Source organism: Rhipicephalus sanguineus, chromosome 7, assembly GCF_013339695.2.
Source record: "Rhipicephalus sanguineus isolate Rsan-2018 chromosome 7, BIME_Rsan_1.4, whole genome shotgun sequence".
Taxonomy (NCBI): Eukaryota; Metazoa; Arthropoda; class Arachnida; order Ixodida; family Ixodidae; genus Rhipicephalus; species Rhipicephalus sanguineus.
The window spans coordinates 139,779,068-139,923,246 of record NC_051182.1 but is presented as its reverse complement, the minus strand read 5'-3'; the positions used below and the strand labels follow the sequence as shown (position 1 = coordinate 139,923,246).

Here is a 144,179-nt window from a genome sequence, read left to right as displayed (position 1 = left end):
GGACATCGTAATAGGTCATAGGTGGTCCGATCCCAAAGGCAGTGCAAAACCAGCTGAGGGACCACCGATCCTGGAGGCAGTGCAAAACCACTTTAGATGCGGAACGCTTTCGAATTGGGTGGCGGGGCGGGATCAATACATCGAATCAGAAGAAAAAGAAGAAGGCTTTCGCCTTCGAGTCGTCTCAGGTGAATGCATAAGGGACACTGTGACTATTTGTTTCTTGGCTGTCACTGGGGGCAGTAGTGGCTGGGAGGCTAGCATGGAGGCAGTAAGCACTCACAAGTCGTGAATGATAACAGCGTCTGTGAAGCCGGCAACCATAGTTCTCGACTGGAAACAAGAACTGAAGTGCAGTTCATGCTAATGGTCTCGGCTACAAGAAGCAAGCGCATAGATTGGGTGTTCAGGAGACCCACGAGCATCGTGCATATATTAGCCTACATATCTCATTCCAGAACAAGAATAGCCCTGGAGCGCAGTGAAAAAGACTGGAACCCCTTTACAACCAGGAGAGATAAAGCGAAATGCCGCTTCAAGAAATAAGGCCGGTCGAGAAGCTGTGAACTTTCAACCATCAACTTTCTCAGCTTAAGTGGATGCTTGGGAATTAAGGTTAGTAAGACATGTTTGAAATAAAAACAGCGCAAAAGACACAGGACTAGGAAACGAAGGACATAGACGACAGCGCTGTTGTCTGCGTCTTTATTTTACTGGGCTTCTCTCTATTTCGCTCTTTTTCTTTCGAACTTTCTAATCGGCTCGACTTTCTCGTTACACGACACAATGAGCAAAACGACGAACATTCGAGTTCCTCTGAACTTGGTGATTGCGTGAGCTGCGAATTTCGATACATTCCGAGCGAAGAAAAGAAATATTATATCTTCATATACAACAACTTCAATGCCCGCATCGTACTGGTCGCTTCTAAGCGGCGACAAGCGATGTACGAGAATTTACGGTGGCTAAAAATGCAAATTAGGAGGCTTACCTCCGAGCCATCCGCAGCTAATAGCCTGCTGAAGTAGTCTCTCGTGCAAATAGGGGATCCCGTACAAGGCCTTAGTGTGCGCACTCGCAGTGCAGATTTGACACGAAAGACGTCTTTCATAAAGAATGTCATCAACACTCTCCATCCGCACAACTAGTAGACAACTTGTCGTAATAGGCTTGCCGTACCAACTAAAATATTATACTACAGTCATGTCGTAACGGGACAAGGCCTAAAAAGAATGCTAACTCTGCCAATTTACAAGGAAAATCGAGGCAGTTGCCTTTCCAGACTCTATATATCTAGGCTGAGTATTCTAAACAGAGATCTTGTATTGATTTTTGGTTACAGCTTTAGAATTTAGTTTTTATATTTCGAAAAAGGAATGTTCAGAGATTCTTTTTGCTACTTAACTGTACCTCGTAGTGCATGTATTCACTAAAAGTATCTCTCCTTTTGACGTAGTTCACAACGACACTTGTTGATTAGTTCGTTAAGCTCACTAACGCTCACGACAGGAGCTATAATTCGTGTTAAAAGCTTCAAGACATGCTGCGTCACCGCGAACATCGGTCAATGTACCATGACACTCCAAGCGTTTAGCATATTGTATAAAAATGTGGCAATTGATTCTTGTCCGTTTGCTCGTTTGCTGACCCCCCCCCCCCCCTCGAAAAAATAAATTCGTCTTCATTGCTTTTATTTAGAAGTCCGGACGCCCAGACAGGCGTTTACTTCTGTCCGGCGAGTCCGTGTGAAAGCAGTTCTGGTAACGAGGCCTCCTCCCTTGATTGATGAGGGCACGCTCAGCCCGCACTCTCACTTCCTGTTCCTGAACACTGATTAAACGTATATATATATATATATATATATATATATATATATATATATATATATATATATATATATATATATATATATATATATATATATATATATATCATATTATTCAGGGGAAATGTTGACTCAGAATTTCAAAAGAATGTTCGTTTTGAATTTGAAAGGCCAGACTCACGAGATGTTTTTTTTTTTTTATGAAGCACTCCAGTGCAAGATACTCATCACTTATAATACGGCCAAGTCGGCGTTATACTATCGGGACTTCTTTTAGTAATTTCCACGAATTCAGTTCCCTTGTAAAGGTAGTTCATAAGTGGTACGAGAGCGCAACGGATTTGGCAATGCGCCAGAGCGACCTTGTTGCTGGAAATCGGAGATGTAAAGTTTAAATTTTAGGCGGGCGAATCAGATTCTGGACAACTCATCAAAGTTCTTCCTCGAGGCATTGAAAGAAACTTTTCTTTGACCCAAAGAAAGTTATATCTTTCGCTTATATTTTATTTTGTGTGGATGCCCACGGATGCGATAGGAACTTTGCTCTCCCCGCTGAAATAATGACAGCGAAGAAATGCGATAACAGTCTGTTATGTTTCAGCAAGTCGACTTCAGAGAATGAGAGAGTTATCAACTCATGTTTTCTGTAGACTGCCTAAAGATATTGTAGATATTTTTGGTAGACCACATGACAGACCATATAACGATGACCAGCACTCTAACAACTAAACGATAATGCATATGGGAAACTGATGTGCAAAATACAGGTCATACAAAAGAATCGATTGTATAGTATAGGCTTCTTGTTCGAACGAAAGTCTATCTAAGTTATTTAAAAAAAAAAACACTAAGTAAAGGTAGAGGAATGTCTTAGGTAGAGGAAATACATTATTTTGTGCGTGTAAGGCACAAAATATAGTATGCGCGTGGGAACATGAAAAAAAAAGTCCGTCTACAGAACGCTTAGACGCACTATATATAATGGTTTTTCTTGGCTTAAAGACGGTAGTTTGAGGGGCACATATAGTACGATGCTTCCAGGACGTACACGTTCGATGCATGAGTTGGACATGCCTCGCCGGTAAGGCGAAAAAGCTCGAACTTTCGCCGGCGTTCGCTGTTGCGGCCGCCGCCGTGCACTCTTTTCCTTCGTTTCTGTTTGCTGTTTTCGTGGTTTGCCAACAGCTGCGATGACGCTATAACAGAATCGAGTGTGTGTAAGTGATTGTTGCAGCTATTTGCGCTAATTCTAGCGTATGACATGTCTGATCTCGATATAGACGGCGTGCGCGCGCGCTGGGTGTCGTTTGGGCGCTTGTACTCGAATGTGTTTGCTGAGTATTTAAGGATGGGTTACGTTTGTAAAACATGCGGTCGGTAACCGCTCACGGCGTGCCCCTGAATGCCGGAGGATGCGCTAGGGTGTCGAAATATGCTGGCGCTAAGCCTTGCTCATTCTGAAACCAAATTTTGAAGCGATTTCTTAGAAAAGAAGTGCTTTCATTCGTGCATAGCCAGTGCCTATTGCGAAACGATGTTCCCGCTGCCTTTTACGCGAAAATTTGTTTTCGTTGGGAAATTATTTCTAACGAAACACTCGTGTCAGATGTGTGTACAGTAACGGTGTGTTGAACAAAGAGTTGTCTGAAATACAAATACGCAGTGTGTATGTTTCGGCTATTCCCAGAATCCAGGATCACTTCTCCCGCCTCTTCACTTCAGTTGACAGCCACACCCGAGGAAACGAAGGTGCCGCTTGATCGCTTGAGTACGTCATGCGGATTCCCATGCAGCCAGAGAACTTGCAGCGCTTTTCCACATCAGGCTGAACATTTGAAGTAAAGAGATCGTAACAATGCAAAAAAGAATCACAGGGCCCCCTACGCATTCACGTAAGACTGCTCGAAGGCGAAAGCCATCTTGTTTTTCTTCTCAGTCCATGCATTGATCCCTGCCCCGTTACCCACCGAAAGCTTTTCCGCAGCTAACATGGTTTTCAACTGCCTCCAGGATCGGAGGCACTTATAACCTGGTTCAGTACTGCCTGCGTGATCAGCCTACCTTTGACCAAGCGACGATGTGATGTCATGACGTCATCATGTGACGTCATATCACGTGACGCCGCGGGACGCAGCCGACGCAGGACGCCAGGTCAGTTTTCGCGTTTGATGATGCATATAAGGTTTTCGCCTTAATATAGGACTAAGCAGGACGCCAGCCTAATGTGAAAGCAGTCATAACGACCCTTATAGACGAGTTGCAAGAAAGAATCCGTTGTAGCGCCATCTGTGCGCATGTACAGGAAGCAGCCAACGGCCGCCATTGTGCATGAGCAGTCCCGTACGTCTTGAAGGACATGCATACCACCTGCATCACATAAAATGTTCATATCGAAATGAAACGTCTATCTCACGTCCATACTTATTTTCACTGGCAGCGAGCGCCGGTCTAGCGTGTTCTTTTTTATTTGTTTTCCATGCACAATGGCGGCTCAGTCCAGTGTTGCTTTAAATTTTCGGACTTTTTACAGTGTTGCTGGCATTTAGGCAACTCGTCTTTTACACCTTCTGGGCTCGATCAAGCAACGAAGAGGAAGAGAAGCGTGAAGGCACGAGAGGCGGGAACGCTCGAAACTAAGGGCACGGTAGAACGTGTAATAGAACAACAACACCGCGCTCAGTGTTTTAGCGGCATGCCCAAAATTTAGAAATGTAGAAGCAGAACCCTAAGGGTGCACCTGTGACGAAGCGACACATTAGCGCGCGAATATGGAGAGCTCCAATAAGAAAATTTGGGCATACAACCTGAAAACACGCTGCAAATATGTCGAATTCAAATGGACTTACTCTCGCGTTCGTCGCCACTACCAGAAAGGTAGCAGTCTTCACTATGAGAAGGAATAAGTCGGCTATAGCAGCGTGCATGGCCCATTTCCATTTCTGAGAACAAACCCCGTGTACACGTTGTTGCATTTGCGGAAGATAGCAACGATCCGTCGCCCGGGACAAACTATTTCCAGATAACAATGTCTGTTTTGAAATCTACGCAATTGGGAGGATGCGTAGCAGAGTGTAGGAAACTTCCCCGCGCTCTACCAGGTTGAGAAATGTGTTTATACCGTCAGAATTTACCGGTATCACAACACGCACATGTTTTGGGTATACTTGAACGTAATGAGCACAGATGGTCGCATACTGTGGCGCGTTTTTCGAAGCAATGCTGCGGAAATGAACCAACATGTACAGGCAGCCCCAGACGGATTTTCCTTTTGATCGCCATTTATTAGAGTGTTGCGCAAGGGCATCAAGGTGTTGTAAAGTGTTAAATTTGGCAAACAGAACGAGGAAGTTGTTTTGTCATTGCATTAGAAGCCAATTACGTCTGCCCAAGTGGGCACCTATCTAGCGCGCGAAAGCATCCTATGTTTCTCTGGTCACGCGCTGTGATGTTACCTTTCTGTTTGTGGAAGTATTAAAACAAAAGCAAACTGCTAATGGGCTGAGAATACACCTGGCTTCACAGTTAGATCTTTTAATCTTGTGTATTAATATTTTTATAAAAAAAAGAGCGAAGAAGACTGGTAACCAGATTTCAAGATTGTGCACAACAGTGCAAGTGCAGGATACTTAAAGGGGCCATGACACCCAGTTTTCCATCATAATCTGTGATATGTGGATTAATCCTTGTGCATTCACAAATAGGCTGGCAAAATTTTAGCGCATTTGGTCGAGCGCTTAACTTATAATTGAATATTTTGATAGAAACGCGAGCGGCCCGAGAGTCAGGCAACACTGGTGCACTCGTGAGCCGTGACGTAACAAGCAGCTAGGCTGTGCAAGAATCTGCATTGCGGCGAACGATATTGTTCCGTGGTCAGCTGCACGTGATATCGAGATATTTTAGCTTTCATCAGCTTGGCACTGAAATTGAACGATTTGGAGCGGCTGAAACTTTGGTAGAACACGACGGCTCCGTTCCGTGCAGCACGTGACGTCACACGCGCCATAGCAAAATGGCGGTCGCCGGCGGTGGGCGGGATTTACAGCGGGCGACTTCTAGGTTTTGTTCTGCACTGAAATAGTCTTCTACGGCCCACTTTTGAAATCCGTATAGGCATAATAGACCCTCTACTTCTAGTTTTCGCTGAAAACCACAAATCTTTGGGCGACTGCGTCATGGCCCCTTTAATTCTTCAATCTGGCTGAGCGTTTAAGAACGCGCGAAATTTCACTGTCTACTCAAACTGAGGACCCCTTCGACTGTCACGTAAGACGAATCGCTAAAAAATTTGATATATAAACCCAAATAAATATCCAAGCGAAGTTTACACTGCCTCGCAAGTATCGATGGCTTTGTAGGTGTGATCGCAGAAAAAGAAAAAAGCGCACGACTGCACCAGAAGTGTGTGAGATATATATATATATTATATATAAGAAAATGAGAGAAAGGCAGGGATGTCAACCTGAATTCTAGCATCCGGTTTGCTACCCTGCACTAAGGGAAGGGAGAAAGGGAAAGAAAGATGGAAAGGAAAGCGGGAAGAAAAGCGGTCGAGCGATAAAAAAACACAAATAAATAAAAGGAAGGAGTATAGCGGAAGTACTGTCGTCTATTCAATAGGCCACTGACGCGCGAAAAGTTCAGTAAGGCCCTAATTGAGTTTCGGTGTGAAGACAGTTCGGGTCGGCATTGTAGCACTGACTATTCCGACAGGGATCTGTCGTCAAAGCGGTCCAGCACAGCAGCTAGCGGCGGTCTGTGCGAGCTGTAGCGAGGACACAGACAAAGAACGTGGTCTATCGTTTCATCGCTGCCGCAGTGGCTGCAAGCAGCCACTGCGCTAACCCAATAGAATAATCACTATACACCAAAGTCCTGCACGAAAGGCTTCCTCGGGAAATCAACGAAGATAGACCCTTTCTCTGTCTCTACTGAAGACAGTGGTTGCGATGACATCCCATCTAACCAGGATGCCATGGGAACGTCCGCAATATTCCATGAGAGTATACAGCAATATCGACGTCGTATTGCTTCGTCAACACTGCTGACCCCAGCGCGTTCAGAGACTAACTAGATTTCCTTGCCGCTCGATAGTGATGGTTAGGGCGTCGTCCGAGGATCGCGGCACTGCAGTAATCAATAAACCACGAGACATCCATCCGGGTTCACTTCACGGCCGTCCTCGTTATTTGTCATGTACCTGGAGGTAGCAGACGTCTTCATGTAATCATTTCCAGTTCGAATACGTATTTTTGATTGTCTTCTCTTTCTCCTCGGAGAAGCAAAAGTGCACTTTTCAGCGATATGATGACTCACCACTCAGACTGCCCTTTTTTGTGCCGATGTTTTTTTTTTTTTATGGTACGAGCAACGAGTGACACTCTTGTTTATATTTCAAGTACTTCCGTTCGAGAACTTCTTGTTTTCCAAATATTTGGAAGAAAGTCACATGAAAAATAATACTGGTGCGAAATCGATGGCTCTGGTTGAAGTAAACAGTTATGTTGGATTAATATGACATCTGAGCGTATGTTTACTTGAGCTAAGAGCCAAGTAAGTGTAAAGATAGAAAGTGAAAGGTAATTGAATGATTCGGTTGAAATTGAGGACGGTGTTCTTTTTGTCAGCTGCGATCTTTGCAGCACATGGCGGAGCAGATGTAAACCACGCGCGTCTTTCTATGCGGAGTTTGAGATCCGCTTGGGAAACGTGACGAATAGTTAGCCCATCTGGGAACGCGAAAGTCGACGTGCGAGGTACGCAACGGGACATCAAGGACACCTGCAATAATTTTTGTTTGGGAAAACTCGGGTTAATCGGCTTTCTACTTGAACTACGACTATACTCAAAAGATAGTTGTCGGGGCAGCCGTATTTCATTTGATGCTTTGAAAGCTAAATATGAAAGAGAAAAAGAAATAATGAAGCACTACAGTTAGCATTATCTGTGGCCAAGTTGGTCTGCATAAAGAGGCCTTAAGCATGGCGCTGCACGAAAGAGAAGACGCAAGAGGAAACGAAGAATGGACGCAAACGCAAGCTTTCAACAATGGAACTTTTCTTTTAAATTTTTGAGATAGGTTACAGTTTTACAGTTTTACGCACACAGAACCCCACGCACAACGATATCACAGCTTTTTTGCCAAAAGACATTGTTAAAGACGCTAAGACAACTTGGCGGTTATGCTTCGTTTATTTCTCCACATACTAGCTTGTAGGTTACCCTTACTTAACATTCCTTCGCTAACCCTCATTAATGTTGTCGTCACTCACAATTTCCTTTGCATGTACATTCATGTTTTTCAACGTCCTTAGAGTTACTAATTCAAATGCGTCATTTATAATCATCTTTCGTATATGCGACACAAACGAAGAAATAAACTGACCGTCCCTTTGGTTCACACTAAGGATAGCTCAGTCGAAAGCCTAAGCTCTCGCGCTTCGTTAATTGGTATATCACACTTTATTCAACTTAAATTCAGTTTCAATTGCAATACATTCACTAAATTTAGTTTAATGTACGTTGACCCACTCTTAATGCACTTTAACGTACACTGATTTCTTTATGTTAACTTCAAGTTTTAATTTTTTCTTCTAATCCTACGGTGTCATTTCGTGTACATAAGGCGTTACGTGGAGCTTGGTAACATTTGTGGTTCCTAAACCACCCAGAGGTCGAAATTAAGTTGTGGTGTTGCATCTGTGCACGAGTCTTCAACAAACATATAGCCGCGAGAATTTTTCAAAAAAAAACATGGCTGATCCCTCCGTCATAGGAATCGGTATAACACGAAAGTGAAACGTGTCTTCACAGAAGTAGTGCTTATTGTGTAGTGATATATGATAGCTTGTACAATGTCTATTCGTGTTTGGCAGCTATAGCACCGTTTGACGTGGATGCACCCATGTTGACAGCATGTCTCTATCGCGACGACTAACGCCCATGATCATGATTAAACCGTTGTGGTAGCTGACGGTGTGAACATATATTTGGACACAGCGAATCGTGAATCCCCCCTAAGGATGATATCAACAGGCTCATAATCAACACTGGTACCCGGTATGCACTTCTTCAAAGCGTCGTCAATTAAGGAGAGAAACGGCACGGTGTGCGCTTTCTAGTAATGGGTAGCCGACGCCTGTGCTCATGCATACACTAAACACACTGCGCTTCAGCAACACGGGAGGTAGAGGTTCGTAGCCTGAGCCGCAAACGCGTGTGTCCCGCTGGCCTCTGTCTCACAGGCGCTGCTCTCGCTCCACCAAGGCACGACATTCGCCCGTCGAAATCGCGTCCTTTCTGCAACGCATATTGCAGCAGTTTTGTTAGTCGGTGCTCTCGCATTTGAAGCAGTCGGCGGCGGAGAAATCCCGTTGGTGCACGTGGAAGCTGCACTACTCCGATGAGCCGACGCACCCTAACACGAAGCCAAAGGCAAAGAACGTAACTGCGTCAAGGGTGCCTCGGTGACGCCAGCGCGGCCAGTCTACCTCTCTGGTATCGACGGTATCGAGACGCTTTAACCATGACCTCCGATATCGCGTGCAATCTCGGAGTAAGCGCTAGTAAGTGTCGATCGTGAGCACTACTTCTTTTCACATCTCACAGACGGCGGCACCGCCCCGCTCCGCCCGCCGCGAAAGAGAATGTGTGAAAGATATAAGGCGCGTTCGCGCCGTGTCTAGCATCTCACGAGTTAGCTTAGTCAGTAGGGCGACGGGCGCTTGCCGTCGCGGCCGCAACGTCGTGGGTTCGATTCCCAGCGGGGTATCTTTTTCTTGTTTTTTTTTCTTTCTCACCCGTTGGCGTCCATTTTATTAACGTCATATCCGTGACGGATGTAGTTGGTGGACCCCGGCATAAAACACTTTCGTGTTAAAATGGGGCCGTAACAGCGGAGTTACACGCGCTCGATGACCCAAAAGAAGCCCTCGCTCGTTTTGCTCTTTCCTTTGCTATGCTCAGTTCATCGGCTCGTCTCTCCTCCTGGCCATGTTTTCCTCCTCACCGTTTGAGGAGGAAGCGCAGCGAGCGTGCGTACCTGCGAGCAGACAAAGAGGTTCTTTTTGCGGATGACACGACCAGACGCGAATGTTGACGTAATGGCCAACGCTGGGGACCACCGAAAGGCTCGGAGAATAGAAGGAATTGTTTCTTGGAATTTGTGGCACGCCAGCGGCTGGTAGCGCTGTCGCGTTTGGCATTTTTGATCTTGACGGCATTCTGAACTCAATGCTCGCGTTTATTTGAAGTGTAAAAAATTATCGGACGTGGCTTAGGAGCCCTTAACAACATTCGCTCATAAAGACGGCTTCAATGTTTACAAATACATACCCTAGACGGCTTCTGGTTTTGTCCACCGACGTAGAACACTAGCATTAACGGGGAAGAAAAGCTGTGGCGAATTTCAACACTCTTCCTCCTGTGTTTCGCCAAATATTTCGAATAAGTATTCTTCTATGCTCTACACAACAGTATAAGAAGTACTCTTGAATTTGAATTTTAAGCGCCTTCCTTTTATCTGAAAGCATAAAAAGAGGCTTTCCTTACTCTTACACAACATAAACACACGCTTTCCACTTCGATGTTAGAGACTGATGGATGAAGTGACTGGAAGTTTCTTGGCTACAACGCTTGAAGCTATTCTCACATTATTGAAACCGTCTATAGCTAGCGGTCTTCTTAATAGGCGCGTTTACAAAAACTTACACCATCTCGCGCTAAAGGGGACCATGAGGCAATGCGAAGCCGGAGCACTTGCACGGTCGCGTTCCGTTGGCGTTCGTTGCGCATGCTACCGACCTCGGTCAGATTGTTATTGAACCAAAGTCGGTCGCACACGTTGCAGCTGTGCCCGAAGCTTCGGTCTAGGAATTCGCGCTGGAACCGGGCGTCGGCACCGTCGAAGCCCGGGCGTTGAAGTTGTCTAGCGGGGCGTACTCGACGCTGACGCTTGGCTTCGAAGTCGGCGTTGCGTACAGCGACGTTTTCTTGCCGACGCTGACGCTTGGCTTCGACATCTGCGTTGCGTACGGCGGGGTTTGCCTGCCGACGCTGCCGTTGCGTCTCGGCATGTCGAGCCCGCGTTTCATCCGTAGCAGTTTCCCGCGGACGTTGCCGTTTGCGCTGGGCTTCCCTAGCCCGGAGCTCGGGGTCCGCTTGCCGACGCTTACGTTGCGCTTCGGCGCGTCGAGCCTGCCCCTGCTCCGCGATCTCGGCAGGCGTTAAGTGGAGAGGGTTTGCGCATGCGCAGTAAGGGTAGTCACGCCGCACACCACCACCGGATTGAACCGCCATAAGCTACCTCGCATCTAAAATGTTTGCAGATCTGAAGTACTGTGCACTCTACTATGGGAGAGCTCTAAGCCGTCACCACGCATTTTACAGAACTGATCATCATACGCTGTGCCCCGGGCCCTGCACCGTTCATATGGAGCCAAAGCCCACACGCAGTGGCTCCGACTTCCAGTTCACCAGAGCCACCCTTGCGGCTACATCAATTCTGTGCCTGCTTTCGAGGTATACAATGTAGCAACGCTCCAAAGAATTAACTGCAATGAACGCTCACTAAAATTTCAGTCGTGACGCATGCCTTTTATATAAAAAAACTAAATGAAAAACTAGGGTAAAATTCCCGTTTGAAATTTATCGCCCGATGCACCGGGGCAGTGTTGAATGCTGGAGGGGGTAGGGGGTTAGGAGTTTGAACGAAATTGACATTTGAATCAGAATCAAAATCAGGAACAATTTTATTGTAATTAGTACAAATATTAGACAGTGATAACATAAAGAAGGAGGTCTGGAATTCAGACACCAAATGAACCTCCTTTTCAAAATAAATAGGATTTTTGAAATAATAAACAAATACGTCAGAATTAAGGCCTTTCCCATATCTCATACATGGATCATATCTGAAGGGAATTTCACGTTAGGCTTCGAGACACATACCGTATTTACTCGAATCTAGGCCGGCCCTGATTTTAAGCTGACCCCCGAAATTCGCAAGGCCAGAAAAGAAAACAAAAACCAATTTATTGTACTGGAATCTAAGCCGACCCCCCCCCCCCTCCACTGTCGCATATCGTTTTTTCGAAAACAACATCGGCTTAGATTCGAGTAAATACGGTATTGACACTGATCTCTAGAATGACTGAAATCTGGACGGAGATTCTGAAATATGCCGTCTTTGTTCCAAGGACATGCTTTAACACAAGGTCACCACATGGGATGGGTCACAAAAAAAATGCTATAATCCTGTCGCGTCGGTGTAGCTCATGATTATACTTAAAAAATGGGATGAAGAAAATCATGTGCGGGTCGGGTCGCTAGCGAAAGGTCCGCGGGCCGCGTGTTTGAGACCCTTCGTGTAAGACGACAGGAAGGCGAAATGCATCTTCGATTCTTTTTCTTCTCGGGGGATGTAGTGCACACCTCCTCTCCCCCTCGCCTCGGAAAGCTTTCTGATCATTACGCGGTTTTTCACTGCCTCCGTTATCGGCCCACCTTTGACCAAGCGACTATGTCCTGAAATGACGTCATGTTGTGACGTCCCTTATGGCGTCATGTTACATTATGCAAAACTCGTCGCTACCGCGAAGATCCTTTGATTCGTGAGCAACTCCTAAAACACTGCAACGTAACGAGAAATGGGAGAAACGGTAATCATCGTCACTTCTTGAGAAACTGGGTTGAAGTTAGAGTCACATGCAGCTTTGTGACACGAGAAAAGTTGTAATACAGAAGAACCTGGAGATCTCTTAATTGCTAGAAGAAAAAGAAGCACGCTCTGGAATGTTTCGCTCTCGAAAACTGCAGAAACACTAAAAAAATTGGCCGCGTATCTGCGTGCTCCGCTGCAAATACCATATAAAGACGATAGAGGACGCGCTGCGTGAGATATGGACTCCATCTGGCAATACGTCGGGAAACACGAGCTTGTGTATAGGGTTTCCTTCCTCCGTGGGCGTTCGTCGGCGCGCATCGCATGGCATTTTCAGCGCAGCTTAAGAAACTAGGGTCTTTATAATTACGTATCTATGCATTTTCTATTAAACGAACACACCACCTAATAATTACCTAGTGATGTTGCGTCTCAGAGATGCGTAATATTTACCTTTTCATCGACAACGTTGCCATGTAAGAACAGCCGTACCAGTTCAAGATGGTTGGGCGGCAAGCAAGTGGTTCAACTTTGGCCGGGTCGCTGGATCGGGTGGCAGACAGACAAACAGAAAGACAGACAGACCAAACTTTCTGCGTTTAAGTTCCCCAAGAAAGACTATCGTCTTTAAAAAAAGTCAACATGTGAAGGTAAAGGCAACGCATCGAAGCATTTTGCTAGCAGACGGTCCGTATAAAGATATATGAATATATGAATATATGTGTCCTCCTCTGGGAAAGCGAAACAATGTTTAACAAAGTGCGGTCTACACTTCGATCATGGGACGACTGCTGACTATGGTGGCTTGAAAGGAACGTTACGGTTGAAGTTGAGGAACACCAGTTCGAGATGAGGGAAACCAGTTCAAAGCCATAACTTGTCTTCGACAACTCGTGCTAAAGAGGTAGTGACATGGAAACATTTGCCTGCCGTCTCTTTGCTGCATAATGTTGCTGGGACCGATTAATCATAACATGGCACATCGCCTGCTGCAGCGGGCGATAGATAATTATTTGCAGTCTATTCATTATCGGCCAGTCTCCGTTTTGGTTTTGAGAGCTCCGAGAACGACAAGCCGCCGGGTGCAACTAAACCCTTACTTAGCGCATTAAACGGTTCACGGAACTGTGACGCACTTCCGCTCTGCCTGAATCGTCTGGTCGCATTCTTTCGTTGCCGTCATTGTCGTCGTCGTCTTTATTATCGTCGTATGGTGGCAAGCACTTTTTTGAGGCTTCCATGCGTTGGCCGCGGGCACGGACTCGCGAACAGCCGCCGAATGGTAGTATGCTGCAACAACCACGGCCAAAGGGCAATGGTGACTATGACGTCATCATTCTAGGTGCACCATCTCGTGGGTTCAGCCGCCGTGGTGACGTCTGAGAAGTAGGGGGTCATCTTCAACTCACCTTAGATAATGTCAATGTCGCGAGGTGCGACGTGTAGCGGTGGATCGCCCACGCGAACTTCGAAATTCCGGTTTCAGAAGTGACTGCCCGAGCCACTTGTCGGGCAAGCGTCGCTGTTCTGTAAGCGGCCTAATGATGGTTCGCTCAGCCAGACATCGCGCAAAGTGTGAAGTTTATTGCGTTCGTGTATGCTTGCAACTGTCCGTGTATGCTCTGTTTCTTAGTTTTTTCGTCTTGGGAACTTATTGATCAAGATGAGTTTGCGAATTGCTTCATCCATAACAAAAAAAGAACATTTCTTTTAGCAATGGAGGGAGACAGGAACGGTGGAAGGCGGGGAGGTTGAACATAGAGAAGAACCACCGCCACGGTGGTCTAGTGGTTAAGGTGCTCGACTGCTGAGCCGCTGGTGACGGGATCGAATCCCGGCCACGGCTGCCGCATTTTCAATGGACGCGATAATGCTAGAGGCCCGTGTACTTAGATTTAGGTGCACGTTAAAGAACCCCAGATGGTCAAACTTTACGGAGTCCTCCACTACGGCGTCTCTCATCATAACATCGTGGTTTAGCGACGGTAAACGCAACAATTATTGTTTTTAGAGAAGAATCCCATATGCTAGCCTACAACCGTGTAAAGGGTGGGCCGGTTAGATAGATAGATAGATAGATAGATAGATAGATAGATAGATAGATAGATAGATAGATAGATAGATAGATAGATAGATAGATAGATAGATAGATAGATAGATAGATAGATAGATAGATAGATAGATAGATAGATAGATAGATAGATAGATAGATAGATAGATAGATAGATAGATAGATAATGCGTAGCACTACGGTCGGCCATAGAGAGAGTGAGAGAGAGATCGAGAATAGTGGAGTGGTGAACTTCAGTACTGAGGACGTGGACATTTACTTCACCGATTCTGTCTGTACCCGCTGGATACATGAGTGTTTATACCTACGCAATTTCGGCCTACGTGTGGCCTACGCAATTTTTTGTGTTAACACTGAATCTAATAAGAGGGAAAAAAGCTGTGTTCGAAATAAAAGCCCTTGCAGATTTCTAAACTGGAAGAGTCCCCGATATTTGACCAAGTTTCGCACTAGCCTTGCTGCCTCACTTTGTGTCGACGATGCAGTTTTTCAAAAGCTTTGTTCCAATGACACGCGTAGCATAACTGAATTAAGAACAGATAAAGGCCACCCGACAAACTTCGAAGGAGATTCATGCGACGTATGATAGAAGAATATAAGGAGTGCAAACACGGACCCCGCATAGAATGGTAAGGCCCCGAAAACGCAGATTAAACTAGAAGATCGCAGAAGGACGTGTTGCTGGGCATGTTTGGGTTTGATAAGTGATATGTCGTAGCGCTGAAGCACATTCACAGAAGAAGAAACGCAAGAAATGCCTGCCTTGTCTTCTTGTGTTCTTTTTTGTGTGCATTTGCTTCAGCTCTACACTATCCGCCTCGTGCGCTGCTGCTTTCAGTGGTACTGGTGGCGCCACCAACGGCGGACGGTGGTGATAGGTGGATATGCGCGGCTCATAGAAGCCGTGGGCAAAGCGCATGTTACTCTCCGTTTTTCTATTCATGTTTCATTCTGGTTTGATATTTGTACTGCCGACGCTGCTCCACTAGACAACCATGCCGTCTGTTACATCCATTGTTCTATATTATTTGTTTTAAAATGACAGGCCCGTTTTTTATGCGTGCGCGCGATGCACTGCGTACGTTTCTTACGTGCATGTGTCCAAGTTGTTTGCGTGATCTGTTAACACAGATGAAATAAAAATTGTTGCAGTACAAAACAGCATTCTTGTTTTATTGAACACCCCAAACACTCCAACAACAATGACTATTACGGCTGTATGCCTGCTTAAGAAACGCACAAAAGACACGCGATTTTATCTTCGCCCAACACTCGTAGCACTCAACTAGGCCAAGAAAACCAAAATCTAACTTGCTCAACGTTTTAACAGCCGTCACACAGCTGCATATAAATGCGTGAAAGTACTGTAGCAAATGAGCAACAAACATTCACACAGAGTTTTTTTTTTTTTTTTGTTCACAGACCGTATTAACATATGAGAAAGTTCTAACTGCATTGCAATCACATATTTCGGAATATCTAATCACTTTCACCATTGAAGCCACAATCCTCCAACACATGCGCTTTAAATTGAGCATGACATTACTCAGACTTATATAGGAAATGCGCACGCGTGGCATTACTCAGATTTATATAGGAAATGCGCACGCGTGCAATGTATCTCGTATGCTAGATTCTCCTTTGGTACGTGCAGCTCAAAATAAAATGCGATTCTAGAAGTAATGTTCGTGGAGTAGCCAGCATATAGCAGGACAACTACTTACAGCTTCACTTACCTTTGCAAAAATGGTATTCCAATCGCAATTCAATATTAACCGACGCAACAACGATAACAAGACGCTTGTTGCACACAGGCGTACCAGGTTGACGCTCGAGGCCAAGCGCGGTATTTTAAGTGTAGCACAATCGTGCAGTACGCTAGAATATTCTGGCACAATGTCGTCAAGCTTGCAGTCACTTCAGCGGTTCCCACGACGTAGCACCAGTTGACGTCCTCGCGTCATCAAACTGCTACGACGCCGAGAACTACGCACACAGCTGGCTTGGAAAAACGCGGTCTTGCAGGAGGCCATCTTGTCCCGCAACCAACGGAAAAAAGTACACAACTGAGGCTTCTGAAACATTGCCGTTGATGAGATGGCAGCTGAACGAAATCAGGGCTCATCGTCCGACGTGTGGCCACCGCCTTAAAGGAGTGGTGACAGAAAATTTGTGAACCTCTGTTTTTTGCTCTTAATCAATGGCTACTGACTCGATAATAGCGGCAACGAAACTCATTTGCCCCAGCGCGAGACGAATGTTTAATTATATGCTCGTATGTTACGACCGGAGGCAGTTTCGATTTCGAAGAGCACTCGGTAGCCCCGTGACGTAGATGGTCTACTTGGTAAACAAGACCACAAGAACCAGTGACGTCACTGGCCAGCTTCTGCTATGTTGTCCGTACTGCTGTTTCGTTTGCTGTGTTGAGCGTTGCGAGTGCTTGTTTCCTCGATTGTCAAACTACGTTGCTTATCTAGTGCGGCGATGGACGAAAGAGCTGGCAGGAGTGTAAAAATCAGTAAGAAAAGCTCGATTCACTTTGCGAATCTCGCCGGTAGCTGCGATTTTGTTCTTGTAGTCGTTGTCCAACTGAGGCGACGTTTTCCGCCAGGCTTGGAGTAGCCGCAGCATTAGACGTGCTGAAACATTTTCGCTCAGATCATTCGTAAAGTAGCAGGATGAGAAGTGACGAAGGAAGCATTGAAATCACAACATTGGCACTCTGTAACGGTGTTTATGCGTAACAGGCAAATGACGTGATGTACGCTTTACTGACTCGTATTTATATCGGGCAACGCCGCGTTCTCAAGGCATACGAATCCCACGTACGCACGTTGGAGGGTCGAAGCAGTTATCTGTCCACTACGCAATATGATCCCGGCAGCAGAGAGCTTTAGTTCGTCTGTAGACTTCCTATCGTTTGCGGGTACCTGGTTACCGGAGGTGTTGACGGCTGCAGCAGGGGTGCTATCGCGGAACGATTCTATTTTTTATTCCAATGCTTTTCGTGCTTTTCGCGCTTGGCCATTGGTCAGAACGACGGTCCGTCCGCGTTATCAACGCGATCAGCCAGCCGCGAGTGGTGGATGATAAGAATAGCATAGAATATGGCATTGGAATCGGGAATAGCATCGTTCCGCAATTGCACCCCAGCATCAGCAACTGCGTACAACTACGGAGCCCGTAGCGACATCTTGTGGCGTTTTGTCCAACTACAATAATCTTTTTTTTTTCGATTTTTTCCGTCGCGTTGTAGTTCTTGTCGGGAAAAAAAGCAATGAGAATTCTGTGAGTTGCTAATTATCTCACTGCAAATGCTTTACATAGATTCAGTAAGCGGGTAAGTCGCTGCGATGTTATATTGTAGGTCTCTGGTTAGGCTACGCATCATCAGGTGTCGCTACCAGCTTTGTCGGTCTCGTACACGCCTCCGGTAACCCGGCCAGAACTCGTGACGCACGTGGTATCCACTCGGTGACCTCATCGTCTTTTGCTTCTATTTCCGATCCGGCACTTTCACGAACTTCAAAACTAAATTAAAATACCTTTTAGGCTGTATTTGTGGCTGATATTGCACAGATGGCATCTATATGCACCCATTAGTGTGATTCAACAGTCAAATTGTGTCCGAATTTTTGTGTCACCACTCCTTTAACACAATATTAACGTTGCAACGTTCAAGGAAGACGCGACGAAAGCGACGAGCCCAGCCGGTCTTGTCGGGTGCGCTACAGCACAGTGCACAGCGCGCGCTCTCAGGGCCACCGAAAGAAATAAAAGAAAGTGGAGAGAGGGGCACCTAGGAGCATCGCGTATCGGTGGAAGCAAGAGGAAGTGTTGCGTCGTCGGTGTGGCGTATTGTCGAGAGATGGCGCTAGTTTGTTTTTGCGCAACGAAATCGCGAACTTCATTCAAAATGCATGGGATCCTATGGGGGGTTGGGAGAGGGTACAACCGCCTTAGCCGAGCGGTGGCGCCACCATACCGATGCACGAGGCGGATATCATTTTCCAAAATAGTGTTTTGACGCTAAAGGCAGTAACTACTTAAAAAAAGATGGTCTGTTTTTTGCTCTCTTTTGTCTCTCGTCGCGCCCCATACTTGCTTTTGCGACAAGTCCCTACCTACTTACTGTCTCAACTTTTGTCAGCTTAGGGGATTTTAAGCATTTGACGTAAGTTAATCAAGCGCGAATCATTGTACAATAAAGCGACTTAAGTGACGCAAGCGTGAATCAAGTACGAATCAAGTGACTTAGGTGTGAATCAAGAGGGAATCAAGGAACTTAAGTGTAAATCAAATATAACCAAGTGACGTAAGTGTGAATCAAGTATAATCAAGTCTGAATCAACGTTCATTAAAATGTTTCAAGACAACTAAGAGTGGCTCTACATAAAGTTAATTCCTTCTCTCTCTCGCTCTCCGTTTCTCCGTAGTTGTCCGCCGCCGCCGCCGGTGTCCGTAACCACTATCGCACGAAATAAAAAAAAGGAAATAAGAAAAAAATTCCAGTATGGAACGAGGTTCGAACCTGGCCCCTCTGCGTGGGAGTCCAGTGTTCTACCTCAGGGCCATGCCAGTGCTTGAAATTGAGTTGCAAAAAGACCCTATACAGGCTTCATCTCGGGAAGGAACCACATTAACATATGTAATGTACTGTGGTAGAAGAGTAAAATAACAACCAGGCGTCACACAAACGCGAATTCTGTAAGCGGGCGTAACACAATGCAAATTGCGCAACGAGTGGTTGTTGAGTGCTTCCAACCCATTACAAAGGCCTATACGATAATTCTTCATCGTCATCAGCCACAGCATCAACAAAGTGCACATAATGCCTTACAGGTGTTTAGCGAGTACCACGGTTCTCAGCAGAATGACGAAAAATTGCATAGTGGCTGCTTCCCTACTTCACAAAAATTATGATGATTTATAGCGTAGTGGGTTCCTGGCAAGTGCACTTCTATTGGTTGCCAAGGAAGCCCATAAGGCTCTCATGATCCATTTCCTCAGGCTCTACATAAAGTTAATTCCTTCTCTCTCTCGCTCTCCGTTTCTTCGGTTAACGTGTGTTATAAAGCGTGGTGGGACAGTTAAATAACGACCGGGCGTCACACAATATGAATTACGTAACTAGTCGGACGTTTAAAGCTTCCAACCCACTACAAAGGGCTCAGCCATAATTCTTCATCGTCATCAACCACCGTAATTACAAAGTGCACATAATGCCTCACAGATGGTACCACGCTTCTCCGCAGAATAACGAATAGTGTCGTGGTGGGTGCTTCCCAACTTCCCAAAAATTATGATTTGTGGCCTAGTGGGTATACGTTGCTAATGTACTTTTAATAGTAGCCACAAGAGAGTTTATAACGGGCTCTAGAAATGCCGCTCTTCCAGCTTTCGCTGTGACTGTGCTGCGCTTTCCGCGCAGGCCTGGCGTTTTTTTCTACCGTTCGTTTAAAGGCACCCGGTGACTATTTCCGACTGTTGCTATGGGCGGCAGTGGCTCGGATGTTAGCGAAAAGAACCGTACGCGCTGACACGAGCACCAACGAAGACAGTGTTTCAGCAGTCGGTAAACAGTTTTCAACAAAAAGGCTGGAAATAAGTGTAAGTATGCGTCGAAAGCGTCTCGCTTTCGAGTGGGTAGCCTGAATTGGCTGTTAAGGAAACGCGCGGGTACCGTGTGTATATTATGTAATCAACGTGGAATAAAGTGATTCAGTTGAATCAAAAGTGAATCAAGTGGAAATCAAGAATAAATGAAGCGATTCAACTGGGAATAAAGAATAAGTGAGGCTATTTGAGTGTTAATCAAGAAATAATCAAGAATCAAGTCACTAAAGTGTGAACCAAGTATTAGTCAAGTGATTTGGGTGAGAATGAAGAGTGAATCAAGAGACTTAAGCATGAATTAGGAATGAGTCAATTAACGCCAGTTAAGTGTGAATCTAGAATAAATTCAGTGGCTTAAGTGTGAATCAAGAGGGAATCAAGAGAATTAGGTGTGAACCAAAAGGGAATCAAGTGACCTATGTCCGAAACACGAATAAATCAAGTGACTTATATGTCAGTCTGCGCACGTTAAAGTACTTCATACAATTCAAGAACATTAAGAGTGTCTCACAATGCATACGTTTTAGCCTGTGAGCTTCTTACCGTTCCCTAAAGGTACCGGGTGACTATTTCCGACTGTTGCTATCGGCCGCAGTGGCTCGAATGCTAGCGATAAGAACCGTAGGCACTGACAGGATGCCATGAAAAGATAGTATTTCTTCAGTTCTGCAACCAGTTTTCAAAGAGAAGGCAGGGATGAAGAGTAATTTTGCCTCCAACGGATCTAGCTTTCGCCCAGGGAGCCTAAATTGACTGTTCGACATATGCACAAATGCCGTGCATATGTTACCGCTCCTTGGCCCGAAAATAGGACCGGGGGGGGGGGGGGTCGATATGATAAGACTGGATGCACAGTTTTCGATCCATGACGAATAAAACGAAGCGCGCCTTCAAAAGTTAGGCGGCACGATGGGCCATTCCAATTCTGCGAGCAACTTTCTCACTGGCTCAACTTTCAGCTAACGGTGTACTCTACAAGAGCAATGCAGAAGGTCCCTTCGACACTATTGAACACCGGGAGACCTTATAACCGTGCGGCAACCAAAGTTCACTCTTCGGCGTTGAAGCGTTATACATGTATATATATATATATATATATATATATATATATATATATATATATATATATATATATATATATATATATATATATATATAGAAAACTTTTTTTAGTATCTACAGAGAACTGGTCCTTTATCTGCGATATCGAGCTGTCTTCAGAACAACATTACCGGAATAAAGTGGGAATTATTTTGGGAGGCGCACGCAGTTCTGAAGTACTGAATGCAACAGGCTTCGAAAACAGTATTCATTCAGCATTTTTTTGTTCTGAAAGTAGTGAGCGCGTTACACTATCTAAATGAGTGCGTTCGCGGCAGAGATTTATAGACGCCTAAGTCGTAAGTAAACAATCCATTAGGATCTTTTGAATGAACGAGTGGTGGACAACTTATCATAGCTCGCTCTTGTAACGCCTAAAAGACTATTCTACTCTAATGGCTTCGCGGTACAATGCCTCAAGTGACTTTGTGCACGGCTTAGTTAAATATGAAGAGTGTGGAGGCGATCGCCGAGTTTCAACATATGTATGTGAAAACCTTGAGGACGCTTGAGCCCCGCTTTCAGGAGTGGAACGCGATAGCGTAATCGGGTCCCGTTTGCATCGCCGTCTCATTCATGGCCCAGGCTTCGCATCTAGGGGGATACCTCATCCGCGTCGCGTACTGCGCGAAAACAGTGCGATAGCATTTTGCCCAACAAGATCTCTTAGCTTCATTGATAAACAAGCTGACACTGTGCAGTCTCTAGCTTAGCTGAACGTGCAGAAAGACGTCATGCCACGGGTATAGCTTCTCACCGTAGTAGTGCCCAAAGATGGCGACCATGATGAGGTCAGCACACACTGTCATCGCGTGTGACTGTTCGGCAGATTGAACGAAAGAACGGGAATTTAAGGGCTATCTTTTCTCGGTTAGGCACAACATTAATGAGAACCAACAGACAATAGGGCCAAGAAAAATATGGGGAACGTTAGTTCTAGTAAGCATGATATAAATGTGAAGAAATTAAAGTGCACAAAAGGACAACTTGCCGCTGGCGTTATTCGAAGCTGGCAGGTTCGGTTCCTGCCGGCTGCAAGTTGTACTTTTTGCCCACTTTAATTTCTTCACATTTATATCATAATTAGCGCAAATAACGTTCACTATACTTTCCTCGGCTTGATTGTCTGTTGTTTCTCATTAAGATTGTTCAGTAGATTATCACTCGACGCAAAACGCAGCAGCCGCATTGCGACTTTTTTTTTCTTGCTCAAGCAAAGTTTCGACATTCTGGCACCCTAAGATGGTGGGCAAGATGATGTCATGGCAAACTATCCGCACGTATTAACTTGTTTTTCTGGAGAAATTGATACCCGGGGTTTGGAGGGAACCTTCTTTTTAACAGGAAGTCAACCTACAGCCTAGTGCTCTCGGACATACTTATGTATATTTATTCAGTATAGCGTTTTCTTCAAAGATATTGTAACGCACAGTTAAAAAAAACACACTTTAATGAACTATAGCGAGTTGGGCGAACTTGTGCCCGAGAAGTAAGCAGGAGATGACTAAAACGGAAGTCTCTGAGCAGCTCTGGAGAAGAGTCCTCTTGCCAGCTCTCAAGCTACACCTCTTCTTCTTCTCTTCCTCTACTTGTGTCCCGCGCGGGTCGCGCGCAGCTGTTCTGGCCTGGGTTAAGCAGGCACGCGCTCTCGGCCACACATTTACCTTCTTTCGCACGTATGCCACAAACAATTGGGAGGGCGCACAAATCAGCCTGGGCGCGTAGTTTGAAACCACCTTGTGTCATTACCCCCCTTTCGAGAGTGCATCGTCCCGATGCCGATTAGCAACTGGTTTCCAGGCGATCGTTTACAACACCTCTTGGTGATTGCAGTTGCCGTCAAGCAGTGTGGTGTTCTCGATGGTTCATTCCCTGTCGTAGTAAGGTTTCATTCTGACGACATGCACAATTTCTGTGCGATGCCGCCGTCGGGATGAGATTTCCTGTCCCTCCGGAACAACTTCGTAATTCACGGAGCCAAGACGGCGGAGCACTCTGTATGGACCAAAGTAGCGGCGTAGCAGCTTTTCGGATAGGCCACGTACCCGTACGGGAATCCACACCCATACTCTGTCTCCCGGTGCACACTGGACGTCTCTCCGTCGCAGATTATATCGATGCGTGTCGGCTTTCTGTTGTTGGTGAATACGATGTCGCGCCAGCTGTCTTGCTTCTTCAGCTCTTTGTATATAGTCACTGACGTCATATTCATTCTCTGTCACCTCATCAACAGGTAGCATAGCATCTAAAGGTGCTATCCAACTCGCTATAGTTCATTAAAGTGTGTTTTTTTTAACTGTGCGTTACAAATTTGGTGGAGGTGCTGGGTATATAGGCCTCACCGACTCATCGACAATAATGCGATGTTTGGCGATAGGTGTACGACCAACTTTGGATGACATCGAGAAGCATGCGGCGAATTCCCTTATAAGTCTCTCTATTTCTTCCTTTTGATGGGGCAGTAGTCCTGGTCCGATGTCGATAGCTGCCAGGACAGAGTCCACGTCTTGTAAACCAGATGTCGTGGTTTCAGAAGTGTTCAGCTCCGTAACCTGGACGAAATCATTCAGACTGGCGACGACGGTTCCCTTTGCGATGTGTTGTATCTCATTTCCAAAGTTAGTAAGCAGAACGTTGGTACATCCGCTACGCAGCTGAACAAGGTCTCGTGCCATGCTGATTCCTTTTTGAAGCATCAGGTCGGTGTTGTTGTCAGCAAATCCTTCGAAGTCACTGAACGCTCTGTTGGTTACTGCGACAGAGATGCTAGATCTCGGCGGTATCATGACGTCGTCATCCGCAATACAGAGGTCATAAACGTCTTCTTCAGTGTCGAAAGTTGCGATAGCGTGCCTCGTTGAGAATGAGACGCAAGATTCTCGCAAGTTGATTACAGCGCCGTTAGCTTGCAAGAAGTCCATGCCGATAATCAAATCTCTTGAGCATTCGGGCAGCACAATAAGGCTGGCGACGTATGTGAAGCCCCGTATACCAATTCTTGCGGTGCATATTCCCGTCGGATCGATGAGGTGCCCCCCTGCTGTGCGAACTTGTGGTCCCTTCCAAGGCGTCAGCACTTTCTTCAGTATTTTAGAAAGCTCATTACTCATTACTGAATAATCAGCGCCTGTATCTACCAGTGCAATGACTTCGTAGCCATCAATAAACACGCGTAAATCTGAAGCAACATCGCTACCACGGCACCGGTTTCTGAGTCTGTCGTCGTCGTTCAGAGTCAGCGATGGAGGTTCTTCTGCGTCAGCGTCGACAGCGGCCTTGCCTCCACAGGTCGCTGACTCTAGTTTTCCCGACGCGGGCTTGGTGAACGGCGTCTTGGAGAGCTTGCTGAAAGGCGGGGGCTCGGCGACCGATACCTCCCCGCCGTCGTTGCTCGAGGTTGGTGTTGCTGAAAGCCACGTGAGTTTTGACGACTCGAGAGGTATTCCTCGATTTCGAAGGGGCGCTCGCCATTTCGTGGTCGAGGTGCATTTACAGGGAAACCACGAAGACCTGCCTGGCGATACTGGCACATACGGTAGATGTGGCCAGCTTCCCCACAGTGGTAACAAAGGGGTATCCTATCGGGAGTGCGCCAGATATCGCTCTTTCTGAGTCTCCTCTCGGGTTGTGGCTGCAGTGTGCTTGGATACATCGGGTGCTGTATCGGAGTTGTGGCTGCGACATCTGCACGTCCGGGAGTTCCTCGCAGTAAGGCATCGGCGTAGGACACACTGGGCTGCTGACGCTGTAGTGGCACTTCTGTATGTGCGTTTGTCTGAGGCTCCTGGACCGCCTGTCGAACCTCCTCGCGTATCACGTCGGCCAGTGATGAAAGCATTGGAGCGCTCTGGCCAAGTCGCTGTTTCTGTAGCTCTTCTCGTACTACAGACCGTACCAGCTCACGCAACATCTCCATGCTGTTTCCGAAGGCTGCTGGAAATGCGTCCAAAGAGGCGATGTTCATCTCTCGGTTATACATTCTTGCTCGCTGTTGTAGCGTTCTTTCCATTGCAGCCGCCTCGGAACAAAACTCAGTGACGGTGCGCGGCGGGCTGCGAACAAGTCCGGCAAACAGTTCCTGTTTTACCCCTCGCATTAAATGACGCAGCTTCTTGTCCTCACTCATGTTTGGGTCCGCTCGGCGGAAGAGACGAGACATGTCCTCCACATACATAGCCACGCTCTCGTTGTTGCGCTGGCTTCTTGCTTGGAGAGCAGCCTCGGCTCTTTCTCTGCGATCTGTACTGGGGTAAGTGGCGAGCAGCTCCCGTCGGAAGTCATCCCATGACGGCATGGCAGATTCGTGGTTTTCGAACCACGTTCGTGCGTTATCCTCCAGCGCGAAGTAAACGCGTCCCAGTCTGCGATCCGCTTCCCATCCGTTAGCCTTTGCAACGCGCTCGAATTGTTCTAGCCAATCCTCCGCGTCTTCGAAGGTGTCGCCGTGAAAAGGCTGCGGCGTCAATGGGGGATTCACTACGATGTTAGCTGGTGTGAGCTGAGCTGTCATGTCGGTAGCACCGCCGTTCACAGCCGCTAAGGGTCTAAGAGAATCCGACAAACGTGAAAACTCAGGAGCCTCACCACGTAGGCGTCGACTGCAGCGCTGATGAACAGGCGTCAGCTCGTTGGGTTCAAGTCGCTGTGGTTCTGGACTGCGTTCGGTCACTCGAGAAGGGCTTGGCATGCTACCCCGCACCTCCACCAAATTTGTAACGCACAGTTAAAAAAAAACACACTTTAATGAACTATAGCGAGTTGGGCGAACTTGTGCCCGAGAAGTAAGCAGGAGATGACTAAAACGGAAGTCTCTGAGCAGCTCTGGAGAAGAGTCCTCTTGCCAGCTCTCAAGCTACACCTCTTCTTCTTCTCTTCCTCTACTTGTGTCCCGCGCGGGTCGCGCGCAGCTGTTCTGGCCTGGGTTAAGCAGGCACGCGCTCTCGGCCACACATTTACCTTCTTTCGCACGTATGCCACAAACAATTGGGAGGGCGCACAAATCAGCCTGGGCGCGTAGTTTGAAACCACCTTGTGTCAATATGAAATACACTTGTTTTGACTTTCTTTTATTTTGAGGTCAGTTTCGAAATATCCGATTCGTCAAGCTCCGCGTTCCAAAGAGTCGCCGTTTATTTTGCAGTCTTTCCTGTTGTTGGCCTCAGTCGCTTCTAGAGATTCAGCCTGCTTGCATGGGATAACTTACAAGTAGTACGGAAGCGGAACGGGTTTGGCGATGCGCCAAATGAACCTGTTTCTAGAAATCCAAGAATAACGGCGAAGCCTTAAGCAGGAGAGGCAGATTCTAAAGAACTCATTAAATATCTCCCACGAAGCGTATAAAAGATTTTTCTGTGATCGCAAGCTACTAACTTATTGTCATCGGTCTTGTTTGTGGGCTGGGAGGCGCGTGGTTGGAATCTCGGGGACTTTGCACACCGACACTGACTTAATTAGAAGAACGATCGTGATAACAATCCATTGATGATTTATCAACACATCTAAAAAAAAAGAGGAAGAGCCGATTATCTCTTCGGTTTCTGGAGCAGGCAGGGTCCTGATTTGTCACGATAACCCCGTGAGACGCGAATTATGGTTCAAAGGAGAAACAATTGTCGTTCCTCGATTACGATGATTTATTAGGTGCTCAAATACCAAGAAAGTGTTCAAGAACATGTTTGTTAACCCTAACATAAATTCTGGACGTGTACGCACGTCTGTACATGGCGCCTCAAGGCAAGCACTTGTGTAGGTCGCGCAGCGATTAGAATTTAGGCTCTTTCTTGACTCTCTAGTCTTTGTTATGGAAGCCTAAAACTTGTCAGGATTCACTTCAAGGATAACTGGAGTCCGTTCTGCTGCTTCCTTTTATGGAACTCTAAGAAGCAGTCTCTTGAAGCACTCAGGCGCAGGAACACGCCACACTTCCGGCACAAAAACTGCGACCTTGAATCGCATCTTGGCTTTCTGCAACTCTGTCCAGCCTTTGCATTTATATGCTTCGGCCAATGGTTCATTCTGTCACACCTCGTGGAATTTTTTATATATGAGTAGCATTGTGGGCTTGCCTCAAGGGCTTGGGAGCGCTGGAGCTAGATTGGCTCCTCCTGGGCTAAATCTTGTTTCGTGCGATCAAGCTGCGTGCAGCGTCTGACTGAAAAGCCATCACGTCTCTTCACGATTTTGTAGGCCCACTGGGTTTGCATCACAGACGTATTTCAGCCATCTGTAGGAAAATAACCCTTACTGGCCACTCTCTCGTTCTCGCACACAAGGGGTAGAGAGATATCAAAAGGCCGAGTTTGGCGACTTCTCCTATGTACTTGTTATAGTCTGCTATAACGTCAAGGCACTTACTCATCTCATGCTCCTTTAATGCTTCACTCCACCTGTGGACGTTTTGAGTGTTTCCCCCGCTGACAAGCATAGACGCCATGTTTACAGGACCATTAGCATGCCAAAGAACAATGACAACATTTCCCTCTTCCGTGACATTACTGTCAAAAGTTCCACTCCCTTCCTTTTTCATCTCCTTGTCGGACCTGAGCTGGCACCCGAGAAGCCCGTCGCAGCGAACAGTACCTAAGTCTAGCATGCCCAGGCGCCTAAGCGCTCGCAACAAAGTTACAGAGGAAAAGTAATAGTCCATGTCATTTACGTGGTGCGGGAGGCTCTCTATAAGACGCGTCAAAACTGGACCGCCGAGGTCCGTGTGGGAATGCATGGTGCGTATTTCGTCTCTTTGCCTTGATATAGCTCAAAGACATGTGCCGTGCCGTCTGCACAGCATCCCACAAATGATTTAACCCATTCAGGGTGCGGCTTGTTTCGTAGGAACTGTTTAGCAACAACTCGGTCGATAAAAGGAATCATTTGCCCATCCACACTGATGTGCTCCAGAGGTTTAAGCCTCAACCCCACCCATCCTCCCTTGACATTAAGCCTTGAGGACAATTCTCAGCTGTTCCATTTCCATTCGATGCAGGCTATGGGGGAATAAAAACCAAAGTGACCCACTGCAGCTAGAAACCCGTCAGTCGTGTAGAAGTATTACTCAGTAGAAACTCGACCATGTCGTCAACCTCATCAACAGAAAAATCTCCATCTGAGACATTGCTTTAAGCTATTGTGGTCAGCACTGCTTTGGGCTGACGTAGTATAGCTTCTCAGAAGACGACTGGAATGTTCATCAGGGCTTATAAAGCGGGATATCAACATATTCGAACGCAACAACTCACAGCATACTGGTAATAATCAACAAAGTGCCGTTTGATTACAATGCGCGCTTTGGGGCGCCATGAACACAAATATGCACGCTTGTTTTCGGAAAAGCCGCGTGTACTAGCTTTGCGCAGGCAGCACGTGAACTTTTGTTCATCTAATACCAAAACGCTTCTACGTACACCCTGTAACATTTTTCTTTTCTGTCTTCTTTTTCTCTTGTTGTTGTGCATGCTCGTGCACAGCATCGATAAGAAAGAAAGAAGGGGACAAGTGTGCACGTGGTTCTGGAGACGTCCATATTTACTGAATGTTAACTTTTTTTTAAGTTGACGCTTCTGAATACAGATACCGCTAGTTGTCCATTCGCATTCGCAACCCAATAAAGAAACGAGGAAGCAGCGCTTCGGTGTGCTGGAAAAAAAGATCTCGATGCTCCACAAGCCGCTAAGCTTAGCGTACATTGTACGCCACAGCTAAAGGGGATATGATTCCCTTTAAAACGACACGTGAAACCTCTTAGGAGACGATTATACTCTCTTAGGAGAGTCGTGGATACCAAAGGGAGTTAGCGTGCCTCTTTAAGGGAGTAAGGAGAGTCGCCGGTCCCAAAGGGAGTTAGCGTGCCTCTTTAAAGGGGCACGCTAACCTGCGACCTTCGAATAACGCCTCTGATGCTCTACCACTGAGCTACGGCGGCAGTCATCCCCTTGTCCACGTTATGGGGTATATATGTACATTTAAACCTAGGAGTGTTAGTCGGCGCTGGTTAACACTCCTAGGTTTAAATGTACATATATACCCCATAACGTGGACGAGGGGATGACCGCCGCTGTAGCTCAGTGGTAGAGCATCGGACGCGTCATTCGAAGGTCGCATTTTCGGTCCCTGCCGGCGGCAGGTTATCTTTTCGTTCACTTTACTTTCTTCACACTTATATCCTAATTACTACAACAACCACCCCCTATACTTTCGTTGCCATTATTTTCTGTTAGTTCTCGTTAATATTGTGTCTAACAAAGAAAAAACGAGCCCTTAAGAGTAAGCTTCTTTCCTCTTTAAAGGGAGTCATATCCGTGGAAAGTCAAGATTCTCTGAAAAGAGTAAGACATACTCTTTTCAGGGAAGCTTGTATGCCCTCACAAGTGTGTTTGGCGTTGTAGGTGTAACCGCAGAAAAACTCAGTGCCCGGCGAGAGCGTAAAAAATGTTGCCCTCAAAGGTTCTCCTATCACATTTGTAGTTGTATGCGCCGTTTTCAAATAATCGATACTCTCTCGATCGTGTGCTTGTCGGCGATCAGCCGATTCTGACATCTCAATCTCACCGTTTATTGAGGCAAGATGTCACTTCGCGTTGCCACATTTCGTTGTTGCCTGGATATGAAAGGATCACCGTTGGTGTTTCTTGTAGCAACTGAAGCGTCGCGCTGCTATGCGCGTGAATAAATAAATAAATAAATAAATAAATAAATAAATAAATAAATAAATAAATAAATAAATAAATAAATAAATAAATAAAAGTAGTAGGTTAGCCACGCACACGTCAAGTTTCGCTTGGCCCAATTTTCCCGATAGGACTACGAAATTCTTTTAGTACACCGACTGCTCGGAGTTATTGCGCTGACAAAAACGACATGTCGCTGCAAATCTGGCCGATAAAGGTAATTGAGAGCGTGAGAATTCGAGCCCCAAGGAGCTTGAGGACCCAATAAATTTGCGAGCTGCCAGGACGCATGCGCAGAACTCAAGGTGCTTCTGGGCTCTTGCGCTCGCGTTGACTTAAGACCCAAAAATCGAAAACTAGCGTGGGTCCCCGAAGCGTCTTGGGTCGCCACTCGCCAGTGAGACGACGCAGACGCAGCGCAGGCCATGAGGCAGTATGGCTCACGTCTCATATTTGAATTTCGCCACGTGTGGCTCTCCGTGCGTTTGACCCAATTCTCAAACTCTGCTGATCCTCCGAACGTAACAGCAGCCTACCCAACGCAGCTTGGGGACCCAGTGTCGTGGGTCCCCAATTCTCAAACTCTCTAATGTTGGCTTTCATGTAAGTGTTCGAGCCAACGTCACACCGAAAGACACAAACCGTAGACGCTGGAACCGACAGTGCGCGGATCAATCAGGGATCATCAGCCATAAATGATTGGGATGATTCACCGCTCATTGGGATGAAGGGAGCATCAATAATCCTTTTAGAGAAAACTGCTAACACACTTGGCTATGTACTCTGCTGGGTGTCGATGCAAGGCGCGATTTGCGGAAGCAGAAATTTTGTTGAAGCTCCGAGATGAAACGACACGTGAATTTGCAGAAGCTTTTCGTAATAACGAGACGTTAAAGTGAAACAATTAATATCCTTAGAGTGATAAATTGTACTCTGAGAACTCTAATGTCCCTAATTTCACCATGTTATGTTTTAAAAGAGGAGAAAATGAAGGTCAAAATCTCATTTTTAAGTTTCACGACTCACTCTCCGCCCTTGACGGCACGGATTCCAAAGTGTATGTTTCGTATTTTGGCGACATCGGCTCAATCAAATTTTATGGAACTTGGTGTGTTAAGTGTATGCCCCCTCAGAGGACAATGTACTTCATGTTTAGCTACTAGGGAATGCGTACGACCTAGTGGACGCCGTCGAAATCTGTGACGTCCCGGCGTTTTGTGCGGGAACATCAAGGTAGTGTCGATACCCGCATTTTCTTTTCGTGGGTTTTCTCACTTACCAAGCGCCTTCTCAAAGTAAGAGTGGTGTTTTCGGTATCGTGAAATTATTCTTTACTAGACTACAAAAGAACTGTTTGTCTCTTTAGCGTCCCTTTAAAGGGCCCCACACCACCCCCAGTTCAAATTCGAGGGAGTGGTCTCTTTCTCGTCTTCACTACCCTTCCTAAACGTGATATTTCCTCCTCGCCGCTTATTTCTGAAAAGCAGGCGAACAATGCCAACACTAAGCGTGGAGTCTATCAGGATTTCGCGCTTGTCGGCTACATGCTGTTATCTGCCCTTGCGCAGCCGAAAACACACAAAATGAAGTGAAATCACTTGATCGCGCACGATAGTCATGCTAGACAAGCAAGAACGGGTTGGCGGCTCCATGGCAAAGCAGTGTAGGGGATAATTCAGAACTGATACTTCACGTATATGGGCCTATCGAAAGTGTGCATCGTAATGACGTCACTTGAATTACCGTTATTGCGTCACGAAGTGCACCAGAAAGACGAGCCGCGGCAGGAGAAAATATCGCGCTCGTTTTTGTTCTTTTCAGAGGCTGGTGAGGGGCCCTTTAACACTAGGACATCGATCTGTATCAGTCATCCATCACTGACCATATTTGCCAAAGAGGTGTTACAGCTGAAGGGTAGAGGTTAGATGAGGGCTGGAGTGGGGGAGGGGGGGGGGGGAGTATGCCTGTGTTTATTTCCAGTCTTTGCATTAACCAAAGGTGCGCATGCGCGGGTGGTACGAGAGGAGGGGGTTGGGCGTATATTTTCTTACGATGCAATAAAACCTTCCGTTGCGAGTAAGCGCTCGTGGTGGGCCCTACCTGGTCCCTCACGTGTTACCGCTTTGAATATTTAAAGTATATATCTGCACAACTTCCCCCTAAATTTCCTGGTTTGAATCCTTGAGTACATGTAGGAGGAGTCATGTTTTTGCGAACTTTAGTTTAAGAAAGGAAAACACGCAAGAGAGTAAAGGCAAGACTGTGATGAATGTACTCTATATGGTACGCAGGTGCTGCACATATGTAGAGGCCTGTGACAGTGTATCAATCTTAATACTACTCTCCTGTCCTATTCTGTTTATATTATGCTAGATTATGTTGCAGATATGTGCCTAACACACGATTTGTCAAAAACACGTGGCAGACAAGGTATCCATACTCACTATATCTCCACAAGCGCATCCGAATATCACAGAATGATAAGAAAAAACAACAATAAAAGTAGTTCCCACTACAATGAAGATTTATCGCTATCTACTGAGACGTCTCGACGTTTAAAAGTGCAATGCGAGTCGGTGATAACTTTTCAGATTAAGACTTCAGCGCAAACCAGGATGGACCACGAAGAAGGGATTATACAAGCACTGGCGCACAGCTCTTCTCTTCTTTGCAGTCTGTCCTGGTTTGTGCTGAAGTCACCACCTTAGAAGTTATGTAATGACTAGGCCCGACCGAACATTCATTGGAGTCGGCAATACTCATCTCCTAAGCCCTGTCAAGTATTGTCAGATAAAGGCCCGTAACTTTCAAAGACACTGGCTGCCTGTGAGGCTGTCTCAAGAGGTGTCACGCTAGGAAGCCTCCTTTAGCCCAGACACGTTGAGTCCTGCTGCATGATTGATATCGTGCTCCACGTGGGGTCTCATCGCTACGCTGTTCCTGTACTGCGAATCGCAGACAAAATATGTTCGCCAAGAAACGAACGATGCTGCTGAAATGCGCTTTCCAGGCGTCGTTCGCACGAAGCCTGGCTGTTGCTTCAAAAGTCGCAAAACTCTCTTCAATACGTATTCAGGAGCGCTTGGCGACTTACCGCGACAAATAATCTATACCGCAGTGTCGACAACGGAAGTTTGGGAGGCGGTGAGGCGTCGTTGTAGTGCGCAATTTAGCGAAGGCGCAGTCAACATGTCTTGGAAGTAAAACGATATAAGAACGAGCAGAAGTTATACATGTAATGAGGCTATCTGACGTGGGAAAGTCTAAGCCAATTTCTCCCCAAGTGAAAGCTGTGGGAACTGCGGAGCATAATTTGCTTGTGTTTCCCTTGTGTTTATGTTGTCTTTATGTGCTCTTTTCTTTCCTTTTGTGTTCTATTATTGCGTTTATCTTCTCTTTTCTGTTCTTTTCTGCGTTTCTCTATCGTGGGATTATGTGATGTTTTCTACCCTTTTCTGTACTTTTCTTGGAATTATCCGATTTGTTTTGAGATTATTTTCTGTTTTATGGTCTCGTTTCTGCTGTTTTTCTATTGCTTGCTCCTCCGAGCGCGGTGCGTCTAACTCGTGGTCTCTGGCGTTTCGCCTCCGCTGCTCTCTTCCGTAGATTCGTGTCTAACTCCAGACGCTGGAGTCTCGCTGGTACTTCGCTGGCTCGGAAAGACAAATTAGCCCTTCGACGACGCTGGCGTTCTCGGGCAAGCAAGCGCTCGCGCTCCAAACGTCCAGCGTGCTCAGATTACGTGTATCAAACGTGGGACCTTCGTGACACCAACGCGAGACATGAGACGACGACAGAGTGGCCGCTAAACGGCTCCAGAGTTAAAATGAGGGATGGGGGCGGCAGGCAGCTTGGGATCTCTAATAGTAAGTGGTATGGTAAAATGGACGTTCTCAAGAGAAATCCGTGACATGGTTGCTAAACTTGTGAAAGGTTACACGAGCCACACTTGCCGCTTATCGATTAATCATTAAAAGTCCCCACATTACGCTTTCCTTCGCCCGGTAATATACATGCTTCCCTAAAAATTTCGGGCTTCTACGAAAAGCGTTAAGTGTGTGTCTTCATATCACAGTGATAGCCGCATAAAACATTCAATACGAAACCAACCACGTTCTTGGTTGCAGATATAGTACGTTAAAAACTCACAGGGTCCCTTATGTTCTCGCCTAACATGACTCGAAGGCGAAAGCAGCTTGTTTTTCATCTCAGTCGATGTGCTGATCCTCCCCTGCCCCCGTCCGAAAGCTTTCTGCACCTAACGTGGTTTGGTGCACGGCCTTCAGGATTGCAGGCATCGCAAGGTTTCTGCACCGCACCTGTTTTTCACTGGCTCCGTGATCGGCCCACTTTAACCAAGCGACGATCTCATGGGATCACGTCATCATGTGACATCACGTTATGGCAGCACATGATGGCGTCATAGTGACGCCATGTTTTCGTCACAAATTTCAGCGATCCGTGAAGTCATGATGACGTCATATGGTGACGTCGTCACTTCAATATTTTTTGCATCACTTGTTTGGACGCCGACGACGCCGACGGTCAATGTTCGCATTTGGTGAGGCATCTAAGACTTTCGCCTGAAAAAAATGAAGCCACAATGTGGTTGAAAATTTTTATTAGTGTTGCACGAGCCAAACGCACCGCTCATCAATGGAGCGTTAAAGGTCCCCTCGTTATGCGCTCCTTTGCACGGTGATATACATGCTTCCCTAACGACTACGGGCTTCTACAAAAGCCTTAAGCTTGTGTCATCATGTTACAGTGATAACCGGATAAAAAAAATGTGGCAGTGGCTTAGCTCGGCTATGCCAGGATAACGTAGCGTTAGCAAAAGTTCAGCTTATTGGTTTTAGCTTTGCTGATTGTCTAGAATTGGCTTGATTATCATGCTTACGGCTGCTCCAATGACACACACATGGTATACATATTATGTGGCACATGACTATTTATTTTGCCAGGCAACTACTTCGGGATCCGATGAGTTAAGCTTCTCCGCTCTTCTGCGCCGTTGAGCAGCATTAGCGCTCTCCTTCTCCACGGCTAAACCATACTGGCAAACGCCAGTCAGAGGCGCTATCAAGCGGCTCTAGCGCAGTGTCAGACGGCGGCTGCGCAGCGAAGGTGAATAGCTGCGCGCGCGCTGGCGCCAGTACGTCTACCTCGGCTACGACGTCACTCCTCTGGAAAGCGCAGACCGGCGGCAGCGAGTCGCGCGCGGCAGCGGCGGAGTGGGCGGGAGGTGGCTAGAGTGCCTCGATGCGCGCGCCCCCGCTTAGAGTGGTGTCAGCTTTTGAAAGGGCAGGTGCCGCCTCCTCGGCTTTGGTGGCAGCGTGCCCGCCATCTTGAATCCCCCGTCCGGTCACTTGTGCGTGGTGCGCGTGCTGTTTTTAGGTCGGTGCTCGTTTCCCTCCAGTTTTATGCGCTCGCTACCGTCACCATGGCCGGGTGTTGCGTGCCGCAGTGCACCAATCATTCCAGAAACGCTGGGAGCTGTATCGTTTTAGAAGATACGAGGTTTCTTTGGACAGTAAAAATCAAACGAGACAGGTGGCATCCGAAGAACACATTATGCACTTGCAGCGTAAGTTTCCGGCCGGTATTTCGAATGCACATGCAGGATAACTTCTGCCGGTGATAACCTTGCGTAATACCTCACGTCAATGGACACACTGATATCAGCTACATGCTTAAAATGCTTTGGTTCACGTGTGCATGAATCCTGCATTTTTCTTCGCAAACATTCTTTACTGCACTTGGTTGGTCCTGTATCTGCCTTTGATAATTGCTGTCGCTATTTTTGTGATTTGAAATGTATCATGGAATATATTATGCGTGTTTGTCTGCAGATCAGATCCTTCTTTTTTCCTAATAATGATTATTTGTGAGAATTTACGTCCCAAATAGAACACCGATATGATTATGAAAGGCGCCGTATATAGTGAAAGGCTTCCGAAATTTTGACCATCTGTTGTTCTTTAACGTGCACCTAAATCTAAGTACGCGGGCCTCTGTCATTTCACCTCCATCGAAATGGGGCCGCTGCGGCCGGGATTCGATCCCGCAACCTTCGGGTCACCAGTCGAGCACCATAACTAAAACCACGGCGGGTTCTTGTTTTTCATATTCCTTTCCGTGTTTCAAGTACGCCTTCTGTGCTGGTCTGATGCCCATGCCTGTATGTGTGCAGTTAAATGTTTTTTATCCTCTCCCGTTTCTGTGCGTCAAGGTTGCATTTTCGTCCTCTCTTAAATAATTACGCAGTTCCTGTTTTTTAGTCACTTACGATCACTGTGAATCGACTAGTGGCCGTAGTGCTTTATTGTGTGATTTGCGTTTTATTTGTGTAATTGCTTCTGTCAGCGCATCATTAATGCGCACAAATAAATGGCCTGTACACTGGATATTAACGCGCGCGCGCGCGCGTGCACGCACACACACACATTCAGTATCTTATTTCTTTGAGCAAGCATAATTTATTTATTATTAATGTAAGCCCTGAAGGCTCATACAGGAATGCGCATACAAACACTTCTCGCGAAGCGTCTATACAAAGAAGACGCACGACAACAACAAGAAGACGGGGAAGCATTGTGTACAGTAGACACGCTATATCAGTAAAAAATAAAAGAAACAAAGTCAAGTTGTACAATGAGTACGTCATGGAAAACCAGTTAATGAAATAAAAACTCACAGGCTCCCTTATGCGTTCACTTAAGACGGCTCGAAAGCGAAAGCCATCTTCTTCTTCTCCGTTTTTTGCGCACAAAGCGCGGTTTTGCATTGCCTCCAAGATCGGAGGCACCTTACCTGGATTTGCACTGCCTCCGTGATCTGCCCATGTTTGACCAAGCTACGATGTCATGTGATAACGGCAGCATATGACGTCACGCCAAAATTTGTGAAGTCGTGATGACGTCATATAGTGACGTCATCATGTGACGATGATTTTTTGCATCCCTCGTCCTCAACATCGTGGTACGCCGACGCCGTAGACGCGGGACGCCGACGGTGAAATTTCGCGTTTGATGAGGCATTTAAGGCTTTCGCCTTAAAAAATACGTCGGCCACGGTGGTATAGTGGTGACGGAGCTCAGCTGCTAACCCGAAAGTCACGGGTTCGATCCCGGCCGCGGCAGTCGCGTTTAGGTCAAGGCGAAATGCTAGAGGCCCGCGTACTGTGCGATGTCAGTGCAGGTTAAAGAACACCAGATGGTCCAAATTCATGGACCCCCCACTACGGCGTGCATCATAATCATATCATGGTTCTGGCAAGTAAAACGCCAGATATTATTATTAATAAAAGAGACAAAAAGGACGCCGTGCATCTGCCGCACAAAGTGTAAAACAGTATTGGAAACACTCAATAATTTGGGCATGCGAGAAAACCTGCAGATACAGAAAAAGAAACTGCAGATACAAAAAGAAGGAAAAACGCACTGATACTGCGCGCATGCAAAGTTTTACGCCATACTACTCAACAACGTATTCATCGTTTTGATAAGGACTCAAGGTGCAACTCGAGTGCCGATACAATAGCGGCTACAGATTGTGAACAAGAAATGTCAGCAATAGTAATGATCAAGAAGCTTTCGTTTCATTTTGGCAGGATATGCGCACCATACTGCCCCTCGGCCCTTTATTCTGTGTACAATATGTATGATGCCATTTATAACAAACGAGTAAATTGTTTGCAAACTTAGCAAAATGAGCCACCTTAGTCGCGTTTAGGTAACTTCGTAACACTAAATTGCGTGTGTTCATATGCATATACTGCTGCTGCTGCTGACATGTATACAAATACTTTAGACGATTGTTTGTGTACTTGGAATGCAGAGCTTACGAGAAAATTAAGTGAGATTTAGACTGTCGTTTCCGGCGTAAGGAAGAGGATTGGTTTTCAACATAACGGAGTCTACGTCTACCTCTAGTGCATAACACATGCACAGGCGGTCGGATTACATGAATTACATGCTTCCTTAATAAACATTTAGGCAACAACAGCAATAAAAGCTGCCCAAGCTTCAAAACAGAAAAGAAAAAGAGAAAGCTCACTAGCGTGCACTTATTTCCGGACGTATCCGCCCACCGCAATGGTTATGTGTAGCGCGTTTCGCATACTGCCGAGCGGCGGCGGGATTCGCAATGGCGGCCGTCGTAGCAGACGACGCGCCTGTCCTCACCCTCAGCGGAGCGCGCGGGCATCAAGGCACCCTAGAGGTGGCGGCTCCGATGCGCCAGATGTGTGACATCACTGCATTTCGCGCAAGCGCAGCACGGCTCTTGAGGAGCCACGCGAAACTGGCTCGACTAGCCAGTGTAGCTAATGCTCCAAAATTCATATCTAAATAAGCCACACTCTTCTTTGCATATATAGTACTTAGAAGTGGGGCCACTTGTAGTGTGGGGGCATTTCGATAATACGCCAAGCATCAAGCAGTTTCGCGTAGGGTTGGTTAATTAAAATTTCGGTTTCGTGACGCCCTTCAGGAAGCAGCTAAAGAAAACGGCATTGTTCGAGTGAAGATCAAAGAGTTGAAATTCACTGAGGCCGGGACACCTTCGGTGGGAAGCTTTTCTGAGAAAATGCGCGAATGCCTTAATGTTCGTTGCGCGGAAAGACTTAATCACAGGAGATGAGTGTTACATGGGAACCGCCGATAGTAACTACATCGATGTCGTGGCCTCTTAACGAAATTCGCTGCGCAGACCCCGCGCGAGAGCAGGGTAACTGCAAAGACTTCTAATACCTCATCAATATTTTAAATCTTCAATTCCTTGGCACCGATGGTTCTAATATTTAAAAACTCACAGGGTCCCTCATGCATTCACTTAAGACGACTCGAAAGTGAAAGCCATCTTTCTTCTCAGTCGTTGTATCTATCCTGCCCCGCCCCCCTTCGAAACCATTCTGCACCTAACGTAGTTTCGCACTGCCTCCAAGATCGGAGGCACCTCGCGTGGTTTTGCATTACCTCCGTGATCAGACCACATCTGACCAAGTTACGATGTCATGTGATGACCTCATCATGTGACGTTACGTCACGTAACGTCAGGATGACGCAACGAATTTGAAGTTCTATGACGTCATCGTGACGTCATATGGTGACGCCGCGCGCGCTCATAGTCTTTGTGCGCAGGGTAGGGAGAAGAAATATGAGAGAAGGAAAGGCAGGGAGGTTAACCAGTTTAGGAAAACGGGTTTGCAACCCTACACATGGGAACAGGGTGGGGGAGATTCAAAGATGAAGAGGAAAGAGAGAGACAGCACATGACACAGCACACACAGAGTGAGTCACGGTCACTCTTGCGTGGTACGCGACATTTCTGTCACAGCCGCTCGTCCAAGTTCGCCTCACTTAAACCTTAGCAGTGCCTTCAGATGCGATGTCTTATGATGAAGACATTCAAGGATTGTTTCCGCAGACATACGTCTACTGTCAACAGGTACTAGAACGGACGCCAGTCAGCATCTGCTACTACCTTCGACAAAGCGCCAGTAGCGCGCTAGAATGATGGTTGTCATTTGAAAGTCCACAATAAAGGTGGTGAAAGTGAAGACGACCGTTATAACCAGTTGTGCACGGAGCTTATTTCTTTTAACCTAGAATTTCTGGTACGCTAGGACTTAACCGCTCAAGGAAAAAACATTTCCTCTTAAATCATCGGCAACTGCAGCCTAAAGCGATGCTTAAAGGGCCCCTAAACCACGGAGGGGTCGAAATTTGGCGTTGCAGTTGTGCACGAGTCTACTGCGAACGCTGGCGGAGTTGCACGCGCTTTGTCGTTTCGCGCTTTCCTTCGCTAGGCTGCGTTCGTCGGCTCGTCTATCCACCTCTCCGAATGCCCTTCCTTAGCGTCCGAGGTGAAAACGCAAGAAGCGCGGGCGTCTGCTAGCAGAAAACAGGCTCTTGTTCGCCCATTGACAGCGTCTCTTGCTCGAGACGTCACCTAATCATACAGGTGACGTCATGACGGCTGTTATCCATAAAGGAAAGGCATGGAGAGGAGCACGCGAGCGTCTCTTGGTGGTTTAGGGCCCTTTAAGGTGGCGGTTCCACTACCACCATCTTGCCAATAGTTCGAAAAACGACAACAGACGACGCCACTCATCCACGTTTGCAAAAAGCGAGAAAATTGCGCGCGCAAGTATGGTCAGCGTCGCCTCGCGCGTGTTTTATATGTTATATGTCGCGCTATAGGTGACGGAAATCGGCCGACAAAAAGCAAGGAGCACAAACGCGGACGGCGTCTTTCACCTACAATCGGGGCCAACTGTTGGCGTCGTTTCAACGACATGACGATAAGTGCCCCAGTTTGTAAGGACAAACGCTCGCTTCCTATTGCAGCCCTTGAGAAAGGACAGCGCAGCGTCTAAATACAATCGCTTGAGAACAAAAGAAAAAAAAACACGCACACACACGCACACTGGTGCGTACAACAGCGTGCACTCACACACGCACACACACACGCTCTCACCCACACGCACGCGCTACGCTCTCACTAACGCACTCACTCACATAATATAATGTGCCTCAGTGAAATTGAACAAAACATCAATCAAACGCTTCGCAGCGTTTCAGTGGAATTGCACGGCCGCTACTAAAACAATCATTTTGGTTCATTTTAGCGACCGTGCCAGTGACTTTTATAGTATCGCGCGAGCGCATGTCTGTTGTGTGTGTGTGGGGGGGGGGGGGGGGGGGGGCGTGCTTTTGCTTATTACAATTGGAGGAGGAAAAAATGGACCGACAGATTTCAGCAAATTGATTCGAGAGTTATCTGCGAAATTTCATCCTCTCAAACTGCAATAAACGGTTGCCAAAATAAAGTACATCTTGATGATCAGTTGAACACATGACGACCACTAATTACCGGAGTTAGAACCTCCTAGAACACGTGCTTTTGCCAGCGAGACGTCTGACAATGAATGCGTTTGCGTGAGGAAGAAGACAATGATTTTTCCATGTGAGGCATGATTTTTTTTCTCTTGGGAACAGTAATAAACCAAGATGGTTTGTGCGTTGGAGGGCAAGACACCCCGTTATTTTCGTCTCTTTGTTCTCATTTGTAACCTTTCGCGACGCTGTGCAGGCGCGTTCGTGGTCGTCTCGCACGAGCGTTTACAACGATGAAAGCCAAGCGCAAGACGCGCGTAGTCACACATACTGCTGACGCACAGCGTTGCATATATTGTATGAAACTGAGTATAGGTACATCGGCCAGCGTAGGCGTGCACACGAGGGGGATGCCCCCCCCCCCCCCCTTGGGAGGGAGAGAATACAACATTTATTGGTAGAAATTAGTCGCTATTTGGGGTGGGCCTCCTAGTCCGGAAGACCATTGGCTCTTGCCGCCGCCCGGACACGACGGTCAACCAGGGCTTGTTGCTGCACTGGGTCAGAGCTGGACAGGGTCGCCTTGGGGGCTTACATGACCGGTCATGTAGGCTTTTACAGAATCCAGTTTTTACTTATGCTTGTTCTATAAAAGCATGAATACACTTATTTGTTGTGGAAAGCTGTGGTTTTCCTTTATTTTGACTTACAGGTACCATCGACAAGTTTTCTATTTAGGTTGCCGCAAACGTTTTTCAACAAAATGTTCGTCAGTAGCATATGTATCGGCACTATTTTGTTCATGTGGCCACTCTCACGTGCGTCTAAGTCAGGTTTTCTTCGTTGACCAGACATTGCACTGTCCGCCTTGTACTTTGCTACGAACTAGTTGTTATCCGATCATTAGTAGTAGTTCTGGCTACGCAGCAAGCCGCTTTACGACAAAGTAGCAGTGCGCAACAGCGTTATCCCCCCCCCCCCCCCCACTAGGTAGAGTAGTCCTCCTCAGTCGAACTGTTTCCTGACACCGTAGCGCTCATTAGTGTCAAAGACAGTGATCGTCTTATCCGAAGTGAGTGCGTCTTTTCCCAAAGCACAATATAACTTTTCCAGGGTCCCGTACATTGAATATTCTGCCACGTTGACTAGAACGTTCTGCCTCTTCAACAAAGTCTCGCTTCTGTAGCATCGTTGCAACTAGGACGTAATTACCTGATTGGGTACAACTTACCACTACTGCATGGTCAGTGGAAGTTGTCGGCACAGTGCTCGACAGGCATACTTTGAAAATTCCGGCAATGACAAGCTTTCATACGTTCACCATCGTGTCCCCTTTGAAGCGGCGCTACATACGTATCATTCACACGGCATGTCAGCGTCCTTCCTTTCACAATTTCGAACCTCACAGGCACGAAAACACTCAAAGGAACGCGCAAAACACAGGCAGCTGAACCACAAAGAGATGCACATTACTAAAGACGTGCCGGGGAACACTGGTTCTAAGAACGCGTGACGAACGCGCAGTCTTCCTGCACACCGAAACCATTTTCCGCTTGATGAGACCGCCCCACCTGCTGACGTGGGGCGAGTGGAAAGGGTTTATCACTAAGCCCTCCTCCTTTTACGGTTGGTGTTTGTTACGCGCGGCGACTAGACTTAGCTAGTGAAGCAAACTATGAGGCCTGGAGATATAATTCATGCCTGTTCTACCCGTTTTATTATGTTTATTTGCGCCACTTTTGGCGAACGCTTGAACTCGCATAAAGCAACTTGATGTTTCATTTCATAGATGGAGCTACCACCAAAAAACGCCTGTGAGACTTATGATTCATTGAAAATATTTTGTTTGAAGCACTGAGTGGTCAAGTTAGTGAGCACAAGTAGATAAAAGACACAATATGCATCTACTAATGTGCAATACTCGTTGGCAATTAGCGTCTAAAAGAAAAAAAAAAGCGAGTTTCTACGAGACTGGCCAGCAGGAAAATTACGTAAATTCACTGCTGTCTTGCAGGTTCCCTAATGAAGATAAAGGAATTTTCTCTTCATAGAATCATAGAAAGGGCCTTGCTTCTTCATTATGTAGAAGTTCACAGTAGCAGCTTGTATAGTTTTGTCGCTTCATCGGTAATGCGTGACCAAGTACAGCCATAAACTGCCGCATTGACACAATAATAATTCATCAAGTTTTCGTCAGAACACAAAGCAACTTCGCATGGAAAATAAGTGTAATGTAGTCTACGTAGCCACTAAATATTATTGTTCTGCTTTGAAAAGTAGAAAAGATATTCTTACAAAAACTTTTAATATTTTGCCCATTTTCATTGGAGCGTAAATAAATTACTAATTACTTTATGGCTAATATCTCTTCATAGAAACCTTAAATACCACTTCTTCTAAAGGCACGGTAAATTTGGTCTTGTTATGTTGAACAGTTTCGCCGTACTGGCCGTACAACGGAGGCTTATACAACGAAAATGCCTTTTGTTGCTCACACTATTTTCATTGCTATTAGGTAACGCTTCCGAACAGGCATTAACATCAGGTGTCATTAGAAAGCGGAGATCATAAGCTTTCTGAATTATTACAATTAATATTTATTTGTCAAGCGCAGCGAGCACAGTGTGTCCGCAAACAATGCGTAAAATGCGGAGGGGGGTTCGCCGGAGTGGGACCGCCACCTTAAGAGAAGGGAGCTTCAACGGCAACGGCGGGGTGCGGGCCTAAGGAGCTTTGCTCCCAAAAATTATAAAGTTGTAACTCACTAACTCACTCCAAGCGCTGCCAAATACGTGTGATCACAAACGGCCGTTGCGTGTATATACCAACCACTAAAGTCCGCTTAATTAGAGCCTTCTTAATGAGCGCAAGCACAGCTAGGGCAGATGAGATAAAAAGGGTTTAGTGCTTTTAAGTTCGCACCGCTTTCGCTTCCAGCGAAAGACGAACGCAATTTCGCAGACCCGAAAGTCCATTCAATCAACGATTAGATGTTCGTACACACCTACAAACATTACACGTAAGCTCTTTATAGATGCACACAGGGGCGTACTCACAGCACAAGTTGAAGCTACCTTTAAGCAGCTGTGAACGGATGCCATTGGCAGAGTATGACGTTGGGCGAGTTGGTGCATCGCTTAACGAAAGATTTGACGGGAGTTGAAATTCTGGCGTTCTATCCTGTCTTCTTCTTTTTTCCTTGCTCTCTGTTCGCGTTACAAGTATTTCGTTAAACGAATATGCCACTTCGTCGAGAGAACATTTCGTAAGAGCAATGTTTCAGACACGTACGCTTAACTGCCTCGCTAAATTTGAGGACACAAGTTGTGGTCGAAAGGGGATGTCATTTACAGAATCAGCTTGAAACGCGAAGTTGGCTTCTTGTAGTGTACGCCGGTGGCCATACGTGGCCGCTTCTGTCGCATTAACCGCCATATGTAGTTCTGAAGTTCGCTTCTGGGCACGGGTTCGTGCACGATGGCAAGCCATTTTTCTGAAACTTTAGAGATTATTGCACGCACTGCGCCCTTACATTCGATGCGCTTTCCTGCAGGTACGAGTTTAGTGCGTTTCTAGCATATAGCAAAGTACTACGACATTATACTGTGCTATAACCAAAAATATAATTGGAGGCGACCCTATCCTTTGACTTAGGCGTCTAGTAGTGGCATTCGCACGTCGGCGTTGGTGTGCCCTGGTGTATTCCTTGGGTTAACTGTGTTTCGTCGCGCTGCCGAAGAGGATCTCAGAGGCCAATTAGAAAGCAGAGCGTGATAAGGATGTGCTCCGCCAGGTGCCGCAACGATCCCAGCTGCTCACGAAAAACCCCCTGCTCTTTGAATTAACTCATGCAATTAGTCTTCATTAGATATTCTTACAGCTAATAGAGCCTTATCCTAAGTAAGCTTATGCCCCTAATTATTATGTATCCAATAAAACTTTTAACTTAAACTAGAACCGTAGATTTCATGCCACTTTTATTTTTTACAAGACCTTTTTCTTAATATTGAGAAAACCGGAAGTAGTGCTCGACCGGAAGTGCTCGGAAGAGAAACAACACTGTTTGTCACGCGTTGCTCGTGCCACTGAAAGAATAATCGCGAATGAGATGATGGCGACACCAGCAACATGTCTTTGCGCCTCTCCCTATGTTCGCGTAATTTATGTTTTGTTATAACACACTTGTTTCTGATGGGGAGACGAAAGGATTGAGAGTGATATTTATTCTCTGACTGTGTAAGTAAGTTATATTATATTCAGGTAAATATACAAAATCATTAGTGAAGCAAATTGGTCATAATAATATTAAGTACTCAAATTTAACAATATAAACTATATTCAGGGAATAAACGAGGATGGTACTGTAGATCAGTGAATAAGAATAAACTGAAAGGTGTACAAATTGCAAGAATCGCTGCCTTGAACGTAACGTTAGCTCCCATTGTGACGTATTTAGTCGGCGTTTGGTAGCGAAAAAAGGCTGCCGCCAGAGTAGCCGAATTAAGGAAGCAGAATGCGAATCGAAGTGCACCTGAGTGCCGGGAAAATGGCAGGAAGGCAATTACACATGCCGAAAGTTCTGTTTCGAGTCGGACATTGAGAAAGCAAGGAAAAGACGAAATGGCAGCGTCGTGTGGTAGAGCGAAAATCTGCTTAATGTCAGCGACACCTTTAAGCGAGGAAAGGTGATAGAGGGCGGGGAAAATTTAGTGTATCAGTTGGGCATAAGCAAATGCGAAAGTTCCGTATCAGAGAGAGAGAGATAGAGACAGAGAGAAAAGGAGTGAAAGGTTGGCACGTCTAGAGGACAGAAACGTACAGAAAACGGAGAGAGGGAGGGGGAGAGAAAGAACACTATGCCTCGAAGCCGATACGTCACTCGGATTTACGACCGGCTATTTCGGCGAATGGTGCGGAAATCGAATCAAGACCGAGAATCTGCGCGAACTGCGCGCAATAGTTAAACGAGCTCTGCTCCCCGAGAAGCGACTACAACTTTCTTTCTAAACTCAATTTAGAAAGTATAAATACGGCAGAAAGAGAAAAAAGTACGAGGATTAGAAATCGTAGCCGGTAACGCGGATTGTACGACATACGGAATGTGCGAACGAAGCTTTTACTAAGATTTGGTGCGGTAGTGTTTCCTATGGAAAGCGCTGCGTATGTTGAAATGAAAGCGAACCGAAACAGTATTCGCTTTCTTCTTTGGTTAAGTGATTCAGACTTCCTAAGCACAATCTTGCATTCTCCTCTTTCCCTTCTTTTCTATCCCTTTCCACTTACCTAGTATAGGGTAGGCGATTGGATATATCCTCAGCCTAATCTCATTCTCTCTCCTTTAGCTTTGCTTTCTCTCTATCTCTATCTCTCTGTCTCTTGCTGCCGCCTATGGCTAGAAGTGACTTTTACATATGAGATTGCGAATATCAAATTTTGAACTTCGAAGCGAATTCGAATAGTGAAAATCAAGTGCGGATCGAAAGGTAGATTTTTCGAATATTTTCGAATACGAGTAGTGCAACTACTGATTTGAGTAAACTTTGCTTTAGAGAAGAAAAGTGCACACACGCAGAGATAACGTTTCTCACAGACGTTGCAAATGTACTACTTCCTCGAATGATAAGATGGTGTACACGCGGAAACACTGTGGACAAAAAAATTAAGCCAGCCAAGCCAGAAGGAAGTGTGGAGCTGCGTGGCCTGCCTTCTTTCTCTTTATTTTTCTTTCTTTCTTCCTCTCGGTTTTTTTTTCAATATCTCTTTTTTGTCTTTTTTTCTAGTTCTTTCTTTGTCTCTACATTTCCACCTTTCTCTATCTCTCTTTCTCTTTCTGTCTTGCTCTCTCTTCTTTTCTAGACCTTTCTCTTTCTTCCCTGTCTCTCTTACTATTTCTCGGTTACTCTTTCTTTACATATCATTCTCTCTATTTCTTTCTCTCTATTTCTTGATTATATCTCTTTCGTTCACTTTCTGTCTTACACTATCTTCTTTTCTATGCCTTTTTTGCGTCCGTTTCTTTCTAACTCTGTCTCTCTCTGTCTCTCCCTTTCTCTATTTTCTATTGTTTTCTGCCCTTGTTTCATTTCTTTGTCTTTATTTCTGTCTCTCTTTCTCTCTGTACTCGTTCTCTCGCCAATCAGAGTTATTGCATCCCCCGCCGGACAAATCGGCGCACGTGTTCTGGGAGCCAAGCGTAAGATGAAGAAGAGGACGCAGACAGCGCGCGCCGGTTCACGATGAGGATCATTTTTGTTCGCGACTAACGGAGTTTTTTAGAGCATAAACAACTGCGCTGCTTCTCACAAACTGTTCTTCATGAGCGTTCTGCATTGAACGTCGTGGGACATCGCTCGCGTTTTGACTCGAAGCGTGTCAACAACAGAGCCAGATATTTTCTATACGCCGGCGCCTTCAATCATATACGCTCACTTCACACAAAAGCCACAAAGCAAACGTGAGGGGTCTTCGATCCGCTAAAGAGGAAAGAAAAGTGCCAACTTCGTCACGATCAGAACTTCGAAGCTAAGAATTTCTTCACTTGTTCCCCCAATTCTGAAGCCGTAAAAGGAAGAGCACTATTGCTTCTTTAAAAAAAAAACCTTTCAGGTCTCACACATACACAAACGGTTGCAGCTATGCCGGAATTGAGCTTTTGTGTACACATGATGTTGACTTTCGAAACCGCGTAAAGCTTTCTTCACTGCCTCGCTTCCTTTGCTTCTGCTTTTTTTAAAGTATCACTTTATGAAGCTTGCTGCTCAGCGGAACTATCTCACCTCAGGTAAACACCTTGGTTACACGTCTCGAAGGCTCACGCTCTTGCTCTCGCATTGTCCCGGTTTTTGTTCGGGAGTTCACGTGGACGCTGAAGTGCCTAAACTTTTGAAAAGAGGTGGCAACTTCTCTTTTGAACTTCGCAACAGCGGTGGTATCCAGGCGAGGACCTTCTCAGAGTTTTTTCTTGTATGTAAACACAAAGAAGCGAATGTCGTAATCTCAGTTTAATGGAGCTCTTATCAAAAGTGAAAACAACAACCGCCTCCGCAGTCAGGCTAGTTGGCTCATAGACGACTTTACTTTCGACACTTGGACGCCGCCATCTTGGGCTAGTAAATGAATGCATTAGAAACAGCTTCAAAAGCGCGAGTTGGTTCATAATTAGAGCGGAGGATGTTACAGCACGAATAGAACAAGGACGACAAAGGAACAAAGACCACGGGACAAGCGCTGTTCCTTTATTGTCCTTGTTCTATTCGGGCTGTTACATCATCCCCTGTAACTACGTAAATGCGTTCTTAATGAGGCGAGAACCTTAGATGCCCCATGAAACTCGAAAACTTGCCGCCAGCATCGGCGTCGTAGACACGAGTAATGCAAACATCATCATCAAGACGTTATCATCATATGGCGTCATCAAGACGTAGCAGGTCACCAAAATTTGTGACGTCATCATGACATCGCATCGTCACGTCATCACATGACATCGTCGCTTTGTCAAAAGTGGGCCTATCACGGAGGCATTGCAAAATTAGGTGAGGTGCTGAACGCTTGCAGTGCCTCCGATCTTGGAGGCAGTGCAGGTGCAGAAAGCTTTCATAGGGAGGATCAATACACCCACTGAGAAGAAAAATATAGTTTGCAGCTTCTAATCATCTTAGGCGAATGCTTGAAAGATCCTGTAAGGTTTTTCTTTTGTTGTCATGACGTGAACATAACAATGTGAGAATGGCAGACTGGGCTTGTTGGTTTAACATATTTGAAGTTTTAAGGCGCGAATAAGACACGGACGAAGAATAGGAACACACACATGGGGCGCTCCGTGTGTGTGCTCCTATGCTTCGTCCGTGTCTTATTCGCGCCTTAAAACTTCAAATATGATCTTAACAACGTCAGGAATGTCGAATGGACCAACCCAACCGTTTTCATGCGTGTGTGTCTGCCGTAGCACTGTTGGTTTAGATGTTAGATACAAAACAGAAAAGTGAAAAACCCAGTATGACAGTACAGGAAACCATCCGTAGAAGCGTCTACAGCTAGGAATAAATTTTCAGGCGAAAAGCGTGACAAGGGCAGATGAATGAACGCGAACAGGCGCACTCGCAGGTGAATTTTACTTTTCCGAAGCTTCGCTTCATAACCTGGCGGATACGAACAACAAAACTAACAAAAGAGCTTACATGGAACGGAAACAACAAAAGCTAAACTCATTCTCTCAAGAAGAGCACGAAGGCACGCTGATTCACTCGTCTCCGAAATTTTGCAGACCAATGCTTTTTGCAGACAAAACTGTTTACTGCTAGATTAGAAAAATATAGCACACAATATGGAACTTGGTCTTATGAGCAATAGCGCACGCCGTCGTTTGTGGCAGTGCAAATAAAACAGCCTACAAGCTTTAAAAAATGACAAACGTGAATTACAAATCGAGTGTGCGTGTATTTAAAACACTTCAGCGTGTTCAAACCTGGTTCCGAAAACTGTTCAACTGCACGAATCAGCGACACCTGCCCAATTGTCAAGTTTTCTTCTATATTTTACCTTTTGTTGCGTTCTCGCTAAACTTTGTGTATACAGCAAAAACCAGCCTATTGCATATGTGCATTCATTCAGGAAGCAAATCGGCTCAGCCAATTTCACTGTTTATGGCTTCGAAAGGGGCCCATTAGCTCCGCGAAACAAGTCGATGTGTTTTGCACGATGATTTCGTAAATGGAAAACTTTATTGGAGATTATGATAAACTTTCCTAAACTGCTCGAGAAGACGAAGACACAAGTAAGAAAACATTCAGAACACCACGAGCGCAGTGGTGCTAGTGGTGTTCTGAATGTTTTCTTACTTGTGTCTTCGTCTTCTCGTGCAGTATAAGAAGGTTTATCGCAATGAACCAACTAGCCTGCCAGAACGTATTACTGGAGATTATGGGGCGCGTGAGATTCGGAAATACAATTTCGGGAGAACAAGCGGGAATTTGATTGAAAAATACGTTGTTCAAATACGTATAAAATTAGCAATTACTTTTCTCTCGGCACTCGCAATTTATTAAAATAATTATGAAGAAATAATTTGTTCTACAGAAGCTTCGGCCTATTAGGTTCCCGGGTGCTGTTTTGCCAGTTTTACTGGGTTATATTCGACCTTTTCATTACTATACTTCTTGCTTAATTTTTGTGTAGATGATTGTCTTTCAGTGTGCCAACGGCAGCTTTTCCACCTGCAACACTTCGGAGGACTCTTGAGCTTCGCCTTCAAGAGTAGAACGCGATGGTGCAATCAGGCCCCGTAAGCATCGTCTTCTCAAATGCTAGCCTAGCTTCGGTTCTCGGTGGATGCCTCAACCGTGCCATAAGGAAACAAACGACTGCACGCGTTACATTGGCGGCTTCAAGCTATCCTAGAGTGCCTACTGCGAGTACAGTTGTTAAGTGCCGACTACGCCAAAATTATTCAATTTGCGAATCAGCGAAGGGCCCACTACGCGTCCGTAAGGCAACGTGCGAACATACGCAGCTGCTCACTTTGTTGATGTTTTGCAGCTGATGATGATGAAATATGTCTGAGCGCTTTGTAATGAGTGGGCCTTTAAAACTCCCACTCGTTGCGCAATTCACATGTTTTGACGCCTGGCGCGATTCTACGCTTCTGCCACGCAATATTACATCTCTTAGGGAGACTCCTTCCACTACATGACATTCATATAGTGATTTTTTTTTTTCCCGAAGCAGTGTCAAGCAATGGTAACTCAACTAAGCGATGTATACGAGCAAATGAAAATTCAGCCAGAATGGTATATAGCATTGGTGAGGTGTTTATCCTTAACGCTGTTCTGATGTATAATGGGAAAAGGCTGTTACTTGATGTATTCCCTCTGCCAATACTTTGGTGTTATGTGTTCGTCATTTTGTCGGGATACGAGCAGAATCCACATATTTGTTCTCTGTCTGTGTTGAATAGCCTCCGAGAGCGATGTCAGTGTTGGATAAATACCATGAAAGAAAAAAACAATACCTTGGCTCTGTGGTAGAACACCTGCTGGCCACGCAGACGGTCTGGATACGATTCTCACTCCAACTGAAGTTTTTATTATTTATTTCATTTGCATCTTTCTCGATTTTTCGGTCACGGACAAGATGATGATTTTTCGCTCACAATCAACGACGCTGATACCGACGATAGATAGATAGATAGATAGATAGATAGATAGATAGATAGATAGATAGATAGATAGATAGATAGATAGATAGATAGATAGATAGATAGATAGATAGATAGATAGATAGATAGATAGATAGATAGATAGATAGATAGATAGATAGATAGATAGATAGATAGATAGATAGATAGATAGATAGATAGATAGATAGATAGATAGATAGATAGATAGATAGATAGATAGATAGATAGATAGATAGATAGATAGATAGATAGATAGATAGATAGATAGATAGATAGATAGATAGATAGATAGATAGATAGATAGATAGATAGATAGATAGATAGATAGATAGATAGATAGATGCGCCCAAAGTAGCTGAAGTTTGCTAAGATATGTTTCGAAATTAAAAGAGCCGCGAAATTTATCCGCGAATTATCGTCAGTGTACCGATCAAAACTCACGAGATCGGCATCATGACTCGTACATAAATGGGTGATATGTACGCTGTTGAATTAGCAGAGGTTATGCACAATTTTCATTGTACAGTGGGCAGCGTGACCCTCCTAAGATAACGCTCGAATAATTTTCTTTCGTGGATATGTCTACTTGTGACGCCCGTGCAAGAAATGACTGACATTAACATTAATACATGCGCTTAAAGTTTCCGAATGTAGAATAATACATCAGAGCCCGAAGAAAAACATATAATCCCTAAAGGGTTTTCGAACGGTATTATGCTAATCCTTACCGTATATTGATGTCCCTTCTCATAGCATGAAGTTGGCACGAGCTGAGCGCCCGGCGCGCCGGTAAGCCGCTTTGTGTAAGGAGCTTACAAGTGACGCGCCACGTGTAAACGTGCATGTTCTAAGCCGGACCACGTGATTGTAAGCGTGGATGCGCAGCGCTGATTAGAGTCCGTTCTGTGACAATGAAAAAATCTGAAGTAGATATCTTCGTATAGGTCTCTTGCCAACACAATCTGTGACTGGGTCTAGTGATCCGACCGAAGTCTCCTTCTGACCTTAACAAACGACCCAAGTGCGAGAAAACTATCAAGGAAACCCAAAGGCACTAAGAAATAGGACGCGAAAAAATTCGTGTTGCTGCTCTCACTCTATAGCACTGCTCAGTTCAAATAAAAACGAATAAAGCAGCTCATTCATTCATTCATTCATTCATTCGTTCGTTCACTCATTCATTTATTCCTGGAAGTTTCCGATGAAGAGCTCTTGGCCTTAGTAATTATGCACAGTACTCACGGATTGAAACACGAACATTTTAGGTTAATCTAATGCGCATACCTTCGTTTCCAGCGTTACAGTTTTTGAAATATCGGCGTAATTTTGACTCCGACACTTACATCAGAGCCAATATTATTTTTAGCGGCCGTATTGGCAGCGACATGACGTTTTTATAACGAGCAATCGCTCAAAGCAGTCGTTATAGTAAAAAGAAGAAAAAACGAAAACGACCTTTCGTTTCAATCCGAGAGTACCGTGCGTTTGCTACACAAAGAAGAGCCAAAACAAAGCGAAGTCGAAAACCAGAATAGACACTGGCACAGTAATGCAGGAGAAAACAAAATAAAAGCAAGGAAATCAATCAAGCACGGAAATAAGAAAAAGAGGTCATGCATACCGCACAAGCGTCCTAAAAATGATGCTAGTTAATCCTTACTATGAGCCTGAAGGTCTCTTTTAACTGCATTCTACTGGTGCGACGTGCGTCATCGCCATGCCAGAATGTGGGCCTAAAGCGCCTCTCAGCCAAAGACTGAATTATTGTGAATTAGAGGTTATGTTTAAAAAAGTATTGATATTTGTTTAGTATCTTGGGTGCCATATCAAGACATGGAATACTTTACTTCGCGCTTCACTCCACGTGTGTGTGTCACCGGGAAATCCTGCTTTCAGCAAAATTGTTTGCAACACAATTTGTCATGAGAAATGGGGCGAGAGTGAACAGTACCGACGCAGCGGAGGCTAATGGCTCGTTCCAAATCTCTCAAAATTCCGGTGTGGCTTCTCTCCATGTCTTTTTGTTTTAGTCTGTGAACACAGATTTCTCTGGATGACTTTAAAGAATGTAGACACTGCAAAACAGTAAACAAACAGTAAAGAAAAAAAATCAAGGCAGCTTCAAACTAGCGGTGGCAAGCCTGAAGAAACAGCGGCGCCGGGTGGCCTTCCTTGTTTCTGCTTCTTTTTTCTAGTCTTTCCCTCTCATTACCTCTCTTTCGCCGTACCCCGACTAGAATGGCTCAAGAATAGTTCATTCCGTTGTCGTTAATTTCGGTGCATCGCGTTGACGAATAATACATGCCGTCAAAGCTGTTTTCTTTTTCATTTTCTAGATGTACTAAGAAAAAACAAATGATAAGCGCTTTTTGACACGAGAATATTTTGTTTGGCCATCATATTATCGCAATGTTAAAGCATATACGAACTCAGTCTCTCCTTCCACCATAATTAACTGTAGCCTTGATTTTAAAGACACATATATATAAAAAACAAATACCCTCCTTTCCCCCGTCGTTCCATTTAATCTACTCCTGTCTCTCAACCTCTAAGCTCCACAGAATGCGAATATTTTTTCTAGCGTCTGGCACAGGAATTTTCTGTATTTTAAATTCACGGCTTTCGCATCTCGAGCGTTCCAAAAACGCGTATCTTGCGCTATGTAGAAGCAAACACGAAAAAAAAGACAAAATAAAAATTTGCAGAGAGCACAACACCAACGACGACGCCGATGACGACATCAACGTTCCCGCGCTTCGCATATTCTCATGTCCTGTTTATTTTTTAATAATTGTTTGCTGATCTCTCTTGCTCCTCTTCGCGTTTCCTTGAAGTGGTGGAAATCTTATCTAAGCCTCGAAGTCACGACCGAGTGCCTACAACGACCGCTGTCAGCCTCCGTTAGGGGTGATAAACGACGCTTACGCCGACATTGGACAGCTACTGCACCATATTTCACTTCGCGTAATGGGCACGCGTAGGTACTGAGCGAGATGTCGACGACGGTTTCACATAAAACTGAACGAATGAAAGGAACTAGGGAACAAAATGGCTGTATGAATAACGCTGATCCAACTATATTGAGTCCGTTCTTCTGCCCTTACGTAGCACTTTTCTTGGCGTGTGTTGTGTGTTCATGGATTCTCTACCTGCCACTCAAACCATAAATCGAGATCCTCTGGAAGGAATATCAAAGACCGCTAATAGTTCCCAGAATTTACTGATGTTCACCACTCGGTAGTGTTTGATGCGCGACGGCGATTTCTTATGCGTTGGATGATGATGACAATGATCAGGAAGGTAGTCATTTCACGCGACATCTTTGAAGGTGAAATTTTTAAACGCCATGTCAAACGCGAAAAGCGACCGTCGGCGGCATCGACGTCAACACGGGTGATGCAAAAAAAATCATCACGGGATGACGTCAGCATATGACGGCACATTGACATAACAGATCGCCAAAATTCGTGGCGTCATCATGACGTCATAATGTGCCACTATGACTTCACATAACGTCATGTCCCATGACGACGTCGTAACATCATATCGTCGCTTGGTCAAAGCTGCGCTGATCTCAAAGGCACTGAAAAACCGAGTGAGATGCAGGAAGCTCGCAGTGCCTCCAATCCCGGAGGCAGTGCAAAACCACGTTGGGTGCAGAAAGCTTTCGGGGTAAGGGCTATCAGTACAATCGACTGAGAAGCAAAAGAAGATGGCTATCGCCTTCGAGTCGTCTTAGGCGAACGCACAAGAGTCCGTGTGATTTTAGCATAGGCATTCGCCTATTGAAGATCTTCGAGAGGGTAATTGCAAGCACGGAATGTCAGTACCTTCCCGAAGTTACACCAAAAGCTGAATTCCCGTATTTTGCCTCAGAAAATGCGGCGCGAAATTGATCTTTGAAATCTGAACCAGCCAGTCTGCCATGTCTGCTCAGAAAGACAGTATAACGAGGGTTTTTAGAGCGCACCGCCTGAGTCAACTAAGTTAGGCACTTTTTCTGTTAAGCGAGTTATTTCTCAATACAGTTTTATTGTATTTCGTGATACAATATAGCTCATTGCACTCAGATATCCGTCAAACACAAGTGAGAGCAGTGAAAAGATTTCGAATTGTTTATTAAAGTTCCCGCATTACACTAAGCGCATGGCAGCGTAGAAAAAGCAGATATGATGAAATCACCGGTGTTTGCCTTTTGAAAAGCTGTTCAGAAAGAATCCATTACTAATGCCCAACTCATAACCGGCATTTCAATCTTACGCTATCCACATGGACAAGTATTCTCGTAAAATAGGTAAGAGACCGTCTTCTGCGGATTGATTCGGCGTTCCGGCTCAATCAATCGTGTTGACGCCACCGATGCTAGACGCCGACGACCAATTTTCGGCATTGATGAGGCATCTAAGGCTTTCGCCTTAAAATTGTTGCCGATTTAGAGTACGATGTGCTCTGTCATGGAACAGTGATGAGCAGCCACCCGAAAGAGCAAACCAACGTGGGTGTTTAAATCCCATCGGGAGTGATTCCGAGTACTAATCACTGTGAGAGAACTGTGCACAGTTATCCCGAAAAGAATCACTGCATGTGGACAATAGAACTGGTTTGGAACAATGACTGACGACTTACACAGCTATGTACTCTACTGCGGTGGAGCCCTAAGCCGTCCTCATATATATTCAACAGCTTGCTCATTGAAGTTCCAAACAAAAATTGCAATGATAAAACTTGCCATGCAAGAAGAACTATTTACTTACTTTCGATTGATATATAAAGCTGTGGTGTGATCTTGTACGCGTTCCAAAATAAGCACGGAGGCGTGGCGTTACATCTAGCCGCACGCGATTGGTCAATGCAGGGCCGTGACGTCTGTCGCGGTTCACATTGGCCATTTACGTGCGGCTGGATGTAACGCCACGTCTCCGTGCTTATTTGGAATGCGTACAAGATCGCACCACTGATTCTAAATATATTGTTACAAGAATGTTTCACACTGCCGAAGCAAGGAAGGCACCAAAAGAAGACGACGTGATGTTGCTGTGTGCGGCACGCTCTCCGCCATCTTGTCTAACGCTTAAGCGTTGTGTAAATATATTGTAAATACGCACTGCTTCCCTGTGTGCCTTCACGTAATAATATGTACGGATGACAGAGAACTCGCACCAAACTTCAGCTATACCAACAGTGAGGATAGTTAATGAGGTGGATCACAGCTAAGAAAAACATTTAAGCAGTACAAGGCAACCTGCATGCCACTATGAGACCACACACGGTGCTCCGGTTTCTGGCGTGGTGCTTGAAAATATATTTCTCGCGCACTTCTAGCTAGGAGTTCCACATGCGTAACAAGCTAGTATTTCCGAAACCGCGCACGCATGTTTTATTACAGTAATCAGTATATAATTGTACAGTCGTCATCTTTATAATGTGTCACTAGGCCCTTCTCTACTTACTACAATAGCCGCTGTGCTCCTACAGGTGAATTTATATTCTGTAAGTATGGCACAGATAATCTCAAGTTCTAATTTCGTAGCAGTAGTTTGGATGGGTTGAATGATCAGGAGAAAGTGCCTCAGACAGGGTGGCCGACATTTCGATAGCAGTACCTATCTTTGTGAAAGGCGGCTTGCCATCGTTGGCATATTAGTTTTAAGCAGGTTGATTGCTGACTTCATGTCCCGTGGCGTTGCTTGTGGCTGTTGGTAATCGCCGTGTACTGCTGGTGTAATGGAACACGCTCAGTGTAAGAGACTATGACTCGTGTGAGGGATCACGTCTGGTGTAATGACCATGGCTGACGTAAGATAGACTTTCTACAACAGATAAAAGTTGTGGGAAACGAAGATGGCAGCACGAATGTGAATACTACCTACCTGGTTTCCACCTAAGTTGGGAGGTGTAAAGAACAGTTTGCTCTCTCTTTCACTCAGCACAGTACGGAAGAAAGTGGTTGAAATCATATAGTAAAACAATTCCTGCAAGCATTTTTTAGTCACATATACCAACGTGCAATAGGAGCAAGTTTCTCTATCGCTTGAAAACAACACATTTACGTGAATATACAGTGAATTTATGTGAGCTGCTGAAAGGCAGTCCTCTCCCATTCGAAGACGGCATGCGAGAACTCCTTCACATGGGATTATTACGAACGTGCTTCGAATACCGTGACTGGAATTTGAACTGTCCCGCATGGGGACGCTTTTAACGAGCGGGCCAGAATCTAACGTTGAAGTCGTTACGTAAGCAGTCGCGTTTTTCTTTTTTTTTTCTGTTTTCAGAAGTGAACGGAAGGAGTGTGCGGGACTCTGAGAGTCATTTCAGCGTGCTAACTCATGGGCCGGACATCCGGTTTGGTCAAAAGTGTCCGTCGGGAGGGACGAGTTTTATACGGCCGAAATAAAAAAAAAAGGTCGACCAATTCCACAGCGTAGAAGTCGTCGGATAGCGAAGTTTTAAGCGCGCGAGTGTATATGATTGGCTAGCGAGAACACATGCATTATCATCATCATCACTTATGATCATAATCAAAATTTCGGTCTATTTATTCCTTTATTGCCTCGACCTCTGGTCACGTGACCTGCGGGACGCCTACTACTACTCCTCCTCCTTCTACCACTACTACTACTATACTACTACTACTACTACTACTACTACTACTACTACTACTACTACTACTACTACTACTACTACTACTACTACTACTACTGCTACTACTAGTACTACTACTACGACGACGACGACGACGACGGCACTGGGTAGACTAACACACCTTCGCTGTAAAAAGAAAAGAAAATTGCGACGTCAATAGTAATCTCACGGAGTTCAAATCGACTTTCTATTGACAAATTGCACTTTGCAGTCTATAGTTTTAGAGACCATTCATTTGTTAATTACCAACTCATAGTTCTTTGAAAAGCGCCGTTATTCGTCTTTGTGATTAAGGAAGCTCAGTAGGGTTGCAGGTGCGTTTGCTCAATTGGATAAAGTGTCAATACAGACGAATACCGAGTTGGCCTATAGACTTTTGAACTGCGCCCGTGCTGTGGTAAAGAAACCAGGTATCGTGAGAGAAGAGAATGTTTACCACAGAACGTGCGTAAACATGACACTGTAGTGGTTTCCCGATTATGATGTCTCTCCGACCAGTCAGCGTGAAATCGTTGTTTTGATATCATCATTTATGGTTTAGTTAATTATTCAGACGTGTTGAATAGGATACGACTAGAAAAAAAATGAAGACAGAATAGCAGGTATTGGTTGCTATCCTTGCGTAAGAAGAGCGCAAATGCTAGTTATTATCAGCACCTTGACCACATGTAATTTGATCAAGGTGCTATAAGGTGCTTTCAAAGCTATAAGGGACGGTAATATCTTTTTAAAGCTAAACATGGGACCCCATATAGGTTGTTAGCTCAAGACCAAAGGATTTGTGGCTCGCACATATTTCTGGAAATAGAATTAAGCGCTCATGAACCCCTGAGCTAAATGTACTATCGAAAATCGAACACCCGACCTACATGCATTCGTGTATTCCTGAATGAGTAACCGGCTTACTTGATACATATCCACCGTAGTGCGTCACTCTCTGTAAATGTCCGAAGTCGAGAAATCTGCAGCATTAGTTTTTACAATGACCCACCGCAGCGGTCTAGTGATTACGGGGCTCGACTGCTCGCCCGAAGGTCGCGGAGTCGAATCGCGGACGCGGCGGCCGCATTTCGATGGTAGCGAAATGGTAGAGGCACTTTTGCTTAGATTTAGTTGCCCATTGAAAAACCCCAGAGGGTGGAAATTTACGGATCCTTCCACTACGGCGTCCCTCGTAATCATATCGTGCCTTCGGGACGTAAAACTCCAGGAATTATGATTTTTCCAGCCCTCCGGCAAACCGACTGCTCAGACATACTGCTCCTTTCTCTTCTCGTATGTTGCGAAAATCCGCTACTCAATTTTATCGCCGCCGCTGCCCATTCGCTTACGTCATCCTTAGCGTATTCTATGCCGCCTGCAGCGCGAAGGCCTCTCGCAACGACGTCCAACTCACTCTATTCTGTGCTACCTGAAGAGTGTGAAATAGAGCTCCTGCATCAACGACCTTCTTGGTAAAGGAAGCACTCTAAGAGCAGCACTCCACACCCCAGCTTCAATCACGATTGCCTTCCGAGCATTCTTTGGCGCAGAATAATCTTTGACTTCTTCGCAGACATCACGGTTGTTACGCAATGTTGCACCATCTGACGCGTGACCCTTCCGAAGCGACGCCTCCAGCTTACACTGTCACCCGTCACTTTGAGCTCTCAGTGTCGTCAGAGTTACTCAAGAGCTGACAGCGATGAATACCTCCAAGGCTTCTCAACTGACGTGCCGCCTTTATACTGTCAATAAAGAGTGAGCTATTGGCCTCAACTCCTCATCTAGGAGCCGATGCTGCGTGGTGTGACTTGTACTTGTCACCTGCCATTATCGATCGAACTAAAGTGCTGACCCAACCAGCGTTCTAGTGACACAAGTTATTGAGATGCTGTGCGTCTCTCTAGCAATCGCGTAAGGTTAAAAGCGTACTTGTAAAGATTTAGACTGTTCTATTATGGAAATTCCTGTCGAAGATTCCACGATCGTATCGAAGCACGTCGCATCGTCAGCTTGGGTCTTTCATATATTCTTCCCTTTGATTCAAAGTTTCAGTAAGGTGTCCGTGACAGCCTATTTGGGGGCACGTTATGTACAAGGAACCTACGGTAAATGAGAAAAAAAATCGCCTGCAGGTCTAGTGATATAGAGGTAATCTTTAGCCCGGTCGCTTCTATCCTAATACACGGGAAGGAAAGAAATTGTTCTTTCTGGGCAATCACTGCACCGAAGTGACGCAGGTTTCTTGCAGCAGAACGCAAAAGTTGTGACCTAGCGGCTGTAGGAAGCCGTCAGAGTTATTCAACTGCAAATGCTAATACTTCGAAGTATGCCTGGTGAAATCGGTTGTAAATTGAAATACATGTTTCTTTACGACAGCCTTTAGGATCTAAAAACTAAGTTCGCCTTCTTCACTCGTTACTCTAATAATAATTGTTAGGTTTTTACGTCCCAAAACCACGGTATGATCACAAAAGTGGAGGACTGTGGAAATTTCGACTACCTGGGGTTCTTTAACGTGCACCAAGGGCCTCTAGCGTTTAGCCTCCATTGAAATGCAGGCACCGCGGCCGGGATTCGATTCCGCGACCTTCGGGTCAGCAGTCGAGTACCATAACCGCCAGACCACCGCGGCGGGTAGTCCTAGCTCTATAGAGTATAATAATACAAAAGATAGTTTAGCTAAAAGTAAGGTACTGCAGCAATTGACCAATTAACAGTTAACTTCATTATTATAAATTGCAACGCAAAAATCTGAGAAAGCAACGCTTATGCACACTACATGGACCTGCCGGGCCATCCGCGGCCTGCGCCCCATCTACCGAGCGAGTGCGGAGTCGTGAGAGGAATTGCTGGCCAGCGATAGCCTTCACGATCAACTCAGTTTGATCAACAGGGCACGTGAAGGGGCAACTGCCTGTGGCGCCCTCGACTGAGGCCAACCAGTGCTGCCAGATGGGACTTGCGGAACAAGTTCGCCCCAAACCGCAAACCCCATTCTGTAAATAAATGTTTTTTCTTCTTTCCTTACTTCGCTACAGCATAATAAAAAACGCTGCTATGCGCTTTCCGATAAGTTTCAAAGGCTTCGAACAGCACTGAAGACGTGGAACTCAATGCGCCAATGTTGACTCGGTGGGTTTTCTGCGGTTCAGATAGCATTGCCAACCTGCTTCATTAACCCGACGCGAACAGAGACTTCGCGTACGTTTTCTTCCAACTTTTGTCGATGCCTTTGCTAAAGGGACGCAGGAAGGGATTGCCGAAGTGGTCGGAAAGGCACGCGCGGCCAACTCCTTAATGGGATGTGGAATTAGGTCGACTTACCGACAGCTTTCACTTACAATCTCGTTCGGCGAGGTTGTTGAGAGGGCCGGCGGGGGAAGTAGCGCTGAATAGATTTCGGGAATGCGACATTGGTGGCCGCTCGTTAAGCGTTGTTATTTACGACAGCGCGCCCTAAACAATTCATGGAAGAGTTTTATTCGCTGATCCTGCCAGTCGTGATTACTTCCGCATAAATGGCGACTGCGAACAAGTTTCCAGACGCGGGCTTCAGTTGTCGCGCCCCTTTGCGAGCGACTCGCTTCCTGTCAATCAAAGCTCCATCTTTCGTTCATTGATAGCGAGGGCCTCTTTCAGGCAGACTTGATACCTTCTGCTATAGTATGCGAGGGTTTATTGGTCAGATTCCAGCACGCAATAAGATCACGGGCTACGTGACGCCATCTGGCAACGAAAGAGTGTTCCACACTCACCGTCATGGCTGTGAGAGGCGCTGGCTAACACTCCCAGGATTACACAAACATAAATACCCAATATAAGTGGATGGGAAAGCGACCGCCGCTGTAGTTCAATTGGTAGAGCATCGGACGCGTTATCCGAACGATGTAGGTGCGGTCGCTAGCTGCGGCAAGTTCATTTTTCATCCACTTTACTTCCTTTCCATTTGTGTCATAATTACCATACTACAGTTATGTCACGCAAATAGTGCTCCCTATATCTTCCATAGCTTTATTCTCTGTTGGGTCCTTTGGGTTGCGTCTAACAGAAGAAACGAGCCCTCGATCAATCTTCCCTCTTTCGTTCGCGTCCTGTGTGCCATCTAAGGCGTCGATACTGAAATACGAAGATTGAGTTGAAGGCGAAAGCCTTAAATGACTCGTTGAGTGGCCACCAGAGCGAAGTACGGCAGGCGAATGAAGCGGTATACAATTCCACGTGACCTACGTCACTGATGACGTCACGTTGGGACGTCATCTTGTGACGCAATAACGATGTCACAGGTCGTATGTACTTGTGACATCATGGCATGACGCCAACACATGGCATTGTCGATTTGTCAAAGGAGCACCGGTCCCGGAATTTGTACAACGCCACGTGAGGTACACACAAAAGAAAATAGAAATCAGGTGGGGAAGAACCATGGAATGACTGGTAACGTCACTGTAACTCAATGCGCGTCTCACACACTGCAGTTTGTTGTCTTGAATGGAGTCTGATACCTGACTGTATAACGTAATTCACCTAGTGCGCACCAGATAATATCAATAAATAATATAGTATTTGTTGGGGTTTTACGTCCCAAAACCACGATATGTTAACGTGGGACGCCGTAGAGGAGGGCTCCAGAAAGTTCGACAATTTGGGTTTTTTTTTTTAAAAGGCACTGCAACACTCTGCCGAGTAATCATCAAATGACTTCATTAAAGGAGTTTCATGCTTCTCAAATCGAACGTTGCAAAACTTTTTAGAATCCTTCAAGTGCGAGCGGAGTTACAGAGATTTTTCACACGCTGTAACTGCTTTCTTTCTTCTCGCGGCCCTTCGAGCGCGCTGGAGGCTAAACAGGGAGGGATGGCACGGGGGAAGGAAGTTAAGTCACGCGCACGTGACCACCTTGAGCATTTCTTTTCCTTAGAGAGCGCGGCTTACTTTCAGTGAGTTTGCGAGCTCGCGCGCGGGCACATCCATGGCGGTCTCCCGCGGCGGCCACGGCACCTATGGAACCAAACAACGCTCAAATAGGCCAATGGCCGTGAATTTGGATACATGGCACGGTCATTTCGGTATATGGCATCTTTTGTAGAAAGAGGAGGGATCTATTTCTAGCTGATATTGACAAATAATTTTAAATTCCAGGCCACGTGCTGCGCTATAATCTTTGGCTCCCATGTTCCGATCGGCAATGTTTTCTGGCCATGCTGAAAAAGTGTTGCAGGGCCCCTTTAACGTGCACCTAAACCGAAGCACACGGGCATCTAGTATTCGCCTCCAACGAGATGAGGCCGCCACCGCCGGGATTGGATGCTGCGACCTGCGAGCCAGTAGTAGAGCACTATATAACCAATAGACCTCTGCGCCGTGTGCGGTTATTAATACATTCGCCATCGAATAATATCTGCGCTTAAGCAAACATAATTTTGCAAATCAGGTTTTGGCACAAAGCCGACGTAGGAAAAAAGAAAAGCAAACTTCGAACAAATTTCCTCAGTGCAAACATATTAGCCGCGACTGGGGGTTACCTCTCCGGCTCTCCGTAATGTAAGCAACATTGTACGAACCTCTAAAATTAACCTTCTCACTCCTGAAACAGCACGCCGCGACGGTAGCTTGATGACTATGTGACGTAGGCTGAAGCAGCACACAATTTCAACGAACGACATTGTAACTCCTATGGAATTATACTTATGCGGATAAGTAAGCAGAAGAAACATCTCTCCAGTGTTTTGTTTCTCGCGGCACACTCCGCATTACGGTTTTCTTCTTTTATTCTTTGCTATTTCGTCGTTTCAAATTCGTATGTGATCCTCGAGTTATTGTAATGCGGGGTTTGTCTGTCATCCTAATAAACAGCGCCTGGACCCATCACGCTCATTCGTTTCTGCCTGAGCATGCGTGGGGGTGGGTGAGAATTGAAAGTGAGGTGTTCAGTGTGCACACATTGTATAGTTCTGAACAAGAAAATTACGTCCATGGGGAACGTAGTCACGGCATGTGTCTATGAAGTTTTGTGCGTTGCACAGAAAGCAACTGTCGTGGGCAGTGGAGAGCGGTGCACACTTTAAAGACAAAAAGAAAGAAAGAAAAATAGCGAGAAAGAAAGAGAGAGAGAGAACGAAATAGAGACAAAAGAAAGCAACCAAAAGAGAGAGAAGAAAAGAACGATAAAAAGTTGGGCTTGATGCGGACTCATGATAAAACAAGGTAGGCTTGCAAACAGGGACACAACATCAATACAATACCGTTATGCTGTTGCGAACTCTTCCTTTGCGTCCGTATTTTCACGCCGACCTTGTATTATCATAAAAGAAAGAAAGAAAGAGAGAAAAAAAAGCTAAGAGAAAGCATCACAAAGAAACATAAAAAAATAAATTAATGAAAGAGAAAAGAAAAAGAAGGAAAGAACGAAGAATGCAGCGACCACAAGAATTAGGGCGTTCTTATCGTACAACCGACATTAGGTTTAAAAGAAGAAAGTGTAATTTCGCTCTCATTGGTGTCCACATTCAAGCATGGTGAGCTCGGGCTGCCTAGAAATTTAGTCAGCGTCCTTTTGTGCGCGTCTCGCTGTTGAAAACTCGTCCCGCACATGCTCAGGATAGCAACGAAATGGTTCCAGAACAAAAACTTATCGCTTACAGCTAGGTTGGAATAGTTGGACCGACTAACGTTACAGTGCAAAGCCTTGTTTACGTTTGTAGTTTACGTATTTTAGTGTTTCTAGCTGGACAATGGATTTTCTATAAATGACGCAGTTGCTGTTGACACAGTCGCTGATCGTGAAACAGTGTGTGCGTGCAGACACGGAGGCACTTTTTTTTCTTTTAAATTATATCTTGCTTAGAAGATGGTGGCACTTTTATATAGCGCCCGCTACTCCTTTTCACAGATAATAGAACTCATGAAAAATTATAGCAATGAAAGTAATTGCATAAAAGGGCACCTAAGGACAGTTCAAATAAGCCAGTCAAGCCATAAAAATTACCACATATTCACGAACTGCATTCACGTAGCCGTAAGAAACGCAACACAATATACAGTCCATTCACATATGACTGTAGCTCACATAAAAAAAAAAAAAACTCACAGGGCCCCTTATGAAATCACCTAAGATGATTCGAAGGCGAAAGGCATTTTCGTTTTCTGCTCAGCGGATGTACTGATCCCCCCACGCCCCCCTCTGGAAGTTTTCTGCAACCAGCGTGGTTTTTCACTGCCTCCAAGATTGGAGGCATTGCAAGCTTTCTGCACCTCACCTTGTTTTGTGCTGCCTCCGTAATCGGCCCATGGTTCACCAAGCGACGATGTCATGTGATGACGCCATGATGTGACGTCACCCTATGTGACGTCATGTAGTGACGTCATAACAGGATAGTGATGTTTGCATCACTCGTCTTGACGCCGCCAACACGGGACGCCGCCGACGCCGACGATCAATTTTCGTCCTTGATGGGCCATATAAGGCTCTCGCCTTAATAAAGACCGACGGAAATCGTATATGCTGAGAATAACATTACGCATACGGTCCTGTCACGTAACAGCACTGAATTGTTACACGATGTTGAGTTGATAGGCGAAACTTGTGTTGCCTCGTCCTGATCTGTCGTGTCCGTGTCTGGACACTTACCCATCTTTTACGACGAATCCCTATAAACTAGATCAACTGAACTGTTGCTCTAAACACTCAGGGATTACGTGTAACAGGTTAGCGAATGGCAAACTTTCTCTAATCTGGTTCGGAGAGTTGTGGCTCGTTTCAGAACTCTGCGGCTTCTCCTTTCCGGCGTTAAAGAAAAAAGGCGCTGGACAGGACGATCCACATCAGAGTTCAAAGGCTTCCCCACAAACTTCCTAGTCAGACTATTGGGCATAAATTAAACTGGACTCTTGGCCTCTTGTTTTAATGCATCTAGAGCTGACGTCAGTCATCAGGTAGTTCGCTCGGTCGACATAACACGTCTGAAATCATTTCTACGCTACTGATCGTGTTCTACAATTTACATAACGCAAGCGGCGCACATTTGCGAGAACGTTTTGGGTATCATGCTTGATACATCCGTGTAAATATTTGATAGATGTATTTTGCATGCTTACCAAAACGTACGTGGAACAGTATACACTCTAGTGTGTAATATAGGCGTGAAACCGGAATGGGGGGGGGGGGGGGGAGGGAGGAATAGGAGTCTTACAAGCATTGTGCTGATCTCGTACCGGACGTTTCAATCCTGGTTACCCTTCGTGCCGTTTCCTCTTTTTTCTCCCTTTCTCTCCAAGAGAAAGCACACCCCTATTTAAGAATTGATAATATTTTCCTACGGAACATATCTGCAGGGATATCGCATCAGGCACCGAAATAGTGGCAGCGATTCTGACTGATTTGACGACCGGATAACATAACGATTCGTTATTATACACACGACGAACTGGGGTCACGTAAGAAATAGTCAATTGCATTGCGTAAAGTGGAGTCTGAAGATTATTTGTCCAAGTTCGAAATCCTAGCATAAACCATGCACACTCGGGCTCTCATTGGATCTCATGTTACTCGGCAATACTTTGTATTCAAATAACAGGTTCCGTAAAGAAAGAACAAAAATAGTTGTGAAGCTGAATCTAAAAGACCCTATACATTTAGCCAGTACTTAATGAGAGAACTTTCAATGATGTAGCGTTTATGACTGACCAAATGAGTCGTCGACTGTGACGCACTAGGGAAGTTTACTGAGCTGTTTGTATATGACAATTTTGGTCCTCGTCATCCTACTGCGGTGATAATGAACATCTCATTGTCTTGCAAGATATAATTGCATAAGCACCACCTTTGCTGACTCTATCCGTGTAAATATATATATATATATATATATATATATATATATATATATATATATATATATATATATATATATATATATATATATATATATATATATATTAATTTTTACATACTGCCAGTCCCAATGCGGACTATTGCAGGAGGGCAACCGAAAGATACAAGAGATACACTTACATTGAAAAAGTGAACGTGTATGACTATAATTTTTATACGATACCACATGGATTATGTAGGAGCATAAGCAATGTGGTGAAAAACATTTAGAACTCAGATATGGTACATGGTGGACCGTTTCAATAACATGCAAAAATGTCACTAATAACATGAAAAACAAATTCACTGCGTATGGCACTGAAACAATTATCATAATCAAAAGGCACTCAAGCATTTTTACAAGTAGAGGAGAGAATAAACAACAACATCAATTTAGCTATGGGTGGCACGAATATGGTTATCAAGCAATGTCAAAAAAGTATTCAAGTCATTGCTATTGGTTATACAGCCGGGTAATCTATTCCATTCTCTAATTGACTGTGGGAAGAAAGAATACCTGAAGCAGTTGCTGTTAAAATGGTATTCCTGTAAAGTTAATGGATGTTTGTGGCGAGACTGTCTGGTTTCCGAAATGGATATGAACCTAGAGCTGTCGATGTTTAGCTGTTTATGAATAAGTTGGAAGAGCATTTTTAGGCGTGAGAGTTTAGCGCGATTTCGTAATGTTAGTAGCCCAGCTCTTGCGATTAATTCAGTGGGTGAATCGAGCAAACTGTATTTGTTGTATATAAACCTAACCGCCTTTCTTTGCACACTTTCTAGCTTTTTAGTTAAGTTATTTGTGGCAGGGAACCAGACTAAGTTAGCGTATTCTATAGTAGGTCGAATGAAGGTTTTATAGGCTAAGAGTTTTGTTTGAGGTGGTGCGGATCGCAGTCGTCTTTTAAGGAAAAATAATTTTTTTAAGGCTGAAGAAGTAACATAGTTAACATGTGCCTCCCATCTAAGGTCACTAGAAATAACTTATCCAAGATACTTATGCTGTTTGAGGGAAGTCAGTAGCGTGTTGCCAATAGTGTAGTCAAAATGTGAAATGTTTTGTTTACGGGTGACTCTTAACAAGGCTGATTTTTTAACGTTTAATGTCATCTGCCATTTCGTGCACCAATCTGACACAGATAGCAGAGCATTGCTGAGGACCATGTGATCTGAAGGAGAGTTAATTTCTTTGTATATAATGCAATCGTCTGCAAAAAGCTTTATGTTGATTCCGATGGATTGGGGCAAATCGTTAATAAAAATCAGAAATAGAATAGGAGCTAAGACGCTGCCCTGTGGTACACCTGAGGTAACTTCTGTTAGTTCCGATGTTTGCTGGTTTATTTTCACAAACTGCGTCCGCTTGGTTAGATATGCACTAATCCAGTCTGTGATTGGTCCTTTACCTATTGTCGCCTGCAATTTTTTTATAAGTTTTTGATGCGAAACCCGGTCAAATGCTTTTGAAAAGTCGAGTGAGATAAGGTCAATCTGCTTTTGATGGTCAATGGCTGTTGACAATTCATGTATTAATTCGGTAAGTTGCGTAACGGTGGAAAGACCTTTACGAAACCCGTGCTGAGATGGTGTCAAAATGTTCTCGTTTTCAAGGTAAGTAGTTATATGTTTAAGAATAATGTGTTCAAATATTTTACAGGTTGTGCTCGTTAAGGATATCGGGCGATAATTAGCGACGTCAGCTTCACTACCCGATTTGTGAGTTGGTATGACCTGTGCCATTTTCCAGTCATTGGGCAGTGAAGATTTTGTTAGGGACATGTTAAATATAATAAACAGATATTTAGTTATCCATTCGGCGTAACGGGTGAGGAACTCATTCGGTATATTATCAGGCCCTGGTTGTTTCTTGATCTTTGTTTTTAGCAAAAGGTCAAATATACCTGCTTCATTTATGCGGAGAGGTTCAATGGGGTTTACGCCATGAGTTTCAAGAGGTGGTGGGATGTCGTTGTCTGTAGTGAAAACTGAGTGAAAGTAGTTGTTGAATTGATTAGCTCGGTCTCTGCTTTCTTCCCGAGACATTGTACTATCTTTTTTTATTTTTTGGATTGAGGTAGTTCCAAAATTTTTGAGGTGCATCGTTAAGAAAATTAGGTAGAGTATAAGAAAAGTAGTGATTCTTGGCTGCTTTAATTAGAGACTTCATTGAACTGATGGCTTCCGCAAGGTTCTTACCAGTTATGGGATTCGATGTTTGTTTAGAGGACTTTCTTAGGCGCTTTACTTTACGTTTTGCATGAATAATGTCACGATTTATCCATGGATTGAATTGTTTTTCTTTCTTTGTTTTAGAAGGTATGTAGTTAGAGATGCAATACGAAACAACTTCTTTAAATTTATGCCACAACGTTTCGATATCAACATCCGGATGACCGGCAAGCTGCTCAAATAAACTAAATTCGTGTGATAAGTGGTCAAGTATACTAGTGTCATCAGCGTTGCTGAAATCGAGAAAGGAAGAAACTGAGTTTGAATGCCTGATGCGTTCATGCAAGGGAATCGAACACATTACTATTTTGTGATCTGATATACCACATGTTAACTCAATGACGGCCTCATCTACGGGAAAGTGGTCACTAATAAAAACTAGGCCAAGTATATTTGAAGAACACCTTTGTACACGAGTGGGCTCTTTAACAATTTGAGAAAGATTAAATGTCAGCATAGTATCAATAATAATGTCGGACGAAGATGACTGATGGGTCATAGTGAGCCAGTCGATATCAGGGAGGTTAAAATCGCCAACAAGTATAAGCCTACATGCAAGAGCGTGAACGTGCAGGTATTGATACAGGGAATGCATTGCTTCCGAGTGTGACGAGGGACTCCGATAAACGCAACCAATTACTATTGGACAGGCGGTCAAGTGCATTTTACAAAAAACTGCTTCTACCCCTTCGACAACGGGGAAGGCCGTGAAGGCGATATCTTTTCTTATTAGGATGGCCACACCTCCCCCCCCCCCCCGTGTAGTTCTGTCTTTACGTAAGATTACATAGTTGGGCGGCGTTATCTCGAAGTCCCTGACGTCACTTGACAGCCACGTTTCGGTGAGTGCGACAAAGTCGAGATCTGTGCTGAGTAAAAATGATTCTAGCCAGGTTGTCTTTAGAAGAATGCTACGAACGTTTATATTTGCGAACTTTACTTGGTGCGTGACTGAGTGTTGCGTGGTCGCAACGCGCGCACTTGGGATTCTTCGTTTTTTTGCTGAGGGTTGCGCTTAATGGGCCGAATACAGTTTGCATCCTCGTCCCATTCAAACACTTCGTTGTTGATTTTTAATTTGTCAAACACAAGGTTTATCTTTTCACCAGCTAGTTTCCTTGCCTTAGCTGCTTGCCATAGTTTCTTCCTGATGTCGCGTACACGGGGAGTGAAATCTTCCCCCACCGCGATCTTTAATCCCTTTAATTTATAGCAATTCTTCAGTATGGTAGTCTTTTCCCGGAGATCTAGAAGCTTTAGTATTATCGGCCGTGCATTATTGGCAGAAGGTCTTCCTAGTCTATGTATCCGTTCGATGGCCACGGGTTCTAATTCGAGTACCTTCTTTATTACATCTTCATTAACCATTTCAGCAAGGTCCCTGTCATTTTCTTTGCCGTTCTCTGGAATCCCATACAGTATTAGATTAGACCGTCGCGAACGGTTTTCAAGGTCTTCTAGCCTGATCTCCATAGCAGAAAGTGATTGCTGTAATTTGTTTACCGCGGTCACACATGAGGAAACCTTCTCATCAAGAACTGCTACTTTTTCCAGTTTAGATTCTATGGCAGTCAGCCGGTCATTCTTGATTTCCTTGACATCATCAGCAATTTGTTGAATCTGTTTAAAGAGGAGGGTTAGATCTGTTCCAGGTCCAGGGTTAGTTTCAACGTCCCCACAAAGTAACAGTAATTTCTCAATGTGAGACAGCATTTCAGTCAATAATGAGCAGAGCAGCCCTGGGCACGGCAGCACAACTAGACAAAGGTTATTTGAGCGAAAGCATTTGCCGTAGTGTTTTCTCACCTGGACGATATATATATATATATATATATATATATATATATATATATATATATATATATATATATATATATATATATATATATATATATTTTTTTTCTATTTTTTCTTGTTTTTTTTCTGTGTTCTTCAATATTATATCATGATGATGGCATAGCTAGCTCTATAATGTAGCCTGCCTTACCATGTTTTTCTATATAAGAATAATAAATCTGGCTTTAGTTTAACTAGTACAACCACCGGAAAACCATATAGTATGGTTCGTTTTTTCACTTCAGGTATAGCATATTTGTGTCAGCTTACCCCAACACAATAATTTCACTCATTATTCTAATATTCTTAAATGAAAGTGGGTTTCAAACGAATGAGTTACCGGGACAAAAATTATTGCACTCATTGTCCCAAAAGTTGCCCAGCTAAGACTTCTTGCTACATCTCTCAGGTACCGACAAATTGACCAGCATAAAACACTTTGTGCGAGAAAAATGGCGTTCACTTATACAAAATCGTTTTTAACACGAAAGTGTTTTATGCCGGGGTCCAACAAGTACATCCGTCACGGATATGACGTTGTTAAAATGGACGCCAACAGGTGAGAAAGAAAAAAACCAAGAAGATACCCCGCTGGGAATCGAACCCACGACGTTGCGGCCGCGACGGCAAGCGCCCGATACCCTACCGAGTAAGCTAACTCGGGAGATGCTAGACACGGCGCGAACGCGCCTTATATCTTTCACACATTCTCTTTCGCGGCGGGAGCGGGGCGGTGCTGCCGTCTGTGAGATGTGAAAAGAAGTAATGCTTCACGATCGACACTTACTAGCGCTTACTCCGAGATTGCACGCGATATCGGAGGTAATGGTTAAAGCGTCTCGATACCAGAGAGGTAGACTGGCCGCGCTGGCGTCGCCGAGGTGCCCTTGACGCAGTTACGCTCTTTGCCTTTGGCTTCGTGTTAGCGTGCGTCGGCTCATCGGAGTAGTGCAGTTTCCACGTGCACCAACGGGATTTCTACGCGGCCGACTGCTTCAATTGCAAGAGCACCGACTAACAAAACTGCTGCAATATGCGTTGCAGAAAGGACGCGATTTCGACGGGCGAATGTCGTGCCTTGGTGGAGCGAGTGCCGCGCCTGCGAGACAGAGGCCAGCGGGACGCACGCGTTTGCGGCTCAGGCTACGAACCTCTACCTCCCGGCCGTGTTGCTGAAGCGCAGTGTGTGTTATGTATGCATGAGCACAGGCGTCGGCTACCCATTACTAGAAAGCGCACACCGTGCCGTTTCTCTCCTTAATTGAAGACGCTTTGAGGAAGTGCATACCAGGTACCAGTGTTGATTATGAGCTTGTTGATATCATCCTTACGCGGGATTCACGATTCGCTGTGTCCAAATATATGTTCACACCGTCAGCTACCACAACGGTTTAATAATGATCATGGGCGTTAGTCGTCGCGATAGAGACATGCTGTCAACATGGGTGCATCCACGTCAAACGGTGCTAGAGCTGCCAAACACGAATAAACATTGTACAAGCTCTCATATATCACTACACAATAAGCACTACTTCTGTGAAGACACGTTTCACTTTCGTGTTATACCGATTCCTATGACGGAGGGATCATCCATGTTTTTTTCTGAGAAAAAGACCTCCATTCCGGCGCCGACACGGGCGCCAGTTTCACGCCTCCTTAACCGAATCGTCTGGAACCTTCTGATGCGACCGTCTGCTCTTCGCCACTCACCAAACTTGACGATAAGTGGGTCATGATCAAACGGGACCCATAAACGACTTTTAGTTAAAGCTGAACGAGAGAAACGGTGTTATTTAAAGCGATGCCGGCTTTAAGAAAACCAGTATAACGATGGGCTAGGCGTGCGCTGGCACATTTCAGGCTTAGCCGGTGCGGCCCTTTGTCGAAGAAGGAAAACTGTAAATGAACGAAACTTACCGAAGAAATTTGCAAAGCTGCGCTTACGGCTACGAATGACGGAAACCTAATAACAGTACTTTAGATAGGTATTCTAGAAGAAGTCGTGAAAAACACAATAACGGCATTCGCAGCTGCTTTTCTTCATGTTTCTGCATTGCAGTCTCGCTGTACCTTAGATGGGTATTCTAGAAGAGGCTGCAAAATTGACAAGAACAGCATATGCGGCTTCTTTTTCAAAAGTTGCTGCATTTTACATTAGCTGAAGTTACGTTGTTCGCGTCCCTGTTAAAGCTACGGTTGTAAAATTTCGTATCAATAACCTGCACCCACCAGCAATAGTTCTCAGGACACGAAATTTCAGGGAAAAAAAACTATATTCTCGCTTTGTCTGGGGACATAGACTCCACTCAAATGTTACAGCCTGTAGTAGTTTGCAGTTACCCTCTGGATTAGAAGCGTTATTCATTAAGAGATCAGAATTTTTCATTTACAGTGGAGCCCGCGTCCCGTAAAATTTTGCTGCCGGGCGTACGTAATTTTATTGGTAAGTGTTTTTATTTATTTATTTTTTTGTAACGGGATACAGCTGCGGAAGTGCTCCCATCATGATGTAAAATATTTTCTCGTATCGTAATGTTTGTTAAAAGGAGTACCCGGCGCTCTACAAAAGCGCCAACATCTCCTAAACATCATATAATTAAAAAAACGCTCTACGAAAACAGAATGGCTTGCGAATACAATATTTCGGGTAATAACATTCGTATACGGTCATAAGAAAATCGCACATTATGTGTTTTGAATGAAAATAGCCTAGTATTTCTCGAATATCATAAACGACAAGCCACTCCGAAGACCTGTCACAAGTATGCAAAGCCGTGGCTTCCAAATCTCTAATATTTTGAAGAATAATAATTGCAGCTTGAGCCCTCTATAAAATAAGTGCTGGAGATTCTAGCGTTCGTTTATTTTTCTTTTCACCAAATACTACGCTGACAATAGGAACCATTAACACAATTTATGAGTACATTGCAGACTAATTGTACCACTAGTAAGTTAAAGCGCAAATTATGTGCGCAGTGGTTATTGATTCACTAATTATTTAAAACAGTGTGGGCTATTCTGCGTTGATCAAGACAAAGACTCGCCATGCAAAATACTTGAAAAAAATAAGAGGTCCTTACTCGCACTTCACCTCAGGAGAAGCCTTGATATCATAATTTCACGCTGTGCAATTACCTTTTTTCTATTTATTACCATCTTAAAATAAAACACAATTGCGTCAGTATTCTTGAAGCCACTGATTAATCGAACCATTCTTCCTTAATAGTGGACAAGTAGTGAGTAGTGTGGCTTGCCCAATTTTCAACCCAATTTACTAATTTACTGAAGTAAATTAGCAAGCTAATTACACAATTCTAAATTTTTTTAAATCTATGTTACTCTTCCTGAAAGAAATTTAAGCAGTTGTGTAACTTGCCTGGGAGCTAAAAGTTCTGCTTCGACCTGGTATCTGTAGTGTGCGAGTTGTACCGAGTTGAAAAATTGCACACCATTTGCGCACGCCACAAAGTACTGGGGAGCACAACACAAAGAGGAAGAAAAAAGAAAAAACTTCCTTGCATTTTAAAATAAATTACTGCGCCCATCAAGTGCAAAATGATGCCTGGGATAATTTGGTGCGAAAAGTAAGGGCAGCCCTTATCGACGGGCGGCACATACGTAAATTTCTTTCCTTGGCCAGTCGTTCTTTCCACTGCGAAGTTAAGCTCGTCTAGACTGCCGGCCGATTTTTAAAGTGCAGGCAATCGCATGACCAGAACTACCCTTAGAGAAATCGATAACTATCTCAAGGCAATAATAAACCGGTTTGCAAATGTAGGAAAAAGAAACGAAAACAAGAGAACGCCTGTTTTGGGAGTAATGTGTTTCTAAGAACTGTATTTTTTGTTGTTGTTTAATCCCTTTATCACTTACTGCCTCTCATTTGGGTAGTATGAGTCAAGCGCTAGAATAAAAACTCTTGCGACTATACTTATGGGGCACATTTTCGCCAACAAGGAATCACAGGCCAGAAATAATGAACAGGACGTCTAAAGAGCTTCAGAACATTTTGTATTGCTTTGTCCGGTACGTTATTCAGAGTTATTTTTCTTTGAAAAATATCACGATCGTTCAAAATGTAAATGAATAAGCCTTTCATCAGCCAGAACCCACTTTAGGAAATCATTTGCGATAGAATACCCTCGGAGGCTGTTCTTAAAAGAGGCGGCCGCGATTTGTTTAAGAACACGCCTTTCCCGTACACGGACTTTGCATGTGTGTGGAAGCTTTTGGGCATTCGAAATGTGGTCCTTCCATGCTCATAATACAGTCCAGAGATCTCTGTCCTCATTTTCAGAGTGAGCGCCTTTGTAGAATAAACCTTGTATCCGAGCACTGTGTGAGACCATGATAGTACTCTGAGGGACGAGTCAGTAATGTGAATTGGAGTAACATCCCACATTTCGAAAATTTATTCCAGATGTCATTGACGTTGTTAAAGGGGCGGGGAGGGGGGTCGTTCGCCCTCATCGAAACATTGGCGCCAGCCACACCTCGTGTTCGAAGGATTTTTCATCAATTCAGGCTTCCACCTTTCTCTGATTCAAACTACTACGCAATAAAAGCAAGAAGGCGCACCCTTTCCTGGTGGCGGCCTTACAAATGGGTTTTATGATTCTCGAACTTCATGTAAATGATCTTCACGCTGTGTCCAGACTCCATAACGGCCCTTAGTTTCGGAACAGACTGGCTCAGACAAAACAGAAAAAAAAAATCTGCGCTAACGTCATTCTTGTGTAGGTGTTGGTCTAGTTCTGAATCCTGCGCTTAATCCAGCTCCACTACCGTGAAACCTGGGGAAGCGCGCAGCACGGGCAATCTAGCGATTTCCTTGACAATCGCACGCTTGCCGAGGCGATGGCGCCCTCTGTTGCGCGGTGCGGGTATCAGTCGGATATCGCGTAAGTGATTTTCGCAATTTAAAGGAAACTATTGCGATTAATTCTTGGTTATTTCCGTAGTGTTTATTATTTTACAACTTGTTAGTTTATTTTGCACTGGGTTTGAGCATTGTTAACCTTGTTTTAGCACTGGCTATGTCGCATGGTCATGCATCATATTGACCAATGCTTGACCATGCCACATGAGACAGAGGATCAACGACAAGCGGGGCCCCTAATGTGCTGCGAACTTAAATGAGATGACATCAGAAATATTGGTGGATCATTTGCAATCGAAATGACATTCAGACAGATGATTTGAACGTCTTTGCAAATTCCCGATTATGTGAAGTCTGCATAGCATTAGAATTTTTCGCCTCTGTCGCATAGAATATCTTTTTCCCAATTTCCTGCCTCAGACTACGTAACATTGATTTATGTATTGATTTATCTACAATACTGCTAGCCTTTACTGAGACCCTAGCAGGTGGACAGAATATGTGCAGATGCAAAGAACGCTCATCGCGTTAACAATCAAGCACATCAACTTCACACTTCACAAATAGGCGAGTTACTCTACATCATAATAATCATGATCATTTATTGTCCCTTAAAGATCATTTTCACGGTATTAAATAAATGGCGGGCAGGGATGGCAGGAGCACCAATAACGCCATGGCCATTATTACACGATACAAAAAAAAAATACAGCATACATGTTTGAAATAGAAAAGCGTAACATAAGACAGTGCAATTGGTAGTACAAACGGTATTACAAAAATGCAGCACAATTGGTAGACATGAAGTAACAGTGCAGTGGTGGCAGATTAAGGATTTCAAAACATCAATGTAGGTACCTAAATTTATGGGAATCTCATTCTTTTAAAATATCCTCCGGGTCCCGCAGGCGATTCGAATGTCGAGAAAAATGATGTAGTTTATCGTAGCTCAAAATTTAGTAAATACATTGAAACGAAAAATGAAAGCTGGAGATCCCCAGTGCGCTCTGAAGAAAAAAAAAAGAAAAAAAGGACCGTCCTTAGGTGTCCCCGTTCTCAGATCGAGGACGTTTGACTCGTTTTCATGGCTGCCGAGGAGCATATATCTCGCTGTTCATGGTCTGAGCTTTGCCACTATTTAAAAAGAAATGAAAATCAAGAACTAAACAAACAAAAACCACACTCAGAGCTGCTGCGGCCTGCAGATAACGGGGTTTTCCTCCGTTGTGGCGATAACTGCGACCGCGACGTACTTCTGGTTTTAGCATTACCGCGATAGGGATGTTCCGCCGCATCGACAGCGTACCGCCTCTTTCGTGTCATACGCTGCGGCGGTGCGTGCGGTACATTAGCGGCAGAGTAATGACCGGTCTTTTTCTTTCCTTTTTTTTTGGCACGATACCAGCTGTGTTAGCGACTATTGCTTATATTCCGCTGCTCTGGATGGGGCATAAAATATGAAAAATGGAGAAAAATAAAGCAGCAAGACCGGCAGTCAGTATGCAGAGTATTCAATCGTCATATTCAAGTCCCCTTATAAATGGTAACGAAGAACACAAAGCTCGTTATCACAAAATCACAGCGTGCCTTATGCATTTGTCTGAGACGGCTCGCGAAAGCCGTATCTTCTTTTTCTTCGTAATCGATTCTATTCACCCCAACCGCCCCATCTTCCACGAAGGCTTTCTGATCTCTACGGGGTTTTCAATTGCCTCCGGGATCGCAGGCATTGCAAACTTTCTGCACCTCATCTGGCCTTGCACTGCGTCCGTGATTGACCCCCCTTTGACTAATCAACGATGCCATGTGAAGACTTCATTATGTAGCGTAATGACGTCGTGATGACGCCACTAATTTTTTTTTTCTCTCCGTCGCACGAAGGGTGTACGCGACAACTTCGCACCGCGTGCGAGGACTACAGTCGATGACCCCTCAAACAGAGTTCAAACGCTCCGGCCGTCTTTCGCCGGGCGAAGGAGCGTCGGAGTGAAGGGGGGAGGAGGGGGGGGGCTGCGTCGCTGAGGGCTGGCGCGCGTGCTATCTGGACAGACATCAGGAAACGGCCCGTAAACTTGGCGTGCTCTCGACGCTTATTTCGGGTTTAGAAGACTGACAGCACGAAAATCGCTTCGGTAGCTGGGGAGGCGGTATTTTCTTAAACAAGCGTTTTGTTGAGTTACGTGAAATCGGCTCCAAAAGAGTTAGCTGCTAGCGTTACTTGGTATAACATTCAATTTTTTTTATATCGCTTTCGTTGCTTCGCCCTTGCAGCGAAACTACAATTTTTTTCTGTGTAACGCGAGCATCGGCCTCTTAAGAGCTTATTTCTACGGAATCTATCTTGAAAGCTGCAGTAACATCCAGGCTCCTTTTTTTACGCTTCCGTGCTGATTAGCCTGTGGAGCATTCATTACACCAGAGGTCTCAAACTCACCTCGTCTAGTGGGCCGCAGTGATGAAATTTAGTCACGCAAGGTGCGAGGCTGTGATGGGGGGGGGGGGGGGGGGAAGGGGGGCGTAAGCTTGAACAAGATATCATCTAAAGTTGCCATTAGAAAGAAGACCTTTCCTATATTTCATATATGGGTCATTTCATAAGGGCACTTGGCGTCAGGATACGAGAAACATATTGATACCAATCTCCAAAATAACTACAATTTGCACGCCGGTTCTGAAATACGTAGTTTTTGCTCCGTGATTGTGTTTCTACACATGGTGACCGCAGGGGGTGGTTCACTAAAAGAATTCTGGACACCAGGTATGTCTGAGTAGCTCACAAACATACTTATTAGGAAAATATAAAAGAGAAAGGCATGCGACGAAGAGAGTCATGTGCGGCTTGCAGGCCGCTAGCGAAAGACCAGCGGGCTGCGTGTCTGAGACCTCTGCACTACACCAACGTCCCCCACAAAAGGCTCCCTCTCCAAGCATAACAAGATAAGCTCTCTCTGTCTAGTATTTCTTTTTTGTGTCTCTTTCTTTTTTATCTCTTTCTATCTCTGTCTATTTCTTTCTCTGTCTATTCCATCTTTTCCTGTCCTTCTTGTCTTTCTTTCTCTCTTTCTCGTTATTTCTACCCCTTTACCTCTCTCTCTCTCTCTGTATTCGTTCTCTCACCCATCAAAGTTATTGCGACCCACGCCGCACAAGTTGGCATGTGCCTATGCCTCAGTACGACAACCAGCCCGTGCGAACCAAAAGCTTTGTCAGTTCGCTGATTTGTTTTCGGCTACGGGGTGTCACAAGCAGTACTCAGCCCGAAATTCACGGCGATGCTGTGAATCCCAGCATAGCCTCCTATATTTTTTAGGCTATGATCTGAGCTTAACAAAAGACTGTATTAATGTCATTATTACTTTGAAATGCTTTAAACAACGCTTTTTTTTAGCAGAGTGGCACAGTGTTTTGACGGTGGCCGGCATCCGGGCCTCCTGCTTTCTTCGGATGACGGCGCAAACGAATGCTGTTGGCCGAGCGCTGCCGTGGCGGTAAAGTGCCCATGAAACGCTGTAGGCAACATGGTGCGATAATGGTGCGCTGCAGTTCAATCAATCCATCAATAACATTTACGAGAGGCCAATACAAACATTCTCGGTTTGAAAAGGTTTATCAGCCTTCGGTACGTTACACCGCATTTCTAGGCGTCACGTGACCCGACATGTCACTCCATCTCCCAGAGATGCGCGCACGCGCGGTTGCGCCACACACAAAGCGACATGCGATCGTTGCCCACGTGACCGCGTAAAGCTCTCCCACTGGATTGCAGGATGTAAAGAGTGAGAAAAATAAGGTCAGTCTGCCGTAAGAGATGGAGAATTGGGCTGTGAAATTATGGTCCTTTTTTTACTATCAGATCGTTTTATTGAATTACACAAGGCATTAGGCCGACTCAAAGCAAACAATTTTTTTTAACTTGGTGCCGCACAGGTCACCGCCCCATTATATTCCACCGAAAGGTCAAAGACGAGAGAAATAGAGAGATGATCACCGTTACTGAAATTTCCGGAGATTTAAGCCTGGTTTATCGCTTCGCTTGCTACTCCAGCTGTCGGGTGATGACTATGACACATACACCGTGATCACATTCACACAAAAATACTACGTACAGTGACAAACACGCACATATACACAAATTAGTCATTCACAAACTCTCGTTAAGTAGAGTGTTCGTAAAAAACAACCACAGGGCTTTTGCGTTACACATCGCACAACCGCTGTCTTGTCAAGGGCCGAGAAGATGCCGCAGCTGCAAGCTCGAGCCGTGTTGCATTTGAAGTGCTGCCTTCAGAATCTGTCGCTCTGCGTCGTAACGGGAGCAGTCGCAGAGGACGTGTTTTAAGTCTTCCCGAGTATTATATGTGGGGCACGTGGGCGAATCCGACCACCTGATCTTGTGCTTGAGGTATTTCGTGTAGAGAGCGTCGAATGTGAGCCGGTGAATGCACGTTTAATCTTGCCTGGTTAGTCCTTGTGGCATATAAAAGCTACACGTCGGGTCTATTCTGTGCAGCGGTGCATTTTATTATAATTCAAGAGGAACCGCTTTACGCTATGAAGCGAGGTCGGGTTGCCCTATGATACGTTTTTATAAACCGACATGCAGTAAAGAAGAAGAAAAATGTACATGCTGTGGGTAAGCTAAGGAAACGACGGAGCATGTTTTAATTGTATGTGGAGATATCCACCCGTGTGTACGTTTGGGCACTAGCCTACACAAAGCCTTGGGTTTTACGTACAACACTGAAGACGTAAACACGTCCGCGATAGAGATAAAAGACGCTGAGAGGAATAGTGGCGGAATTTTAGGAATAAATGACAAAAACAGATGGTGGGACAAATCAAGTAATTTCGCCGTAAGGGGCACAACCTGGTCGGCGAATTGATGTCCTATTTTCTTCTGTAGGAAAATCGATTTGATTGAAGTAGGCAAGGCGTTAGGCCGACTTAAAAAAAAAAACGTTTTCTTTTTCTAGCTTGGTGGCGCACAGATTACCGCCCCGTTACGAAGGGAAAGCTCATAGCATCCATCCATTCAACCGCAAGTGGCTACGGATACTTCTACAGCTGTAGAGGTTTTACAAATTTGTATCTCTGACATACTTGCGCGTGTATGACACACTATACGTGCTTCGAAAAACAGTGGACATGATTTTGAGCACTTACTACTGTACTGTGTTTAATATCAATATGTTCCGGATTTTGAGTATTCCATTGTCGACTATGGAAGCGCAGTAAGCTGTTCCCATGAAACGTTTTGACATACGATCGTTCATGTAAGGTGATTATTTATCACTTAGTCTCGTTTACGAATTGATTGTGTTTAGAAAAATCGATTGTCACAGACGATTAACATCAATAACAATTCAACGTAACATTTCCTTGCCAGACATACGTTTACGAGAATGACAAAACAAACTTCAGTTACATGGAAGCAAACCTGGTGTTTACAAAAGTTTATTGTGTCACAGACGGTTAACATCGATTACAATTTAACATGACGTTTTCTACGAAAGCAAGCACTGCGCACTGCCAATGGAGCCGGAAACTGAATGCAACAGCTCGGTATTCCGATTTCTCAAAACCCCCTCAGCGGTTACTATCGTACGATGGGTTTCCTCGAAACTTTGAATTTATAAACCTTACGCAGAAGTGAACCGCGAAGTGCGTGAGGTACAATTTCTTTCGTAATGTACTCTTTTTAATCGAACGCCGCAAACAGCACAAATAATCGATGAAGCATCGTCTCCGCTATCCCCTCCTGTAACAGTCGACACAGTCCAATGGGAAAGATGTGTCCGCGTCGTCAGGTGGAAGGTGCGCGCGCTCACGTAATTTTTAGATGCAAAGCATCTTATGGCGGAGTTCAATCCGGTGGTGGTGGTGGTGGTGTGCGGCGTGACCACCCTTACTGAGCATGCACACCCACCTCCCCCTCCTCTCCTCTCCCACGCTCCCCCCCTCCCGCGCGCCTGTCGACCGCGTTCCCCGCTCGCCTTGTGAGAATTAACGGCCAGGCGAGAGGGAAGACACGACGCGCGTAGCGTTTCACTTCGCGTTCCACGACTCGAGGTCGGTAGCACGCCCGAGGTCGGTAGCATGCCCAACGAACGCCAACGGAACGCGATCGTGCAAGTGCTCCGGCTATGCGTCGCCTCATGGTCCCCGTTAGCGGGAGATGGTGAAATTTTTGTAGCGTTGCCACACTTGCCTAGCCGGAGCCGATTTCGCGTGGAGCGACATGAGCCGTGCTGCGCATGCGCGAGGATCAGTGATGTCACACAGCTGGGTCACCTGAGCTGGCACCTCACGCGCTCTACGACACCGCCGCGCGCGGCTCGCCGCTGCTGGTCTGCGCGCTCGGGAGGAGTGGCGTCGTAGGCGCGGCAGACAGGCTGGCGCCGGCGCGCGCGAAGACTCCGCCACCGCCACGCGCGGCTCACCGCTGCTGGTCTGTGCAGTCGCCGTCTGACACTGCGCTGGGGCCGCTTGATAGCGCCTCTGACTGGCGTTTGCAGATGGGTAACGCCATATAGAAGGAGAGCGCAAATGCTGCTCGACGGCGCAGAAGAGCCGAGAAGCTTATCTCATCAGATGCCGAAGTAGTTGTCTAGCAATTAGAGGTTCAGCGTAGCAAGAATGAACAGAAGACGGCTAATAATCTTAGATAATCTGGAAAGCTTAGAATAATCAGCTGAACCTTTGCTAATGCTACACATATCCAGGCATAGCCGAGCTAAGCCGCTTCAAATTTTTTTTTTAGTGGCAAGAGAAGAGACTGACGCTCTTATTGCTCTTCCAAGCACTTCCACTGGAGTACTTACTTCAAGTTATCGAATGTTCGGAAAATGTGTTTTATTTTTTTACTGGTGCGAAATCGATGTTTATGTTTGGAGGGAAGAGTTATACTGGTTACATATGACACCAGATCACAAGTTTACTCACGATAAGTGCCAATTACTGTAAATATGATTGATGAATGTTAATTGAATGAGAGCTTTGAAACAGCAGACGCTTTTCTTGTGAGCAGCTGGGAACGTCCCGGGCATTATGTTCTCTGCAGTGGGAGGCACTGATCCCTACTACAAATTGATGTGTGTTTAGAAAAATTTATTATCACAGACGGTTAACATCAATAACAATTCAACGTAACATTTGCTTGCTAGACATACGTTTACGAGAATGACAAAACAAACTTCAGTTACATGGAAACAAAACACGAAATGACGGAGGCAACACGTACAATCGATGTTTCACTAACATATATATACACACACACAAATTTGTCACAAAAAGATGGATATACATATGTACATTACATGGCAAACAAAAAGCACAAATAAACTAATGAGCGAACAAGACATACTGGCAATGGAGCCAGAAACAGAGAGCAACAGCTCAATATAGCGACTCCTCAAAGCCTCCTGATCGGTTACCATCGCACTGTGGATTTACTCAAAACTTTGAACTTATGGGCCTTACGCAGAAGTAAACCGCGAAGTGCGTGAGGTTGAAACGCTTTCTTGAAGTACTGTTTTTAATCAAACTCGCACAAAAAGCACAAATAGTCGATGCCGCTCCGTATCCGTATCGCTTGCCACGACAGTCGCCACAGTCCGATGGGAGATGCGTCAGCGTCGTCAGCTGGAAAGCGCGTGCGCTCACTTAATTTTTTAGTGGCCCGAGCAACGAGTGACGCTCTTGTTTTTGTACCGGTCGAGGACTTACTTCCGGTTTTCCGAACGTTCAGAAAATGTTTTTTTTATTTAAACTGGCGCGAAAGCGATGCTTCTGTCTGTATTTAATTAGGATCTGTATTGCGTACATATGATACCAGATCACACGTTTGCTCAAGATAAGGGCCAATTAAATGTAAACATAAATAATGATGATTAATGATGGAAAGAGCAGACGCTTCTGTTGGGAGCAGCTTGGATCGTTGCAGTGCCTCGTGGATCAGTTCTCCACCACATTCTTCTTTCTACGTGGCCTCTGGGATCCGCATCGGCAGTGCGATGAAACAAGGTTACCAGTAGTAATGCCCCAGGGTACACGGACGCCTAAGTGTGAACGCCACTACCCGACAGCTACGTCAGTGAGTAGGGTCGCCTACAATTATTTTAACAATTTTTATTGCTTATTAACTAATTTATTGATGCAAAAACATAGCTACGTTGGCGAAACTGAACATATGTCAAAGCAAAGTACAGCTTTAGTAACGGTCTATCTATCGTGTTTTAGCCCCGGTTTTCTTTAAGCTTTGTTAGGTTTAGCTGGAATTTTGACTTCCTAAGTTACCGCACTCTTACGCAGTTATACGCGGAAGTGATCAGTTACGGCTAGTGCTTAGAATTGTGTTCTTTACTGCTTTGCGCTTGTTCGCAAATAGCGTTTCAAGGCTCCTCTATTCCGCAAATTGTAATATCAAATACACTAGCCGTACCAAACCATCCCTTGTTGTCTAGTAACGCAGTGAACCGTCTTCGGTATGACCTTCATTAAGTGCGGCTGCATGGATAAGGGGGGGGGGGGGTATCAGAATTACGTGAGTAGCATGTACGGTCATTAAGGATGGTATAATGCAGCCTTGTCGTGGATCCTGCGGCGTCTGTTCTTTTTTTTTTTCTCTTGTTCTTCAGGAAACACAAACGCGTTAAACCATTGTTGTTCATTAGGCGCAACGCGCTGAGCCCGATCTCTCTTGCGCTTCGTTCCCTTTTTTCTACATCAAGCGGAAGATATTGTGTTTGCGTTGACTCCGGCGCCCTGTAATGGAGATGGGACAATGTGTATGCACCACTCGTAGCTTTCACAGAACTCCGTTAATTTATTTATTTATTTATTTATTTTGTTACCCTCAATCGCCGAAGCTTTACAGAGGGGAGTGGGTTACAACATGAAAAATACAAAACAACGAGAAAAAAAAAGAACGTGCTATTTTATACATGAACAAGACTAAAGCAAAAAACATCTCTACTCAATGAAACGCAACAAAAGTGAAACGTAAAAATAAGCAAATCACAAGAAGCAAATAGTGAATGTGGTAAAATTATACAGTACTAGCAAGAAAGTGTAAAAGTAAGAGAAATAACACACACACAGAAAAAATCAAGAATCCACTGGAAAACGTTTGCATCTTGACACGTGGAGACAAATTCGTAGGGAGGGGGAATAGATCGGATGACTAGGGAGAGCTATCACGAAATAGGTGAACTGATAAAGAATGACGAAAGAGGGAGTGATCAGAGATGGAAACGAAGAGATGGAAATTCGTAAGCAAGTCGTAAAACTCGCAAATATAAGGAGAAATAAGAAACTCACAGGCTCCCTTATTGACCCGCCTCAGTCGACTCGCACGCGAACACCATTAAGACGAGAGAAAACAGCGCTAAACACGGGACGGAGAAGAACGACAGACAGTGTTTAGCGCACTTTGCTCTCGTCTTAATCCTGTACCAACCAGCCCAGTACCAACGAGCCCAATAAATAGAAATCGTCGAATTATTGTGACTGGATTGAAGTTTCTGTCGGACTCAGCTTTGTGGCACGAACGTACATTCTAGAAGTTTCAGTAATAATTGTCCTGGAACAATAAAAGAAAAGTCACGCGGGGAGGCTCTCGTGGACACAAGAGCTTCAATGTAGCTGTTCTGAAACAATGACACAAGCAAAATCCAGACGCTCGCTACGTCGATGCGGCTAATGCCCGGACGTAGGAGGAAAGGAGCTGTCATCTGTCACCGTCAGAGGGTGGAGCTACGAGGCGGCGGAGGAAGCGGCGATCGCCCTCGCCACAACGACAAGTACGGACGCGGTCGTAGTCTTCACAGACTCCCAATCTGCAGTGCGCAATGACACGCGAGGCCCAATGTCAATCGAAACACTCAAAATTCTGAGTAAGAGCAGCAATCCGCTTCCTTGTTGTTGAATTTTGTCCCCATCGAAAGGCTGCCTCCATAGCCAGAGACCAAACCCGCGGCCTCGGGCGTAGTAGCGCAGCGCATAATTAGCAAAGCTATCACGGCGGGCAAGAGTTTAGAAGAACACAAGTTAGCAAGAAAACCAGCGTGCTCAAGCCCAAAAAATAAAATGATGGCTACACTTTTTTCACTGAGCCCCAAGGTGCCTTGGCATTTAAAGCTACAATGCGAAGTACAAAAGCGCTGTTTGTGTTTTTGAGGACTGTATATACACCTTAACGAAATTCATATTCTAGCAAACTGCGCTGCAGACGGGACACAAAGAAGAACGTAAAAAAAAAAGAGACAGACGAGCGCAGACTGACAAGTGATTTATAGTCTAAAGCCTTCGGTTCCTCATGAAACGCGAAAATTGACCGGCGTCCCGCGTCGGCGTCGTCGAGACGAATAATGCAAAAATATCATCGTCACGTGATGACGTCACAAATCGGCAAATTCACGACGTCATCATGACGTCACTATGTCGCCGCTGTGACGTCACAGCACGTCACGTCACATGATGACGTCTTAACATGACATCCATGCTTAGTCAATAGTAAGCCGATCACGGAGGCAGTGAAAAACCAGGTGAGGGGCCTCCGATCCTGGAGGCATTGGAAAATCGCGTTATACAGGCAAAGAAAGCTTACGGAGGGTGGCGGGACAGGATGAGTACATCGACTGAGAAGAAAAAAAAAGATGGCTTTCGCCTTTCAGTGGTTTTAGGGGAGTGCATAAGGGATTCTTTGAGTTTTAAAAAAAAACCTAACGGGGGGCCTTTTTTCAATAAATCAGTTGCGAGTCTGCGCTCGCCTGTCTCTTTCTTACGTTCGTTCTTTGCGTCCCCTCTGCTGCGCAGTTTGCTAGGAAATGAACGCGTACCAGCTCGCCAAGCTGCAAACGCTTGTTACCTTAACGAGACTTTATGAATAGCTCCGTTGTGTATATTTATGTGCATCGCTGTACGTGTTATTTGCTTGTATGTGGAACCATTGTATATATCATAGTCAACACACGACTCCTGGAGTAGCAAGCCAGGCGATGAACCATGCTAACCTCTCCGGGCTAATGATTAAAAATAAAGTTATCTATCCAGAAAACCACGAGTTTTAACATGCTGTGGCATGCAAGAACTCGTCAGCACTTTCGGCAGCCCAATTTATGGCATCGAAATTCTGCTGGACAAACAGACATAGAACTTTATTTGGGTCTTGAGAAACGCTACTCTTAGAGCAACGCCGCGGGCCGCTCCCACGTGGGGACGGAGGCAATTTTTTATTCAACCGTATTTATCTTTTTTAAAGCATTACGAGAGTTAGAAGCAGCGATGAAATCGGAATCCTATGCTTCTTAGAATTTCCTCTTTCTCACTTAATTTATACGCTTCTCGTATATACATTATACCCCGAGGCCTGATTGCTGGGCTCCGTAGAAATAAATGTCTTCTTCGTCACCGAGAAATTGAGATCTTGAAAAGAGAGCACCCCTTCGAACTTCATTGCCTCAAGGATAACCAATCAACGCGCCCCAACTTGTCAGAGCGGAGCCAAATCAATCTTCTAGAGAGCCAATTGCGAAGCAAGAATGCTACTGAATTTCGAAGTAGCTCGCACATAATACCGAACAGTTCGATTGATCTCGGCGGGAAATGGTTCAGGCGGTGCGCCGGCTAATGCATAAGAATGTGAAAGCCAACGTATACATATGGGCTTTAAAAGAAGTTTTAATGTTACTACACACTTTCTAATACGCCTATTGTTTGATGTGCTCGTACTTTTGGGCTTTAAAAGAAGCTTTAATGTAATTACTACACGCTTCTTAATATGCCCATTGTTTTATGTGCTCACATTTTTGGGCTTTAAATGAAAGCCTAATGTTACTACACGCTTTCTAATACGCATATTGTTTTATGCACTCATATTTTAATCTCTCGTAAGGGAAGACAGAGCGTACGAATGCAATAAGAAGTAGTATCTTTAGCACCTATTCGGTCGCGGGTTTCAGGCTTGTCATCTACAGGTTCCCAACTACATACTTCCTGAGCTCTTTGCGTTGGGCAAGCGTCATTTCGCTCGGAAAAAAATGCTTGTGCTTTCCATACACAGAAATTATTTATTATTATCAAATATCGCCTGTTCCATTAAGCATAGCGAGAAATTTGTGGATTGCGTTAAAGACGCAATTTATTCGGTCCCGTTGTTCTGCGATCGTGTGAACATTGGCCAGACTGGCCGTTGTGTTAACCAAAGGTTGAAGGAGCACAAATACAGCGTGACCAAAGTAATTTCCGGGCACGTTGCTATTCACTGTAAACAATGCGGCTGTTTTTCTTCGTTTGAAAACACGAGTATTCTCGACAAGGCAAGAGATAGATTGGCAAGGGAAATTATTGAAGCCTGTGAAATAGAAAAAATGAATGGTAAGTGTGTCAGCACGCCATCTTTGTCACTGTCCGACAAGGAAACGACATTTCTCGATCCGTCACCCTAGTTTGGTTGAAAAAGGTTCCGATTACGGTAAAGCATGCGCGTTTGGGTCTTTCTTCTGTACCTTGTTTTGTTTTCACCTGCTCGCGTAATTATATATATGCGCCACGTGCATATGAAAATAAACATTTCCACTTGAAAGTCAGGGCTCTGTGTGTGTGTGTGTGTGTGTGTGTGTGTGTGTGTGTGTGTGTGTGTGTGTGTGTGTGTGTGTGTGTGTGTGTGTGTGTGTGTGTGTGTGTGTGTGTGTGTGTGTGTGTGTGTGTGTGTGTGTGTGTGTGTGTGTGTGTGTGTGTGTGTGTGTGTGTGTGTGTGTGTGTGTGTGTGTGTGTGTGTGTGTGTTGTGTGTGTGTGTGTGTGTGTGTGTGTGTGTGTGTGTGTGTGTGTGTGTGTGTGTGTGTGTGTGTGTGTGTGTGTGTGTGTGTGTGTGTGTGTGTGTGTGTGTGTGTGTGTGTGTGTGTGTGTGTGTGTGTGTGTGTGTGTGTGTGTGTGTGTGTGGTGTGTGTGTGTGTGTGTGTGTGTGTGTGTGTGTGTGTGTGTGTGTGTGTGTGTGTGTGTGTGTGTGTGTGTGTGTGTGTGTGTGTGTGTGTGTGGTGTGTGTGTTTTACTCTGTCCGCGTTCAGTCGCGCTGTTCAAACTCTCAGCATATTTCTTCGAGTAAGTCTGAGCGAGCTCCACATTTTTTGCCGACCAATGTACGGAACATATTAGCATGTACGCACAAACCCATACTCGGCAAAGTCCCTCTTGAAATGAGATGACTTCACACATTTTCCAATCTTCTTTTCTCGATCTCGAATGATTGGAAAAAGACCATTTTTCCCCCGCCCGCTCCTGCGGCTCTCTACGGCAGTCTTCCTTCCCTGGCTTCCGCGATCGAGTTTTCTTTCCAAAGGCTTTTACCAAGTAAGGCGTTTACACCGAAGAAATCCGCCATCAAAGGCCGCCTTTCGAGTCGGTTCCGTGTAAAGTCGGGTTGTCGAGAAGCCCTTCGAGCGCACTTGAAAAGGAAGGCTATTTCCGGCGCTGACAAGTTTAATGCCGAGGGATCCGAGTGAATTGCTCTTGGCGGAATCGAAAAGGTCATCCTCTATGTGGCTTCCCTCCGGCCAGCTTGGCTTCCCTGTGGAGCTTGTATATTGCTCGGTTGCCTTAATTTGGAAGTTCTCTTTGCCGAAATGAAGGACTGTATAACCGAGGGCTATTTCATATGAGACACGTTTCAAATTAACAAATGCTCAATTGGCTCACAGTGTTAATTTCTTTTAATAAGGAGAGGTTGGTGCCTGCGAGTGACGCTTGTTACAATTCTAATATTTCGAGATAGTTGTTGCTGTAAAATATTTCAGCAATCACTATACTCGGCAAAAAGGTCACACTACCCCTTATACATTTGCCGGACGACTCAAATGCGAAACCCACCTTCTTTTTGTTTTCAGTCGACTGTATATTTATCCCCTCCCCCTCTCTTTCCTGAAAGCTTTCTGCAACAAACGTGGTTTTAACACTGCCTCCGGGATCGGATGCATTGGAAGCGTTCTGCACCTCACATGGTTTTCCAGTGCCTCAGGGTTTGGTCCAAATTTGACCAAGCGACGATCTCATGTGAAGACGGCATCGTGTGATGGGACGTTATGTGTCGTCATGGTGGCTGCACATATTTTCGCGACCTGTGACGACATGATGACGTCCTAGGGTGACGTCATCAAATCATAACTTTTTGCATCACCCGCGTTGACAACGCCAACGGTTCCTTTTCGCGTTTCATGACGCATCTAAGGATTTCGCCTTAATAAACACCCTTAATGGATATTCGCATACTCAGTCTCAGTACCCCAGTACAAATGTTCACGAAACGGGAGAGTTCACGCGGCGTAAATTGTGCAGAACCGAAACGTCTACACGTAACAGAAGAGTTCACCAAGATATTAATTAGCAGGCACTGAAAACCTACAGATTAGAGATGGTCGATTAAAATTTTTAATCGAATAATCGTTCGTCAACTTATCCTTTCATCGATTAATTGCTTTCCATGTGATGTTTTAATCGATTAATCGATTAATCTACATTTTTTATGGGTGCTTTAAAAATGCTATCTCATTGTTTGAGAGGCATTGTTTGTGTTTGGTCTCGACCGAAGTCTTTCTATCAGACGCGCTAGAGATCACATGTGCGCATTTGCGCCTTCGTGAGAATTAGCACTTTCGCTCAATGGTTACAGGAGGCCCGTCGTCTTATTTACTCTTATTTATTTATCTTATTTATGTCTTATTTTACTCCTCCCCTTTTGTGTTCATTTCTCTTTGTCTACGTGTTTTTGCTCTTTTTATTTCTAAAGATTGTCTGTATTGTATTGTTTATTTTTGGACCATTGAACGAGTCCAGAAAAAAATCCTCAGCATATATAACCATCGCTTTGCTAAAAATAATTCTGGATCTCGTTCAAATACTGCTGAATCATTATCACTGCCATCACTTCACTGCCGACGAAATCGTTCTGATCTCTTATTTCTTTACAAGCTAGTCCACGGTATCATATCCTGCCCTGTACTTCTCAATTGTGTTAATTTTCGAATTCCGCGCAAGTTAACCAGAGAGATCAGACCGTTTCATGTACCCGCCTGCTTCTTCCAACACTCTACCGCTCAGAGAATACAGAGTCTTTATAATATTATGTTTCTTGATCTTGACGTTTTTCATAGTCCACAATCACTGTTTTTATCCGAGCTTTGCACTGTTTTGACATAGTATGGCACAATGTACAAAGTCTTCCATTCTCCGTCTTTCGGCATAGTTGTATATATGCAATCTAATTTTTTATTCTTCTTCAATATTTCTCATGCCTTATTTTACTCCTCCCCTTTTGTGTTCATTTCTCTTTGTCTACGTGTCTTTGCTCTTTTTATTTCTGAAGACTGTCTGTACTGTATTGTTTATTTTTATTGTCTTTTTTTTGCGTGCGCCTGCACAAAGACCTCACGGTTGTTCCTGGGCACGTTAAATAAATGATTGATTGATTATTATTATTATTATTATTATTATTATTATTATTATTATTATTATTATTATTATTATTATTATTATTATTATTATTATTATTATTATTATTATTATTATTAGCATCTGGTGTATTACGTCCAAAACCACGAAATGATTATGAGAGACGCCGTGTTGGAGCATCCCTCGTGTTGGTGCCGCCTACGGCTTTCGCCTTAGGTGGCGAAACAATAATTAATAGTAATAAAAGTAATAATCTAAGGCGTTCGCCTTGGAAACCATGAGTGCGTAAGCAATCAGCTGCGAATACGAGGGCAGTGAGGCAGGTATTATTGAAGAGGCGATGAGACCACAGCTGACAGCGCTACGCAAATAGAAGTAACCTCGATCGTCGAATCTTATCTATTCCCACATACCGCACGCTAGACGGATATTGAGGTGCTCCTATCATAGAGTTGTTACACGTGGAACCAATATCGGTCTCTACACAAATAACGAGGCAGAGCCATGCATTTTTTCAGGTACGTGCTTGCGTTCTGGGTTCCATTGCGTGCCCCTCCGATGAGCTGCTTTTTTTTCCGAGTGCGCGTAGTCTTGTTTTCCCTTGCGCTTTCCCTCTTTTTCCTTCTCTTTCTCCGTGTTTCTGCGCATGCGCCCTTCTGCACACGTGCATGCGCGCCTGTCCGTTGCGCACTTGGCTGACAATGCGTTGCGAAACAGTCGGCGATTATTTTTTATCAGGCAATCGCTTCAATTTGCTGAGGAAAAACTTTCTCAAAGCCCTGTTTAATCGAATTAAATTGCATTTCATTACTTCTAATATTCTATCCTTGGGAGCCTCTTCATTGGGTCATTGTCACCGGGATGTCTCTTCCGCTGTAGCGTAATTTTAAATTGAATCATGGCGTTATTGATTTCATATTTCTAAACTAACATTATTAATTCATTTTAACTATACTATTATTGATTAGTCATACAATTCACATGTGACCACTTTTATCTCTAAATTATTCGTTTCTTGGCCAATCCCCCAGAGTCGGAATGAGGCATTCATGAAGGCAATCATCATCATCATGTTCAGGTCGTGCTAGGCGAATGCATAAGGGAGCGTGTGACTTTTAGGGGCGAAGCTCCTTAAGGCGGCACCCGTTCGTCCCTCGTCGTGGTCGTAGTAGTGAGTAACAAGTCTTACGCTTTGACCTCCAAGGTGGTGCCGGTGGGAGATTTCTCCTGTGCGTTGTTGAACAATAAAAAATTCGCAGCGTGGCGTTAACTTAAAGCCGAATTCTTCTGTCTCTCATTCCCATTAGCAGCCATTGGCAGTTCCAGTAGGAAACGTAGTAGAAGTAGAAGTGTAAGTGTTAGCTAAAAGCGACTTCTTCTGTCTCTCATTGCCATTAGCAGCCATTGTTTACCTCCAAGGTAGTGCCTGGTGAGATTTTCCTGTGCGTGATTAAACAATAAAAATTTTGTTCAAAACACCGTGATTGATGAAATAAACCAACGAAAGACGCCAGATGTTTGTAAAAGCAGACGAAAGAACGCCAGATGTTTTTCTTAAAGTGTAGTATTAGTAGTTGCATGTAGCCACCTCGCCCGATCGTCAACGGGCGAGGTGGACGGCAACGGCGCGAGGACCCTGCCGTACGAGAGTTAAATCACACTAAAAGACATACTTTGCGGGCGATACACTCTAGTGAGCTTTCAACTTTCGTCTTAATGTACACGATAAAGAAATTATTTCTACGAAAAACGCAAGGCACACCTTGAGCAATATGTTTGGTTTTGGGACGCTAAATGGAACCATGAGGCGATGCGAAGCCGGAGCAATTGCACGATCGCGTTCCGTTGGCTTTCGTTGGGCATGCTACCGACCTCGCGTCGTGGAACGCGCGTCCTGTCTTCCCTCTAGCCTTGCCTTTAATTCGCACAGGGCGAGCGGGGAATGCGGTCGCTCTTGGCGCTCTTTCGCTCGGGAGCGGACTTCTTCCTTGCATTTCACCGATCACAAGTAATAATGAAGGGACCACGTAAACCAACAGTACAATAAAAGTTTGATGTTTAATATATACACGATGTTTCACACTCTTTATATTATGTACTGGGCGCATTTCACGGAAGAGTTTCACGGTTTACAGATGATTCCCTCCGTAGCTTCGCCCCACTCATCATCATTCACCCCGTGGATATGCTGTGATTTTTTTTTCTTTTGCCATTTAACAAACAACTTATCGTTTTCTCGGTTCTCAATGTGGAAATAATGCACGTTGAAAACGTGAACCTCAACGTGCTGATGTTTTCGACCATTCTTCAAAGCAGTGTGGCCGTAGCTAGAGGATGAGCGAACGCTCGTCGTTAAGTTGAAAGACTCGATTCATTGCCGAAGCAATGTGTGACGTCAGCGATAATGCGCACATAACAGACTGGCCTTATATTTATAGATAAACAAAGCGATCGGGGTTTTATCCGAGAAAAGATTTGTGGCGCCATCAAGGGAAGGACGACATTAAGGGAGGCTGGGCGCGCCATCGATTGCTGAATACCGGCAAGAGACCTGTTATAGAATACTCGTCATCGACAAAACGAAAAAAAAAGGAACTTGTGCTTTATCCTGGTAAAGATTACCCGATTTAAAACATCAACATAAAAGACCTAGACAGCAAATAAGCAAAACAGATCTCCACAGCGATGAAAGAAGGGATCTACGACTCTCCGGCGATATAAGAAGACGTTGCAAAGCGAATATCGGGAGCAAATCATCCCTAAAGATTGACGCTGGCTGTCACCTCGTTGTCTAAGCCTAAGTACAGGCATTAGCCTTTAAATGGACTTCATGAGGAAGGCCTCTCGCAGCGATAACAGGAAGCACGTATCTCAAACTTGCAGATTTTGCGTGTCCATTGCGCCCTCTCGCGTTATTGCTTCACCAATGTAATTTCTGTGTCAACAAAAGCCTGGCAATCAACCAGCGTATGCCTGTTCCTTAATGCAATTTGTACGAATTTCTTGCCTTGGCGCATGTTGGCATGATCCCCACGTGGCGGCGATTGCGCGGATCATTTGGGTCACTCTTCTGTATGTTTTCTTTTTCTTGTTTTTTCTTATAAGCCTGCCAGTTACGAGTAAGCGTTCGCTGTGTCCACATTTAACACGAAAGTGTTTTATGCCGGGGTCCACCACGGTTCCACTGACGTATTTCCGTCACGGATATGACGTTGTAAAATATGAAGACTAACAGATGGCAAAGAAAAAACTAGAAGAAAATGTTCCGTCACCGGGAGTGGAACTTACGGCCCCTCGCTCCGCATCATGCGGCGCGAAACAATTCGACCACAGATGGCACGTTCTTCGCCATCCTAACGGCGAGCTATTTATACACACCATTTGCCGGTGGCGGTTCTCAGAGATCGGTGGTACATCAGTGTGTTTTTGTTATCACTAGTGAGATGGCGCGAAGGGCTGGAAGAGCGCGCTTTAAAGGTCGTCGCCACACGCAAATGAGCGCGCGCCTCTGCAGGGCGTGATCGCTCGTGCGCGCTTACCTCGTGATGGCGTTGGTTTGTACGTCTTGCGCTCTCGCCGCAAGCTTGCGCTGAGAGCACGAAGGTCAACTGGCTCACTGCATCGGCCACTTTTGCGAAAGGAGCGCGCTGCTCACACAGAAATAAGTTACAACTGTGACAGCTACTTCGCGCTCATCCTGTGTATGTTCGCTCCGTGTGTCCTTTCTACTTGAGCAGCGCGTTGCAAGTTTCGAGCTGCTTGCCGTTCTTCGCGTGACATTACACATTCATTCCTTCGCGCTTGGGGCGAAAGAATGCGCAACAAACGGTCAACTACGTCTGTGAAGACATGTTTCACTTTCGTGTCATACCGATTCTTATGAAAGAGGGATCAGCCATGTTTTTTTTTTTTTTTTGTCGTCTTGCCCTCTCATTTGCACTGCTTTAAATATTATGGCAATTTGTACGAAGAGCTGGTATGTTGAAGCTTAGAGAAGGCTCTGCAAATGTCAATGTCCCGGTGACGCGTAATGTTTACACTGCTCTTTTTAGAGCCAAGCTGTATATGACTGGGTTCTAGCCGAACTTGCCCGCGGACAAAACGACGCGTTGAACAACACTTTTCAGCGCCCCTCGCATCCTCGGCACCGCCGATCCCTCTTTCATAAGCGTTGCAATACTCGGCGGCGGCACTTCCCCCAAATACTGAACAAGGGTGTCAATGCAGGCTATTTGGTATTTCATTGCAGGTTTGGGGGCAGCGCCGCGTACGGAAATGGTAAGAAAGAAGATGACAGGAAAGAGGCGCCTCTTTCCTGTCATTTTCTTTCCTACCATCTTCGTGCGTGGCGCTACGCCCAAATTCCCCGAAATCGTTGCGTGCCCCTTTGTCTCGTGACTTGAAGTCTTAGAGATCGCGTTAGCGCTCTTATGAGCAAATTCCTTTTGTAGTAGCGATGAGACGGACGCGTTTTCTTCTCTCGGAGGAAGAAGAACGGTAACTGAAGGAGCGCCGACCCTCCCAGAAGCGTGAGTGGGCGCGAAAACGACGTGAAGCCGCTGCCCCAGAACATGCAGCCGCAGGCTTCGCTGGCTTCCACTTTCACTGTAGCGGTAGTGCTCTGTTTTTCGACGTTGCTGAACAAACGTCCGGAGTTTATATGGACTTTGTTGTTGTTGTTCTTCTTCTTTTTGCTCTTGTTGATCGCTATGACTAAAATTTTTAAAACTCTTCTCTACGACCTTCTCACAAGTCCGAATGTAAGAAATTCGGCGCAGCTTGGCGAACCTCACGTAGAATTGAATAATAGCCTCTCGCAAGCAAGAAATTCATCACCGAATCTTTGTTCTCCTGTACGTGTCTTCGTTGGCCTCTTAAGCGCATCCCTGCATGGTATTAATTACCAACTCTCCAACGAAGCAGCACAGCTGTTTACTCATTGCATTGCAGAATTCTGAATCATTGAAGATACTGTATGCGGATACACTTCCCGAAGCAGCAAGAAAGATATCACTACGCCATGCAATACAAGAGCTTGAATTCAACCCATTTACAAAATATGCAATGGCCCCAAAAACGTGTTTCTGTCTTGTGATATCTTGACGCATATCAAGCTGCCAGCAGCGGACCCTTTCGAAGCCATCAAAGCGCCACAGTTTCCATTAAAAACTTTACAGTAGATGGCTACTTAAACACGCATTTTGATTATTCGATAGGGTTTCCGGTCTTGAGAAGGCATCCTCTGCGACTACGGTAGCCCGTGACAAAAGGGGGTTTAATTTACCACACATGAAGTACTTAAGGGACACGCAGAAGGACATGCCTGTCATTCGTCCCCAAGGACAAGTTCAAAAACGTATCTGTTTCTAAGTGGCTTACGTATGGACACTACGCAAGCGCGGAACTTAAATTGGCGAAGCGGGACGCGATAACGGCGAGGAACTCGAGCTACGGTCCGTTTCGAATGAGGCACTTAAATAGATGCAAGTCTCGTTTGAGCGGTTTAACCATGTCGAAGCATCCTCGCGTCTTGGGTCTATGTTCATCGTTAGTATTGTCTACAAATGTCCTAAGAACTTAGAACAATAGTCGAACGTGACATAGATGGGGCTATGTAGCTAGGGAAGGGGGTTGACTTTATAATTGAATATGTACATGAGGTCATCTGCACTCCTAATAAGAGCGGGGCTTTGGTTCTGTTGGTTAGTTATTTAACCATTCAGTTAGTAAGCTATATAGTCAGTGAGCCCGTGAATTAGACATCCGATTAGCTAGTTAATCAGTTAATTAGATGGCAGGATAAATTGGCTGATCACGTTACTAGCTAGCGAATGAGCTAATAAATAACTATACCATTAGTTGATCAATTAGCTAGACAATTCCCGAGACTGCAGGAGAAAGCTGAGTATGAAACAAAACAAGTGAAAAGGGAAACTCTGTAACGACTGCTGGCGCAAGTATAACCCCACTTGCTGCGCAATTGCGGGAAAAATGGCGCGACTACATAAGCGAATGAGTACGCGGTGCATTCTTGAAACGCATACAACAAAAACTACATATGAGGCAAATTATGCAGAATAGCAGTCAAGGACAATGTGGTCTTTAGGCTCAGCGGCATTGTCGTTAACGCAGCGTGTATGCTCAAAGGATTTTTTTGGGTAGTGCTCCATAAAAACGTGATTTGTGGAGAAGAAGCAGATGTTGTACTTTTCCTGACTCGCAAGTTATTGCGCTTGCTCGCATGAGTACGTGACGTGCTTCAAAGAAGCAAACGGCGTGCGATGTTTATCTAACGGACTGCAAAAACAGCGACCAACAGCTCCCCAAGCTCCCATTGAAGTAGAACTGCCAACGATTTAACGCGGTGCGCGTGGCTTCTTCAAGTGCGAAGCTCTTGTCTGCGTGCTATAACAACTTAATATACCAGTGGCCCAACTGCAAGAGGAAACTTGCCAAGCGGTTCTAATAGCTGTCAGTGGATGCCGAGTTACATAGCAAAGACCAGCTACATTGATAAATGCTATTTTTCTTAGTGGTACCAAGGGACGTCAAGATCGGTCGTTCCTGTAAAAGCATTTCTCTATGTAGCTGGTCCTTGTGGGAGAACTGAGTCTGGGTCTCTAAAACTTGAAGTACCTCTCAATATCGTTATTTATATCATCCACAGTGGCAAGAGCACCACGTGACACTCAATTAATTCTCTTCCGAGCATATCCGGTCGAGCACTTACTTCCGGTTCTAAGAATATTCACTGAATATCTTCTAAAACAAAAAAATAACATGGAGTTTCAATGGCTAAGGGTGCATACTCTATTTCTCTTCGCCATTTTGCTGAATAAATCACTACTCCTACACCTTCGCACTGTGATAAGACAATCACAGGGCGTCAGCTCGAAAGCTTCACTGGCGAATCTGCCAGGCTTAAGTGAACCATTAAATAAGAAAGTGCTGCTACGTAGGCGTTGGCAGGGGGGTGCAAAAGGGACCCTTGCCTCCCCCCCCCCCTCTAGCCACACCAGCGCTCCCTCTCCCCCACCGCGATCAAACACTGGTTTGCACCCCCCCCCCCCCCCCAAGGCGAATCCTACCGACGCCCATGTGCTGCAGTGAATGAGACATTAACGAAATCTGCAGACTGAGCTACAAAGCTGATATACCTAAGGCACACTTTAGTTTTTTTCTTCTTTTAGATTTTTGGCGTTTGCTTGCTATAATCGAAGCTCACTTCTGGACTTTTTTTTCTTTATTCAGTATACTCTGACGGTGCAAGTTGTCTTTCAACATCGCGAATAACAGATTTAAGATTTAGTCGGGAGGCTGGAGGTCCACGTAGAGGAATGTCAATTCCACTTCTGAGGTCCAGCTTTATTTATAATTAAAAAAAAAAAACTCAATTTCATTTATACATTAGCAAATGGCAACAGTGCTCGTTTCGTACGTTTTAGTAGCCAGGGTTTAAAATAAAAAAAAGCTTACATCGCGATTTAGTATTAATGGCCTACGACGGCGCAGTGCCCGAAGTTTTTTTTTCTTAATTCTTGAAGCTCAAGCGCCGTGAACACACCCTAATTTAGAGGCTCTTTTATTACGCTTCGCAATTTGTTTTTGTTTTCTACTAGATCAGCCAATAAGAGAGGCCTGATAACGAAATAATTACGACATGCTACGTAATTATGTCCTGAAATTTAGTAATAAATTATGCTTAGCAAAATCTAACACATGATTTAGGCCTCTGTAATGTGAAATACGTAAATTCTGCAAATTTTGCGTTGTTACGTTTTCTTCAAAGAAGCGAAATAGCTTTCGCCCTCGCGTAGATTTCGCTGAGCGCCATTCAGCTTTTAGTGCACGACCTGCTCGCTGGAATTTATTTATTAAAATTATTATAATCACAGTTGTCGCAATAATATCGTAGTTATTGCGATGGTTGGTAGAAGGAGGTAACAGAAGAGAGAGGAAAGGCGCGCGCGCGCGCGCTCCCACACACACACACACACACACACACACACGCACACACACACACACACACACACACACACGCACACGCACGCACACACACACCCACACACACACACACACACACACACACACACACACACACACACACACACACACACACACACACACATTGTCACAGAACGTCAGTCTTGTGAGGAAAAAGACATCACTATCAGTCTACAGACACACACACAGCCGCTCGTACAAGTCTCTGGTCCTTAAATATTCCATAAATGCCTACGTTGCCTTCATCATCGATGGCATTTCGGGATGACATTCCAGAATGGTTGCTAGCGGCATCAGTCAGTGGTAAATGCGAGCTAGAGTGATCGTCCCTGCACAGCGTAGCGAGGACAGTAAAAAAAAAATGTGCTGCAAAAGCCTCCCCGATACCCCAGTCGTCACAAGATGCGCTGTCCGCCATTCCTATACGAAAGGGAGATTACTTCATGAGACACCCTTAGCCAAGGACGGCATGGAAGAGTGGCGTAATTCTAGAACTCCTGTGCGACAGATCAGACAGCCCTCAGCGCTATCTGTTTTTCAGAAGTTCCTCGCAGAAACACAGGGACCAGCATTAACTACTGATGAAATAAACTTGGTAGGGGATACCGGGCGCGAACAAATTGGTTTGTACAAAAATAGAAAAAGGTACTCTCGACTTTCGCTGACCAAAGGCGACCGCTAGCTGTGGGCCTCACAATATGCAGCGCGCGCAAAGTGCATGCCGGTTTGTTCCTATGCATGCGGCTGCACTTACTTGGGCTTCCACAACGGACAGACATATAAATCATGCACTCGTGTCTGCGCTGTTATTACGGCTAACAGAGGTTCGTGACGAAGCAAAGCTTTGGAGGACGAAAGCTGCGGCTCTGCGCACCGTAATTACGGGCGTCGTCATGGCAACGCACGCGGTTTGTTAGACGAAATCCACGTGATTAACTTCTGGTCTGGGGGCCCTGAGAGTTGCCTGTTTGTTATCAGAGCTTCCATTTACTCTAACTATAACGCAAATGATGTTGTCCTACTAGTTCCCTGTGTCCGTAAAGCAACATACTTCTGCAGTATATATAGTGCTTGATTCATTCCCCTTTTTTTGTTTATATATATATATATAGTTGAAAAAATGAAGGAGCACACTTACGAAAATTGCATATTTTTACTCATTTACGTTTCGGCCGTGTTTACGTTTACGGCACGGCCGAAACGTAAATGAGTAAAAATATGCAATTTTCGTAAGTGTGCTCCTTCATTTCTTCAACTACATGTGCACCGGACCTTCAGAACTTTCTTTTGAATTATATATATATATATATATATATCATGGGTCGACCTTCCTCAATCATAAATGGGAAACAAAACGGAAAAGACGGAAAAATAGAGCAGTAGGAAATACAAAATAATAACCAAATATTAAGGAGCTTAGTAGCAAAAGTCTTCGGGACTGCTTTTCTTTAACGAGTGCCTGATGTTACACTAGAGAGCCCTCTAAGTTATGTTCCATACCAACGCCTTTTCCAGTTGGATTCGGCGTAAACCTTAAGGACACCTTAGTGCTCTCCCATCGTAAAGCTCGTTATACTCGAAATACTCTGCCTTTCTTTCTTTCTCTCTCTCTCTCTCTCCTTGTTATTTTTTATTTGTTGAGCAGACAATCCAGCAAAGCAAGCCGCTTCCTTAAAGGGTTCTTTGAAACCCGCGCTAGGATTAAAATTACCGGGACAGATAAGCCGATAAAGGTAATCTGACGAGAACAACGCGACGAAGCAATGTATCGCTCCATTGCTCTAATCTCGGGTCGTTTCTGATGTTCTTGACACATTGAATGGCTCGATGCGGCGACTGTTCGTTTATCTTTGAAGTCTTCGACATGGTTCAAGTGGTTGGAAGCAGCACTAATCGTGTCGCTAATCTCGGATTACACGTGATCCGAGAGGTCAAGAAATAAAATTGTTTCGTCGTGAAGATGACTGCCCGAGCGAGGAAATAACGAAGGATCTTCGGGGGATTTCACCGATGGATAACAACTGATATTAAACAAACGAACTCCTAGTCGTGAGTGATAGTTGTAATTGCAACCAATCACGAAAGTGCAATTAACTGTACGCTCATAGTCTTAAGAACAGCAATCCAAATATTAAATACTGAAAGCAATAACACTTCACTTTTTACACAAAGACCTAGGTGACATATTTTTAAACCAGCCGCGGTGGTCTAGTAGTTATGGTGCTCGACTGCTAACCCGAAGGTCGCGGGGTCGAATCCCGGCGGCCGCCTTTCGGTGGAGGTAAAATGCTAGAGGCCCGTGTGCTTAGATTTACGAGCCCGTTAAACAACCCCAGGTGGTCACGATTTCCGGAGCCCTCCGCTACGGCGTCCCTCCTAATCATATCTTGGCTTTGGGACGTAAAACTCCAACAATTATATTTTTAGCAGAGGAGCTGTTTAGTCTTTCCATTCCGCCGTTTCGCGTGACCAGGAGAAAGAGGGTATGTGCCAAGCAGGTCCTAGGATGGCACAGCCACACATAGTATATTATAGCAAGGAGGTGGGAAAGGGAAGCGAGGAGGAGGAGGGAAAGCAGGAGGGGAGAGGGTAAAGCGGATATGCGCCAGAGAAAGTGGGTATGTGCAAAGCAGCTCCTAGTATAGCATAGCAATGAATAGTATAGTAGAGCAAGGGGCACGTGGAAAGGGGAAGTGAGGTGAGGAGGAAGGAAAGAATGAGGGAGAGGGTAAAGCATGACATAGCCTTGTACAGTATAGTTTAGCAAGAGATTAGAAAGCGAAGTAGGGGTGAGGCGGAACTGTTGTTAGAGTAAGGAGGAAGGAAAGGAGGAAGTAAACCATAGAACAACCATGTACAGTGTAGGATAGTAAGGGGTGAAAAAGGGAAGTGAGAGTGAGGAGGAGTACTGTGAGGGTTGGCAGGAGGGAAAGGGGGAGAGAGGGCTACATAGAAAGAGATAAACAAAGAAATATAAAAGAAAGAAGATGTATAAAAAGATAAAGACGGAAAGAAACGTGAAAGGAAGAAGAAAAAATAACAAAAATATTAAGGAAGAATAAAGAACTCAATCTGCGTTCGCCAAGTGGCGGCGCTTGCCTGCCATCTCCGATGTTTACTACTCAGATTGCACAGGCGTGGAGCTGGCTTTTAATTTTCTTTAATGCTAAAGGCCAAATAACGGGTCACTTCAAACACTTTTACAAAGCAGTACTCATTTCGAACCCTCAAGGACTTTCCTGATTGAAGAGCTCACAAAGAGTAAGTGAAATTTTAGTGAAGAAATATCAGGGAATGCGAAATATAATCGTTACCATCAGCATGTATTACCAATGATTACCTGCACGTACTGCGACTCAGCACAGTAACCAACCCTAGTCAACAGGAGCCAACAGTGCTGTAATCATGGGTGTAAGCTATAGATACAAGCTGCGCAAGATTTGTAGACATCACACAAAGTGATGCACTTTGACCTTCCTGATGAGGACGCATAGGAAGAATCATGTAAGAATCAGGCGGCTAGCCATGAAAAAAGTTTCTAAAATTCTGTGTAATCAAATCCGAAAATCCTTCATGCCATTTTTCGAAGCCCAAAGCAAGGATATGATTGAAATTCTTCTTCCTAAATAATAAATAGGGATCTGCACAATCGACTAAGAAGAGAAAGAAGCAGAAAAAAAAAAGAAATATGACCTTCACCCTCGAGTCGACTTAGGTGAATGACAATGGACCAGGCGACTTTTTCTTCATGTCATCATCACATTGCCTGTTAATGTGGGTCATTTTTGTGCAGTCGTTTACTAGGCTCTGTATTCGCTTCATCCGCCAATATCACGCAACTTGAACGGTTGACAGCCTCTCTGCTGAACTAAATCCCAATCGTTGCTCACCTATAGGTCTTCGCACAGTTCGGCGAATGCGGTGCAAATGGGCAAACGGTGACATGTCATTATTTCTTTGCTTCTTTGTTTACTGGTCAATAGAACGACGTTCATTAGTGGAATGCAAACACTTACCCGCACCCATTGGCATCAGCGCCTGCGGAGACCCTGGATACTGTGAGGAAAGTCAACACTACATCGTAATTCAACATAGAATGAGGCTAGCATGTGTTGCTGCTCGAGGATCCCTTTCGTTTTGTGAACTTCTTGTCTAGCTTTGCCGAGGACGTTGGGAAAGTAGACGCAATATTTACTCTCAGATTTCGATATCTGCGATGATACTCAAAGGTCATGTTTCTTTTATTCATTTTCTTTGTAGTTCTCTTTTTTTTAACACGGTCCGAATGCGCACATTATTTCCTACTGCACACAATATCTTTCCACTCAGGCCTACCCACGAAAAAAAAAAAAAAAACAAGGAAAGCATAAACGAAATCTTTGCGTACACGTTTCTTGATACTTTTTTTTTAATATTTCAATTTACGTTTTTCTACTTTTACTTTCACCCAACTTTTTACGCCTTTAAGACAATGGTACCCGCCAGAAGTCTTGCAGCTCTGGAAATAAATCCGCATATCACTGTTTCTTGCACAATAATGTTACATGCAGAAGGAGCTATGCAGATAGGCATTCACAGCAGTATCAGTTCAGGAATTTTAGAGTGTGCTTAGACTTTCTACGCGATAGTTTCCAGTACAAAAACAATAATATATACTGTGTCCCTTGACACCATAAACACCGGTTATTGGCGCACCTTTGTGGGCATTGATTTGGCAAACGCCTAGTATGAGTAACTCACGTAGCAGCACCACTGCTTAGCAGAGGCTAAACAATATCTATAGTTGCTTATAGGGCTGGATAATGTTGGCTAAATATCAATAGACGTCATAATTCTGGCTAGTGTGGGTAAATGGCTCGTGATGGCAATACGCTTACCTAAACGTTGGTAAACGAAGGCTGGTAGTGATGAACGTTAGCTAGAGTTAGTTATTGTGTTACAACACCAACATTGCATTTGAAACACTCACAGGGGGCCTTATACATTCGCTTACGACGACTAAAAGGCGAGAGCGAGCATCTTCTCTTTCTTCTCAGTCGATGTATTGTTCTTCGAACCTCCCTCGGTCCCCGTCCCGAAAGCTTTATGCACCTTACGTGGTTGTGCACTGCCTCCCGGACAGGAGGCATCGTAAACCTTGCGTACCTCACCAGGTTTTGCATTGCCTCCTGTATCTGTGCACAGTTGACCATGATATGATTTAATTTGATGACAACATCATGAGGTGTCATGTAATGTGACGTCATATTGACGCCATATTGACGTAACGGTGACGTCACAAAATTTTGCGATCTATGACGTCGTGACGACGTCACATCGTTTGTGCTGACGCCGACAGTCACTTTTCACGTTTGACAAGGCACCTAAAACTTTCGCCTTCTTAAATAATAATGCAGTGATTGAAGTGTCGGGCATTTCTTTTCGCGAGTGTCTTACATAAGTACCGTCGGACACTTCCACTATCTCTCGCGTTTAGCTTAGAAAAACATGGGTATCACATTTTCTCTGTTTTTGCATCAAACAAGTTTTTCTAACAGAATAACATGGAAAGGTAACCCTAGAATCTCAACAGCAATATAGAAACATAGAAAAACAAGGGTATCACATTTTCTGTGTTTTTGCATCAAACATATTTTTTATAAGAGAATAACATGGAAGAGTAACCCTAGAATCTCAACAGTAATGGGGAGTCTGCAGATTACGGAGAAAACAGAACTTGTTTCGCGAACGCAACCTTAAGCGCACCGAGGCAATTAACGAGAAAAGTTGGACAGAATCAAGAGAGTTACCATGTTACGCTCCTTTTTACGCAAACAAGTCAAACTTTCTTTTCGCGTATCCTTTCGCGCTCATTAGCAACTTGTCTTGAAACGCTCGATGAGCTGTAATTTTTCATGCTTCTGAAGCGCTCATTAATTTCTGAGCTTTAGCGAGCAACCGGTCCAATTTGCAGCAGCGTATACTGAAAGAAGCCTCGAAGTTCGTTAGCTGAGAGCTTAGCAGTCAACAAGTAATTTTGTAATTGTTGCGCGAGAAACGTTCTTCAAAATGCCGATGTTTTCGTTGTTTCTAGCCCTCGGATGTGTTCGTAGAAAATGTAAATCAAGACATTGTCATTCAGGAGACCGATCTTTGACAAAGTTAGATTCGAAGAGCTCCACTGGGTTTCGTCACTAATAAGCAAAAGATGGGCAGTGGGGAAGTTTTTAGATGAATCAAGAAGAATAAGATGAATAATATACAAGTTTCTATCAGAAGCTGAGGTAAAAAAATTCAGAGCCCTTCTTCCACTACTGCGAATATGGAAGCTAGCGAAGCGAACTGCTGCGGCTGCATGCACGTTCTGCGGCAGCGGCTTCACTTCTTTTTCGCACCGATTCTCGCTTGTATGCGCGTTGGCGCTCCTTCAATTCCAGCTCTTATTTCTCCGAGCGAACGACAAGCGTCCGTCCCATAGCGAGTCCAAAGGGCACCTGCTGATAACAGCGATAGTGCGATCACTTCGTCACGACAACGAGGGGCACAACGATTGGTGGGGAAGTGCCGCCGCCGAATATCGCGATACTTGTGAAAGAGTCATCGGCCGTGGCGATGGGGCTCGGTGCACCTGTGGCGAGCGGGCGAGGGGTGACAAAAGTTTTTGTTCTATGAATAGTTTTGTCCGCGGACGCGATCCGCCAGAACCTAGCCGTACGCAGCCTCGCTGTAAAAACTGAACCTTCTGTGCACTTCATGGCTCGTGTTCTAAGAAGAGAACACTATATTGCACGAACTGCTCACGAAACGGTCCCAGCATTCCTATTTTCGACATCTAATTAGGGAATGCGGAAGGACAATAGCAGAAAGCGCTTTCCAATGATAAAAATAAAAGTGTTGTGTATGCGGCCACTGAAGACCAGGGATCTTTCACTGCTCCAATGTGAGTCACAGTTTTTACAAAACGAACTACTATACACAGTCAGGCATTCAATAATAGTCATAGTCAACGATCAATGCGATCGACTGAGAAGGAAAAAAAGAAGACGGCTTTCACCATCGAGTCGTCTTATCCGAATGCATAAACGACCGTGTGTATTTTTCTCATTGTACCTTGCATAAATTCAGGAGGCAGCGCTCCAGCGTTTCGCTGGATTTTGTAGATCAATATTCTTATTTTCTGTGAAAGGCGATGTGCTGGTGCCGAGGCCTGTTCTATCGGGTGATCCTCTCAATGTCAAGACGCATTGTATACCTAATCCTCGGGTGTGTTGAAATCACGTCTGATCCGGGACGCCTACACTGCATGTCGTACAGCGAGAGAGCGTCGTAACTTTTTCCCTTCTAGAATTTTTTTAGCTAAATAAGCTCTGAGCTCTTGCGTAGACGTTCCCATTCGTCTTCAAAAAGCACACGTTGCTAAATGCTTGAAGATATTTTCTTTACTTTTTAGCATTGTGTACGAGCAACATGAGATATACGGGTCAGACTAAGAAATCGATTTGGAAGGAGGCCATGGGAAAAAACGAATAGAAGAAAGTTGAATGAAGCACACACTCTTTGAGCTTCAACATTGCGATAAGCCTCTTTCGTAAGTTATAGTGGCCCAAGGAAACACCATTATTCTATGAAAAGAAGGTTTTCATCTCAGCAGAAATCACAGCTCCTTTTAGGAGTTCGGAAACACTGACCCTGTCGCAATATTGCTTGCAGCAAGGCAGTGTGTTGACCTGCACGTAAACTAGCACGGACTGCAAGAGGCGCGCATCATTTCAAGAGGTAAAAGTATTTGTGAAAGAAGTTGATATTGCGTATAGAGGCGCATATCTTTAAGAATTTTTTCATAGGAAGGCAGGAAGACCCACATGCTGCAAGCTTATCAGGAAAACATGGTAATTAGCTTGCACTTACCAGATAATCTTAGCAGTCAAGCATGAAAGTACGCCTGGCAACCAGGGTTAGCCTCTCATACGTAGCCGGCAGTAGAATTACGTGAACATATCATGAGTTCATATCGAAGGTGTGTCACCAAACTTTGTTCAGCACAGTGACACATAAAAAAAAATTAAGATCCCTTTTTCTATCAAGAAAATGGGGGCAAGCAAAGCATGTGTGCGTGCCTGACTTTCTTTCTTTCTTTCTTTCTTTCTTTCTTTTTTTCTTTCTTTCTTTCTTTCTTTCTTTCTTTCTTTCTTTCTTTCTTTCTTTCTTTCCTTCGTTGCTTCTTTCTTTCTTCCTTTCTTTCCTTCCTTCTTTCCTTGCTTCTTTCCCTCCTTGTTTCCCTCCTTCTTTCCTTCTTTCTTTCTACTTCCTTTCTTACTTCCTTTCTTCCTTTCTTCCTTTCTATCGGAACACGCAATGCTCCCTCCTAACTGTTTCCTTCCTCCATGCCGAAGAATCGGATCCTCACCCCCATGCTTAGCAGCGCAACACTTCTGTTGCTACAGGCAACAACGATGGTCACGCGTGAAACAAATAAAGGAAACAATGAAACGCGGCAAGGTGAAAGGACAGGTGACCGCGATAAAGGATCAGACTGCCCATATCAGAAACAGCTCATCACCGACAGACCCACGATTGCTGGAGCACCAAATATTGGAAAACGGCGGACACAAATACGCATGTCACCGGCGCCACATCGAAGACCTAATTTGTGTGCACCCACATTTGTGTACACTCGCTGGCGCCGGGTTTTTCCGAAACTATGCCACCACCCCTAAAATTTGTAACTCGTAGAAGCTTCGCTTAAAAATGGATGGTTCACGGCTTCGAAAAGAGTGGCCTTACGCCATAGATCTTCAGAAACGTCGTTTTCCATCGAGGAGAAGGGGGTGGGAGGAGGGGGGGTCAAGTAAAGAGTGCAGCGACTGGAGATTGAATTTTCTCTCATTTCCTCTTGCAGTTTAGCCGAGACTGAAGTGTCAGAGCTTGAGGCAAGACCAATAGAGATATGTCGTGATTTAAAGTGATGCTCTTGCGCAAAGGGATAGAAATGTAATAAACCGCTCCGATGTCCCGTAAGAGCTTATTAAACTCTACAAGGTCCTCTAAATGCGATTTGTGGACCCTTTCTAACAAAATGTAGTTTACGCGTTCAGTAAGGTAGGTATTACGAAACAGTTCACGTCCGTTAAGCCAAGGAAGAGCCGCACAACTGTAGCAGTTGGAGCTCTAAAATGATTATCGTAACGGAAAATTCACTATCACTGTAACTTAATGAGATTTAATATGTGAAGATATGACAAGCACAATTGTCCACTAGGCTTTAGATTTTATAACGGTCGTGTCATTCACAAAGCGCTTTACATTAACTGACTTCAGATACGAAGCGGACGAAGTCTGAATGAACAACACTTCTTGCGCAAAAGTTTCTCAGACAACGGATGAAACAGACACGGGCGGGCGCAAACTTCCAACTGATTTTATTATCAACAAGTGACATTATATATATATATATATATATATATATATATATATATATATATATATATATATATATATACATATATATATATATATATATATATATATATATATATATATATATATATATATATATATATATATATATATATATATATAATATCACTTGTTGATAATAAAATCAGTTGGAAGTTTGCGCCCGTCCGTGTCTGTTTCGTCCGTTGTCTGAGAAACTTTTGCGCAAGAAGTGTTGACCATGGAGTACCAACTAGCTCGAACCCACACCTTGTTAAGTCTGAATGAAGTCTGAAAGAAGTTTGGTGAAAGATGAACGAGTGTAAGAGATGTCCGCAAGATGTTGAATAACATGCGCAGTCATGCGCTCAAAGCTAACCTAATCGTATATTCACCAGATTTTGTTTAAAATATAGAAACTGGGTAATCAGTTCTGAACCTGAAAATTCACTTGGACTTCACAGAAACTATGCTCAAAGTGAGGGTGGTCTGAATTGCCTCATAGCAGGGATCACATAACCATGCAGTATATTTTATTACCGAGGTTTCTCGATTCAGGTTACCCACTGAATCCGTAGCACAGCGCTATTGTTTTATCCGAGTTCCGTATTATTTGGTCTGGGGATAATGAATTACGAGTTTTACAGAACAAAGCCACAAGCCTTTAATACAGCAATACAGTTGCTTCATTTCACTCTCCTCGCTGCTTTGTATTTTTTGTGTCTGAGCAGCAGGCTACTAGGTACCAATTATTGTGAGGTAACGTTTTTCTTTCTCTCTCTGATCGATTCTAACAAAGAGCATTCTTCCGAAAAATGTTTGTATACTGAAATGAAAAGGCAAAAAAAAAAGCGGAACCTACTCGTTCGGGAGGCAATCACATTTGCGTGCAGAGAGTGATCACTCGAATACATGATGCACCCAGTTCTTTAGCCCGCTTCGCGAAAAAAAAAATCCCTTTAGTCTTATCTGTTTCCACAAGAGATTCATTTGCGTGAGAATCGTACATAAATCACGAGTTTCAGTATGCAAACAATGAAATCTCTTCGAACTTGTCTCACTGGAAGTAGTTTGCCAAGAAAAGCAATTTCTCGAAGTGCCTGTTTGCAATATCTTGCCGTGCGCGTTCCGAATGCTTAAAGGAAGTAGAATCTTACCGGTTGTAGACAGGTTGAGAAGGAATGCGGTAAAGCTTTCTTTTTTTTCGGCAAGCTTAGGAGGGACTTATTCGCTTCTTTTCAACAAGTGCATAGGAGACGAGAATGGGAAAAAGAATTATTCATGTTGCCGCAAGGCTTTTTGTTTCAAGTATGGAGCAAGACGGCTGGAGGTCCCATTGCATTATTGGACTCCGGGACGACATCTTGTATGTGAAAAATTTTGGGTGCATAATGAAAATTCCAGTTGTGGTTCAGAATCAAAGACGAAGGATAAAGAACATGGCTTCGTCAGAGTGCTCAGCACTAATGTCGTCCATGATCTGAACCATACTTTCGCTGCGCTTCACTTTATCTATCCACAAAGTTTCCAAGTTCTCGACAGCCACCCTTAGATTCGAAATTGGCTTAGCTGTTAACTGATTCGTTTTATTCAATGCAGATTTTGATCAATGCGCTATTCTGGAACTAAAGAACGCCCGATTTTCTTGCCTTTGCTACGGGCCTAACTGTCTTGCATTCGTGATTATCCGAACCGTAATTAGGATTTCCAGCTGGATACCTCGGCACACGGAAATTCTTGAATTTTTCCAAGGGGAACTGTGTATAAATACGACTGCCTTGAACATTTCAATACAAACGTGCCCGCTTAGTCCTGTCGCTCAAAAAGTTAATTTTTTTGAATTTAGTTAATCGAGCGGTTGGCAGCCACATTTTTCATGTCGCTTTGTGCCTCCCTAGATACATAACATCTGCAAAGGCAGTCTTTACGAGCCACCCACTGCCGAATTTCAGAATAACCGTAAAGCTTAATTTTGATCACCCTTTATACCGCACTTGCACCATCTAACGCGCACATTTTTTTCGACAGATGTGACCCTCAAATTGATGTGCAAGCTACAATGTGACTCAAAAGCGAACTCGGTATCAAGTTGCCCTTTTTTTCAGTTTTGCTATTTAAAATTACCTGCGCGTTACAATCATGGCTGAGCTGTAATCGTGCAAATACGGTATGTATGTTGTTATGTGTAGGTCACAGCTCTTCATTACGGACGCCTACCAATCGAAGCTGCCCCGAGAAAAAAAGAATATCTCGTCTGTTACCGTCCCTTCCGAGAATACGTCGAGAAGTGGATCTGTGCAAACATTTTGTTGCTGAGTCAGCCAGAGCTCGGATGATTTACCGGAGGTCATTTCTCTACGCCACATCCCGAGTCGTCAGCTGGCATCATTTTGCAGCTGAGACCCTCCAAGCTTTCTGCTTAGCTGCGGACGTGTATCGCAACACACATTTTCATATCAACAGAAACTTTAGCCAAGGGAACGAATTCCAATGTAAATGATACAGAACTTGTACGGTGACCTATTGAAGTCGAGGGTCCGGCGAAATCTCGTCTGGTTGGGACGAAACATTGGTGGAAATATTGAAGGACGCCGACCACGGTGAAAAAATTCAGGAGTTCTTGCTCTATCGAGAAAATGGGTTCAAGCGAAGCTTGGCGAGTGCGTGCCTTTCTTTCTTTTCTTCTTTCTTTCTTCCTTTCTTTCTTTTTTTTCTCTCTCTCTTTCTTCCTATCGCATCGTGCGATGCTCCCTCCTGTTTTCTTCCTGCTGCCGGGAAATTGGATGTTCATGTTTCATCCATGTGCTTAGCGGCGCGACCCTTCAATAGCCAGAGAAAACAACGACGGTCATGCGTTCGCGTCAACGCAACGATGAACTGTACCAACGTGAAATGACAAATCACCTCGATGAAAGATAAGATTTCCATAACAGAAACGGCTGATCGCCCACAAGCCCACGATCTGAATGAGCAACAGTTCTCGGAAAACGGCCCATAGAGCTACGGATGTGAGCAGCGCACTTTCAAGGGCCGCAGGTCTCGCCGGTGCTGGGCTGTTGGCGTACGACGCCGCCACAGAAATCTGCGAGTTATAAAAACCTTTCCTTGAAAAAAAAAGAATGTCACTGAGTATTTTTCATCTTGGCCGTCCTTCTTCAATGTTTTCACCAATGATGATATTTCGTGAGAGGTAGCCCAGGACAGGCAAAGAGACCTACATATACGGATACGAAATATTGCAATATTGCATCGCGGCATTTTCGTTCTTCATGTCGGGTTACGGGTGGCCTCGTTTTCGGAAAAAGAGGGGTCAAAGTTGAAGCTTTGATGTCAAACTAGATGAGCAGCTCGCCCCCTTTTGTCCTTGAAGCTACACCGAGAAAACACTTCAATCTCCGAGGACCTGTCGCGGTCTTCTTCCGCCCCGCCTTCTATATCGAATACCTGGTGTCTTTGTTGACAGTTTCGAGAAGGCGGCAGCGTCGGGATGCTGAGAGCTCTTCGACGTCAGCCATGTTCCGGGGCACAGAAAGCGACGCCGGGATTTTGCTTACATTCTACTTGGGCTCACTGGCTTGAAGACAAAATGAGGTATGCGGTTGCAGCCGGCATTCGAGAACCAGGAAGAACTTCCGAGCCGCGTGGACCTTGTTTTCAGGAACAGACACGTGGCGTGCGGATTGTCTTCAAAGAGAATTTAGGAATGATTAAGACTGGTGAAGAACGCAAGACGATAAATGCTAGAGAGTTTCCGGTTCCTCAGCGTTGAAAAACTTTTTTTCTGAAACTATGACTGCGACGTCCCTAAGAGATCAAAGGTATAGTTTTCTTCCGTCCCTTAAAACAAAACGCTGTTGCTATGGAGCTTTGAAACACTGTGCCGGAACAATGCGTTGGTTCAAGTGTGATGACCGAAATAGTAGAGAGATAGCTAAAAGACAACGGAGGGAGAGTCTTGTTCATTTCGGTTAGAAAAAAAAAAGTGCGGAGCGCTCTATTACCCCGTTGATATCTTGTCAAGTATCGAGGGTTGCTGCTACAAGCTGCCGCTTATGTTTTTCTTCTTTATGTACTTGCATGACTTGACCACAGAACGAGCAATTCAGAAAGCAAGTAAGTTAAGCTAGTTGATGCGGATTCATGAGAATAGACGTGGTGCATGCAGGGGCACAAGGGAAAAGAACAGCGCAAACGCCGGCTAACAACTGAAAGAGTGTACTGCGGTGGAAACGACTCATCTGCGCATGCGCAGGTATGCACTGCTACCTGTCAGTGCCACCTGTGTGTTGATTGACAGGTGGCGTTGCATGCCTGCGCACGCGCAGATAACCTTTTGTGCCTACTTTCTTTAACGCCGCAGTACACTATTTAGGTTGTTAGTCGGCGTTTGTGTTGAGGTCTTTTCTTTTGTGTCCGTGTCCGCACGCGAACTTCTTTCATCACGAACTAGTTGTATAGAAGAGAAAACTTTCAGCGGCCAGTTTAGGGCTAATGCGATTGGTTTAGACGCAGCGCCATTTGCCTGGTTAGCGGTGAGCTCTCGCGTCTGCCCATTCGATGATGTCATATTCTGTTCTCTTGATCATTGTACCCACTCATTAAGTGTCATGAATAAGAGTCTCAAATCGTGCGCATTCCTGATACGTCCGAAATTGGCGATGGTGAGCAGCGGAGAGGACGGGGATAGTGGGCTGCAGCGTACTATTCATGAGGCCTCGTAGAGACACCAACAAAAGAATGAGCTAACCCTTATCACTAAGTCACGCGTGTACAATTAAAAAAAGTGATTTTTAGAGAAAAAAAGATAGATTCGTTTGAGTTATGCTGCTGGTGTAGAGTTTTAAGAATCCCTAGAACTGCCAAATGTAAAAATTTCTGGGTCATGAAACAAGTCGCTCAAGAGTGTTATTTTGAAGCGAGCGTAATGGAAGCAAAAGTGTTTTATGCCGATCACTTCATACGAGCCACAAATTCACTGGAGTGAAACTTAATGTGAGGCAAAATGGAATGTGAGAGCTAACGTAAGAGCTAACGATTGATAATGTAGAAATGACACGAAAACAAATGACAGGCAACGACGTCGTTAGCATTGTTGCATACCATGTGGCCGTGACATTCGTTCGGATTTGACATTGTTCATTAAGTTATAGACAAGTTGTCAACCATGTAACCCCACTGCATTGTATGACGTCTTTAAAAAGAGCTACAGACGACATACAGGCATTCGATAACATGTACATGGTCACAGCAGCCGTAAATACGAGAAAAATGCCCGTGACCACAAATCGGCCGTCGCAGTAGAGATTGGGGCTCAAGAATACGCAAGAAAAAAAAACGGTGACGTTTATTCTCACTCCAGCTAATCCCAGAGCCATGTTAACAAAAATGACGTCCTCAAAACGCGTTTATACAGAGTGAAATGCACGCGCAATGTATCTATTTATCGCCACCTTGTGGTAAATTATACGAATCATGACTCATCGTACAGTTTAGCCGATCACATCTCGTTAGTGCGATCTCTGCCCGTTAGATGACACTATTGGTGTTCGCCTCACCGAACTCTTTTCAATGCTCCTCATTGCGCAAAACACTCGCGCACTCAATGACTCAATTATCGAAAGCACTAACGATGAAGCTCTTTCATGTTGTTGCAGGAGTGACATTGCGAAGAAACAAACCAAAAGTACGTAATTAATGGAGCACTTGCTTAGCCGGTTTTTTTTTTTTTTTTACGTAACTAACGTGAAACCATTCACGCGAAGCCTCTTCTGGCGCTCATTATAAAGGGGCATTGGGGATATCAGGTCGAGCGGAAAGCTACACCGCCCGCCTTTCGTAACTGCTGGCAACTTCAATCGACTTGTCTTTACCCTTTTATATTCAGCATCTCAGGTCCCCCAAGGCAGCTCTCTGCTCATCTCGGGTGAATTTTGCGAGCTCGTTAAATACAACAGCCTCCGATAAGGTATACCTTTGCGCACAATATGTTTTTCAACTGAGCCAAGCAGACGTGACAGCAATGAACTTACACTACTTAAATTACATTTTGCACTAATGAGTGACGTAGGGAATTATTCATGCGAGTAATTTAAAGAAAATTACTCATAAGTTCCCCGTTAATTTTCAATAAAATATAGCACGTCCACTTCGCTTATGGCACAAACATTGACCAAGAAATAAAATAAATATACCAACGACAAGCTAACTTGAGTGCCAAAACTGAGGCATGGGAACGAGGCTTACCTGATGCTGACTTCGAATCCAAGCTCCTTCTACAATGCAGCAGAGATCTCGGTGGTTTGAATGTACAAGTGCTGTAAATAAAGTGCACACGTGTTAGCGCACGAATGATTACCATTTGCTAAAGCAATTTTCAAGTAATTTCATTCCTTTTCACAAGTAATATAATGTGATGTCATTACGTTTGGCCAAGCGTAAATTGCAATGCAATTTAGATACACTTTAAACGTTCCAGAAAATAAATTTATATGTAATTTAACTACTCTTAGGAGTAGTTTTGCCATCTCTGGAGGCAAGCAGTGGAGTCGTGATCGGGTCGTATTTCCATGTTTTCTCACAGTTGAGTGCTTCTTGTTAAGAATATTCGTCTCAAATGTAACAGTGGCTTCTTTTTCTCCCCGTTTTTTTTAAAAAAAGTGTTGATATCGTTTTCTAAAGAGTCTGCATTTGTTCCTAATTCCTGGTCGACCACTCGAAGCAGAGCAATCCTCCAGCAATTTGAGCCAGCCATAACATGAAACAAAACGGAGAGATGCACAGAAAACGACCGTCTTTGTTTGGCTGGTTCAAATCCTCAAAACTATATACCAACTAACCCAGACTGCAACGCTGCTACGTGAAACACAGCAACATTTAATGTGGCAACTCACCCCTATCTACAGACATGTGTCATGAATAACCAAAACAATAATCCGCATCATGTCAAGGCGCCAGAGTTCGTTGAACTTCCCCACCATAATGAATCGCTATCTACTCATTTATCGCACCCGCATAAAAAGGAAATGAGTGCATGGCTGCGATGACCCGAGAGGGCACAGCCGCAGTGACCTCAAACTCAGATCACTGCGAATCATGTTCTCGCGAAACGAGCTGTCCACACCTGCCTTTGCCTACGACGCCGTTTATCTGATACGGCGAGAGTATAAGCATTTGGCATGAGACGGTCAAGAAATGAGGTGATAGAGCGGTCGACGTATGAGCCAGCAAAAGCTCAGGTGTCGCGCCAGACTGTCATTAGCGTAATTACAATTCGAGTATCTTCTAGCTTTATTGCGAAAAATTTCCCCTCAATCTTCGAACACTAGCAAAAGAGCAAAATAACACTAGCAAAAACGATTAGGAAGAGATAAATCTCATAACTGAAGAGTGAGCAAGGTATGGGCTTTGCTATTGCATTGTTCCCTAAAGTATGGCTCGTTAAAAGGGATGATCAGAAAAGCGCATCGCTGCTCTAACAGGCTTTCAAATTTTGAAAACGTAAGTACGTGCTCTATGCAGAACGTTGAGTTTTTACGAAATCTTGTAGGCTCGAAGGATACTCTGTCTCGATGCAAGTTTTCTGTCGTTTGTTATACAAGATATGCAAGCGATTTCAAGTTGGAGTAGTAAATCCGCGAGGCCTAAAGTGCGGACGCGCGTTTCAAACAGCACCCAAAAAATGACGTCATAAAAGGTCACCACGTGGACAAATGCCTTAGCGGAGCACGTCACGTTCTCTAGAGGCACCATTTGCTGGCGCTATTTGCTAGGACGGCGAATGGGCATTGTCGACAGATCGAAAACACTTCATAACTCGTGCAGTCATACAAACGGCAGTGAATTCAGCACAAATTACCCTCCCTATACCCGCTATAATCTTTCTGTTCCCCTTTCCTAATCTCCCACCGTAGGGTAGGCAACCAGATTCTTTCGTTGGTTAACGTTCATACGTTCATCTTTGCCTTCCCTCATTCCTTTTGTAGCGTTAGCTACAGTTGCCTAGCCGGAGCCGATTTCGCGTGGAGCGTCATGAGCCGTGCTGCGCATGCGCGAGGATCAGTGATGTCACACAGCTGGGTCACCGGAGCTGGCATTTCACGCGCTCTCCGACACCGCCGCGCGCGGCTCGCCGCTGCTTGTCTGCGGGTTCAGGAGCAGTGGCGTCGTAGCCGCGGCAGACAAACTGGCGCCGGCGCGCGCGCAGACTCCGCCACCGCCGCGCGCGACTCGCCGCCGCCGGTGTGCGCTTTCCAGAGTGACGTCGTAGCCTTGGCAGACGTATTGGTGCCAGCGCGCGCGCAGCTGTTCGCCTTCGCTGTGCAGTCGTAGGGTGACACTGTGCTGGAGCCGCTTGATAGCGCCTCTGACTGGCGTTTGCAGGTGGGTAACGCCATGGAGAAGAAGAGCGCAAATGCTGCTCAAAGGCGCAGAAGAGCCGAGAGGCTTATCTCATCGGATCCCGAAGTAGTTGCCTGGCAATTAGCGGTTCAGCGTACGAAGAATGAACAGAAGAAGGCTAATAATCTTAGACAATCTAGAAAGCTAAGAATAATCAGCTGAACCTTTGCTAACGCTACGTATATCCTGGCATAGCTGAGCTAAGCCACTGCAAATGTTTTTCTCTTTCTTCCCACTTTCCTTCATTTCTTCTTCTTTCCCTCCTTTCTTGCCGCTTTCCTTCATTCCTTTTTCTTCTATTTCTTTCCTTCCGTCCTTTTTCTCTCCTTCCTTCATTCCTTTCTTCCTCACATATTTCACTTTTTCCTTCCCCCCGTCCTTTCTTCTTTCCATCTCTCCTTTCCCACTTTCCTTTTTCCGGTCTTTTTAGTTTCCTTCCTTTATTCTTTCTGCTGTCCTTGCTTCCTCCTTCCTTCCTTCGTTCCTTCCCTCCTTCCTTTCCACCTTCCTTAATTCCTTCTTCTTTAATTGTTTTGTTCCTTCCTTGCTTCCACCTTTCTTTATTCCGTCTTCCTTCTTTTGCGTTCGCCCCTTCTTCCCACATTCCCATATACCCTTTTCTTCTTTCCTTCCCTCCTTCCTTCCCACTTTCCTTCATCCCTTTTTTCTGTTTGTTCTTTGCTTCCTTCCTTCCGACCTTCTTTTCTTCTTTAATTTCTTACTTCCTTTCTTCTTCTTACCATGCTTCCCCTTCCTTCATTCCTGCTTTCTTTCTTCTTTCCTTCAAACTTCCTTCATTCCTTTTTCCTTTCTTCTTTCGTCCCTTCCCTCCTTGCTTCCACACGCCTTCATTCCTCCTTTCTTCATTCGTTCCTTCTTTCCCACATTCCATCCTCCCCTGTCCTTCTTTTCTTCTTCCCTTCTTCCTTCGTTCCTTTGATGCCAAAGTTGATTTTTTAGAACCTTACTGCCCCAACTCTGGAGCGTTATTCTACGAACGAGCACATTGAATCAGCCTTCATGTTCTGTCTGCTCGACTTTATTTTATCTGAGGCCCGAACAAGTCTACGGAAGGCATATAGTCCGCGGCGTACGTGAAGAGCTGTTGTGAAAAAATCTAGCCACGTGTTGTGAAAAAATCTAGCCACACCCAAAATTGGGCAGATTACACCCCCCCTCCCTGATTCTACAAGCAAGGACATTGGGCTCGGAAGACACGTGTCTATGCCAGAGACAATCGCCTGAGGATTTCAAGCACTGTAAAGGGCTCAAACATAAGAACGGAACAATCTCGCAATTTACCCGCTGCAGCCGGGGGCCTCAGACCGCTGTCGCGTAAATACGCGAGTTCATTGTTTGTTCAAATCCTTCGCGCTCTCGAGAGATTTGCAGCCCGTATTTGCAGTCTCTTTACGCCTTCTTATCCACGTAAGCTTCGAACTTTCTTCAGGAGCAGGAACTTACTTTTTTCCCGTCTTTTGTGAAACGTGCCGCCAATATATCGAAAAAAAAATTGCCGAAGGTTCCAGACAGTTTCCTATGGTGCCGACAAGTATAATACCACGTGGCGAACTAATTCTCATTCTCCTGCCTCTCTTATTTTTTTGTTTTATGCGAGTTCTCGACATCATTTTGTCTGTTCGTGTGGTGTATTGCTCAATTTAGGCTGTGTATTTTCTTCGAGAAGTGTACCCTACGTGCACCAAAAAAAAACACACATTTCGCGTGGCCTAATCTACGATGGACAAATATTATATCAGCCAGTTTGCGTGATGTTTCATCAGAAGCGTCAGAAATCGGTACTCCGACTAGCCCAGCAACCGCTTTAAGCGGGAATAGATTCAATGTCTCATTGTTCCTTGATAGTGAGTGTTCTATCGAGGTTGTATGAGAAGGTGTAAAGTTATCACATCATCACATGACATCGTCGCTTGGTCAAAGGTGGACCGATCACAGAGGCAGTGCAAGACCAGGTGTAGTGCAGAAAGCTTGCAATGCCTGCGATCCTGGAGGTCGTGCAAAACCACGTTAGGTGCAGAAAGCTTTCGGACGGTGCGGGGGGAGGGGATCAATACATCGACTGAAAAGAAAAAAGACCATCACTTTGATCTTCGAGTCGTCTTCAGCGAATGCAGAAGCAACCCTGTGAGTTCTTTGTCTTTTTCTTTCTATATTCATAGCTCTACATCGTTTGCGAAACCTCGTGCTTAAAAGCCTCTTCTGAGTGCATGGAACCCGTACTTGCGCGCTTTCGGTAACGCAGTGCCGTTTCCGGAAACCTCGCGGGATCCCCAATTTCGTTCCATCGCTCACTTATTGTAATTAGTTAAGCAGGTTGATAATCATGATCTCATATGACTACGAACGGTCACTGCAGTGCCCATTTGTATTACAAGTGTGCTGCCATCAAGTTGTCCAACCGTTGCCCAATCTCTAGTTACTAAAGGTCATCGCTTAGATGCTGTCTCATATAGCTCCTAATTATGACCGCCAGACGTCGGGCGCTTTACGAGTACAAGCAAAACAGCTGTGCCTTAAAGGTATACAGTAAAATTGTCATTACGCAGTTAGTGAACCCCAAAGTTCGTTGTACTCTTCAAAGGGTTGTTTTACAGCCTGTAGCATATAGCTTTACATACGCTTAAATATGTTGCCCCCAAGGAATCATAACTAGCGACTGCGCACAATCAAAACTCTCATGGGGCTAACGCGAACCATTGGGAAACACTAATGGCTTTCGTGACTTACAATCTGTCTGGTGGTTAGAGCGTTACAGATTTTATGATGGGTGGAGGAGAATGATGAGGAGGGGGGTAGTGTTAGCTGTCAGCCTTACAAGACGTGCCCAAAGTTGCAGCGCCACGTCAACTACTCTTTTAAATTAGAATTTCCATACGTTTTTCGCTCCTCAGAAGCGTGCAACGATGGTGGATGAACAACGCGAAACGCCCTGCGATGCTTAAGGTATACTGGTGGTCTGTTTTGGCTAGTCGTGATAGTTTACGGCAGGGCACATCAGAAACAAAGACGTCACAGAACAAGAAGGGAAATCTGGGCTAGTTGGTTATAGTTAATTTTCGATCAGCTTGCAGCGCAAAAAAGACGAGGACGCAGACCAAGGATGTGACGACACGAGCGCTGCACAGCGTCACAGCGACACGTCACAGAACAAAAAAAACCAGCCAGCGCCTAACCATGACAACCATCCGAAAACGAAGTTGTCGTGATGATGATTTTTTTTGCTTATGTTCTTTTTCATCCTTTTATCTGATGAACGTTCTCATAAGCTCTGTGAGGGTTAATGGTGCCTTCCAACACTTTCCGAACATGGTTAGAAAAGCTGCTGATTGGTGGTCGCGCCTCCTGAGAACATGTGGGCCAGGTATTGTAGCACTGCACGTGCAAGTGCATATGCTTCTCCCAAATCAGCAATGATAAACAAAAATTTTAGGGTGACTTCAACGTCACGTGATTTCGCAGTCACCTTGAAATTGTTAACGCGAAAGCCTCAGATGCCTCATCAAACGCGAGAATTCACCATCGGCGTCCCGTGGCGTCGGCGTTAACAAGGGCGATGCTAAAAATCACCATCTCGTAATGGTAACACCATAAGACGTCATCATGGTACCACAATATCGCCAACATTTGTGACGTCATTTTGACGTCACAAGATGAGGTCATCACATGACACGGTCGTTTCGTCAAAGGTAGGCCGATGACGGAGTCAGTGCGATACCACGTGAGAGGCGGAAATCTTGCAATGCCTCCGATCTTGGAGGCAGTGCAAAACCACAGTTGGTGCAGAAAGCTTCCGCAAAGGGCATGGGAGGATCGATGCATCGACTGAGAGCAAAAAGAAAAAAAAAAACAGTGGCTTGCACCTTCGAGTCGTTTTAGGCGAATGCTTAACGGACCCTGTGAGATTGAGTTTATCGTTGCTGATTTAGGAAGAGCGCGTGCACTGCGATGTTGTAACGGGAAGATGCTAATTCTTCTTACTAAACTGGACTTAGAAAAAATAGTGAATGATTTATTGTGGCAGTCCAACATATTGACAACAACGAATCGCACCGGTTAACTTTTTTTACAACATGACTTTACAACATGACAAGGTTTTGTGCGTTCAACATCATATAACGGACATGCCATGCGTTTCCGTGTATTTGAGTCTTATTTGCCACCCTGGTTACTGTTGAGAAGATAGGTGTCCAGGCTGTTGTTACATGCTATGTTTGCGTGATTGGCTTCTTGCCATTGGTGACGAGTGACACTATAAAAAACACCTTTATCAAATAAGCCTCATTTGGTAGTTCAGCCCTGGTCGCGTGTTGCGTCGTTCCTTATATCTTCATCATTCCCCCTGATCAACCCTGATCAACTTTGCGAGATGTCATACAAACTTGCCCCGACCAAACTACTAAACCACGGTGTAAGAAAAATAATTTAGGTGTGGACACTCTCCGCCCGCCGCGAAGGAGAGCGCGTCCAGATAATGTTCGCCTTTAATACATGCGCCGGCCGCAGTTTCGTGGGGGCCGCTGCGACATGGGGGCTTAAGAAACCTATTGCGATGAGGCGAACGCGCGTTTTTCTTCATTTTTTTTTCACCTCATTGCGTTTTTTCACGGCGAGTTTTCATACGGCCACGGTGTAAACGGCGCACCCGACGCACATAGCGTCCCTAACAGCGTTGCGTACGTAAAAGCGCGGCGTCTTGCTTAGAGCGCGTGAGCAGTCTTTCTGCTCGCTGACTTCTCACGTGCGCAACGCCGTTACGCACGCAGCTCGTCTTCTATAGTACATGCGCCGGCCGCGGTTGCGTGGGAGGCGCTGCGACATGGGGGCCGAGAGGAGGAAAGAGGCGAACATTATGTGGACGCGCCGTCGGGCGGAGTGTCCACACCTAAATTATTTTTCTTACACCGTGTACTAAACCGAACAAGACTTGTTTCCGTAGCAAACAATTTACCCACCGCCACGTATTCCGCCGAGTCCGATTTCTTTTCACGAACACCACATTCGACAAAGTCATTCCGATACGAACTATACTCGGTTACAACCTAAGCAAAAATGTGACCTCCGCCCACAGCCATTGCTGTCCCTCCCGCAGAAAATTTACGTAAATTCCCCATCCAATAGCGCTTACTAATTTTTGTGAGGTCAATCACTTCTCGACTGCTTCAGATAAATGACCTTCCCAGGCTTTTAGGTCGGAAAGCTGAACGTCCTTGTACACTTCATCAGGGATACTAACATTGCTGCTCAGCGAAGCGTAATATTTCAGGCAGTAGTGACGAACCTTTGACTCCTAATATGTGTAGTATTTACATTAGCCGAAGAAAAGTATTACAGTTCGAGCGGAAACCAGCTCGCCCGACTTTGTATCAGAGGTGAAGGCCAGGCGCGCCGCAGTTCTGTGGGCGGAGGTTACAGAAAGAGAGAGAGAGAGAAAGGTTTAGTGAAAGGCAGGGAGGTTAACCAGCAGTTTTTCGGTTTGCTACCCTGCACTGGGGAAGTGGTAAGGGGGGACACAAAGGTAAGGAAGGAAAAAAGTAGTAGGATTTCAGTGATGTTTAGCAGCGCCCGTCCTGTGTGTTCCTTAATCAAGCATTGTAAGACACAAAAGAGGAACGAGTCCTTTAATAAGAATGCCTCTAACGTTTGCATTTCGTAAAAGCTTAGCGTGACTCGCTCCCATTTGTGCATGAAGTACCACCAGTGATTAGAAAATCGTTGGCACAAAACAAGAACGTGGACGAAAGAGTAACAAGAACAAGCGCACACACGGGTGCGCTTGTCTTTGTTACTTCTTCGTCCACGTTCTTGTCTTGCGCCAACGATTTTCTAACCAGCTATGCACCAACTAGCCCGACAGAATACGTTATTGTACCATCAGTGACTATTGCGAACGCTTTCGAGACACAAATGAAGAAATCACAGTCAAAGAGCATGAACTGTTTCTCGAGCAAACAACATACTGCCTGTGTCTTCGCGTAATCATTAAAAACGGCCATGGCATTCGCGTATTTTGCTTGCACGTAATTTTCATTGTAGAATGCTATTGTACAAGCAACTTAAGAACAACACGCTTTCGAATAATAGACCCCTGCTGTAAAGCAGAATTTCCTTTCGCGTAAATATCGCCTAATTGTTTTCACAAAGAGCTACTTCTGAGCGATATAGGTTCATTGAAGAGTACTCTTACATTCCTAGCTCTGCATTGATGCTGTGCTACGTGTATTGTATTGCTTGACTGCTTAATTGAATTAAATAGGCGAAACGAGCGGCATCGCATTATGCGGACAAAGCGAAAAAATTCAAACAGCACTTCAAACGAGGTATGAGTTTGCGAAATGATTTTCTACCCTGAATTTGATCCCCACTCAATAACAGCGTTCTGGTTACTAAGTGGCAAGGCCAGCGCAATGATTTAAAATCCAAGACTTTTGCTTTCACCTGTCCTTCATGAGGACGCGTCCTTTCATGCGGATTGATCCTAATGGCCCAACTCATTGGCAATCAATATCCCTATCTTTATAATATATTTCATTATGAAGCGTCACACAGTCCCTTACGCATTCGCCTAAGAGGACTCCAATGCGAAAGCCGTATTCTTCTTTTTCTGCATCTTTTTCATCGCAGTCGATCGTATTGATGCTCCGCCCTCAATCAGTAGCAGGACTAAGGAGCGTCAACCGGGACGAGAAGCGCACCACTCGCCTCAACAAGCTATCAGTCGACGATGAATCAGCAGGAGTGGCGTTAGCTGGGCTAGTTCGTATGAATCCATCGAGATACAAAGAGGAAAAAGGCAAGCGGAGGCACATAGAGAGTGTTGCTACTATTTCCTGCCTGCCTCGTATCTTTCTTTTTGCGCTGTTTATTTCGACGAAATCAACAGTTGTTTAGTAAAAAATGCTGACGCTCCATTTGGACAAATCGCAGAGGAGATTTAGTGCGGGGTTTTTCAGTTCGACAGCGGCGTATTTCACCCTACCTTCTTACATCATCACTAAATGATTTGTTTATTTTTTTCCTTTACAACATAGTAACATGGCAGTTTCTTTTATGTCGAAGCGCGCAAAAGAGGGTCTTGTAAATTTCGTTTAAGCTAAAGTGATTTTTGTTTCCACAATTCGCTGACAGACTGATAGTCTCTTGCAGGCCGCCGGCTCACTCCATTCGAGGTTTACAGACAGGCACAAAATTACGCAAGCTGCTTAGATGCACCATTAGACTGATCGATCGAGTACGCAATCAATCAATCAATCAATCAATCAATCAATCAATCAATCAATCAATCAATCAATCAAGTCAACTCATGTATCCATATATATGGGCGGCTGAAATATCATACAGCTGGACGATTTCTTCATCCCTTACGCATAAGAGCAAACTCCTAAACCCTAGTTCCCCTTGTGTTGGTTCCCTTTACTAATCATTAATACGCAAGAATAAAGAACTTGAAGATCAAGCGAAGTATTCTCTACCTGTTTTCAGAAACTTTCCGCTCCTTGGATGTTTCGACAAACAGAAAGTTGCGATCAGTCCATGAAACCAGACCAGTGACTGATGTCACCACAGACTGAGTAGATGTTGCGTTGGGGTCGCTTATGGCTTAGGGCTAGCAATCATCGTCTGGGCGATTTCTTTGTTAGGCTTTCGCCGTATTCAGGGAGAGCTTACCTTTCTCCCATAGTAGAGAACATACTACCGTAAACCGTCGAACTTTTCTATCTATCTATCTATCTATCTATCTATCTATCTATCTATCTATCTATCTATCTAACCGCCTACGTCTGGGCGCTGTCCTGGTCGTCTCCATAACTTGTAATATACCAAAATTAGCATAGCAAGGGATCAGCGCACGACGAACACGATTCACTGGTCACGACATGAATAACTCAAAACGCCTGTCGCGTACTTCATGAAACCCTGTCCATCAGTCACTCAATAGAGCTCAGGCGGTCTCGTTACGAATATTGCAGACACACTCGTATCCGTCACTCGCATACCTTAACGAAATCTACCCGCATAAGTACCCTGACGCTTCCTGCACCGCATGTGGTCAGGAGGTCGCTACCCTAGCTCACATGCTCTTGGAGTGCGGGTCGCAAGGCCCGACCTACAGCAAGCCCAGATGGGAAGCCATGCTGCACAGCCCGAAGCCGCAAGACCAAATCCTGGCCGTCCGATACGCCCGCGACAGGGCCCACAGGCTAGACCTGTCGGTCCCCACGTGGGAATAGCCGGGTGGGCGCGGGGGACGCTCTTCCCCACTTCTGTAACGGACCACAATAAAGTTGTTCTCTCTCTCTCTCTCTGTCGTGGCACATACCCGCATACCACAGTTCATGTTATGCGGGTATGAGCCACAGGTGATTCACAGTCTCAATCAACGCAGTAACAACTATACATTGAAACGCAAGGCGAGTAAGGGAGCTCAAGGCAGAACTCCCCTGGAAGATGCTCGACTGCCATCCACTAGTCCTCGCGGTCCGCCCGAATGACGCAGTGTTCTCTTCATTTCTTACGAGGCTAGGTGATGGCCTCATACTGGCCGAGTATGACGTCCGATTGATTGAGAGCAGCTTTGTGACACGCGAAGGAGCCGCCGCTAAGTGCCCTGACGGCATACAGCTATACTACAGCGTTGCGGACGTCGACTCTGCTATAACGCACGTTGCCTCGACGCAGCGGAGAACGTGTTATGTCATCCCGCATGCGAAAACGCAACTGACTATCAGAACGAGCAGGTACACAGGGATTCCCTGACCAAGGTGGCTAAGAATAACGCAAGTGATATGGGTCAATTCGCCTGAGCATCAGCAAGCCGTACATGATCAGGCCAACATCGACGTAAGTGACGACCTCGTTAATGGAAACATAGGCCCCTTGTGGTAGGTACATCGAGCGTGAAGAACACAGCAACCTCGTGCGACTGTGGCTTGAATTTCCAACGTCCACGGTAGGCACGGTCATCACAGCCAGGGCGATGCACGTCACTACCGCACACCCCTCAATAGAATTGAAATGGGTGCCCGGGGTAATGCGAATCACCGCAACCACGATATACGCCAGAAAAATACCTCGTGTAAGAGGACACAGTTTCCCCTTGCGCAAGCAAACGCCGTAGGGACAGCTCACCGCTCTCCCACTTAGTAACGTAAGTTGTACCCTAAGTTGTCCCCACCTCCTACAAACGCACCATCCTCTTGCTGCACTTTTATTAAACTGTGGTCGGATACAACTTAAGAAGTCTGGAGAGGTCCCGCCCAACTGACCGTAGCACGGCGGCTGACCGCCTCCGCTACAATATAAATAGCCCCGCTCATGCACCACGGAATCTTCTCCGAAGGCGGCTTTACAGGCCGTCCTGTACATTACATCAATGTGGAGTTCGTGGACGTCGGGGAAGGTTTGTGCGCATCCGGCTTGAAGGAGGAAATGCCGCAGACTTCTAAAGTTGTATCATACTATTTAATTTATTAGCGCTTGGATTCTCTTTTCACACCGGAGCTGTAAATGACACACCTCCTTGATTTTGCGCCGTGCGTCCGCGCCTGTTCAAGAAGAGAGAAAAAAAAACACGCGACCTCATCCAAGCGAGCGATGACGCCACATAAGTATGACGTCACAGGGCGCCAAAATTCGTGAAGACCCATGATGACGTCGCTGCATGATGTCACATGATGACGTCAGCATTCGAGATCTTGGATTGGTGAAAGACGGGCTGATCCCGAAGGCAGTGTAACACGAAGTGAGGCGCTGAAAGCTTCGGTACGCCTTTCGTTCGTGTTTTCGCTGTGACGGTGTCGTGCGCGACAAGTTTGGGTGGACCACTCATTCTGAGAACGCCGGAGGAGCAGCGTGCTTTTGAAGAGCAGAGACGGAAGTGAACCCGTCAGATCCGCTGGTCACTCACATTCAAAGTGTGGAGTGGCTCCAATTTTATTTTTTACTAGGACGTAGCCGACCTGTCCTTCATATGCTTGACGTCCAATAATTCTACCGGAATCAATATCTTCTCTAGGAAGGAAGGAACGGGAGAGAGATGAGAGGCAGGGTAGAAAAACTGGTATGATGGAAGAGAATATTAAAGGCTCGTTTCTTTGTTTGATACAAGGTTTAATGATCATGAATCCAACGAAGGTACAGGGGAAATTAATTGTACTGTTTTAAGCGTATTGTAGTAATTGCCACATAGATGTGAAGAAAGTAAAGTGGACGAAACGACAGCTTGCCGCCTGCTGGGACCGAACCTGCAACCTACGGATTACGCGCCCTAAGCTCATACGAATTGAGCTATGGCGATGGTCGTCCCCTCGTCCACTTTGTGGGGTACTTATATGCATGCAAACCATGAGGGTGTTAGTCAGCGCCGCTCGCAGCCATGACGACGAGTGTGAAACTCTCTTTCTTTAGCAGCTGACATCACTTAGCGCGTGGTCTTTTAACGGGCGGACGGCTGACCAATATGCCTCGCATAATACCTGAAGGCATCAAGATCGGAACGATATCCTCCCTTTGAATGAATAAAGGAAGATAATTTTGAGGGCTAGTTTCTCTGTTTGGCACAACGTTCAATGAAAACCAGCAGGTAATGAACCGAAGGAAAGCATGGGGGACGTTAATTGTGCTCTTGTGGGATAGGGAAACTGGAAAGTGAGAGGTAAAGAGCGAGAGGAAGTGGGGAAGCATACACGCACAGTCACACTCCGCACAGTCACATTATTGCTATTGTACTGTAGCGACCGGTGCAAATCCGTTGTCGTCACGAATTTGAGCAATGCTTTCGTTGCCTTCATCGACGATGATTAGCGGAGACGATATTGCAAATTGGTTACTGCCGTCATCGGTGTGTGGTCAAGGCGAGCTAGAGCGACTGCGAGTGATTGTCTCTGCATATTTTAGCAAGGAAAGACGGAGAAGATGTGTTGTAATATCTCCTCGCTGTTACAATAGTCACAATGAGGGTTTTCAGCTATTCCAGAGCGAAGTCTGTAACTGATTACATCAAATCCACTCTTAGCCGTAAACGGCAAAGCAGTGTGGCCTCTTTACGGTGGAGTCCACGACGAAGCTGCGATAGGGCTATTCCAAAACATTTTTCCTACACAGCAAGTTCGGACAACATGAGAATGTCATTACTATGAAAGAGTACACACTTTACAATACTGGCTGTACGATCTTACATATTGATGTTGCAGTAGAGGTATGTTCCTTTAAACACGCAAGATAAACCGCTTAGCAAACTTCGAATCTGCGACACAAACTTCGAAAGTAATGCTTGACACATTTGAAGGCCAAGTTGAGTTGTTGGACCCTGTTGCGGCCTGTATACTCATGTGCTACAGCAGGGGTCTCAAACACGCGGCCCGCGGCTTCGCAAATAATATGTTTGTGACTTTGCGAAATGCGAAATACCACTATTTACTCGCCCATTGCACTTAATAACGCTTTTTTCCGGTAAGCTACGAAGGCAGGACTGGTTTCAAGCATGTTTTTTGCGAAACACACCATGCGGTCGCGATGTGTTGAAACATAAGCTCGGAAGAGAATTTCTATATTTCAAAATCGGCGTCCAGATTTCAGTCACTCCGCAGACATGTTTCTCAAACCTTGACGCCAAATGCCCTTCAGAAATGATCCATATATGAGATATGGGAAACGCGTTCTTTCAAATGGCACTTTTAGGTGACATTTTGTTCAACCCACACCCCTTTCCTTGCTTCAACCTGTGCCGGCCCTTGCGGGACTAAATTTTGTGACTGCGGCCCGCTAGTTGAGATGAGCTTGAGACCTCTGTGCTACAGCTAGCAAATTACACTGCCGGAACTACGAACTTGTTGGTTCTTGCAGTGGCTTGAACGCGGCCACATCTAGAAAAGCAGCGTGCGAAGCGGATCCCCGACAGCCCACTACCCTAATCCCAGTGCTTTGCTTGTAAGCCTCTTCTTCGTTATCGTGTTCAACTGAAGTGCAAAAGCATACCCAAACCGAAACTTTGGCGGATGTAAATGCGCATCGCGATAATCCCGCGGATTACTCGTCCAAGCGTGGCCTCGTCATAAGTCGCGCCCTACTTTTCACACGTCCGGTGGTTCGGCGTGTAGCGAATCCTTTCTGCTCAGGCGTAAAGCAAAGCTAAACAAAGAAATGAGCACATACAAGAGAACACAGCTTACGTTTACGCGCGGCGAAAGCTTAGCAGACCGCAGCACTGGTCGTCAAGTGTGTTCGCTGCTTTGTGACCTGCGCGTTTTAGATTTATGTCACACTGGTAGGAAGGGCAGGCCTCCTCCCTCTGTTGTGAATATTAAATCCGGTATGTTTTCATCGTCCACAGGCGGCATTGGTGTAGCCAGGGCGAGGAGAGGGGTTTAGCTCCCCACGTGGTTTCTTTTTTCAGTTTCTCATGTGTATGTATACACGAACGCTTACAAACGCACGCACAAACATACTTAAAGATCGGTTTAAAAAGTTCCCCGAAAAGAGTACTTGGTATGCCTCAGTCAGGCGGCCAACTCGGAATTCGCGCAAGAATAGCGCTGGCCCTTATGCTATCGAACAGCTTTTTCTATCGAATTTCTTTGTTTCACACCGTATGTGAAGGTCAGTGGACTTCTTTTAGTTGCATCTTTTCCAGGTACTTTGACGTCTCTGTTTCTGTTTCTTCCTTACGACACATTTTCTCTACGTTCTTATTTTTAAAAATTACGTTTCAATTGGATACCAACTACCTTGATATTTGCCCCCATTGCGTCGTGTCATCTGATCACACCCCCCCCCCCCCGCCCCCCGCATTCCTTGACGTGCAGTAAAGTAATAAGTTTCCACAGGAAAGCGCAAACACTGCGCGTTACTTCCTTTGTGCGTCGTCTCCTTTCGGTCTGTTTTTCTCATTTACAACTGTTTTACCAGCTAGCCCGATAAACCACACTTCGGTAATTGGGGCACAAAACGGCTCTGTTGCCACTAAGGCGCAATGTCGCCTTCAGGGTCGCCTCCCATATTTCTCCTCGTTTTCTTCTCTTTCCGCTTCAACTTTTTCACTATCATTCCTCTCACCCCCCCCCCCCTCTTTTTTCCCCCTTCTTTCCATTATCTCCACGGAGCCAAAACCGCTTTTCTAACGTGAATGCTGTCTGGAACGCACTGACATGTACGTGACGTTCGGAAGGCCCATAGACGAGGCCAACACTGAGAATCACTTTTCGTAGGCTGCAAAGACAAGCACACAGATGGTCCTGGCAGTCAGTATTAGAGAGATTGTGGTGTAGGAGCAGCAATGTTAACAGTCGGTGGTCCAGTAGAAGCATTACCACAAGCTAAGTCGAACAAAGTTCGGGAACACTGATGGGTATACAAGCAGAGGGAGGACGCGGCGTCCTGTCCTCAGTGTCTCAGACGTATGTACGTTCGTTGAAGAAAAAGGTAGGAATAGAAACGAATACTTGAAGTAAATAAAATGCTCGCCTACAGGGCAAAGACGAGCGGAAACCCTCGTCCATGTTGTCGCCTCGCCTTTGTCTAGTAGCGCATTTCATTTCCTTGAAATATCGTGAGCCATCTAGGGCAGGAAAACCAATGCCCAGTAAACAAAAAGCAATGCCCACGATCACAAATCGATGGCACTTGGAAAAAAAATGGAAAAATAAAGCGGCCGGGAAGCAGATGAAGGTTAGAGCTTGCAGAAATGACGCGCTAAACATGGCCCTAACAAATACCTTCATAGTTGCAGCCCTTCGGGAAGTTAATTACCCGTCTAACAGGGCGATTGTCGTTTTAAATATGCCGTCTCGTTAACTAAGGAATATCTCTTTCAGCGACAGCTGCCTACAGCTCTTTCATAATACTCTGGAACATTCTTAATTGTTCGTAGAGTGACAGATTCTGAATGCAGCACTACATTTTAATCGTGATAACGAATAAATGTGACCTTAAGCACCTATAGAGTAAGGGTTAGATTAGTTTAGAGTGCCTACAATCTAAACTTGGTAACCCTTACTATCGGTGCACAAAATCACGTTTATCCGTTACCAGGTTTAGAGCGTACATTTGCAACGCAGCTTGAGCTTCGAGCTTCTGCACCTCCTTGGCCCGTGACAAAGCAGCGCCAGTGCGACACGCGACATGAAAATACCTAAACGCTATTATTGCGATAGAAATTACATGGACACTCTCGGCTGATTTTGCCGTCGCCGTCGCCGTCATGCCCCGTATATGCATATATATATATATATATATATATATATATATATATATATATATATATATATATATATATATATATATATATATATATATATATATATATATAAGGCAAAAATAAAAATTCTGAAGTACCCAACCGCAGATTCCAAACAGCAACCCCTCGCTCCCCAGCGCACTGCGTTCGACAACTCAACCACACGCCATGTATGCGCCGGCAAAACAACGGCGAGCTATTTATATACACCATGCACCGCTGGTGGTAAGCAAATCTCGGAGGAGCGTGAGCCTGTTTTATATCAAGCAACGATCCTAATTTTCTTTTAATTCGAAAACTGCCCTTGAGACGCGCACTACAAAGTGGCCCTTTTCTGTACCCACTCGTGATGTGGAAGGAAAAGAAAAGCAAAGAGCACCGGGCACACCTTGCATCAGACGCCCCCGTGTGGCTGGAGACGCAGGGGGTCACTCCACGCGCCGCAGTTTAAAAGAAAAAGAAATATCCAAGAGCGCCTGATTCTCCATTGTCGACACTTGCAGCGCGTTGCGCAAGCACATAGGCGTAACAACTGTGACAGTTGTTAGTTCACGCTTCCCTGCGCATGCCTGTGCGTTCCTTTAGGGCGTCCCTCTTTGTGCTTCAGCGGCGCGCTGCAAGTATCGAGCTGCTTCTCGTTCTTCGTGTGACATTCCAATTTCTTGCCATCGCATTCATTGCTTCGCCCTTGCGGCGAAACTGTGACTTTTTTCATCGTCACGATTTCTAGTAAAAGCCCACACATGGGCAATCTAATTTTGGCAGTGTCTACTTTTGTGACTTACGCAGGCATTACGCAAGTTGTTTTCTCTAAAGTTTCGATTTGTTGTGTTTAATTTGAACACCACTTATAGATGATTTCGGCCTCAAGTTCCAACAAAAACACCGCTTGTTCAGTCGGGTTAACGTTTAGCCCTCGAGGCTCAATTCTTGCCGCTGTACAGCGCCCTCAGCAGTAATCGATATCGACACGACCGCTGTGTGTGTACAGAAGCCACGCTCCTCTCGACATGCTTTGTTAAGCCTTTTTGAAAGGAGATGTATTTCAAAATTTTCTATTCCCTGTATTTTTGTATTTTTTCAGAAGTAACTGCACAGAAGATCTCCGATTAGCAACCACTCATCGAGCCCGTTTCAGAAGGAGTGGCCGTAGTTTGCTTTACGGGCGATTTGCCCTTTCAACGCTTTCTGAATGAGTCGTTTATTCGAAGGAAATCGGCCTCGCAAAGTGGCATTTATATCTGTCGGTAGCAAATTAGACTTCGCTACATGCCATCAAGCTTTAGAGCGAAACCGCGGTAATGAAAAGCTAATTTCACAAGGCAGGAAACGTTAAGTTCTGAATTTAATTCTTGAATTTACTTTTCATTTTGCTTTGCTCCAACTTTTAAATTTACACGCGCTGCCATGTAACGGGGCTTGATTTTTTTTTGCCTTATTAGATTTTCGCAGTGAAATTCGTGTTACTGGTATTGACGAAACGAATGACTTTCTAGGTGACGAATTCCTAGAAGTGACGTTTCAAAACTCTCAGACGCCGATGGCGTTTCTGCCACATTTCTCTAACCATAGACAAATGTCCATACTTTGCCCTTAATATTACGATGCTTAGCAGATATTTACTACATTACGTGGCGAGGGCGAATCCTATTGGCAATATCAAAATAACTAAGTCGACAAACATGAACAAAAACGTACCATGACGTTCTAGCCTAGAGTAAACGTGAATATAATTTAACTAAGAAATGTCTTCAAGTCACGCCTAAAGAAAAGGAACACCTATTTTATAAATACGCCTTTTCGGTGTTCTGCTCTTCGAACTGTCGCCGGCATCGTAAAACCCTATGTTTGACTGCCTGTAAACGAGGTATAGTCTTCAAGTTTCCGTGGAACGTGTACAGCAGCCGATAAGCAATACTGCGCTTCAACGAAGCCGTCTATTTCAAGCAACGCGTTGACGGTGGGACACATTTACAACGAAGGCTTTGCGTGTCTACATATTTACTCTCCTCCTTATTGCAACACTTCGAACGTGTTGAAGTGGTGACGAGATTAGCTACTCTGGTGGCTATATATTAAACAACGTTGTGTAAGGCGACAGAAAAGGAAACCTGTTTATGTATGTATATTCGCACAGGTGTGACGTAAGGGACATGCTATGCAGAGGCTCTATACTTTAGTAGCCTGTGTGAAACAGCAACTTAATTTCGACGTCCATGTGCGACGGAGTAGAGGGAGCCACTTCAAGCGTCAGAGCTTCGGCACATCGATGTCATGCCCAGCAGTAGGCCACTTAGGAGCTGTCTAGATAAGACGAGTGCCTACAAGTGACATAATATACGCAGCTGCGCTTCGGTGGCTATGCGAAGGCGATGTCACGTGGTTGTTAAATAAGAGACAGCTCATTTTGATGGGAAGAATCGAAGGCCTTATCAAGCAGACGGGTGTGTCGGAGAAAAGACTGTGCTTAATAGGAGACTGGAACGGTTCCTTTGTAAAGGGCATACTATAATGAGGCTGCCAACACATGGTAGCGAAATAGGATCATTCATTTGTCTTTTCACACTCCATTGGGGAGAAATTCAGCAGTGCATCTTCCATGACAAGAATTCTGAAAGGTGGCCTCGCACAGTATAGTGTTTTTTAGACTTCGCAATATTTACACTTGTAACAGCTATGTAGCCTTATTAGGAATGTTTTATTCGGTATCTTCGCAAAACTAAACGGAGGCTTATTCGAACAGGACGAATTTTCCTGAGGTACTTATCTGGAGCGCTGCATTGGAGGTACAGAGTTTGCGCTTGAGCTGTCTGGCCTTCTCATCTGTGTCCCCTACTTCATTATTCAAGAAGGATTGTTATTGGCTTGGTTTGGTACGCCAGCCTTCTCTGTCATTCCCTGTAGACTTTGTTGCTACAGATGTAAGGTCCTTGATGTGAGTTAAGGAAAAACTATAAAAAATAATCTGACACTCATTCGAGCTCCAATGGCAGTAAGTATCTTGTTGATGGTGGACCTTCAACAATGTGCCCTCTGCAAAGAAGGACTCACAGTTAGCCACTATCTTTCTCGGTTCACCCTCGTATGCTTTCTCCCTCATTCCCATGACACGGCGTCCAAACCACTACTTTACTGAGATAGTATTTTACGCGTGATCTCACAGCGACGCCGACAGCAGGAGTTCCTCAGGAGTATATGATTTAAAAATATAAATCAAATTAGCACCACTAAAGAGAACTCAAAGCCATGTACCAGAAGACCCACATAGTGCCACATAATGCCATAAGCCAAATAAAGTGAAATCACATTACACCCACTGAATTAATCCCACCACAATCGCCGTCCAAGAAACACGAAAACACTCATTCAAACTATCATAGTTAAAAAATCACTGCCACCTTTTCGTTGTCTCTGTCACCGATATTTCTATCTAGCGCTCCCGCTTTCAAGTGACAGTATAACCACCCTCGGCGCACCCTAAATGAAAACCTGTTCACTCAATGCCGACACCAGTGGAGTGTTATAACTGCCTAGATAACGTAAGCTGTTCATATCACGGTCATAAATTACCACCTGAAGGGCCTCAATGATGAGTGTAGTACCGAACTCGAACGACAGGGTGAGATTTTGTATGCGAGAAACGTGCTGCATGAAAGAGTCCTCTGGTGATAAACCGCGCTAACACAATAAATGACACCCTTTATAAGAGGCATCGCTAAGCCCAACGCGCGTAACCACTGTCGGTAGAAGAAAAACATCTTTAATGACTATCTATCTATCTATCTATCTATCTATCTATCTATCTATCTATCTATCTATCTATCTATCTATCTATCTATCTATCTATCTATCTATCTATCTATCTATCTATCTATCTATCTATCTATCTATCTATCTATCTATCTATCTATCTATCTATCTATCTATCTATCTATCTATCTATCTATCTATCTATCTATCTATCTATCTATCTATCTATCTATTTATCTATCCATCTATCCATCTATCCGTCTGTCTATCTATCTATCCGTCTGTCTATCTGTCTATCCGTCTGTCTGTCTGTCTATCTATCTATCTATCTATCTATCTATCTATCTATCTATCTATCTATCTATCTATCTATCTATCTATCTATCTATCTATCTATCTATCTATCTATCTATCTATCTATCTATCTATCTATCTATCTATCTATCTATCTACCGGTCCTCTTTTTCTTTCCTTTTTGTTTTTTTGATAGAAAAGGTATTTGGGTTGGAGGACGAGGAGAGTGGTGTTCGTTTATTTTACGCCTTCTAAAGGCTCCCAAGGGTTCCGTTGCGAGAAATCTATAGTTCAAGCAAAACGTCGTCACGCACATTCGGAGATGTGAACCCGAGCCGAAAAGGCCTTCACCGCCGAATAGTTCCTTGGATAAAGCCAAATCAGTGTCCCAAACGGCGCAAGAACTGCTTGCCTCTAACTAAAGGTATTGCCATAAGTTATGCGACGGAGAAAGCTGAGACGCTGGATCACAGGACTCAGTGATACACTGACTCCCCATCAGATATTCTTCTTCAAGCTTAATTAGCGTCGTTGAGATCGGCCCGCGACTTCCAGCTCTATACATAAATACTCCGCGGAATAATCTGCGTTCTCTAAAGCCTACTGAATAGAGAGACGACAAATAAATCTTTCAAGAGGGTGCAGAAGGATAATACTATAGTAGGGGCCGCTGGCACGAGTGAAAGTACCTCTGCAATTCACCTTTCGTCGTCTGCCAGGGCTTGTGCAAGACTTCCTGCCTTGCTGAGGCGGCTCTATAAGGGCAACTGTTCTTCACGGATGCTATAGTCCCTGTGTCAATGCGCGGAGCGAATTCCTCGCCCGTCGCGTCGGGCGAGTAATTAAATTCCGCGCCATAAATAGTACGCCCCCGAATTTCCGCGAGATGCCGCATACCCAGCCGAAGGATACATGTGAGCTTTCGAAACTCCTGAACAGGAAGTCAGTCGTCCATTTGCATCCGATAATCTCCCAGTTCCAGTGAAAACTAGCGCCCTGATTGGTCCCTAGCAGACATTTCGAACTTCAAAGTCCGTTCCTATGCGAAGTTCAAGCTTATATCATGACTGCCTGGCGGAATACAGCTCTGTTACTTCTCTTAGTCATCGCTTTTTCATAAATGAAATGGACACTGTCATGAAGCAATACGTTGACATTTGCGGCGGGTCATGTGTATTTTGATGAGCATACAAGGCATCAAATAGAATTAATAAGCTTGGTTTCAATTAAAGGCTGTGAAGGGTCATGTACATTTTTGATGAGCATACAGGGCATCAAACCAGGCTGATAAGTTTAGTTTTAATTAAAGGCTGATTAAAGGGCTTTTGTGGTCTTGTGCAAATATGAATATTTGAAGACGCGGCAAGCGACTTTTTTTCGCAATACTAAATTGGATTTCTCGCTCTCAGGGTGAAGTAATTCCGAAAAGTAATAACTAAAGAAAGTTTCGTTACCACGATAGGTTTTAAATATTACATCAATTGACTTTATTATCCTACGTCATTAGCTTTGGTTTATGTTGACAACTTTATCAATAAGTGAAGGTATAATACATCTGCGTTTGTCTTCAGAGTAGCCAACCGGAAACTTGAAAACATGTTTTGTGTAAGCAACATATTGAAGAGCTTACGTCTGCAGAGTTAAAAAGAAGTCACATATTCGCGGCCAGTGCAAAGTAATAAATTCGATAGCAACAAATTGAAATATTGTACGAAGAAAGGCTAGCGGCTTACTGCTTTATGAAATGCACAGCGAAAGCAGTCAATAAGACAAAGATATGGCATGTGTGACGTCGTGTCAGGATTCCCTAACGTCATCAGAATCGCTTTGAATAACATTCATTTTTACAGCACACGTAATATACGCCCTTCTGTGCTATTTTTTTTTTCGCGCCGTTATGTTTACTGCTTGGCAAACTTGCGAAGCCATCTCACATGAACTTTAACTTTCAAAGTTTATTTCTGTTTCCCGTAAAATGCCCTATTTAACGTGGCCCGAGCTACGTTGAAAATATACTCCTTGTTTCTTCACCCATGGCTGATGGAGGTTTCTATAATAAATGATTCAAGCGTTAAAACTTCTAAGCTACATTACGAAGAAAAAACATGAAGCTTCAAGAATCAGTCACAGGTATACTGCATTTCGGCGCTTCTACCCTAATCTCGAAAGATAGGCATTACACTTATGGAAAACAATAAACGAAACAAAGTGAACTAGGCCATAAAAATACCCCTGTCTATCCTCAGTGGGCTGTTCGCGCTATTCTCGCACATTTGGCTTCTTTTCATCGCCATAGTAGCAATGTTAATCCTTCATACTGAAAGCGATGAAGCGTTCTCATGTGCCAACATATTCGCAACACGACAGATGGAGCATGGCGATTCATTCTTTCTTTCTTCCTTTCTTCCTTCCTTCCTACCTTTCTTCTTTCTTCATTTCTTTCTTTCTTTCTTTCTTTCTTTCTTTCTTTCTTTCTTTCTTTCTTTCTTTCTTTCTTTCTTCTTTCTTTCTTTCTTTCTTTCCTTCTTTCTTTCTTTCTTTCTTTCTTTCTTTCGTTCTCATTGCCCAATGCTTCCTCGTAACAGTTTTCTTCCTCCGTGCCGGCGATTGGGCCTTCATCTCCGTATTTATCAGCGCAACACTACAGTTGCGACAGGCAACAACGACGGAAATCCCTTCATATCCGGGCAACAATGAAACGTCGTGGCAACGTGAAATGGCATTTGACCTCGATGAAATATCAGACCGCCACATTAGAAGCGGCTGATCGCCCAGAAGAACACGATCGAGAGAGCATCAGGTATTAGAAAACGGCGCATACAAATACGCGTACGACCAGCGCACCTTCGAGGGCCGCAGTTACGTACGCTCGCCGGCGCCACGTTTTTACCGTACGACGCCGCCACCAAAACCTTCGAGCCGCAAGAACCTTTTCTCAAAAACGCTTACCTTTTCAGCCACATTTGCTTACAGTAAGTAAGTTGGAAGTCACTCGAAGCAGGCCTCTCTTTCAAAAAAGTGATTGCCCTTTTCAAAGCATCGAGCGATGTCAGTTTTAACACACATGCGAGAGACCTCCATTATTCTCAAACTTCAAAGAGGGCCGCTACCACTTATCGGAAAAACGATTTGTGGGGCATCATCGTGAAAGAGGGTGAGGGGGTGAGGCAGGTGAGAGAGTGGTGTCGGTCAGCGGAAAAATGAAAGTTTGGAAGTTTATTTAACGGAAGGCATGTACATAATTAAAAAACACAATCTTGGGACCTAAAAAATTTGTTATATCGTCCCTGCCGATTGTTATCACAAAGAAAGAATATCTAACAATCTAACGATCTATCATCTGACTATCAGTAAAGATGGAAACTGGTATAACTGCCGTTGCCGAAAGGAATATAAAAAAAAAAGCTCGCAGGGTCTCTTATGAATTCGCCTAAAACAACTCAAAGCCGAAAGCCTTCTTCGCGTTCTTTTTCTTATCAGTCGATTTATTGATCAGTACCCGCCCACCCTCCTCCGCAGGTTTCCAGCCCCTAACGTGGTTTTGCATTGCCTCCAAGATCGGATCTATTGCAAGGTTTGTACACCTGATCTGGTTATGCACTGCCTCCGTGATCGGCCCACCTTTGATCAAAGCGACGATGTCATGTGATGACGTCATCATGTGAAGTCACCCGAAGGTCGCGGGATCGAGTCCCGGCAGCGGCGGCCGCATTTCAATGGAAGCAAAATGCTAGAGGCTCGTGTACTTTGATTTAGGTGCACGTTAAAGAACCCCAGGATTTCGAAATTTCCGGAGTCATCCACTATGGCGTCCCTCATATTCGTATCATGGTTTCGGGACGTAGAACCCGAACAATTATTTATTCCGTAATGCGACCCTACAGTGAAGTCACAATGACGTCACAAAATTTGACGACTTGGTATGTTATGATGGTGCCATATGGCGACGTTATCACGTGATTATTTCTTGCGCTACTCCTGTTGACGCCGACGGCCAATTTTTGCTTTTTTATGAAGCATCTATCAATTTCGCCTTAATTCTGGATATGACTTACAGTACCATGCACTCTACAAGTCGAGGGCAATACCAACTCTTCTAGTCGAGAGCTGGCCTTAACTGCCCAAATGCGATATGTTGTGTTTAGCAAAATTTATTGATCAAAATAAAAAAAAACAACCACCAACGATTACAGTATCTACAGAGCAACACAACGTCTTACTAGACATGCTTTTACGAGAATCACAGAACAGAATTCAGTCACACAGACATAAATCCAGATATGAAAAATAATCGGAGGCAACACGTAAAAATGATGTTTCACACATTCACACACACCTACGACTCTGACAGGTCACGTTCATTTAATCTCGATGTCCCATCCCGTACATCCATAAGATTGCACAATAATTTGAGTTTTACACGCATATATGGTCGCACATTAACATTCATCAGCACTACCACGCGCCATTACATTATGGAATAACCTGCCCGACAACATAGCTTCATTGTCCAACCCTGACGCATTCCATCACCAACTAATTGCACATTTTCACTGAGGTCGTCCATCAAAAGGCTAAATTTGTGTATGTTGTGTCAATAATATGTATTTATTATGTATTTATTCAGTTTGTATTATGCATTGTGTACGTATTTTGTATGAAGTGTTCAAATGTTTCTGTATGATGTATTTCGTTTCTTTATGGTGTTTGATTCCTTTTTTTTTTATTTCGTGCTGATTGATGTATTATGTACGTATTATGTATGAAGTGTTCAAATTTTTCTGTGTGATGTATACCGTTTATTTCTGGTGTTTGATACCTTTTTTATTTCGTGCTGATTGATGTTATTTTAGAGCCCCCTTACACAATGCCCAACAGGTCTCCAAGGAATTTCAAATAAATAAATAAATTATTCTCAAAGAGCTGGCTATATATATATGCACCATACACGTTGAAACAGAAAGCATGAATAAGGCGTGAGTATGCACACTTTGCGAATTTACATGGGATCACTGCACACGATAAAAGAACTGTTCGGAACGGTAGCCTTTGTCGAGCCAAAACCTAAAGATAGAGGCAACTATTGCCATCGCCTGTAACGTTCAGTGTTATCCCAACTACCCCGCAAGATTTTTCTTAATTCTTGCTGCGATGCTTCCCCAATATTACGACTGAAAGAGTGCACAGCAACTGATTTTGTCACAGCAGGATGTCCTTTAATCTGTGACATCTCTGGCGCGCAGGTGAATGTTGCCGAAAGTCACGTTACGACCTCAAATTCGCGCTGCCATATTGACGGCTACCGCTAGGCCTGTATTGAAGGGTAAGTACGGTCGACTGAGCAGAACAAGAAGATGGCTTTCGCCGTCGAGTCGTCTTAGGCGAATGCATAAGGGACCACGTGAGATTTTTCAACTGAAAGCCTTAGATGCCTCAACAAACGCGAAAGTTGACCGCCGGCGGTGTCAACACGAGTGATGCGAAAATAATCATCGCGTGATGACGTCACAGATCGCCAGAATTTGTGACGCCGTAATTACGTCATATAATGTGACGTCACACCATGACGTCACCACGTGTTATCGTCGCTTGGTCAAATGTGGGCCGATCACGGAGGGAGTGCAACCGGTGGGCCGATACCGGAGGCTTTAACAAGACTTAAGTGGAGCGATACGCTTTTCGTGCGTGTTTCGCCGCGTCAGTGAAGTCTGGGCGCTGCATTGACGCGGTCTTTCGTGGGAAGTATGGGTGGACCGACGGCGCATTGTGAGAAGGCCCGAGGAGCAAGCGCGCTTGTAAAGAACGCCGATGACCGCAGAGGCTGGAGTGGGCCGGTCAGCTCCGTTGGTCAACCAACGGAAATATGTTTTTTACTCGTATACATTACTTTTTTTATTTCAGCGTACTGCGGCCCCCAAGCGGCCATCGCAGAAATGGATAATATTTATTACAGATATGGCATGAAAAGCATAGTGCCTCGGGCTCGCATTTCGAGCAAACTCCCTTGCTTCCCGCGAACAAAAAATGCAACTGATACAACGCGCACCAGTTGTAGGCTTTATTAAGGCGAAAGCCTTATATGCCTCACTAAACGCGAAATTTGACCGCCGACGTCGGCGTCCCGCGTCGTCGTCGGCGTCTCGCGTCCTGCGGCGCCGGTGTCGAGTGGTGCAAAAAAAAACGTGGTTGATCCCTCCGTCATAGCAGTCGGTATAACACGAAAGTAAAACGTGCCCCTACAAAAGTAGTCGAATGTTTACTTAACATTGACATAAGAGAGCTTGCGCAATGTCTATTGGTGTTCACTGTTTCCTGTGGATGCACCCATGTTGACGCTTGGTGGTAGATCTCCATCCCGACGAATAACGTCCATAAGCAATGATTACACAAACCTTTGTGGTACCTCTAGAGGTTGACGGTGAGAGCGGAATCAGAGAAACCGGTGGGACAGGCAGAAAAGCTTCGCTGACTGGACGCAGAACTAGGGCTAAGGTCGCCATCCCGCGGCATGTTCAAGAGATATTGAACACCACGGCAGGACTACAGGGAAACGCAACGCGCGTCTTGTCACCTCTCTAACCTGGCCGCAATTTTTCTCGGGGCGAGCGTAAGCGGGGAACGCGGTGTCACAGCCAGGCGATGCAGGTACACATCGCAGAGTTTTAGGGGCGAAGCTCCTTATAGCATCACCTGGTCGGTCGTCGCTCCATGCGGCGTGTCCCCGCCGTCGCGTCTCCCGTATCATTCAATAGATGGCGCTGTCCCATAGAGATGCATGCAATCTGCAGTTGGGTGACGATATACTAGATGGCGCTGTCCCATAGAGATGTGCGCAATATGTGTGGAAAAAAAAAGAAAGAAAAAAGGAGCGGCACCCTGCACGCTAGATGGCGCGCAGTAATTAAAGCGGCGTATCGCTTTCATTACTGCTGGGCGAAACCACTGAACATTTATTTCACGGTGTAACCATGATTGCTTCAGGAGCTTCGCCCAAGCTCTTCATTATTCACCCATGGATATGCTGTAATTTTTTTTTAATATGGATGAAAGCTATGACTGAGGCCGAGGCTTCGGCAAAGTCGCCACCTCGCGGTGTTAAGGCGTTCACAAAATTGCACTTCTCCTGTTGAAAACGCGCCGAATGGGACGCACGCGTAGCAACGACGCGTTGAAGGAGTTAATCGCTGAGGCCATGGTCATGATGCATTACATTCACTTTACCGCTTCCAGACGCCGACACCACCCCGCCGACTAAGAACACTGCGTAAGGTAAGTGTGAGATATGAAAATCGCATTTGTAGCGCTTCTGGAGTGTGTGACCGTGGCGCAGTGGATAGCGTGCCCGGCTTGTGTTGCGGCGGACCGAGAGGTCGTGAGTTCAACTCCCCTTGGCGGATTTTTTTTCCGTTGGCATCCCGTCGTGTACAATTTTTCGACGCCATTTCCGTGACGGAAATACGTCACTGAAGTCTTGCTGGACCCCGGCATAAAACACTTTCGTGTTAAAATCATCATCGTCATGTGATCACGTCATCATGACGTCACAGATCGCAAAAATTTGTCACAAATTCTGGCGGGACGTCATGTGGCGTAACGTCACATAACGCCGTTGTAGCGTCCTCCTTTGGGGCGGTCAACAAAAGCGGAGAGCACGCCACCTCAAGAGAAGAAAATAAAGACAGCGCTTCGCATTGACATTTGAAGCCACGGCTCGTGTTCCCTGCTGGCGTCGATTCTGGTTCAGGCGTGTCGTTTCTTCGCTCCCGTCGCATAAGCCTACACCGTCATCACGTGACATCGTCATGACGCCGTCCTCACATGAGACGTGCCTCCGCTCCCGGAGGCAGTGCGAAACCACGCTAGGCGCGCAAAGCTTTCGGAGAGTGGCGGGGCAGGATAAATACATCTACGTATTTATCCTGCCCCGCCATCTACGGCCGGCTAAATACATCTACGTATTTAGCCGGCCGTTCATGTAGGCTCCCTAATACCTCGATTGGGAAGAAAACAAGATGGCTTTCGTCTTCGAGTCGTCTTAGGTGAATGCACAAGGGACCCTGTGATTTTATGGCAACCACTAGCAAAAATATTGTTTACTTTCGAAGGTTTGTTTTTTTCTTCTTTCAGGCGTGCGAATGCGAATTTGGCAAATATTTACGCTAACCGGTACGATAGGTGGAGCTCAACATCGTAGTGAAAGGAAAAGAATCGCGGAGTTCAGTACGTGACGATACATTTCATGGTAGGCTCATGAAGCAGCCAGCAGTGAAAAAGTTTCCGTTATAAATTTCAAGCTTAGAGACACTTCCCTTAATGACGCATTATGGACAGAATTTTTAGGAAAGATCTTTAAGTTAAAAGCGCATATGAACGCGCTCATCCACTAAGCAGGCGCTTGCAGGAAGTCGCGTCTGGTATTATTAGCCAGAAAATATAAAATTAGGGCAACATATAAGGTAGAATAACATTTGGCTGACGAATCGCATAAAGAAATGCGCACCTACAACTGCTTCGGAGATTCTGCTTACTTGTCCAACACTAACACTAGAAGTGTCGACCAAGTATGTGCCCAACAGCAGTAATGCGACATACCTAAGCTAGAATGCGATAGCATAGCACATCTTGGGGTGCTAGCATTACAAGTAATGTGCAGCTTGCCGCACATTATTAAGGCGAAAGCCTTAGACGCCTCACCAAACGTGAAAATTGGCCGGCGGCGTCAACACGAATGACGAAAAAAGTCATCCTCACGTGATGACGTCACCATGTGACGTAACGTCGCACGAGGACGTCATCACATGAAATCGTGGCTTGGTCAAAAGTGGGCCAATCACGGAGGCAGTGCCAAACTAGGTGAGATGCCTTCGATCCTGGAGGCAGCGCAGAACCATGCTATGTGCAGAAAGCTTTCTGAGGGTGGCGGGGAAGGATCAATACATCGACTAAGAAGAAAAAAAAAACAAAAAAAATGGCTCTCGTCTTCTATTCATCTCAGGCGAGTGCATAAGGAAACCTGTGAGTCTTTTGTATTTGTGATATGCCTTAATAGACGAACTGTTTCGTCAAGGTAATAATAGTTATTGAGCTTCGAGGAAGCTTTCATGCTTATAAGTATTATATACTTGAACTGTCATCTTTCTTGAGCAGTTAGATCTTCGAATATTTCGGTATCAGCCTCAACTAACGCGAGGCTTCGCTTGGAAGCGAAGCGTGTATGTATTAAGCGAAGCAAA

General features: G+C 45.0%; 1 long non-coding RNA gene across 1 annotated transcript; it reads right to left on the bottom strand.

Annotated features, from left to right (window-relative positions):
- Nucleotides 1–84,124: 84,124 nt before the first annotated feature.
- LOC119400916 (uncharacterized) lies at nt 84,125–135,951 on the bottom strand. Its single transcript, XR_005185307.1, has 3 exons — nt 135,636–135,951; nt 114,498–114,568; nt 84,125–84,157 (listed from the first exon to the last, which is right to left on the bottom strand). It is a non-coding gene; the product is annotated as an uncharacterized LOC119400916 (long non-coding RNA).
- Between the last annotated feature and the right edge of the window lie 8,228 nt (nt 135,952–144,179).